The sequence below is a fragment of the Oreochromis niloticus genome, linkage group LG17, assembly GCF_001858045.2.
Source record: "Oreochromis niloticus isolate F11D_XX linkage group LG17, O_niloticus_UMD_NMBU, whole genome shotgun sequence".
In the NCBI taxonomy this organism is placed as follows: domain Eukaryota; kingdom Metazoa; phylum Chordata; class Actinopteri; order Cichliformes; family Cichlidae; genus Oreochromis; species Oreochromis niloticus.
This window is the reverse complement of record NC_031981.2, coordinates 37,043,750-37,165,645: the sequence shown is the minus strand read 5'-3', so window position 1 is coordinate 37,165,645 and position 121,896 is coordinate 37,043,750. Positions and strand designations below refer to the sequence as shown.

Below are 121,896 nucleotides of genomic sequence, written 5' to 3'. Positions count from 1 at the left end.
CCAAGTGTAGACAAACGCCCATATTATTGTATTATTGTAGGGTCTTTGCTTTTCAATATAAAGTGCGTTGAGGCAACTGTTGTTGTGGTTTCGTCATGTATAAGTAAAACTGCACCGAACTGCTTCCTCGGGTTTTCTGACCGGGAATGAGCCCAGTGGTGCCGCACGCAGCTGCTCTCGGTCCTCCCTCCCTCCTTCCTCTGCTCCTCCTCATTGTACCGCTCACCGGTGAAACACAGTGGGCCGGACTGAGAGGACGAGAGAGAGAGGCAGAGAGAGAGAGAGAGGCTCTCCCTACGACGCTGTGCCGGTGCACCACGGGGTACGCATTCAAACTGACCAGCGCGTCTCTGTGGCAGCGCAGACACTCTTCTCTCCACACCATCCAACACTGAGCAGCCTCACTGCGGCTGAAGCTGGTAGGTAGACTCCTCTTTATTTTACAGCTCTGTTTTCAATGCATGACACAGCGGAGCAGAGATTTGCCCCGAACCCGCATACCGCGGCATATTCTCGGATTAATCTCAGCCCTGATGCCAACCTTTCCTCTCGCTTGGCTTCGCGGTTGCAGGGAGCTTTTTTTTCCTCCTAAATTCATATATACAAAAGGCGTTCATTTACGTCCCCAGATGTCGCGTTTTCCAGCGGAGCTCACCGGAACGCTTTTATGGTCGTTCATACTTCACCACAGCACCGCATCCAAAGGGCAGTCAAGACTGAAAAGAAGGCTGATAGCGGTGCTTCCAGGCTCCACGTGTGAGAGGGAGACAGCTGGTGCAGCCTGTGGAAAAGTTTCATTAGAAGTCAGTTACTCGGTGTGAGTGCACGGGCACCTCTGCAAAACGCGCATGAGGGCGATAATCACAGACGCACTTTGAACTTTTCAGCTGATTTCTAATTAAAGTTTCTGCCTGCAAAACGCTTTGCTGAGACAAAGTGAGCAGGAGCGAATTAAAGGTGAAAAACGTCACATTAAAAGAAGTTAATTGGCACAGAAATCTTTGTGGATGTTATTCTCTTGTATTTTTCAGCCTTGGATAGGAAATTTCTTTCACCAAATTTCACAGAGCCGTGACTCCAAATCAGACCAACACTATCTCCAGGCTATGCGTAAAACAGATAACTGTAATTCAGCGACACACTCAGATGCACTTTAATTTTCTCTGTGTGTCCATACGTAGCAGGAAACGGCCGAATAAGCAGCACACGGTCTAATGTGACGGTCGCTGTTAAATATGACAATGTCCCCACGAGGAGAGCGCATCAATCAGACGTTTCTGCATTTATCAGCCGCTCCACTTACACTACTGAACACTGATGGATCTGTGTGAGCGCTGCAGGGCTTCTCTTCTCTTCTCTTCTCTTCTCTTCTCTTCTCTTCTCCAACTACCAAATAGTGCAGATAATAAAAGCGTTGTAATTCTGTTATAAATTCAAACAATGACAAACAAATCAAGCCAGAAAAAACAGTAAATAACGCTTGTATCTATTTTCACACTCAACTCATCAATTCGTTGCATCTTAATTATTCCTATAAACTGTGATCTTCACTGCACGACAGTATTAGTCTTGTCACCAGAAGTCTTGACCCTCATTTTTAATCAGACGAGGCTGTCATAACTCAAATGATCTAAAGGCACTTTTGCAGAGAACACAAAAATCATGAGCTAATGAATTTTGGCTGGAGGAAATGTTTTTTTCTGTCTGGACAGAGTCTGTGAGTGAAAACTTGTGAACGTGTAAAACAGATTGTGTGGGCTCGAGTGTGCAGAAGTCTTGATCCCCCATCTTACAGAGTACAGGAGTTCCTTTGTTAGACTATGTGACCAGTTTCGTCTCTGCAGTGTGTGCTGAAAAACAGCGTTACACTCACATGAAGTTCAGTACACTTTAAACCACAGACACATTTTGGGGTCATGCTGCTGAGGTAAAGTACGCATAAGCAAATCAATTTAGACTCAGAAATTTTTTTTATGAATTCATGAAATTCATTTACAGCTTTTCTTTTGGAATATTTTAAACAAGATTTAGAATTTGACATTACAGAAAGAGCCGGTGGATATGATCTCTGTGAAATTTACAGGAGCTAGTCTGTTAAAATTCAGCACAATGAAGCAAAAGAAAACACAAATGTACACAATTACAAATCATGGAAAAACGGCACCCATTATTTTTTAATGTGACAGTAATCCACTGATAGTTTTCTGTACACCTGTAAAAACAGGGACACAAATTCAGGCTAAAAACAGAACAATATTGCAACAGTGGAGTGAAGACTGCTTTTATTGCTTTCCTGCTTTCTTAAATATGCTTGTATGTTGATGTTAGCATGTTTCCATCAGATCAGACGTCCACATTTTTCACACATAAGTTAAATGTTGCTGGGAGCTGGTAAAATGCAGTAAAAGAGGATTTACCGTTGGCAGAAAGAAAACACTCACTTTAAAATAACAAAGGACGAGGCGCTACGAGAAACGTTTTCAGAGACAAACAGGCTGTCCACACAGAAGTTGTCTCCAACATGTTGTCAGTCTCGCGGATGTCTGATGGAACAGATGTACATTAATTTTAATCAATACGGCTGTCTGCACTGGCATGTAAATGTTTAAGCCTGCGCTCAGATTGAATTTAGCGCTGTGTGAACAAACTCAGCCATTTTATTCATTTAATGAAACCAAAAGTCCTGTTTAAAAAAACACTAAGCAAAAAACTTTGAGGTTTTCATGCAGCAGAGCATGTCATCTAGGAAGGCCCACCGAATGCAAATAGGGGTATGTAAGCTCACCTTCCTGGTAAATTACTTTGTAATTGGAAAAGTGTCTGGGTAAAAGACAACGTCTTCTTTCCCTATGATAGCTTTCCAGAGCTGTACAGTCCCGTCTCTGTCATAGCATCGCTCAATTACTTGTCACACTGATACCAGCAGGCGCCCACCATTTCAGCGCCTTACATACTCTTTTAATTTCAGTGTGAATGGCCTTAACTACTGCGATTGTGCATTCAACGGAGCACGTACGAACCCACTGTGGTCCAACATTTCCAGTGTAGGTACAGATGCTTCTTTCACTACATGGACAAGGTGGGAACACACTTTCATATTTAAATGAAAAACAAAATGAATTTGTTAAGCTACGTGTCAGATATAGTTTTCTTTCAGCTTTCAGAAACCACCCTAAATTTCAGAGATTACTGACCTGCTGATCGCACCAACATCACAGAGTTGTGTTCTTAAACTGGGTCCAAATAATAGCAGCTAAGGTTGATTGACCCTCCATTATTTTGTTTTTCTGAGATAATACTGAGATAATGGTGGCATTTATTACCATAATATGATTCAATGACACTGGTAATAATATGTTATAGTAATAAATGAATGGCTGGTTAAAAGCAGCCAATCCCAACACATCCTCATGTCTGAACAATGCAATGGGTCGACTGCGAATAACTTTCAAATAACATGTGCAAAAATAGAAAACATCAGGTAAATTAGGTCAGGAGAGTGAAGGTGAGTTTTCCTGACAGGTAGCACACTACAGACAGGTTTCAGTACTGGAAGTAGTCCCTGGGCTTAGATGAGGCGCAGCCTGTGTAGAAAATGCAGAGAACGCACACATCACACCTGCTGTAACCTGTTAATCTCCTCAAGATGGAGAGTTGTGTTGCTGTTCAGTTCAGGGCTCAACGCAACATTTGAGTGTGTGGAATCAATATGCTGTATATGACTGCAGATTAGCTGGTGTAGCGCCCCCATCAGAGGTGACGTGGTATAAGAGCATCATAGTTGACCTTTGGCAGAGAAATCTAACCCAGGCCTGTTGTCAGGGCTCTGTGTGCGGGCAGGCGGAGAGGAGGATCCAAACGCAGGACTCTGACACGGAATTGTAACTTAAAACCTCAGCTTTATTGCTGGCACGAAAACAAAACATAAACTGAGCAAAGGTACTGAATTACTGAAATACTGAATACCGAAACACTGAATACTGAAACACTGACACAGAAACACACAGGCATAGTCTGAATGGTACGACGCGACACCGAGCGGGGGCAAACACAGGGCTTATATACACAGGGAAGTAATCAGGGAATGGACAACAGAAGGGAGACACAGCTGGGAGAAATCAGGGCTGACGAGACAGGGGGAACAAAGCTGCACACACTAACATGAGGCACACTCCTTCAAAACAAAACAGGAAACCATAAACCACTAAACAAGGACGCAGACTGAGAGGCAGAATATAACACATAAAACTCAAACAATTCATGAAACCATAATTCCTAAAACATGAAACTCTAATAACAATCATCATCATAATCACAACAAGAGATGAGAAAAACAATCCAAAACACCAAGATAACTGAAACACAAAGTACCAGAGAAACAAAGAGTAATCCATCATTCAAAATATAAACCAAAGCATAATAAACGGGGTCAAAATACTGGGTCCAACGGACCCAGAACCGTGACAGTACCCCCCCTCTAAGGGCTGGCTCCCGACAGCCACAAACAAAAGAACAGAACGAAACAAGAGCACCAAACCAGGGCGGGCGGAGGGGTCCAGGATGGAGGGACAGAAACCAAACAAAAAACAAGGAGCACAAGAGTCCAAACAGTCCAAACAACACAAGAAAACAGTTCAAGAACACCAGAAAACACATCAAAAACGAAACCAAACCAGAGCTCAATAAGAGTCCATGAGAAGCTCAGGGGGTCGACCCGGACGTCGGCCATACAGAAGCCAAAACAGGTCAGGGGGCCGGCCATGCACACAGCAACGGCGGCGACGGGCAAACAGTTCTGGAGGCCGACCGTGCACACGGCAGCGGCGGCGACGGGCAAACAGTTCTGGGGGCCGACCGTGCACACGGCAGCGGCGGCGACGGGCAAACAGTTCTGGAGGCCGACCGTGCACACGGCAGCGGCGACGATGAAACGAATCAGGAGGCCGACCACTTGGAAGGTAGTGGCGGCCACTGAGCAGGTCCGGAGGTCGGCCGCGATGCCAGCGGCGGCGACGAACCATGTCCGGAGGTCGTCCTCGACGGCCATGATGCAACCTTAGAGGCCTGGAAAGCGGCCGGCAGAGGCGAGGCGGAACAGGACGAGCGGGGTCCCATGGCGGTGTGGCAACCGCAGGGCCAGACGATGGTGGAGCAGAACCCGGGCCAGGCGTGGACGAAGACACAGAACCCGGGCCGGGCGTGGACGAAGGCGGAGCAGAGGCCGGGCCGGGCGTGGACGAAGGCGGAGCAGAGGCCGGGCCGGGCGTGGACGAAGGCGGAGCAGAGGCCGGGCCGGGCGTGGACGAAGGCGGAGCAGAAGCCGGGCCGGGCGTGGACGAAGACGGAGCAGAAGCAGGCGTAGCAGAAGCAGAGGCTGAAGCTGGACCAGGCGTAGCAGAAGCAGAGGCTGAAGCTGGACCAGGCGTAGGCGGAGCGGCTGCGGAACCTGACGGCAGCGGGACGGCTGCGGAACCTGACGGCAGCGGGACGGCTGCGGAACCCGACGGCAGCGGGACGGCTGCGGAACCCGACGGCAGCGGGACGGCTGCGGAACCCGACGGCAGCGGGACGGCTGCGGAACCTGACGGCAGCGGGACGGCTGCGGAACCTGACGGCGATGATGATGATGATGCGGCTGCAGGCGGCGATGATGATGATGATGCGGCTGCAGGCGGCGATGATGATGATGATGCGGCTGCAGGCGGCGGCGATGATGATGATGCGGCTGCAGGCGGCGGCGATGATGATGCGGCTGCAGGCGGCGGCGATGATGATGATGATGACGCTGCAGGCGGCGGCGATGATGATGATGCGGCTGCAGGCGGCGGCGATGATGATGATGCGGCTGCAGGCGGCGATGATGATGATGCGGCTGCAGGCGGCGATGATGATGATGCGGCTGCAGGCGGCGATGATGATGATGATGAGGGTGGCGGCTGAACAGCCCTCCCTGGACTGCCAGCAGATGGGAGGATGTGCTGTCTGGGTCCTCCAGGACCCTCAGCTAAAGAGGTGTGGTACTGGGTGGGCTCCTCGGACCCACCAGCAGACGCGACATAAGGCTGGACGGGCGACTCGGGCCCTCCAGCTGACGACACTTGAAGCTGGACGGGCGACTCCGGCCCTCCAGCTGACGACACTTGAAGCTGGACGGGCGACTCCGGCCCTCCAGCTGACGACACTTGAAGCTGGACGGGCGACTCCGGCCCTCCAGCTGACGACACTTGAAGCTGGACGGGCGACTCCGGCCCTCCAGCTGACGACACTTGAGGCTGGACGGGCTCCTCGGGCCCTCCAGCTGACGACACTTGAGGCTGGACGGGCGACTCGGGCCCTCCAGCTGACGACACTTGAAGCTGGACGGGCGACTCCGGCCCTCCAGCTGACGACACTTGAAGCTGGACGGGCGACTCCGGCCCTCCAGCTGACGACACTTGAAGCTGGACGGGCGACTCCGGCCCTCCAGCTGACGACACTTGAGGCTGGACGGGCTCCTCGGGCCCTCCAGCAGGAGCAGATGCAGGACCAGAGGCAATTGGGACCCCTGGCTGAGGGTGTAGATGAGTGGCTGACCGAGCAGTTGACAAAGCTAATGATTCCTCCACTAACTGAGCTACTGACTGGGTTATGGACTGTAACAGAGTTTGTAGTAAGTCTGATTTTGGAAATGACTGAGCTATGGGTGGCGGAGCTGAATGTGGTGGAGGTGGAGACCGAGCTACGGGTGACTGAATCTGAGATGAAAACGGTGTCGGAGGTGGAGACCGAGCTACAGGTGGCTGCTGAGCAGGGAACACTGGATACTGAGCTACAGGTGGCTGCTGAGCAGGGAACACTGGACACTGAGCTAATGGTGGCTGCTGAGCAGGGAACACTGGACACTGAGCTACAGGTGGCTGCTGAGCAGGGAACACTGGACACTGAGCTACAGGTGGCTGCTGAGCAGCTAGCTGAGCTGAAGGTGTGGAAATGAAAGCTACACCAGTCCGTACTACAGGAGAGAATGTAAGTGTGGTTGGGTGATGATGGTGAGGGTTGCATTTCTTCTTTAAGGGCGGATCAAACGATTTGGCGATAAACCCTGGCAAAAAATGCTGCTGTTGGTGAGAGCACCAAGTGGCGAGGGCCTCCAGGAGAACAACTGAATCCTTTTTCCCTGGGCCGCCCATGCCAAACAGTTCGAAATTTAGCCTCGCTCTTAGAGCTGTTATTATGTGTTTGAGTCCATTTATGTGCGGAAAACTGATAGTCGAGGCAGTGGACGACAAAAAATTATCAAAAAACACTACCTCCAACAGCCTCTTCTCGGGGCTCGCTGCATGGGCTATCCTCCAACAGTAATCCCATAGGTGCGCGAGATTCTCTCCCTTGGAGGCAAAATGTGAGTCCGCTGGATCCATACTGGTCGCGTCGTTCTGTCAGGGCTCTGTGTGCGGGCAGGCGGAGAGGAGGATCCAAACGCAGGACTCTGACACGGAATTGTAACTTAAAACCTCAGCTTTATTGCTGGCACGAAAACAAAACATAAACTGAGCAAAGGTACTGAATTACTGAAATACTGAATACCGAAACACTGAATACTGAAACACTGACACAGAAACACACAGGCATAGTCTGAATGGTACGACGCGACACCGAGCGGGGGCAAACACAGGGCTTATATACACAGGGAAGTAATCAGGGAATGGACAACAGAAGGGAGACACAGCTGGGAGAAATCAGGGCTGACGAGACAGGGGGAACAAAGCTGCACACACTAACATGAGGCACACTCCTTCAAAACAAAACAGGAAACCATAAACCACTAAACAAGGACGCAGACTGAGAGGCAGAATATAACACATAAAACTCAAACAATTCATGAAACCATAATTCCTAAAACATGAAACTCTAATAACAATCATCATCATAATCACAACAAGAGATGAGAAAAACAATCCAAAACACCAAGATAACTGAAACACAAAGTACCAGAGAAACAAAGAGCAATCCATCATTCAAAATATAAACCAAAGCATAATAAACTCAAAATACTGGGTCCAACGGACCCAGAACCGTGACACCTGTGTCCTGTGACTTTCCCGTTATAGCGTTCAGCCTTTGTTTGGTTAGATTTAGACACCAAAATGATTTGATTTGGTTCACGAATAAATAAATTGTGTTAATTATGTTAATATTGACTCTTTCACACGTTCTCCACCATGTAGTGGTTAACAGTGAAATGAATCCTGATCCGTTTAATAAGTTGCTATGTTTGTGGAAAGATTTAAGAAATGCTTTTTTTTAGAGTTCACCTAGATTACCACGGGTTACTTAAATCCCTAATCAATCGATCATATTATTTATTTATTATTTATTAGCAATGGATTAAACCCTTTTCTTTAGACAGAGTCAAAAACGAGTAAAATCAGGGCGGAGGGCGAGCACAGGCTGATGTTAACTGTATATTCAGTCGTCGACTACATGATTTCGACAGCTGCATGTGAGCCCAGTGTGTTACACTCTCAGCATCTGCTAATACATTCCTGTCTGACACTAGCAGTGTGAGGGATTGTCACTGTCACGTTTATAACAACAGAAGCACATTAAAATATGCATGCACAGGCCTTCATACACATCAACCTGTGAATGCGCGCATGTACTGCACACACTCCTGAAACACATCCACCGACCACCATGCTGGGATTTGCCCGTGACAAACAACCGGGGTGTGAAGTGTGTATCTGTCACGTCAGCGAATGAGGAATCGAGATGGCACGCCGACATCGTGCGGCAGTCCAGACGGACTCTGCCAAAGCAGCCTGTCCCCAAATTATCACCTCCGTCTTCCAGCATCTCCGTCATCTCAGCACCTCTCAGCGGCTCTGCGCTCTCCCAGCAGTCGTCAGAGCCTCTGAAAAATGAGCTGCAGAGTTAAATCTGAGCTTTAATGGGTGACACACACAGGGAGGTCTCACACGTCAGGGATGGGCAGTGAAAGGAAAGGATCAGTTCACTTCATTGTTGAAAAGAAAAACTCGAATGAAAAGAACAATGTAGCACAAGAAAAACCTAAAAGCTTTTTTAATTTAGAATCTAATTTGAACTACACATTTGTGCCTAAACACACGTTTGTCATTTAGCTTCTCATTCACACTGACATTAAAAGAACTGGGTAATTCAGTTCCTTCTTTATAACCTAAGCTAACAGATATACTTGTGTTACATTTACCACACTGCTCCAACAGACAGAAACACGGCAGTCATGTATTCCTGACAAACCTTTACGTGTAGACGTGGTTATAGTGTAACTGTGATTTAGTCTACTTTAAGATAACTGCAATCTTACTTTAATAGTTATTATTTTTACCCTATTAAAAATAAAATAAATCATATTCATAAGACACAGTGTAGGTCTGGGTTGTATTTAGTGACAGTGTTACATGCCTGAGGTGCAGTTGGTATCCAGTATTGTGTATAACACAGCAGTTGCTCTGAGCCATTTAAGTTCAGTGTAGCCGTGCAGCCCAGCCAGCTGAGCTCACTCTTCGCTGTGCCCACTAAATGGTCCGCTGTGATTTAAACCGAGTCTACATCAGTAGGTCCAACTCCTGTTCCACCACCTGCTTTAGTCATGGAGAGTTTTTTGGGACCCCACAGACACAAAGAGGGAGTGTTAATTACGCCGTTATTCCAAAGTATCCTTGAACAGCAAACACTTGCTTGTTGCTGTGCTAACGGTCCACAGCACATTTTGTTGAAATATTTAATAACTGCAATGATTCTTTTTTCAGTTATTCAAATAAGGGTTTAGAGTGTAAAATGATTTTCATGACATTGCTGGACTCCTACAAATACGCCATACACCAAATTGCAGCTCTGCTCTTTTGCATTCTTTGCAGGTGCAGAAGAAGAACGTGATGTTGTCTCCTCAGGTCACTGGGACTGTGTGTGCACCAAGGGTTTGAACTTGTCAGGACATTTCCCAGCAGCCTCTCATAAGGCGGGGACAAGCCACCCACTGTCCTAAAGCAAAAACAACCAGCAGCTACAACTTTGCACTCCTCCATCTGCTTTGGTCCCCAGCACCATGGCCTTCACCCTGTCAGAGATCATGGCAGCAAGGCGGCAGCAGTCGCAGGCTCAGTCACATTCACAGCGAGGCAACAGGACTGCTGTGGAGGTGGATGAGTACAGCACCAACCCCACTCAGGCTTTCACCTTCTACAATATCAACCAGGGGCGCTTCCAGCCGCCTCACGTTCACATGTGAGTAGATGGAAATGTAGCTGCTGGCTAATCATGGAGCATCCTGCTGTCATTTAGAGTTGGAGCTCAAAAACGTTTGTTGATATCTGAAATTGCAGAAATGCCGAAATAATGATTTATAGTTCTGTGTGTTGCAGCTATTTCTTGATCAACAGTAGTTGCCACATTCGCCACATAAAGTATATGTCTGGACAGAGCTCTGTTTGTTAGGTTTTCAGGGGCTAATAATAGTATTAATAACAATGTAATTATAATTATGATAATAATAATAATAATGTAATGTATAATTAATAATGTATAATTAATATTTTAACCTTTAATACTTTTAATACCTTTAATACTTTTACAATGATTAATGTCAAATAAATACAAACTATTAGCTGTTGCTCAGATACCTGACACTTATTTTTAATCTACATCTTTAAACTGTTTTGAGCGTTTGCATCTCGTGTGCTGCTGGAATGATGCGTGTAAATTAACAACATTCCTTTCTTTGCATTTATGACGCTTCTTTATCTGTTGCCATGGCTACAGCTATTTGTTGTAATGCCAACTTGAGACTTCTACATAAGCAGAGTGATTTATTTTGCTTTTTCTCCTCGAAAAACTGAAAATAAATTGCATAATACATTTTTAAGGAATAAATTGCAAAAAAATTATTTTTGAATTTTCTTGCAATTGTTTTATAGTTCAGGCTCTAAAGTAACATGCAAGAAATATTTACTGGAATTTTACATAATGTAATAAATTTATTTATTGAAAATGTAAAATAAAATTCAGTATTTAAAGTTTAAATAAATTATTTACATTATGCAATATTTAGCAAAAAATAAAAGCCTTCAGAGTGTTCACGTTATATGTTATGTGAATCATAATGTCAATCAACTGCAACATTATTATTGTTATTATCTGACACATGATATCACCCACTGTGCCGCTACAGCCCATCCAAGGAGATTTAGTTAGTGAAATCTGAGGATTTTAGCAGTCTGTAGCTTAGCATTGATCAGCATGCTTTTGTGACTGTGCATAGTAAGTGTAGCTTGATAACCAAGCTTGCAAGGCTGAGATTGTTGCACTCAACCACGTAGTCAGTATATTGTCACTTCTGGCTCCAAAAAATCAACATGGCAGCAGCCACGGAGCCAGAAGAGTCATTTCATCTGAGAGACGAAATCCCATTTGACCTGTACTGGGAGGCTTTTATTAAAAACATAGTTCCAGGTTGGCTCTTTGTCTGTTGTAGGCTAGTTTTCTATTTTGAACCATCCAAAAAGGATGATATGCATTTATAACTTGATGAAAAACAAACCATGCATATGTGAACTTATGCCACAATAAGCTCACTTTTTATCCTTGCAATGCAATTTGGAGTGAACTTCAACTAAAAAAATTCATAATATAAACACATAAACAATTCAATTAATATGCTCAATTTGTTAGTCTCATATTTTGTCTTCAGACACAGGTGATCCAGTGAAACATAAAAATATGAATGTTTTAATATGCCTGAATTGAATTTCCGATACACTTCAATATTTGGCCAGCGGTGCCATTTAATTTCAGTATTAAATTACAAGATTAAAGCTGTTGAATAAATGAGTCGACTCTGTAACATGTTCTACCTTGTGAATCACGGTCAGGTTAGAAGTAATCTCCTAAAGCTAAGAAACCGTGCACTGAACACTTCTTTCATAACAAGAGCATCAAACTGCAGGATGTTGCAGACAGCTGGGCAACTGCAATGTCAACCAAGTAAATAAGAAGCTTCAGATCTCACCTTTGTAAGGAATTGTCAATGATCAGTTTTTGAACATATGTAGGATGTTTCTGAGGGGCTCTTGTGAAATCTGAAGCTCTGAATCCCTTTTTCTTCCCTTGTTTATATTTAACGGTAGTTTTCATTCAGGTGTGATTGCTGTTTCCACTGTTTCAAGATGCAACACTAAGAAGCCGATGGGGAAGAATTTTTGTATTTTAAATATTCCCGACTAGAATTAAAATAACTTAGCAGAAACATATAGACCAGAGGCGGGGAAATACCCCTCATCCTCACCAATAAATGGCACTCTTGAGTATGTAGCTTATAAATGTCAAGATATGGTTTCTTGTTTTTTAACATTGGGGCTTCAAAAGACAACTCGACCCAGCTTGCTTGGAGGAAGAGAAATGAGCATGATCCAAACACCTTCTCTGCAGTCAGACATGGGGGTAGAGATATGTATGAGGGTACAGGACGACTTCACTGCATTTAGGGGCCGAGAACCTTCCCTCAGCTAGAACACTGAAGATGGGTCATGGACCCAAAACATACCGCCAAGGCAACAAAGGAGTGGCTGAAGAAGACGCACGTTAAGGTCTACTGGTCTAGCCGGTCTCCAGACTTCAGTCTGATAGAAAATCTGTGGAAGGAGCTGCATCTTTGAGTTGCAAAGTGGCATCTAAAGGGCTTGGAAAGTTTGGAGTCCCGCCTTAAATGTATGCAATTCTAGTGACTAACTACTAGAAATATTGTTTGCCAGCAAGGCTTTCTCCATCAAGTACCAAGTCATATTTTCCTTGGGGATCAAATACTTATTTCACGCAGTGACATGCTAATTCAAGTTTTATGTAATGTGTGTGTTTTGTCTCTCTCTCTTCCTCCCATAAACCTGTAGTTTTAATGACGGGTATGTCAGTATGTCAATAAAGCTGCGGCCTGACGGCCTGGGTGTTTCTGAGTAGCTGCATAGGCAAAAATCACCCTCACTAACTTCTGATGCATATCCAGACATTTTTCTATAAACAGGCCTAAAATACGACAGAAACTGCTCAGTTCAAGGGTTCCTCCTCCCAGCATGTTGTCAAAGCAGCACATGAACACTCTAATAACCCCCTTTAGCTACCTTAGACCAGGCTATTTACAGCACGACTATAACTGACCTCAGTTTTGCTTGTCCAGTTTCTAACTAAGCTATAGCAGCTTGTGCAATTAAGTCATTCAGTCTATTTTTGAGCTTTAGTTAAACTTTGGTCTATTATACAAAATCACAGAATCTTTCTAACTTAACTCTTCTTATGTGAAGAAGAGATCCTGTGGAGCTCAGTCACTTTACATCCTCTTACATTTGAGTCCCATCAGTTGTGCTATAGTGCTATATTTTTTATGAACCCTCTTTTGTATTTTATTACTTTGTGACTCATTTCTTGCTGGTTGTCTCATGTGCATGTGTATCCCTCTTCCCCTCATCTTTTTCTGTCTCTAGTGGTATGGGTGGAGGAGGAGGAGGAGGAAGTAGGGCTGGGTGTTAAGGTATCTGGAGGAAAGCTCACTTAAGTGGGCCACGGTTATTCACCAGCTCTCCTTCTCCCCCAGAGACCCCATGGATCTGCACACTCACTGGAAATCCCACAGGACTCTGTTCTTTTCTATATTTGTGCTTTATTCTTTTTCTATCTCTGCACATTGCTTTTTCTGTTTCTGTGGGTACCGTGCTTTTATTGTGGCCTCTCCCTCCTCCTTTGTGCTGTCTCTTGTTTTCCCATCTGCCTCAGTCTGTGGGGATGATTTTCTGTTGGATACTAATTCAAACTTTTTTCATTGTCAGTCTCCCACCACAGAGACTTTACATATAGCATTGTTGTCCCTTCTCCTGTATTGTTTAAGTACACCCAAAGCTGCAGTGACCCCGTTTCACATCCTCACTCCCTGCTTTCTTGTCCTTTGTTCCTTTTCTTGTCTCAGGGTTGACCCAATGCCTCACGACACTCCAAAGCCACCGGGCTACACACGCTTTGTGTGCATCTCGGACACACACTCCCGCACTGATGCCATCCAGATGCCGTACGGGGATGTGTTCATCCATGCTGGAGACTTCACCGAACTGGGACTGCCCTCCGAGGTCAAGAAGTTCAACGACTGGCTAGGTTAGCAGTTCTATGTATTCAGCTGTCTTCTGTGACCGGGCCCCCTTGTGATAATATCCTAATCAAGAAGAACTAAAAAGTACTCAGAGAGTAGATTAATGCTGATGCATAAAACTCTCTTTTTAAAAACAACTTCCACTTGTTTTTGAAGCATTAACTCAAAACAGAAACTTCCCTAATATTGCTGACCATTTTACCCACATACATTTTAAATCAGTTTGCATCCTTTCTGCATAGATTTGAGTTTCTTGTTGTTGAATTAAAAGATTAGTGATTTGAGTCAGCTTATAAAAAACCTCTGAAACAACAAGATGTATTCAGCGTTCCGGTTTGTGGCTGTTGAATCTCAGAGTTTCTCGGACATGTCACAAAAAAACAGGAAGCCAAAAACTTTATACTTTTACCAAAGTTTTTGTCAAGTGAGCGTTCAACGTGCTGAACATGAAGTGTCTTTGAGCCAATTTTAGACTGTACTGGAAAAACCCCCATTAAACTAAAAACTTATGCTGTGCTTTGGGAAACTGATCGCTGTAATATAAAAGAATCCCACATGTGATTTGTGGCAAACATGCAAAACCCACAATATAGTGCGATGTGGCACAAAGTGGGTCTGGTTTGTGTTACACTCCTCTCATTTCTTACAGAGGCTGCACAGGCAGTTTGAACATTGAACGCACCCTTCGATCACGACAAGCCCGCTGAGCCAAACCAGACTGGTTCTTTCACAGTTTCTCAAACAGCACAGAAAAGAGGAACCTGAATCAATTTTTAATGTTTCACATTTTACTCAAAATCTTATTAGACAGCAACAACAGCAACAACCTGATAAACTTGATAACTGATACTGTTTAACTCTCAATGGGTCACCCCAAATAACTGCATCCCCTCGTACTGCACGCCAGCTTTTCACACATAGATTCAGCACAGATTTTCTTCGTGCTACCATCCCTTTCCTTTCACTCTTCTTGCTATCCTTCTGTCACAAATCACTCTGGACACTCATCTCCACCCACTCCACTGCACCCTGCCTTTTAAACTCATCTACCTTCACAACCTCTACTCTATGCAGCATCGCTGTTACACCTGTCCTCCTCAGTCTCACTTTCCTTTCTCTTCTCTCAGAGCATACCTCCACCTCTCCAACTCTCCTCCACTTTCTCCCTACTCTCACAATGTCGACTCAAAACATCCACGGTAACTCCAGCCTGGCCTCATCTGTCAGCAAATAAGAAGGGACTCAGATTCCTGATGTAATGCCTGCAGAACTCACCGCTGTCTCTCTGTCCTCATACATGTCCTGACACTCTGTGTCACTATGCGTTCTGTAGATCCACATGGACAAACTCAAACTCCTTTTCTATGCTTCTCAAGGCAAACATTGCATCTGTGGTGCTCATACTCAGCATGAAACCGTTTTGCTGCTCCCTGATTGTCACCTCTGTCCTTAACCTACATTCTACAACTCTTTACCATGACTTCTATGGCTCATCAGTCTTATCGCTCTATATTTACTACAGCTCTGCACTTTATTTAAAAATTAGTACCAATACTCTTGTTCACCATTCCTAAGGCTTCCCTACACTCTGCCTATACTGCTTTTTTTCTGCTGATCTCTCTTCTTCTCAGTGTTTGTAGCTCAGGACGTAGAGCAAGTCCTCCACTAACTGGAAGGTTAGTGGTTCAGTCCCTGGATGCTCCACTTGACTGCATGCTAAAGTATCCTTGGGATATACTGAACTCCAAGCTGCTCTCTGGTGTGTTCAGGGCCTGAATGTTGGAGACAATGCACTTAGGTATAGAAAAGAAGTGCTTGTATGATTGGGTGTGAATGAAGCATGTTGCATGAAGTGCTTTGAGTGCTCCAAGAGTATAAAAACAAGTCTACGGTTTGTCCTTTGTCGTCTTTCCAGAGGATACACCAAACACCTTCTGGCAGTTTCCCTCACCACTTCAACTGTTCTTTTCCAGTCATCTGGTAACTCTTCCCTTCACCCAAAGCCTTTCTCGACTCCTCCCTGTACTCTCTGAGACATTCTTCCCCCCACAACTTCCAACATGTAATCTTTGCCTCTCCCTTTATTTACTTACTCTCCTTGACTTCCAGAGTCAACCCAACGATCCTCCTTTTTTCTTCTCAGCACCATACCTGCCCAGCACTTCCTCATCACTTCTGTTGTCCAATGAAGTCTGCTCCACCCACCACTCTCTCTCTCCTGGGGACACTTTAAAGAATTCCTCTAACTAACATCCAGCCTGTGGGGGATATACACCAACAACATTCACCTCTTCAACTTCCAGCTTCAAATTCATGATCCTGTCTGATCCTCTCTTTGCCTTCACAACACAAACTTATATGTGCTTTCATTCTCTCCATTATATCAGCCAGCTCTCTCCCTTTACCAGTCATAGTCCCTTACTTGCACCTCCACACTCCAGCCTTTCCTTCTCTCTTGCTGCGTCAGAACACACGTTCCTCTTCCTTTGTCTTTGGCCAACAGTAGCACAGTTTCCACTGGCATCCTGTTGAACAACGGCACCAGAGGCGGTCGTTGTTAACCAAGCGGTGTGACACAGAAATCTCATTCTTGATAATCTGCATGTTTGATTTGGTAAAGATTTTCTGCCACATTCCCGACACAACTCTCCCCAAAATGTGTTTTAACTCTCATGCTCTTTAGTGCAGCCTGTAAATGACGTACCACAATCCATTAATATTATATAAACAACATTTATTAATAATTACACTTGTTTACATTTCTCTCCTTCCTGTCTGTTAATGGAGTTGTTGGAGTAGGTGTTTTGTTCCCTGACAGTTTTTTTTGACTCTAAACCAACTTTTCAAACTTCTTCTTGTCTGTTGCTGCTGTAGGTGCAGCGAATACAAACTGAGACACTTAGCCACATAGAGAGTTTCATATTGTTTTGTAGTGGTTTCAAACGACTTAGTGATCATTTACAGGTCACGATTGAAGCATTAATATTATGAAAGTCTATAAAAGTTGTTGTGAAAAAATCCCAGGGACAGGAGGTTTAGTGCCGATGGCAGAGTGAGTGATCCCCTAATTGCAGGTGCTCTAATTCCCCTCCATGGACCAACGTGTCCGAACAATAAGCTAAATCTCAGGTTGGTGCTGATGTCAGGCCAGCTCCTTCATCTCTGCCATCACTGGTGTTAATCAAAGGTATTAATCTGTTATGTTCCCAAAACGTGTTGTTTTTAATGGCTTAGAACTTATTTATCAATTATTTGTAAATTATTTATCAACTTTTTATGCTTTGTTAGTGCCATGTAAATAGAGTACTCTTAAAAGTTAAGTTTAGTTGGCAAAGACATTTCTGCCATGCATCCTTATACTCTTACACCCTTTGTTAAAAAGAAAGTAAAGGAGCCTTTAGAGAATTCAGACTTGTTTTCTTTGACTTTTGCTCTGCTGGAAGCTTCTTATCTCTGTACTGACTAAGGAGCGTGTGTAAGTCTTATCATCGCAACGTGAAATCTGTTGAAACAGGAAGAAGTAACCTCGTACGAAGCTGAGCAACAGTGAAAAAAAAAAGTTCAGTGTTCGAATGTATAGAAAAGGCAGAACAGTTCCTGCTATCGCTGCCTTCATCGTCGTCATCGACACCTTTTCCCGGTGAAAACCACGCCAGGAAAAGGTGCGTGCCTGATGGCAGGTGCGTGGGGCCTGTGTGTGTAGATCTCTCTGAAGGAGGGAAGCAGACAGCAGAGGGAGATAAGGGGAGAACTTGTCCTTCGCCTCCTTCCTCACGCACACACACGGGAGCTGCGGGGAGTGCGAGATGTAAATCCGCTAGCCTGCACTCCAGCGGTGAGAGAGGCGACGTAAGAGACGGGAAAGAAAAGATAAACTGAGCCAAATGCGCCTGCTGCTGCCTCTGAAGTCAGTCTTTCCTCTCTCCATCCCTTCCTGCTCCGCTCTCCCATTATTTCCTTCTCCCCTGCATCCCCGCCACCTTCCTCTCCACTGCTCATATAAATATTTATAATGTGGCTATTCCTATTCTTTCTGTCCTTTTCATTCCCTCCTGTTCCCTGTCTCTGTCACACGGATGTTCTGTAGATGAATGTAACTCCTGCTGTTTAGTGTGTGCTGAACAGATTTGCTGGGAGATCAGGTTTAGCGTATTGATTTGGAAAGAGTGTCTGTACAAACTTAGCCTCGGTCAGGTGTTACCATCTGCTCCCAAACTTTCTGCTCTTTCTTCTTTTCCTTTCCTATCAATCTTTGCTTTTTTCACCCCCGTTATTTATCTTGTTCCTTTCCCTCTTCCTCTTCCCCCTTCTCTATTCTCCTTACCTCCCTCTCTGGTTCCACTCCTTTCTCTCCAGCTCTTATTTTTCTCAGCTCTTATTTTTAGCAGGAAGTCAGTTGGCTCTTGGGGCCGCTGGCAGCCGTTCAAGGCTTTGTCAGGGATGGCAAATGTTGCAGGAGAGGAGAGGAGAGGAGAGGAGAGGAGAGGAGAGGAAATTCATGCAGGGAAATTGGTGGGAAGGTAAGGGGATGACAGGGAAGGAGAACGCGGAGGTTTAAAAATAATAGGGAGCAGAGAAAAGTGTCCATGTGTCTCCCCAGAGGAATCCTGCCTTACTTTGGTAAACTCACAGCTCATGGACCTGTACACTGATGCCACACTCTTATTGTGGTGGTGATCCATCCTGTCAATCAGTATCTAAAGGATCTAATGCTTCATTCTATTTACCTTTATTTATTTATGTATTGATTTATTTCTCAGGGCTTACTAGTGTGGCAGAGTCCACCAAACACTCTTTGGTAATGTGCCCACATCCATCACAGGATGTGCAAAGCTTGATAAAAAGTCATTGTTTCTTTTGCAGTAAATATTCTGGCCTGCCTCAGTCAGGTCTTCACATTTCTCTGCACATTTAGTCTCATAAATTCAAATTGTAATCCTTGAACACAGCAATCTGCTCTCCACAAACGAAGCCCACAGCTTTACCTCTGACTTCACTACATAAACACTTTGAGTCCATGTATTGTACAAGCTCTACATTCTGCATCAGTGTTGCTTTTTGTAAGACTCACATCATCTCTTATAAATGTCTGTTTTAACATCATTAGCACACATGTAGGTACACACATACATTTTAAAAACAAAAGTCTTCAAAATCTACTAAATAAATACAGCAAAGTTGTGATTTCTCCAGGATTGAAACAAACTGGAAGCCAATGAGATGAGTGTCTGCTCACAGACAGCCAAAGGCCCAGATGTGGCCCATAGGCAGGTCTGATTAAAACTCTTTACTGGATCGTAACTATTGATTTAGTAACGTGTGGATCAGTGTTTCAGCTGATGATGATTTTAATAATTTACCATTCTGTAACATCTATGTCTATAATATATTGTCTTCATCTATAATATTCAGGAATTTATATTTATAAATAGTACATATATAATAACATATACAATGTCAAATATTTGCATAAAGGATGAGGCACCAACACTGATAAAATAATAAGTCCAAGTTCAACAGACTTACTTTACTTTACATGTACTCAAGTACAGTTCAGTAAAGTTACCCCGTGGCCCCATCTGCTCATGCACCCGGTGCTGAATGACTAATGATGCTGTTTCTTTCTGACAGTTTCCACTGGAATCAGTTCAAAACTCATATACAGAAGTACATATACAGATACTTCTAGTGTTAAATCCTGTGCAAACCATCACACTGAGAGCTAAATAAGAATCAGTCCATTTACCATGAACTAAAATTTTGCTGACAAAATGAATGCACAACTATTGGTCACTCTGTTTTTAATGCAAGCACAATGTGCATGCTGGAGAGCACGGGTTAATAAAAAAGGACAAGTTTAAGTGGAGCTGAAAAGCCACATTGGGCAGCTTTTCAACTGGACTGCGGTGGGCGGAGATGTTTGCAAGGAACAGGTGAGAGGAGCGAGTGAATAAATTGTAAAAAAAAAGGTTAGAGAGGGTGAGAGGCAGACCTCGAGCTTGTGAGGAGCGCACTTCAGTCCAATTGTCTCCAATAATGGTCTCTTTGATCAGGCTTTCAGCGCTTAGCCGTGCCTGCGAACACGCACGCCGTAGCAACGATCCACATGGATTTTGTAAGCTGAGGCAACCCTAAGTGTTTGCGTGTTTGTTTGTGTGCGCTGCCCTCGCTGTAGGCTTGAGTGGCATTTTTATTCATGCCATGTGATAACGGGATCTGGCAGAGCAGAGCGGGAATGTACTGCAGAGTCGAGTGTTTAAATATGGATCTCCTCTTGCTTTGGTGTCGACTCTGGGTCAAGAGAGGAGCAGCTTTAATTCTTAAAGGCTTTGTTCTCACTCTTTCTTTCCTTCTGTCTGCTTTTTCCTGATTGACATCAGTGACTCTCTCTTACACTTCCTTTAGATTCACCGTAGCAAAACACAGTTCAGTTGACTCACTGCTTGTAGTGCTTTAATAGTTCTACACATATGCAGGTTGTATAAAAAAATCGTGAAATGTCCTCTTTGTAAAATTCTTCTGAGGTGAAAAAACAAAACATTAATCAATTTGTACTTATTTCCCCGTTTATGCATACCTCGGGTCTTTTGTAACCTGGGACTACATTACAGCCTGTTAAATTTATTCATTTCATTAAGTTGAGCACACGGCTTCTAGTATTCCTCAAATTACTATGCTACTAATGCGCTGATATCATTAATGTTTTTAATGTAATTGTTTTTCTAAAAAATTATTTTTTAAAAATTGTTTCACTTCACTATTTAGCCACCAGTGCTTTTTTCATCCCATTATATCGCTGCTTTGTCTGTGTTCATATGTATGAATATATAAGCTTGTTTTATTAGCTTGTTGATACCACAGCTGTTCACCACAGTAACCCTTGAAATGCACGGGTCAGAGGTTGCAGTGCCGCTTCAAAAAACAGCCGCAGCATTTCAGAAGGTTTAAATATAAAGTGCGGTATAGTAGTGTCCTAATCACAGACTTGCATCAGGCTGAAGGAGCAGGAACAGGCAGTCAGAAAGCTTTTCTACAACTCACCTGTTTCATGATGAAGCAGCATAGAGCAGATGAGACAGGTACCTGTTGAGACTAAGGTGAAGCAAACTTTGTTTATGCTTTATAAATGAGGTCTGACACGCCCTCGTGCAGATACAAGACAGTGAAGCTCAGATGATGATATGCAAAGAGGAGGTGTGACCATTTGCTTCAATATTACCATTTAAAATTTCACCGGTCACTACTTTGTGTTCATCTGTGGTTGGACTGAAAAGGAGGGAGTCAGTGGGAACAAAAACAAACAAACTGGGATGAAAGCCCTTTATGACTGGAAGGACCTGCAGAGATGGGCAATAACACAGGAAATGACACACCTCCCCTGTGAGATGTTATCGGCTCTTTTTTATTTATTAGATACATTTTTATGTAGTGCTTCTTCAAAAATGTATCTTTACTCTTATTAGACAGCACAAAGAGAAATAAGCCAAGTCTTCATCCTGCTGCTGTCTGAGGAGCGCTGGATTTGTCTTTCTCCTAATAAAAAGCAACACGGCCCCCCCTCTCTGACTCCAGATTGCGAGGTCCACAGCCTTTAGCATCTTTGTTACAGCTCTTAATTTAGCGCCTGCTCTTTCTGTTCCCCTTTACTGCTGAATAATAGATAAGTGACGACCATGATGCGATTGCCGTGTCGGCACTTTAAATGCAAGTGTGTGTGTTTTATTTGCCTGGCAGAGCGAGAGGGTGTCTGCTGCTCTGCACCTGCCTCTACTTGCATGGGTGTGTGTTTTATTTTTATGCCCCTTCATCTCCAACCTTTGTCAGGTGTTGAACTCCTCAACCCTTTCACCTCCCCACTGGATCTCTTCTTTACCTCCTTCGCTTCCCTCGTTCGTCTCTTAGCTTTCTCTCTTTAGCTCTCTAACAGCGAGGTTATTAAACTTTCATAGCTGCTGCCTTTTTCTGGTCTGCTCTTCTCTCTTCCTTCACTGTTCCTTCAATCCTTATTTTGCCACATTTCTCACCTTCCCTTCGTCTTTTTTTCACCTCCTTCTTTACGTGTGTTTACTCAGCAGTGAGTGCTGCTGGAGGAGATAATAATGAGGAGGTTTGACACTCTTATTGAGAAACTCAACAGAATTTCACGTGACTGTAAATTTAGGCAAACCTTTTCCCATCTGTCCCTCGCTGCTTTTATATCTTTTATTTGCACGCCTAAAAGACTGGATTACTTGTGTGCATGCATGCATGAGGGAGGGAGGGAAGAAGATGCAGTAGAATGCGCATCTTCACTTTTTCTTTCAAATAAGTATCTTTTTTCCCCCTACCAGTTCAGATAGTAAACCCTCGTGGATATTGCTCATGAAATGATGGAAATCTTTCCCATAATTTCCTAATTCTCTTTTTTACTTTCACTGTTTTTTTCTGGGTCAGCATCAGTGTTTGTAATTCGTCGTATGCAAACTGTTGCTAAATCTGTCATTAGTCCTCTCTGTCAAGCAGACAGCAAACCAACTGAGGCAAAACTGTTAGAGGGTTAAATGAAGAGCAGGAGGAGAGTCAGATGTAAATCAGTTTTTGTGGAGCTCTACAGACATTTATCTCCTACCAGTGCAACCGATCTGGATTTTCACCGACTGTAGATGGTAATGTTTAGCTCGAAGCAAAGCCTTGGCTAGATACAGCCTCTAGACGTGTTTATGGTCTCATATGCTCTAAACCAGTGTTTCCCAGCCTTTTGGAGCCACGGCACATATTTCACATTAGAACAATCACACGGCACACCGCCAAACAGAAATGCCACAAAAAGCATATTGATCATTTTCCCTGCATACCCTGTGTAGCAGAATTGGCTCGGTTTGTCCTCAGTATACCTCTTTTTGATTTCTTCTGACCACAACTCATGCTAGGGCCTTCATCTGAGTTTTCTCCAGCACCAGGTCATACTGACTACTTTCAAATATTGATCCATTGCTGTTATGCACTGCATGCCAATTATGTCATTTCTTCTTCGTCTTCTTCTGTTTTATTGGCAGTTGGCAACCAATTTAATTAGAGCAGTTAGTTGTACTGGCCTGTAGTGGAAGCGAATGTAATTGTTCTGCCCGATACTGACGCCGGTCACTGAGTACTAATCAGGTGGAACCAGATGATCTTCCACAGCACACCTGATCATTTCTCACGGCACACCTATGTGCCGCAGCTCAGTGGTTGGGAAACACTGCTCTAAATGGATGTTGATGGTTCGGGCACGGCACCAGGATGCCTCCTAAGTGAGGTGTCCTGTCACACCTGAAGGGCTGGGTGTGTCTGGTTGGACTGCTTCGGGACCTCAATAACCAGAAAATGTGCACTTTTTTGTGAAGCATTTTGTAAAACAGGGAGTTGTGCTTCACAGTTGACAGTGACAGTGAAAAAACCTCCAGCAGAGCCAGGCTCAGGAAGTGTCAGCCATCAGTCGCTACCAGTTGGGGTTGAGGACGCCATTGTAAGAGTACTCAAATAGGCCTGGTGTTAACAAGCTGTTCATCAGAGAAGGACAGTTCATGTTCTCATCCAAGGTTTAAATATGACGTTACATAAACCTCGGTACTACAGCACAATGGCCTGGAACTACCTTCAGAGCATTCCCTGCTAGTCGATGTGGTCTGATGATGTAGCGGCTATGACGAGAACAATAAAGGTACGTTCTGTGGAACAGCACAGTGTACAAGTGATGTTGTTTAGCATCAGCTAAATTTGGCATCAGCAGAAATAAAACGAAACAGATATGGGACATATGGCGAGTAGCCAGTGGTTTTATTCATCAGCATTCGTCGGAAAAACCCACGTTGCTTATTCTGAAAGTTTGCAGCTTAATCTTCAGCCACATTATCCTGGAGGCAATTTTGTAACACTGAACATGGAAGCGGAGCAGACAGGATGAAAGAGACAGAGATGGAGTGTTGGAGAGTGAAAGAGAAGAGACAGACCACCTACGAGGCCGCTTGATGATGCGCTGGATCTGTCTTTGTCGCTGCTTTTATGTGTCTTTGCTCGTGTGTGTGTGTGTGTAATGCATTATGTTCAGCGAGGACATTGTGAAGTGTTAGGAGGTGCTGCTGTACTCAGATAAAATGTGTGTTTTGGATGCGTGGCGCAGTAGGTGGTGTTTGTGTATGCCGTCTCATAATTGCTGGCTGTCTTTGTTTTGCGTCTGCTTGTACGACTGTGTGTACATGTTTGTGAGTGTGTGTTTGTGTGTATGGGGATATGCAGCAGAGTGTGGGCGGTGATTTAAATGAAATGAGTATTAAGTTTAAGCTGAGGTGGGAAGGCAGAAGTCTTCCTGCCATCATCCAATTCTACCTTGTTGCATGTTCGTCCCTTACTCACCTCTCTTTATCTTCCCTCTTTCTTTCTTTTATGTCACTGACTACTTTCTTTCCTCTGACTCGTATCGCTCACACACACACACACACACACACACACACACACACACACACACACACACACGCGCGCACAGACACTGTAAAGGAATTACAACTGATCCGGGCTGAGTCTTCAGCTTGTCTGTCTTTGAACATCATTGCTGTTGCCTCTGAAGCTTCCCTTTGAATTACTGGAATTCTGTTTATGCACATACACAGAAAGGCTGGCCGAAACTGCACTGTCTGGCTGTCTCTCTATATTTTATACATAAAGAAGACATATATATAAACACATGCAAGCTTCTGCACAGGCTATTGACTGAGATTGGTATGAAGGTGTAATCCTGGTTGATTACACCTTGGAATTTTAAGAGAATTCCATTGCCACAACCATGGCAGATATACCAAGAAATAAGAGCAGTAAGACAATCAGAGATGGTGTGAAAAGGACAATAAAAATCTATACAGAAACCACAAACACGCCCAAAATGCTGGTACTAAGCCATGAAAAACAGAACAATAAAACTGCAGTAGGTCAAAATTCCCAAATTTACCAAGTAGATTTGTAGTATTACGATTACAATCATAATACGTATCTGATACCCACATACAAAAGATATTTTACGTTTATGGTACAATAAGAATCCAACACAATCTGCCAATTTGTGCTTATCAGATTACTGCTTTCAATAAAACATTGACAGAAACCTTCCAGCATTATAAAGCCTTTTTTTTTATACCTCAGTTAATTCTGCCAGAGAAGTTAATTATATCAAAACCATTATTAAAAGTAGCAATACAAGAATGATATAACACTCCATCACATGAGCTATTGTTGTTGGCCTGCTCATGGAGCTGTGGCCGAGTGGTCTAAGGTGCTGGGTTTAGGCTCCAGTCATTTCGATGGTATGGGTTTGAATACCACCTGGTTCCAAGAATATATTACTTTTTACACCTTTGGAGTGGGGGTCGCAAGTTCAATTCCCACCCACTATCCAGTAAGGGTTCTGGCTAGACCCCCCCCCCCGCTAGAAAGACCCCAAACCTGTCTGCAGCCTGTCCTCTGTATGATTGTGTATGTGACAAATAAAAGTTGTTTGTTGAGATCGGGGGGGAATATTATTATGAAAACAGGAATGATGGTTACATGTTTAGCCCAGCAGTTATCAGATCAGGTATTTGTAGAACATAGACTGTATATTAATAACAGACACCGTATCCTGATCTAAAAACCTGGATTCGTCTGGTTCTAAAAACACCTCAGGTTGCATAAAATTTATAGGAAAATGGCCTTCAACTGCTTTGTGGTATGAGCTTTGTTCATTAGTGCTCAGTAAACCATAATGAATATAAAATATTGTGTCTGTTTTATAAATTATGGTTCCCATTAATGTCAGAAATTAGGATAAACTAGGATATGCTTATTGGTTAAAACCTTGTCAATCACAAATCAATAACCAGTGAGCTAACCACTTGTGACTGACATACTGTTCTTCTTTTCTTAGCATCTTGTTAGGCATCCAGTATATTGGACCACACCGTGACATTTTCAGTCCTGATACTCTATATGCTTTGTGGCGTGATACTGATAAGATGATATTATCTCCATCTCTTGTGCTTATAATACTATAGTGTTAAACCGTATTTACCAGATGCTTTTAGGTGGTCTCCTCTTGGATCACTAGAGTACTTATAAAAGCTTTAGGTAGGCTAATCTCAGCATTAAAGGTTTGAATGTAGCTACTCTGATGGCACCCATTAGTTATGAATTTTGCAACGTTCAAATTTTGGCTCCCTAACAGTGTACTGTGATATTTGGGTGGTTGGGACACAGATGAATTTGTCAGCTAAGGCTAGAAAGCTTGGTTAGCTAGCAGTAGACAGCTGTACCACAAAAAGGTCATATTATCATTCAGCCCAGTAGCTACAGCACCCTGTTGTTTGTACACCTATCAATCAAAGTACCGTATATTTCATTGTTGCAGTATCAGGGCTCTAGACTAACTTTTTGACATGGGCGCACCGGTACGCCTAACTTTAAAAATTTAGGCGTACCGGCACAAAAGTTAGGCGCACTCAAATTTTCCAACCGCATCTCTTAACACCGCAGTTTTACATGTGCACTTTCTTTGGGGGGGAAGTCCATACAGACAATATTCATTTCTAAATTATTAACTAACAAACTTGTGCTTAAATTGCTTTGTCAATATTGTAGAAAATGTTAAAGTTAATCATCATCTTGGCTCCTCTGATGACCTGTTTGCTGCTGCCTGCTGCTGAAAGGCAGTGGGGAGAGGGGACACTTGGGCAGTGCATTTATTGCAGCATATAATGTGTTTCCTGGATACACTGCTGTTTTTTCAGCATTCAAAGATTGATGGCACCATGTCAGAGCTGGCTATGAATTTCAGACGGATCAGGCCTTAACTTAACACAAAAGTTATCAATAGTTCTTTTTATCTTTTCTTATTACCCACAGCTACATCCACTTCTATCGGGCCTAGGCTGCTCACTAGGGCTGGGTATCATCACTGATTTCTATAATCCATTCGATTCCGGTTCTCAAAGTCCTGATTCGATTCAATTTAGCCTCAGACAGTCAGAAATATTATAATTCTGATCATTTATCAGTACTGATACATGTGAGACTTCATCAGAATTGTGAACATCACAGCAGATGCCTTTGTGTCAAAGTAACTGAGAATAAAACACAGAAAAACATGAAGAAGATTTTCCTGGTCTGGCGTTTTATAGCAGATAACCTTAAAAATATTCTGCAATATTCTGCAATTTTGCATAATTTTAGGAAGTTTAAATTTCTTCAGTATTGAACAGCAGAAATTAGGCTTTCTTGTCCGAGGTCATTTAAGTGAAAAAGAAAAGGAAAAGAAAAAGACAGCGGCCGACAGCGCTGTAAACAACGGTAGACTGGTGGGTAATAAGCGAATGAATAATGCAGAAAACAGAGATTTGAGACAGCAGCTCAGAATCTAGCGCAAAAAAGACGGAAACACAGCGCGGACCCGACGCATCAGAATCGCTGAGCTCCGACAGCGTGTCCGTGTTCGGGCCGTGGGGTGAGAAAGCTGAGAAAGACAAAGCTGATTCTGATGTGTCGGGTCCGCTCTGTGTTTATGTCTTTGTGTGGAATCCGTTAATGAATTGATATCGCTTTATTCAAGCTACTCACCTCTCTCTTCCACCTGCACTTTCAACTGGACCACGGCCAATCAGAGAGGTCCCGCCCCTGACTATCTCTGATTGGTTTAGTCCACGATAGGGGCATAATGTGTGTCTGTTGTTGACCACATGGAGAGTTGCAGAGATTTTTTTTTTGTTTTTTTGCTACCTGAAAATATTTGGTCGCACCGGTGCGACCAAATATTTTTTTTTAGTCGCACCACTGAAAAATTTGGTCGCATTTGCGACCAAATTGGTCGAACTCTTAATGTCTAACCTCGTATTGTGGATGGATTATCTCAGTTGTTCTCCTGACTGAAGTTTGGTCCGTTTACAGCATCCTGCCATGCGATTGCATTTGTCCCTAACCATCGGGAACCCTCACGTTAACTTTTATCGAGTGGAAAAAAGTTAGCGTTCATCCTCCAGCTTCACTGTGTTTATGCTATGCTACCATAGCTGTGTCGCTAGCGATCACGTAGCACATCATTATATACCAGCTAGCCCAACTTCAGTAACCCTACAAATGTCACTGCTGTTTAGTTTTCTGTCTTCATTTATGTTGGAAGTGATAGCAGAGCTGTACGTTTGAATGTTTCAGAAATCTCTCAGTCAGAACATGCTATATCATGTTTAGGTGGAAATTAGTGAGCTAACTTCCTGCTAACTTCTAACTCCATTAAATGTAATAAATTCTATTTTCATGGATGCCTGGATGTTAAACTTAATTGTTACACCTGGTAAAGCAGCAACGCTGATCATTTTATTACAGATAAAAGAATTTAGCCAGTTTTTAACTCTCAGTGATGCTGCAGTGTTCGTTTGACTTTGGGACCTGAAGGAGACGGAGTTTAGGACCCAGATTACTCCGCGAGGCTCCTGACTACGGTAGCTGTAATGCTCCGACAATCCATCAAGCGGTGCGGCTTCGTAGCTTACCAAAGACGTACTAAAACATTTTTGACAGATTTTTGAGTGCCATGTACCACATAAAATCTGTTTGAGGTCAGTAAGCACAACCAGAATTCATACATAAGGCACAGTGGATTATAAGGCGCACTGTCGATTTTTAAGAAAACTAAAGGATTTTAAGTGCGCCTTATAGTGTGGAAAATACGGTAGCTAGGTGTCAGACTTGCTCTGGATTCTTTAATAGTTAATGAACTTAGACGTGTACGAGCTTTGGAAACTGGAATGGCTGTTTCTTGTTAGCTAACTGTCATGTGGTTCTGTTACCATGCTTAGTATTTCATTGATGAGCCAATGAAATGTTTTGGGGCAGATCACGCCATTAGTGTTAACGTTGTGGCAGACAGACGCATTTTTAGCTCCCACGAAGAAAGGGATGAGGTAAAATATCCTCCCTTAAAGATGCATGTTTTAAAGCCTATAAATGCAAAAAGAGACAATTAAAAAATACGACACGATAACACAGAAAAAAACGTTCTCACTACGGTAACCTCACATCCATTCAATGACATTCAACAAAAAATATGAGACTTATATAAGGCATTTTAGCTACACAAGGCTCATGTGCAAAATTAAGAATGAAACTGTAGTAGTCTGTTGCTTTTCCTTTAATTTAATTTTAGAAGAAAGTTTTGGTTACTGCTTTTCTCACACATGCATTCACTCATACTGACACACACACACTGGTATTGATTTAATCATTTTGGCTTGGCAGGAAACATTTGGCCTCTATTTTCTGCAGTTGCACACACACAGAATTTCTAGACACACATACTTTGGTATTAAGTTATTTGGCTGAACATTTTGGCTACTATTTTTTTTATATCTGGAGTATACACACACACACACACACAAACACGCACACATACAGAGATAGGATTTAACTTTGTCTTGGCAGGCAGGAAATTTCTCCTTTTTATTTTGTTTGTGCATGCACACAAGGACACATATAAGAGTGCACACACACACACAGACCAATACACACACAATGGGCAGTAATCCCCCTGTACATGCAAGAGCTTTGGGCAGAGCAAGGATTTTCCTCTTCAAAGAGCAGACCACCCATTGCAGCATCAGAACAATGGTGGCCGAACTCCGGAAGATTTCCTGTGGTGGCAGTCGGAGTTACACACACACACACACACACACACACACACACACACACACACACACACACACTAACAATCTATTCACTCACATATCAAGATCCACAGACATTATGCTTATGCACCCAACTCCTGGGATCAAGCACATCTATGCAGGCTGCACATGCAACCTTACATGCATTTACCCTCACACTGGCCACCATTTGGAGCTAATGGAAAGATGGAGGTTTTTGTGGTGACACACAGACTGCCAGACATTGAGCAGATCTGGGATGTGCATGACTGGAGGGGCCAGGCACTCAACAAAAGAGTGAAGACAATGAGTGAGAGAGGATTGAAAAAGAACCAGAGAGGAATAAAGGGATGAAGGGACGGAGGGAGAGACTGAAGTCCAGCTGTTTCCACTCCTGAAAGCCGCCTTGCGTTCCGCTGTTGCGTTTTCTCTGGTCTTTTTGTCTTTAACGCTACTCGACTGTCCCCTCTGCACCAGGCAAATTAAAAGTATTTGTTGTTTAAAAGCAGCCATTTGAGTTCAAAGACAAAGATATTAGGGTGACAAAGAACATTCCCCGTGTTGTGGAGGTCTGTTGCCACATATGTTAGATTTCCCCCTCACAGTGACTCGCATACTTCCACCCACACCTTTTCCTCTTTTCTTCTCTTTTGTCAGAGAAGTAACAAATTCATTCTCTGTTTCTGAGCAATTTGTTCCTTGTGGACATTCACGATAATCGACTGTATTGTTGAAAGTCTTTCTTTTTATTATTTTCACACTGAAGGCGGTTGGCTGGGTTGGAAAACAGATGCAAACACTGGCTGCAGAATCCACTATGTAACATTAAGCTATTTGGTATTCACACCTTGTCATTTTGCAGCTTCTTCTGGGGGAAACTTTAAAAAAATCATCCATGAAATTGAAGTTTAATTCTGGAAAGTAAAAGTGTGTGTGTGTGTGTGTGTGTGTGTGTGTGTGTGTGTGTGAGGATGGGGAGGAGGGTATTTGTGTCCAGCTGGTGGAGTTTTATATTTCTGTCCGTGATTTATTCCTCTCAGTTTACAGTTGGCTGTCAAACTTCATGGGTGAAAACTGCTCACATTGCAGAATTTCTGAGGCAACACAGATAATGTTTATTTGTTAGAGAATTTATGAGTGCCCTGTTCCTGTGCTGTTGTTCCATTGTTGTCTTGCCGTCTGTCTTTCTTGGGCTCACATGCATCCACGTGCCACTTTCCTTTATATATATATATATTTTTTTTTGCATTTAGATGCAGTGATTTAGTCTTGATAGGTGGGTACATATCCTCCCTCGACATCGCCTTACCCAGCTATTTTATGTAATGCTTATTTACAGCAGAAAAAAATGCTGCCTCCACATTAATTCATCAGTAGTAAAAACTGTTACTCAGTAACAGAATACAGCACTCACACTTCTCTCAATAAATACCTTTTTAAGTGCATTTTGCTGACATGTTAACTGTGCAACTTTTAATTGTAATGGAGAATTTCTTGTATGTTGACAGTGGACATATTTCTCTCACCAATTAGCGATCTCCACACCCCTACTCCATGTCTGCTGGAGTACTGTTGTTATGTGTTTTTTGTCCTAAAATCCTGACCTATTTATATCATACCTCTGGGACTACTTTCTGTCTTTTTTTGTCAGTTGATGTTTGTAATGTTCTCATGTTGGTTAGCGCTGGCTCTGTCACTTGCTAGCGTGATAATTTGTCCTGCTTCTCGATGATTTACCTTACTTTTAGCTTTTAAGCTAAGGCTAGGTAAGCTACAAAACACAAAACTTGGCTTGCGTAGGTTAGCTAGCCAGACTGCTGTCACACCACATATAAGCATTTCTATTTCAGTTAATAGATTTTGAAAGCAACAATCATAGTAGTAGAAAAATGTTTCTCTAACGCTGCGTCCACAAGTGAGTTGCTTGTTGCACATCACTTTAAATCAGACAGCTTGTCACTTGCATTCCAAGATTGGTTGAGTCTAATACAGTATATTTACTACAAGTTGGTCAACAATATCCACCTCATGTTTATTCTGCTTGTAGTTGCTCGAAGTCATCAAATGTCAGTGGCTGCAAGCGTGGACAGCTTAGGAAGCTAAAATTAATTTAATTTCATAATATTAAAGCTTAACTAGCAGACTACAGAACTATTAAATACATTTGAAATATTTTACATTGGTGTTAACTTTTTTAAAATAGGTATATTAAAGTTAGTATAAACTATTTTTCTGAGTAATATATTGTAATTGTTGTCTAAGGCTACGTTCACACTGCAGGCGAAAGCACATCAAATCCGATTTTTTTGACCCTATGCGACCCATATCCGATCATGGTATGACAGTGTGAACGGCACCAATCCGATATTTTCAAATCCGATCTGGGTCACTTTGGTATGTGGTACTGAATCCGATACATATCCGATGTTTTAGAAAGCGACTGCTGTGTGAACGGTCATGTCACATTAAATCCGTCTTTTACGTCACTGACAGACGCCAATTATCAGCGCCGGAGAAGAAGACATCGCGAAGGCTTCCTGGGCATCCAGTGTAGATGTCAGTGAAACTGTTGGGAAGACAACGTGAACATTTTATTTGTACTGTATAATCTGCAGATTCTGACAGAAATCTGCAGCTATCCTTTGAAGCACCGCTCCTCTAAAACAGCAATAAGGATCATTATTAGGTTATTTACATTATTATGTAAATAACAAAATAACTTAAAGCAAAAACTGGGAAACGTAAAGTCCGAAGTCTTTATATTAAGGGCCATCAGTCAAACAATACTGTTTGCTCTGGGTCTAAACAGAGCGCGTTGTGTGTGACATCTTCTTTTGCGCATGCGGGCCGCTTTGAGCGTTCACACTAGAGCGCGTTTGCTGTCGCATTTTCTTTGTAGTGTGAACAAGCAGACAAAAAAATCGGATTTGATCAAATAATCGGAATTGAGCATTAAGACCTGCAGTGTGAACGTAGCCTTAGTGTTGTCATACAAACTAATTTTTACATTTATTTATTTGCATTTTATTTTGAGTTTAGTTTAGAGGTTTTTTTTACAGAGTTTTACAGAGTTGTTTGTTTTACAAAAGGTTTCTGTTATTTAAACATATTTAGTAACTAATATTAAGTAACTTTTTTCAATTTCTTTAGTTTTGTTATCATAAGGTTTTGGATAAGGTCAAGTTTAAGAAATTCAAAGCCATAGGTAAGTTCAATTCAGTTGTATTTATATAGCGCCAAATCACAACAACAGTCGCCTCAAGGTGCTTTATACTGTAAGGTAGACGCTACAATACTACATACAGAGAAAATTACCCAACAATCATATGACCCCCTATGAGCAAGCACTTTGGCGACAGTGGGAAGGAAAAACTCCCTTTTAACAGGAAGAAACCTCCGACAGAACCAGGCTCAGGGAGGGGCGGGGCCATCTGCTGTGACCGGTTGGGGTGAGAGAAGGAAGACAGGATAAAAGACAGTGGCGTGTCTTCATTTAACAACTTAGCAAAGAAATAATTTTAAATTATATCTTAAAATTTGTCACGAAACATCATTTGTTCCCGTTTCTTTGGCAATCTAGAAAAATGCCAAAGATTTCACAGCAAAAATAATATTATTACCAAATACAATGTGAAAGTATACCTGGATGAAAAAATATACAATGGAGTGCTGTTACTCGTGGATTGACCTCCTCAGAGCCTGGACCTCAACATTACTGAAGCTTTGTGGGATCATCTTGACAAAGAGTGGAACAAAAGGCAGCCAACATCCAAATATCTTTGAAATGTCCTTCAAGAAGTTCGGAGAACTATTCAAAGCACTTCACTCAACTTCTACAACTGAGTAGAAACAAAAGAAAGCAAAAGCACCCCTGTGGTGTATGCCTTAAGCATGTGCACCAACAGTAAACAGACAAAGGCTAGGCAGATGATGACTGAGTGACTCGGGCTCTCCCCAGCCATTGCTTATATTGAGAGGCAAGCCTCTTGCTCCTTCTCCTATTGTTGTATAATCATTTTATTCTTCATATTTTTATTGTACATGACCTCAAATTTTGCATTGAGTCCATCCATCCCTCCATTCATCCGTCCAAAATATATAAAAATGAATAAATAAAGCTATATATGTAAATGTGCATATACAGCTTTACATGGACAGTTACTGGGGCATATAGAATGTTCATATAGCAATAATCAATAACCACTGAGCAAATATGTTTATGTGACAAACGTGATGCATACATGCAGAGTTTATGCCAGCTAAATTCATGATATAGATTTCTTTATATTTCTAAATATTTTCCTATAAAGAAGATGGTGCAAGGCTTTTGCACACCTTTTAAAAAGTTATAAAATGACATTAATAACTTGCCTAAATTGTACTGCTCACCTGGGTGATCATTCTTGCAGTCACATCTAATGTATGGTATAACTGGCTGCCTTAAAAGGAGCTCCAGCAACAACATCATTAGCTTTCTAAGATTTTACTTTGATTTATTCAGTCTAGCACAGATGAGCTGCATAAACATGATGAGGATTTCTGATGTTTCAGGAGGAATCACTGTCATGACGTCTAAAGTCTGGGACCAAGGGTCTGTGTGCACAGTAAAAAGGTTAATTAAATACTGTACTGTAACTGACTACAGCATGACTTTGTAAGATTGGCACTGACACATATCAGTGGTGGTTTTAGGTGGCTGTGCAGCAAATCCTGCTCCACAGAGGGAGGGATAGGTTGCATTATCCACATCACTAAACCTTTGTTAGGTGATGGACTCATCAAGGGTGTCTATGCTGCTCTACGTTTGTCTGGTTTTTTGGACGTGAAATAGACAAGTTGTGTAAGTCCTACAGTGTTATCCAGTTCAAACAACAAATCATATTTCATCATAGTTTTTGCTCTGCTCGTCTGGTCAGTTCAGTTTTTTTTTATACTGTACTATGAAAAGGTAAGAAAAGCATGTGACAGGATGAAAATTGTTTGGTCCTCAGCAGGTCTTAAAATTAGGTAAATAAAACCATAAATGATCTACAAAACATGACATAACTGACTGTGTGATTATTTTTAATAACAAGTTGAAATGCAGAAACAGTGCATGAAAAAGTAAGCATACATTACTGCTCCCATAAGTATTAAAATGAAAAGTAAAAGCCGAGTACTGCTAATCAAATATACTTAATGAATTGATTATCAATATAAAAGCATTAGCTTTGGCAGTCTGTCTGGAGCATTCAGGTGTTTGTTGCAATGCCACAGAGGAAAGACATCAGCAGTGAAGCAGCTGTTACTGACATCAGTCTGGGAGGGGTTATAAGGCCATTACTAAACAATTTGAAATCATTATCATACAGTGGGAAACATTATTCACAGGAGTGGAAATCCCAGGAAATTCATCCCAGAATTTGACTGTGCACTGTTCAGAGAAAAAAACAAGAGCTCCTGTACAACTCAGGCTCTACAGGCCTCACCTAACATGTCAAAGCCTCTTCTCAGCAAACAAACATGGCAGGTTTGCAAAATTGCATCTGAACAAACCGCATGACCTCTCGAACGATGTCCTTTAGACAGATTAGACCAAAGTAGTAATGTTTGGCTAAAATGCACTGTACCATGTTTGTTTAAAATCAAACAGCAGAAATATCAGCAGAAATAACTCATACTAACTGTCAAACACGGTTTGGGCTTGTTGCCACAGTACTCGCAGTCAATCAGTTGACTATCAACTCTTCATTAAAATACCAACGAATCTAAGTTTGCACAGTCAAAGTCCAGATCTGAGTGGACCATAAGAGAGCTGTGTATAATCGAGGGCTCACAAATCTTACTGAACTGAACATGTATAGACGAGCGAGCCAAAACGATGTGAGAGATTTATAAACAGTAAACTATTACTTTACATTATTGCTATTAAATGTGATTCTTCTAGCTTTTCAAACACCACTTCTGCATTTTTAGCTTGTTTCAGCTGAATAAACTGTGACAAATCATGTGTTTATCTAAGCCTAATTTTTAAACATTATAAGGACTAGATCATTTTTATGTTATCCTGATATGTAAAAAACTAAAATTGTTCTAAAACTGAAACAGTGTTGCTCGTTTTTTAAATTGATTATATGTAAGAAAGCTGCTGAACATCATTCAGTTTTACTTTTGTTTTCTTGGGCCACAGTTTTATACTGGTTTTCTGCCCAATTTCCAGTATTAGAAGGAAATAATTTTGTAGCCTTACAAAGCCACTGTTAGCTAACTGCCCAGCATAGGATGGCAGTTGGAGAGTTTATTACAGCCACAGGGCCAAGAGAAAAGAGAATACTGAGTTCTGTTCCCCAGGTGGACACAAATACTGTTTCAACAGAATAGTCAGGTTTCTCTGTGTCTTCACAAGCATTTTTCTTTTTTCAAATATTCTTTCATTACGAGTTTATTCTTCTGTATTCTGCCTTTGTTTCTTCTCTCTTACAGCAGTGATCATTAGTATGAACATGAGCTTATCTTCTTGCAGCCGTATTGTAGTGCATTTGTTGTTAGATTTATTAAATTCCCAGCCCCCTGGTGTATTTTTTAAAGAGGCTAGCAAAAACAAATCTATGAATGCTCTGCTCTGGTCAGCAGTGAGTATCACCAAGACGGCAGCTACCGGCTGTAAACACAGTCTCACAGAAGTCTTTCTATTAACATAACGAAATCAGGGTGATATGTGTCCTCTTGAAGACTATTCTTGCCGGCCAGAAGATGCACCTTCCATCCAATATTCATTCCGGTTATTGATAAATAGGAACTATGCTCTTGTAGTCTGGGGTTTTCCTTCTAGACCACTCTCCATCAGAGAAGTACCTTATCATGGGTAGTCTGTGCAAGTTAATGGTGTCCACTGAATGGCTGATAACAAACATGAACTGAGTCTTACTATGGCCATAATCTGTGTGTAATGAATGAATTCACTGTGACTTTTTTCTTTTACCCCCATTAACTTACTTGAAATTTGTGAGAATAACGTGTGGTACAGAGAGGTAAATATTAGACTTCAGTAGCCGCGGTGCAGGCTTTGGCATCGCACTTTAAAACACAGGCCAGTTGGCATGCGAAACACATGCCAATTATTGCATCAGTCATGTGCAGGGATTTTATGCATTTTGGAGCACAAATGGAAATTCTGAAAGTAAAGCACAGAATTCCCAGCGGTCCCGAGAGCTTTAATCAGTATACGATTGGTATATGATGATATTTTAGAACGTATTGTTCCTCCAACATTGATTTATTTGGGGATGACTAAGCCTCAAATGCCAAACCCTGAGGAAAAGGAACAAAAAGGAACATCTTTTGATTCTCTGTGTCCGTGTGCCTTTGTTGAGGTGCAGCCCCTCATTTATGGGCCTTTTTTGGTGTCTGCTTGACAACTAAACACAAGCCCTTCTGCCAAACAAATTGGAGCTGTGTTAGGGAGAGGGGGCGGCCCAGACCCAAACTGCAGAGATGGGCACTCTTTGACAGCTGCTTTCATCTTGTTATTATTCCTCCTTCACACTCAAGGATTTTTGGGCTTCCTAAAGTATTTCTGTCGCTCTCTCCTTCCTCTTCCACTCGTTTTCTTTTTCTGTCACTGGGCTGTGATTGGCTGTTATGACAGAGCCGTCACTGGGCTGTCAGCCTCTTCTAAAGCTCGGTTTAATTACTCCTTTTCACTAACATGACACGTTCATGCACAGATGCGTGCAAACTCGCACACGCATGGGAAAGTCGCTCGCAAGCGCACACATGCTGACACACAAACCGGCGTGCTCAGCTGCGTGCCGCGTCGTCCTGCCAGCAACAAAAAAAGAAAAAAGCTGCGGTGATTGAACTCTCCGTCAGCCGTTTTACCTGACAAAGCAGACCCCCAGATGTTTGTCAGTGTTAGCTCTCTGTTTCCTGAGCCGAGCTTTGAAAACATTGTGTAGGAGTGTGAAGGCCCGGCTACTGCTGGGTTTGATGAGCTAAGATCGATCACACGTCCTGCTGTGCCAAGCTTTGAATAGCCAATTATGGCTGCTGAAATAGAAGAGAGAATGCACGTTGACTTGAAGGAGGGAGACTTTGATTAGAAGGGGATGATGGAAAAGAAGGGGCTAAAGATGCAGCAGTTATTGCCTTAGTCTATAAATGTTTAATATTCTGCTTTGTAAAGCCAACAATGATCCTCCTCATCCATCCTTCAGATAAAGATTCCCTGACGGATGCATTCAGCTATGCTTCCATTAACAGAAGACAGCAGTACACTGGGTTGAGACCTTGACTGATGGAGGGAATCTAAGACAGATGTACAGATTTACTCGAAATATAGAGGAAAACAACTAGAAAGCCTTGTTGCATGTGAATGCCAAGCCATCTGAGCTGGGTTTAAAGTTGTCCCTCTCTTCTCCTTTCCGAGTATCTGCTCCCGCCGTGCTTTCCCTCTTTGTACTGATATCTTCTTCCCCTTTCTGTTTCCCTTCTCTCTCTTTCCTGCTCTTCCATCTTTTTCCTCATGTACACATCTCCTCTCTCTCTCTGCTCTTGTCATTTCTTTCTCTTTCTTTCGTCACCCTTGAAAATGATCCTCCACCACCCCATCTTTGTCCTTATGGAATTTGGCCTCCTGATCACACTCCCCATTCATTCTTGTCTCTTTTCTTTCATTTTCCATCCTTCTTACCACTTTTGCATTCAAATTCCATTTTTTTCTCTTTTCTCCCCCTTCCCTGTCCACAACTTTCACTACTCCACTTACCCTCTCAGGTACCCTCCCCTACGACATCAAGATAGTAATTGCTGGAAATCATGAGCTGACCTTTGACCAGGAGTTTATGGCAGACCTCATCAAGCAGGACTTCTACTACTTCCCTTCAGCCTCCAAGCTCAAGCCGGAGAATTACGAGAACGTCCAGTCACTGCTGACCAACTGCATCTACCTGCAGGACTCCGAGGTCACCGTGCGGGGCTTCAGAATCTATGGTTCCCCCTGGTGAGTGACTCTTTCTTTCTTTTCTTTCTTCATATTAGAGCTGCACTTACAGTATGTGGAGTATTTTCAGAACAAAGGATTGACTCTTTGGTTTTCATATAGAAACATATAAATCTGCTGACACGAGTCATGCAGTAGTAACTTCAAACATAGTCAAATATAACAGATTCTTGAAGATTTATAATGTGATGCAATCTGACTGTGGAGGTTGACTCCATGGTGTAGCGGTTTCCACATTTCTCTCACTGGTTCTAGACTGCTTTGCACTGGCTATGCTCAATAACACATCACAGCATCCACTAGAATTAAGAGTCTACTTTCTTCAAGGTAGGAAAGTTCTTAATATCTCTTTTCACTCTCTACTTTACCAGCATATTCTTCTAGGAAGTGGAGAGTAAAACCAAGTCAGTACTGGAAATATCTTTTCCTTTACTGTGTGTAAAAAATGAATCCTGTGTATACTGTAAGGGTCTCACTGGGTCAACACTGAGTCTTGAGTTTGGATGTTCCTACTTTTCTTCAGGAATAATCTTGGCGCAAACCTCAGGCTAGGTAACATTCAATTAAATAATTACACTGCACATGTTACACAGTGAATGAGAGAAATGGGACTGTTCATCTTGAAGCAAAGGCATCTGTCCATGAGTTTGGGTCAAACCTGAAACCGAATTTTGTTTTTATTTTCCTTGAAAAAATCACAAAAGCACATAATTCTGGGTAGCTTTCTGATAAAGCTATCAAGAGTGTTTTTGCACCAGTTGGATTGCTGAGGGGACATATTACCCAAGAAAGTTTATATCTCCATTCTTTTAATTGCTTATCCAATTCACTGTTGCAGAGGGCAGAGCTTATCCCAGCTGCCATAAGGTGAGAAGTGTGGTACACTCTGGTTAGGCTGCCAGCCTATTACTAACACAGAGACAACCAATTTAGAATCACTAAGAAGCCTAACGTGTGTTTTAGACTGTGTGGCAGTACCCAGAGAAACCCATGCAAGCCAAATAGAAACCATCGCTAACACCGCTAACCACTGCACCACTGTGCTGACGAGCATCATAACAACAAGTTTAAATTCCTCTGCTGCAAACAAGCTCAGCAATTCATTGTCAGTTGCTCGTCTTGTTTTGATCCATGTCAGTGCTGATGGGCATTTACATGGCTAATATTTACCAGTCTTTACACCGACTATTTTGACATGGCGATCAACAATTTTTGTCCTTTTCGACCTACGCTAAAGTATGAGCTAAAAAACCCAAACATTTAAAAGAGAGTTTTATGAACTGCAGTTCTCATCCTCCAGTGTGATTCTATAACAGATTTTATAATTATGAAAGAGAAAGTTCCTGTGGTCTGAGGGGATCTTTGGAATCACTAAAGTCGATCAGTTATCTGCTTCTTTATTTATCCTTTGCTGGTTTTCCAGGATGTGAGCGCAAGCAAGTGGTTTGATGATGGGCTGACATATTTGATGATGATGATGATGAGTGTGTGTGTGTGTGTGTGTGTGTGTGTGTGTGTGTGTGTGTGTGTGTGTGTGTGTTTTACTGACAGGTTCCCAGGGGCACTGTTTTAGTGTGTGTGTGTGCCCCAAGTGCTGGGTAATTGGTTTGCTGTGATAGCAGGTTCCCCTGAGTTTATTGCTCAGGTCACTGCAGAGAGCTGCCTGAGGTGAGCAGAGATAGATGGAAAAGTCAAGGAAGAAAAAAGCAATAGGGAAAGGAGAAGTGAAAGAGCCTACGGAGGGCAGGAATCTGGGGAGAGATGTGGACAGAAACGGCAGGACAAAGGAAGCGAGGCGTGTAGATTTAGGAAGAGATTTATTCAGATTCATCAGCTGGCCCTCGCTGGTTTAATGGCCACATGATGTGATGAGTGTCTGTGTGAATGTGTGAATGTCTGGTCATGGGTTTATGCACCCTCATGTCCTCTCGCTTGTCTTGGACTACATACTTGTGCGTGTGTGTGTGTGTGTGTGTGTGTGTGTGTGTGTAAGCCTCAGGGTGTGTTCCTGCAGCACAGAGGGGCTCCAGCTGGAGGCTCTGCATGTTCTCCCCTTCTTCTGTTTGCTCCCCTCTCACCACCTTCCTTCTTAACGTTTTCCATCCATCCTGATTATCTTCGAGCATCCTTTCATTATTCTTTCTCTTTAATCCTCTGCTCTTTCTTTTTCTGTTTAACACCGATTCTCTTTTCCCTCTTCTCCTCTCTTTCTTCACCTTTGTCTTCTGTACGTCCGTTTCCACCCTTGCCTCTTGATTTGGGAAATTAAGATTACCGTTCAGATCTACTCATCCTTGTGTTTCTTTCTCACTTTTCTAATCTCACAATCTCCTCTTTGAAAGGAATTCATAGATGTGGCTCTTGCCAGTTTTGAATGCTGCGGCACATTATTTCACTGTTCCCCACATTTTGTCCAGATACAGGGGCAGTAACTACTTTGTATAAAGAGCTGATTATGTTTTCTCAAACAGGATTCTTAGTTGATTGCAATATGCATTCTTAAACTATACAATTTTCTAAAACACCAGTGTAACCTACTCAACTTTTAAAAAAATCATTATTGTTAACTTTTTAGGATTTTACAGTGTAGCAGGATGGTGCTATCACTATGACCTGTGTTACCATAGTGATACCAGTGCCATTTCTCCCCCACCACCACTACCACCACAAGCACTGACGTTACTACCTCCAAACTCAGGTGCTTCTCTAAATGTACATGGAGCTCACAAAAGGACCGGCTCACACAGAGAACAGAAATAAGTCAAAATTTCACTAACAAGCTTCACAGATTTGTTATAAAAGGTCCACACAGCGATGGTGTGGTTAGACCTGTCACTTCAAAGCAACAAGGTTCTGGGTTCCTGTCTCTGACCCAGCCTGGGCTTTTTCTGTAAGGCGTGTTCTCCCCGTGCCTGACAAGTTTTCTGTGGGTACTCCCAGAGTCTAAAGACATTCAAGGACCATTCAAACACCGGCTTGGATAATTTAGTGTTTTAATGATAGTGGTGGAGAGCACGCTTTCAGTCCCAATTTTTAGCCTGGCTGAGATCAAGTGAATCTGATGGGCATGACATTTGATTCATTTGATTTTCTTCATATTAACATGTTCAGTGAGCTTTCATACCTTATGGATGGCACAATTATGATCCTAGAAGAGACCACTGCCATTAGGAAACAAATCATTTATCATACGATAACAGGGACACCTTAGAACAACTTTGTATTCATTTGCAGTAACCCTCTCCTTTAAGGGAAACCATGCTAGAGTAACTTGTTTTTTATTTGTTTTATTTTAATTTAATTACATTTTAATTGGATCTGTCTTAATCTCAGACCAAACAGAGAAGAGGGGAAAATGAAAGAGCAGAAACAGTGACTCTGTTCTTTCCTTCATCATTTCCTGAGCAGTGACTGGCTTGGCTTCTTCATTTCTTGCTGTCACCTATAACGTTCGTTATGCCTCCCATTGTCTGCCACCATCTTCATCACTTTGTGTCTCTTCTTCCTCCTCCATTCCTCCATCCATCTGGCTTCACGGGCCGTTAGCTACTTCCTTCCTGCAGCCCCTCACTCCTACTTCATCCTCTCCTCCTAAGAGGTATTGTGATGCTGTGTGCTTCTTAGCAGGCCCCTCCCACACTCTGTCTTATACACAAACAGATGCACATGCAACCTTTTACTATCCCAGCTGATATTAAATCCTTCTTACTTCCAAAATCTTCTTAATTTATCACTTCATGTATTGAAAAATCAGACAGCTGCAGCGGCATTGCTCCGGTTCCCCACTTCTGATGCTGATGTGACTTTACAAGCCATTTGTCACAAACATATTGCAGAAAGATGCTCTGTCTGAAAGCTGATGGGACAGAGCAGGAGAACTCATGTGCATGTCTCAGTCTTAGAGTAGCAGAGCCCAAATGTGAAAAACTCTATGCTGAATAGTATGGTGGAAGAACTGAACCGCTCCTGCCCCCTTTTTCACACACTGACAAGCACCAAAGCAAGTTTTTTTTTAAAGCGAATAAAGATCGATCTGCAGTATCCAAATTTGTGTGCATGAAGGATATGGCTGCTGTCAGAGTAAATATGACTCACTGATGTCAGTGGGAGTTGATGTTCTGTGTCTCTTCCTCATCACCTCTCCATGAAAAGCCACTCAACCTGATTTCGTCCTCACTCACATTCAGATTTCCTGTTCCAGTCTGAATGTGAAGTAACTCTCTGCTCTGAGTCTCTTTACCTGTTTCACATTCTGAGGGGTTAATATGAGCCCTGGTGCAGACACCCGCTGTGCAGCACTCTTTCATAGCACCACTACAATACTAAAGGATTATATCATACATGATGCAGCCTAATCACACATTAATATTATTTGTTATGAAAAGATGAATAGTGGAAATAGTAGTAGGAAAGTTTGGGTGATGAGGTACAGAGATTGTGGTCAGCAAAAGCTATGCAGTGGCTTTGTACCCAGAGCTGTTTGTAAACAACATGTAGTTACATTATTAAAATTAGGAATATTATGTGCAGGAACAGAGTAGCAGTGCTGTGGCATACGGAGCCTATGGAATGACAATGAAAACCTGTTGCAGTCAGAATAACTGTCAGCAACACAAAGTGGATGCCCACCCAGTGTAGGGACAGCACAGTGTAAGCAACACTTTAAGGATGACTTTGCTAAATGTCAGAACAAAGTTGTTGTTCAGTGCTCTCAGGTCTCTCAGACATCTCTTCCACCTCAACACCTCTGCAAACTCAAAAATAGCTAAAGGATTAAACCTCTGAACGTCTCGTGAAGCAACACCGATTACTGCTTCAGCACATTGATGCATTTTTATTTTCATAGGGAGCACACCAAAAACAAAAGAAAAAAAATGATAGGCCTGATAAGAAACCTCCGGCAGAACCAGGCTCAGGGAGGGGCGGGGCCATCTGCTGTGATTGGTTGGGGTGAGAGAAGGAAAACAGGATAAAGACATGCTGTGGAAGAGAGACAGATTAACATAGTCATTTGTAAAGCCACATACTTCTTATGACCTAATAATGAACCACACAGAGTTCAAACCTTAGTCTCCAAGCCGGACGTTCTTTGTCTTTACTACTTTACTGCTACGTGCTTATTAATTCATGTCTGAAAGCATTTGTTATTAAACCCAGTCTGCTGTCACAGGCTAGGCTTTCTGTGACCTTTAAACAGAGCTGAGGTCAGGTACTACAGTATTACCCTGTTAGACCACTCGGAGAACAATAAGATATTTTTTGGGTATTTTAATATCAAGCTGATTATCCCAGCTTTGACTCTTACAGGCTTTAAGTATGCATGTGGCTCAGATCAGCCTCATTTTTGGGTGTACTGTTCATGAACATGCAGTGGATTTAAAAATGTCATCTGTTGCTCACGGCTATTCAGAAAAGAAAGAAAAAGTAACACATGTTTAAAAATCAAGTATTTATATATTTGTTGTGATTGTTTTGGTGTCCTGTATACTCTATAGATTGTTTATTCACTGCATTCATTTATTTTCTGTGTACTAGCAAATAAGTAGGAAAAAAATGTGTAGAGAATTGTCTAAATGCAATTACGGTAACAATTGCTCAAATGCAGACAGAACCAGGTCATAATTCATGCTCAGCTATTATTATAAGCGGGCTCATACTAATGTTAAAGGCTGTAATTTTCTCTACCTCATAAGTATATTATTATTATTTAAGCAGGAACCCCATTACTCTACTGCCAGTGCCAGAGTGGCTAATTGGGACTTTCAGGAGTATTCGTAGTTAGCCCCTTAATTGTCGAGAAACTTCAATCAGATTCGACCATCATTAGTCAATCTGATCAATGAGCTTGTTTAGCTGGTGGACAGCAATAGATTTATACAGTCCTCCAAAAACTAAGTACACACTTACTGCTGCTACAGGAATGAACAGAGTTCTGAGGGTTAGCAGCAGACAGATGCTGCTAATCAAACACGCTCTTCCAAAGAGGAAGTCAGAAAAGGCACAGATTCCCAAAGTGTTTCCACTGGAAAGATGGTTAGGAAATCACGGGATGGTGCCAGAAAATGAACAATTGCAAAAGTGTTCTACTTTAAATGATTATCATTACTATTATTATTATTATTGTTACGGTAATAATCATCATCATCTGGACCATGATGATACTCACTGGTTTTTGTAGTATAGCACCGAGGTGTGAATTAGGTTGTTATCTCATGTGGATAAAAAGCAAGAACAAAACAAATCCTTTGTAATTAATTTGCTAATCAGTCGTCATTTAAACTTGGGAGGCCATGCCCAAGTAAAAATCTGTCATCCTTAAGGAAATTCTAATTCACAGCTTGTATGTGCTTGGACCCCACTCAGGACATTTCACTCTGTTTGCCCTTTATTTTAAGTCACACAGACACATATTTGGCTGGGTGTCAGGCGTTCGTTTGTATTTTCATGTCCATGTTGTGTTGATACGAATGATGTTGTCACATGTGTTAAACTTCTATTACAGTCATAATCCTCTATGTTTTCCTTTTACTAGCGATGTTTGTTGAAGAAATGCTACTTTATTGAAAAAGGATTGTGTTTTTGCAGCATTTGTGTCACTGAGAGTAAATGGAAGATGCTGCCCTTTTAGCTACACTGTATATAATTAATTGAATACTAAAATTACGTTATTTCATGCTTGTGATGGTGCGCAGCTGTGATTTATTGGCTAAACAGTTACATTCTAGCTTTTCTAATTTTTTTTTAAACTCAGAAAGAAACAGGAGCAAAGTGTTTCATGGGAAAGAAGAAATAACGATGCTGCTGGGTGAGACTTTTATAGTTGTTCCAGTATATTATTGTTTCAGTAGTTTTTCTTCTGTTGCCGAATTGTGTGTTTCATCAGTATAAGCTTCCCTTAGAGATAATCGTAAACGCCAGTATTTGAGATAGAGGTGTTCTTTCATATACAAAAATCCTAGATGAGTGCATTTTGTATTTAGGAATAATTTTCCGAGAAAAGAATTCTGAGGACTTTTTTTTTCCATTTATTAATTAAAACTGAACTGAATCCTGCTTTTAAAAACACCAAAAATCAGATATTCACACGAAAAGTACATAATAGTTTCACCAGCTGGTATCACAGATCTTGGATGCTTGGTATGTCAGAACTACTCTCTACTCATAATTTAGCAACTAAGATTCTAGGCAGCAGAAACCAATCTGGCAACCTCGGCAGATGACATCTGAGTCATTATTAATAATGAGCTGCATGGCCGGGACACGCAGCTTTGCACATTTATGGAGCACAAATGCAGCCATGAGTATGCACTTCTCGCTCTGTGCAACTTTTTTATATCATTAGCCAATTAAGTCGAAACTCACGTCTGACAGAAGCAGGAGTGAAAACATCTCTAACAAAAGCATCTATCACAATAATTCACTCCTTTCTGAAGATTCTCTGTATTACATTTCCCTAAACACTGGCCAATCATGTGTGCCATTTTTTTCCAGCTGAAGTAATCTGCACACGTGACACATTTGTTCGGTTTAAGTTTCTCACAGGTTATGTTTCATTCAGATTGATCTGCTTGTGATTGCAGCTTAGCTTTTCTCATGACACCAGGAAGTATCAACAGCTGATGGAGCTGGATGTACTTATATCAGTGCTTAAAGAAATCAGTGATTAATCTGACTATATAAGAGTTTATGGTTAACTGCAAAAGTAATTGTAAACAATAATGTTTGTTTTTATTCATTTTTTTTTAATGAACTCAAAGAAAAACAAAGTTAGTGTGTTTCCAGCTGCTGTTCAGAATAAACAACATTTGGATGAAACAATGTCAGCCTGCGATTTGCTATTTATGATGGAGATTTCACTGTTTCCTGACTTTTCTAAACTAAAATTCAATCAGTTTATAATCATAAAATAAGTCACGTTTAAATAACAATAATCCTAGTCCTGCATAACTTATTAAAAAAATCATGTTTCTCTGTGTTTTGCTCATCTTTGACAAAACAGAAAAACTTTTCAACGAAAAATAATAAAAGCAGCAAAATTTGAATTTGAAACAAATTCCATCAACCTCCTCGAGATTGGCTGTTCAGATGGACACACACACACACACACACACACACACACACACACACACACACACACACACACACACGTGTGTTTAGCCAGGTGCAACATTTAGTAGGTACAAGCCAAAGTGTCCTGAGTTTTCTGGTTTGTCATTAAAGTGTAGAGGTTCAGGCTCCTCACCAGCTTAGGGTCAAGATTATCTCCTGATGTCATCTTTTGTATATAACATGTATTTGTCCTCTTGTGGTCAAACAAATGGAGGCAAATGTGAAATTCTGCATTTTACCCCAAACCACATTTTCCCTAACCTACCACAGTATTTCACTACCTAAACGTTATAAAACAAACACAGATACGTGTAAAACCAAAGTCTCAATAAAACATTGAGTGATTTCTCTCTGATAAATAAAGAGGCTGTGATTTTTTATTACACGAGACTCAGAAGAAACACTTCTAACTGCTAAAAATCACCAACTGTTCCCTTTTACCTGACCGTGGCTCTCGAGACTGAGCTCATTTGTTCCTACTGAAGTCACTCGTATTTCAACATGCTCGTCATTGTAAATGCATAAATGCAACACTGTAGCTCAATGACATGTTTTTTATTGGTTTTGGACAACAATGCGGTGGCAAAGAATATACTGTAAGGCTGTGATACTCACATAATCCCTGTTAGCTGGATACAATCATTGTTGGGTTGAGTCTTTTCATCAGAACCAAAATCTAATATCCTATCCTATTTTCCAATTTTCTATGCGAGAGAAGACACGTAAAACCTTGACGGGTGTCTGTTTAGCTTCAGGCTCTTTGACAGATGCTTAGAATAATTGAATTTTAGAGGGCAGCAATTATAACATGGGAGCTAATGGGGTTAGAGACTTGATTTCAGATTCTAAGGAACATTTTATAGAGTCAAGATATACAGTAGCCTACCTTAAATGTTATCGTCTTTGTCCGTTTGTCCTTACGTCTTTGAGTTTTTTCTAAAATATTGGGGTAATGAAAGCAGCATGTGAGCAGGAGGCAGGGGAGGAGAGGTTCCTACTAATAATAATAAATAATAATACATTTTATTCATAGGCGCCTTTCAGACCCTCAAGGTCACCTTACCAAAAACACATGAGCAATAGCAGCAAAAAATATATTAAACATGATAAAATAAATTTTAGACATAGACAGTCATAAAAGTATAAAAGCAAACAGGTAAAGCAAGGTAAAAATGGACTAAGATCAGGTGTATGTAATTCTAAATAGATGAGTTTTGAGACGTGATTTAAAAGTGGTGAGACTAGTGTTGATCCAAAAAACTTCAATTTCTTTAAATGTATATAATGATGGTCTCTGAGGAGCGGATAACAGGCAGAGGAGACGGCTCATTCACAGACACACAGAAATCACAAAGGCATGAGACGGACAAAGTAGTGTGTTTGTTGATGGGGGATTTGCATGGAGTGACAGGGGAGAGAAAGTGAGAGACCCTGTTTTCTTCTTTAAATGAAAACGGCAGAAATTTATCGCTCCCCACTGCTCCGTGTGGAATAATTAAGGACGGAGATGCAAAAGACTCCTTAATTAGATTTTTTAATTATTGAGGATTCACTTCTCCTTCTATAGTGGCCCAATTAAGAAAGCTCATCAAAAACTAAAGAGATGAAGAGAGGCCGTTTTCCTCTTTCTTCATCTCCTCCTCCTCCCTGTCCCCCTCCATCTCATCTTCCTCCTCCCTCTCCTCCTCCATCTTCCCTTTCTAAGCTCCCTCATTTGACAGAAATGGACTACCTGCATTCTGTTTGATGGCTTGTCCTCACTGATGAGCGGGAAACGGAAGGGACTCTCGCTGACTTTAATTAACTTGCTTGTTTTCACGGCCCTGGTGAAAGTAAGAGAGAAGGGGGGAGGGGTGGAAAACGAAGAGGTAAAATACAGTAATAGTGTGCAGAGCTTTTCCTTTGGTGATAATGAGTCTAATGATGGTGGAGATGGCATCAAGGTCCCGTGACCTTGTTTCTCTTCTTTAAGCTTTTAGAGTTTGCTTTGTTCTTGTTCTGATGAGGAGAGACTTCAGAGAAAGTTTTGACAGATGGAGGGAAACAGGAAATAAGAGACAACTTTTGCAAACACACCATCAGTGGGGATGTATGTTTTAGCCCATTGAGTACAAATTGTGTTTTGCGTAGATGACCATTTTGCAGATCAGTCAGTTTTAAACTGATTCCCTGCCTCCCGGGCAGCCATTGGTTTCGCTTCATTTCAGGATGCTTTGAAAACAACGTGCAGGACCTGATTACAGGTAGATAGCTAATCCATAACTGCATTCATTTTACAGTGTTGTGTTGTAGCATGGCTCCACTTAGTGAGCGCTTCACACATGTTTATGTGCACTCTGGCTTCAGAGGTGTAAACACCGCTGCTGAATTCAATTCAGAGAGTACATACTGACATGAAGGCACTGAGGTTTAGAGCTCACGCTCACTTCTCCAGTGTTGGAGTTTCATAATGTTTTCACCTCCGAAACACACAAGCCCCTTTCAGACATGCGAGCCTTTCTGTTAATCTGGCACTATTTCAGTGTGTCGGCTTCCTGTATGAATCAGCATCACAGTCAGGTTTCCATAAAAAGGCACTGAGCTGACAACATCAGACTTTGTATATTTACACACTTTTTTCAAACACAATAATGCTTAGGCTTCCAGCAGCGATCATTAGTATAACCTGAATACAGTCTGGGTTTGACAGGAGCTGTTGTTAGTTTGTTGCTTCCAGCCATCAGTACGAGACTTTCTTTGAGTTTACTGAGGTTACCGATTTTACGCCTCACCGGTCCACCAGGATCCATCCATGAGCGTTTCCAAAGAAAGAGAGTTGCAAAGAGAAAGGTTTAAATACATCTAATCCTTTATTCCAGACATTGATCAATCGAGTCCTCAGTTTATTCTAACAGCAAATGACACTGTGCACTTTACTTCCAAAAGATCAGCCACTACACAGTCACAGGAAATCAAGTGTTGGAAGCTCAAAGCTACAACTATTTGAGCTTGTAGGGCAGCAGAGTGGTTAGCACCATCACCACACGGTAAGAAGGGTGTAGGTTTGAATCCTCTCTATGTAGAGATGAATGTTCTCCCTGTGTTTCTGGTTTTCTCCCAGTTGGTTATTTTTGGTTATACGTTTGAATATGAGCATCAATGGTTGACTGGCTGTGTTAGCCCTGTGACAGACTGGCAACCTGTCCCGGGTGGGGCCTTCTTATTTCCCTGTGACAGCTGGATTGGGTCCCAGGCAATCCTGAGTTACATACAGAAAGTGGAAAAGATGGATGGGTTTGGGATTCCAGACAGTTCACAAGTTCTCTGATTATTTACAACATTTTGATAAAGCGTCAGACTATAGCACCCACAGTAAGAAAACTTTGATCTCATGCATTATATTTCACGTGAGGTCAACTGCCACATGTAGTATAATAATTTCACTTTAGTACTGCAGCTTGCTCAACTAATGAACCTCTGAATGAAGACATAAACTGTATTAATGTGATGAAGTCTAACTCCCGTATGAACAAACTTATAGAACAAAACATATTTGCTTTCTTATCAAGTGACCTCTTGTGATTTATTCAATAATGACACCCACTTCAGTAAAGCTGACCAACTGGCTACGTTTTAGTTAAAAAAGGAGAAATCACGGTTCTCGGCTTGGGATTCTGCAAAAAGCAAAAAGCAGATCTTCTCTGGAAAATTAAGAATTAATGAAGCCTCGAAATTTAATATGAATACAGGCTTTATTCCAACACGTGTTGTCTTCGTAGCTTTCAGTTTTTATAGTGCATTTTTCTTAAACGTCAACTCATGAAATAAAGTTTACACGCGCTTGATTGGCTGTGACAGATAAATGCTTTCAGCAGGTAACAACTGGTTACTGGTTACATAGAATAGAATAGAATAGAATAGAATAGAATAGAATAGAATAATCCTTTAATTGTCCCACAAGGGGAAATTTGGGTGTAACAGCAGCAAGAAAGACACATATACAAACAAACAGTACACAAGACACAGAACAGAAACATACACAATTTTTACATATTTACATCAAAGACAATGGTTACCAAAACAGAGTACTGTAAAATAAAATTACATCCTGTGTGAATGTTAATTCCCTCTTTCACTGAGCAAACCAGTAGCTTTTTGTGTTTGTGTGCAGTTTTTGCTAAAAAGGTTGGAGAAGTTTGGAAAACAAAGTTAGTTTCAGAGAAAGACATTTCTTTACCTGTGTGCCGGTCACAAATATTGAAAATGTTCTCTGGATGTAAAGTCTTCAGATTAGATATCGCACACTTTATGGGAAACAATAACTGAACTCAAAGGAACAAACATCAGTGGCTAGGACAAAATTAAACGAAATGTTACGTATGCACTGGGATACTATGTAATGCATGCACAGTCTGTAGTCAACGCGCTATAACATGCAGCAGCGTGCTCCTGTAAAGATAAAAAGATGGCGAGACATACAGTTGGGAGTTCATGCTTTTCTAGGCCTCCTCACCAGAGCCCCAACTAAATTAACATCGGAGCCACTCTGAGATTCTCGAGCTCCCCCGAGACTTGTTCTCTCCTCCATCCGTCTCCCCTCCTCCATCCCTCTATCCCTTCTCCCACACCACCATCCCCATAGCACTTACATTCCCAAAGGACCCAAATAAAGTAGCCTAAGAACACTGAACATTAATAAACAGATACTTAAGGGGGTTGGTAAAGGATAGAAGGGAAAAAATTGGCCTACTTTAACACTTGTCACTCCCCACCACCACCTTCTCCACCCATTCCCTTTTCTGTCTTCCTGTTCCTCTTCAATTTCATCTTTATCTCCTTCCTAAGTGCTGTGTGCTGCCCCGTAGCAGAATAAACAGTTATGGAGGGAGGAAGAGCAGAAGGGAGGACATTTACTGTGTCGTTTCCCTTAAGGGATTTCTCTTTAAATTACCTGTTAAATGGCCTCCAGGGGTAGGACTTATGTGCATGGGTGTGTGTCAGCATTTGTATGTGTATTTGTGTTATGGCATGCTCTGGGGCATTTTCCTCCATTTCACACATGCCTTCCCTGCTCAAGGCTCGCAGAACTGTTGAGAAAAAAAATAAATTAAAGAGATTCTGTCCTTATGTTCCTCCTCGCCTCATTCTCTTTCTTTCCGCACACACACACACACACACACGTACACACACACACACACACACACACGCACACACACACACACACACACACGCACACACACAACACTCCCTGCCTCTCTGTCTTTCTGTCTCAGCAGTTCATCAGTGAGCGGCGATGTTCAGGGTTTGATCACAGAGACACAGGCGACGGGACGCAGTGGACGCTGAAAGAAATGTCCACACTGGGAAGTCTCATTTCCCCTTCTTCTAAATGCCGTTTCATTTGTTGCAGCAGTTTTGCAAAAACAAACGTCTTCACTGTGAAACAAGGCAGATTAACTCAGAGTGAACCGCTTGCATTAAAATGAGCGTCGCAAGCAAGACAAACATGTTGATGCGCTGAAAATGAGGCACGTTTTCTCACCAATTTTCTTTTTAGGGAATGCTGAGATTCCCGTCTGTGCATACTCTCATGCTGCTAGCACTATTTAATTGTAATTTGCATTGTTATTTTCTTGTCAAAGGTTGCAGTAGTGTATGTATCACAATTTTCTATAACTCTAGAGTTTAAAACTGTGTTTACCAGAATTTAAAACAGCATAAACTAACTGCTTTGAACTGTTGTTTTTTTATGTAAGTAGGGGGCTCATGGTTACCAAATTGTCATGTTTAGGTAGGAATCAGGAATAATATCCACAGGCTATCAAGATATCAGGCTGTCAAACGAGCAGGCTGATGAGCACTGGCACAACATGGAATTTGGCAACCCCCCCGGAAGATGATAATTATGACACAGAACACTGAGAGAGATTAAAAAAATTCTGGATTTGATGTGCTGGAAGAGTCACGTAGACTGAAAAGACTATCCACCATTATTAAGGCAGCAGAGGCAAGAGGACAAGCTGGACATGTACTGAAAATCAAATTTTTAAAACTGTTTCTTCCTACCTACTAGTTTTACTGCCTTGATTAATTCTGTCCTGTCACACTGAAACTTATCATAAGTCAAGCTAATAAAGCTGCACAAAGGAAAACCTCGGCTTTGCAGACTGTGGTAAGAAAATGAAGCATTAATAATATTATAGTCATTTTCCTTCCGTTTCCTTTAATGATCGTTGATGTCTGATTTGTCTGGTTCCTGGAATGAAACTTTTTAATTGTTAGTAAATTGTCAGATAACCCACAGCAGTTTATTTTATTTCACTGCTACAGCACAGAACACTGTGGGATCACGTTTAAAGACACAATGTTACAGTTCAACCTAAAAAGGCAGTTTAGTAACCGACACAGGAGTTGTGCTTTGTCTTGAGACATTTCTCGGCTGCGAGTTTACACACTGAGACTGCTGTCTGTGGTGTGGATGGTCTTGCTGTTCGGTGACAAATTTCTGCCTGTTCAGTTGTGGCACGGCAGCGCAAAATAGCGGTTCCAGTATCTCCCTCAGAGCTGGGCTGGAAATTTCTCAGGGCGACGTGATGTTCTTTGCATTTTGCCAGTTAATCGCTAGTCCCAGCCAGTTTCTTTTTATTGAAGTGATTAAAGTGTTTTGGGTGAATTTCTTTCTTTAAATCTAATCAAATACTCAGTTGAAATGGGTATTCTTCCAAGAACTAATTTGCATCTGAAACAAGAGCAATTAATTCACCCAAATGGCAGGAATTTGCAAAATTATTATTGATTCTTGAATTCTGACTTAAATAACTTGTTAAGGTGCATGTTTATTAGCAACAAAACCAAGGAACACATATTGGTAGGATTTAAAGGCTCAGCATGCCAACTTAAATGAGGTTTCCTGCGAACAGGATATTTTTTGCAGTGTGCAGGGACTTCCTCCAGGGCAGCTCGGTGATCCGCGCTGCAGTGTGTCCCTTCTGCCGCGCTGGCAGGTCTTACCGTTTGCCCAAACACCATCCTGGATGAGGGAGAGGAAGGCACCCTACCACCCCTCTTTCCAGGCCGCTGCCCATCCACATGACCTCCTCCACTTCCCCTGAACAAGCCACTAGCTCTGGATGAGCTGGCTAATCTCCATGATTCACGTGCTGAAGCGCGGGAGTCCGGAGGAGAGAAGATGAGCTAAGAGAAGGGGAGGGGGTGGAGGTGTCTGGTGGTGGGGTCCTTTTTTTCCTCGTTTCTTTCTGTTCCTTTCTTCTCCTCTCCCCCGCCCCTCGTTTCCCTCTCTTCACCGGAGAACTTTGAAATAATTTGCGTCTCGTGGGTTTTTTACATATTCTAATTTCCAACTAAATGGGACATCTGTTTGAGAAAAGGAAGATTTGCCACGGTTGCCAAGGCAACTATCACTCTGAAAGAAGGGGAGGGGGGTAGGTTGCGGGAGGAAAGGGAAAAAAAAAGTCCGACAGCTTTTATGGACAGAATTAGACTTTGGTGGAATATTATCCCTGCAAGACAAACAGCAGTGAGGCCTGTTGTCTTCTTCTCCCCCTCTTAGTGTTTCCATCATCTGTTATCCCAGTTCCCCCTCTCCCCTTCTGTCTGTTTGTCTCTCTTTATCAGTTCTTTTCATTTTCACACCCTCATGTTCACCTCCTTTTTCTCCATTTCCCTTCCTAGCCCCTCTTTTTCTATCTTTCTGTGTCCCTCATGCTGCAGCATCATCAGAAATATCAGCGTGAAATCTGCCTCCAATTAGAGGCATAAAGCCCCCACCCCCACCTGCGTCCAGCCCCCAGCCTCCCACCCATGACAGCTTTTCCGCTGTCTGAGGCGTCTCATCCACGGAGCCGAAGCCCACCTCACACTCTCTGGTAATTGGTTATTGTTTGGAACAGGAAGGGACAAATGTGCTTCCCCCAGCGCTTCTAAATGCAAGTTAAACTGCCCTTCATTTTGAATGCACAGTAAAGAATGGCTTTGTTAATGGGGGAGGGGGGGCGGGGGTGTAAAATGTCACACGCGGCAATCGAGGCACGACGAGAGAAGCTGGAAACGAATTTTTTCTCCTTCCTTCCCCTGACATTTCATGGAGCTTTCTTTGAAGGCGAAACTGGAAAACAGGTGAAGTGGTGCTGGGTACGTGTGTATTCCAGTTAAATCCCAGCCTGCAGAGGAAGGAATTAGACTTGGAGAAAAATGAAACGGCCACTTTCTGTTAACAGTGGTCGAGAACAAATCGTCTTTACCGCTGTCGATATTGTTAAAAGTATCGATCGGTGGCTGCAGTGGTGCTTGGGATAACAATCTACTGGTATCTCACAAACACATTGTGACAGGTTTTCGCAGTGAGATGGAGCCTCGCTCCCGGCTCCTACGCAAACCTCCAACCAATGCTTGATTGGATGGTGCCAGAACTTAAGACTAGCAGCCTACATAGCAGCACTAATATTAAAACAAAACCTTTTCATCTTGTTCAGAACACACACTGTGCCTTAATGTGAGCCATCAGGCACTTGTTGATAGAAATAAATAGAAAAGAGCAGGAATGTCATACTGACATTTAGAGCACACGTCACCAAAAATCATTTCCTCGGGGCAAAAACACTATGATTGTTCTCATCTTTTATTACAGCTAAACATTTTAACATCAGCTGAATCTGTCCTCCAGGTGGGTGAATGCCAGTTTCTCGCCTAAGCTGTCCGGTTTGCCTCATTATCTCTGGAGCGTTTGGTTCGGTTAGTCCACTGTGAAAGCTGTCAATCACAGAGACTTAACATTGCTGAGTAGAGGCCCACTCACTCCACTCCAAGTCCCCAAAAACAGACTTGAATGTGATGTCCCTCGTCTCCTCGAGCTGCACAGGTGGGCGAGCGACACAGCGACTCACCCACCTGCTCTCGAACACAAACGCACACAGAGACGCACACACTGCAGCGTTCACCCGCGCACCGAGGGAGGCTTACGCAGCACTCAAACCATGTGCTCTGATCCAGCTCGTCCTCATCCGCTGCACATCCAGAACACTCTCCCAGCCTCCGCAGAGACTCCCGTGCTCATCCCCTCATCCTGGTTATGTTTGTCCGCCCATCTGTGTGTCTTCAAACCACTCATCTCCTCCTCCCTTCATCCTCCCATTCTTACATTTTCACATCCTTCTCGCTAAGGAGAGAACTTTTTTCTCTTCCTCTTTTTTAAAATCCTCTACGTACTCCGCTTCGGCCGATTAGCGCATCGTTAAAGTTTTTCCACGTCTTAGTTCCCTCCCTGCGAGAGCCGTCTCCGGCGGGAGCTCATTATCGCCGGGCATGAAGTTGACTGTCAGGGTCTCCGCTGATTTGTCACATCCCAGTTCCCACCCGCTGCCGAGCCCAGCAGATTGAGGGTGTTGCTGAGTACTGCATGTGTATCTGTGGGTGGGTAGTGGGGTAGAGTCTGGGATGGAGGGATTGTCTAGAACTGCCGGCTCTAGGGAGCGTCCCGGAGCATTTTTCTGTGGCCCGCACTTGTTATTGTTGTGTTTCTTGACACTAACTGGCGTCGGCGGCGGAGTCGTGTGGCACATGTTGAGAGCCACATTTATCATGTCCCTGAGATTGTTTACTGTGATTCACGCGGTTTTGTTTATGGCTTTGTATTGTACTGTGAAAATGGAAATGGCATCATGGCGGTGCTTCATCAACTTATAAGATGTATGTAATGGGCTGGTGACTGTGGAAGGCGGAAATCAGCAATGAAGGGACAGATTTATCATTGAAACAGACATTTTTCAGCATGCTGGCTTCATCAGAGTACGGCACCAAGATCAATTCACCCAGAAGCAAGCTGATAAAAGTTTCACTCAAATATTCTGTCAGCTGTGTAAGCGTTATAATTCAAGCTTTCCCTTTGTTGTACACCATGCATGAGTTTATCATTCTCCTGAATATAACCACATGTCATATATAACATAGTTTATCAGTGTCTCATGCATTGCGCGACATCTTAAAAGCTTTCAACATCCTTGAAAGTTTCTGGATTAGACAACATAAATGAAGGCGAATGAGTGGATGAATGAAGGACAACCTTCGGCGTACTCGATTAAAAGGCATTCGGGGGTAATTCATCATTACACCTCACACCCCAAACATCAAGGCCTCACTTTTTTCCACACCCTCAGGTGGTGATTTGCTGTAATCCAGCTGGAGTTTTAAAATGAATAAATCACCAGGTGACCCATCACGGGCGATTTGTGGAACCTCAAAGGTGTTTTCGTTTGAGTGATGAGATGTCCTCATGTTTCCACACTGAGAAGCCTGAGTGGTTTTTGTTGTTAAGTCTCAGCCATGACAAAACCTATTCAGTAAATTGTGACCCTTAACAACCCTGGACCCTAGGATCCAGCCAAATATGGCCTAAATTCATTTCACTTATTTTAAGTTTGCCCCAGCTGACACAGCGACCTCTGAAAAAGCACTGACAACCAGCGGTCCCAGTTCAGTCCAAAAGGGAGTAATGCAGAAAAGCATACAGCGGTGCTGCATGCGTTACTGCAATCACACTTGAACTGGAGACAGATTAAATTCTGCTGCTTTGAGTCAGCTCTGACTGTAGCAAAGCAAATTTAAAATGTCCAAAATGAGCAAATTTTACAAATGTTAGCAGAGACTACACAACAAGCAGATGAGTGCTAAGTGATAGCAGCCCCATTCCCAAAGTTCCTGAATGAACCGATCGAGCCACTAAAGCAGGAATGGTTTAAAATAATTAAAACAGAGAGTCAGACCCCAGACCAGTTCTTTAGGAAAGTTCCTTCAGTGGAAATGTGGCTTTAGGACTTGTGGTTTAGTTTTTATGTTTTCACACAGCACTATGTGGGTTTGAATAACTCTGTTACCCTAATAAAAGAAATCATCGTTTACAGAACTGCATTTTGTCTTTCCTCAGCTTACCTAATATTAAAATTTGTATGATGATCTGATTGAAGTGAACTAATATGCAAAAAAACAAGAAGGGGCAAATACTTTTTCACAGCACTCTATGTGCCCTGAGTCGCTTTACACAGTGACCCGATATGAGTCACTAAGCAGTTTGTTCTGTCACACAGTTCAGCAAACTAACCATAACAGTTTACACTCATATACTGACAGACTGTAATGGCCCAGGGCTCGCTGGCATGCTAAACCAACCTTTTGTTAAATGTGAGCTTGGGTTGGGCAGTGAAGCTTTCATCAAACCTGCAGAACTTAAAGTTAAATTCTAGTCTAGAAGAAAAGCTTCCTAATAAAAAGACTATATATATAAAAAATGTCAGATTGAATACGGGAGAAATGTGTTTAAAATGATGCATGGAGCAGCTGGATCTTATCCTGCAGTCATGAAAACATGCAGATCTGGAATATTTTACTGAGTCTAAGTGTGATGTGAGTTTAGTGAAAGATGGCTTTGCCCCCTGACTGTATCAGAGCCCAGTACTAAAAGGATCTGACTCCCTGTTAGTCTGAGGATGTATGACATGAATCTGTCTTTCTGAGGTGAGATGGAATCAGTTCTGGTGCTCCGCAGTGATTGGACAATAAGGGCTGGCGCGTCAGAAGAGCCAAGCAGAGTAGAAACAGGGGACTTGAACGTCATCTGTCACTAATCCTGTGTTTGATGCCTTCCCTCTGCTTGTCCAGTGATGTCCTCCCCCAGTGTCTGTCTTGGCTCCTCGCGTATCTGGCAGCATCCTTTCACTTTTTCCTCCATCACTACTTTCACTGCTTGCTCTGCGTCTTTCTGTTTGTCTGACTATCCATTGTTCCTCATCCCAAAAGCCTTCCTCTGCTGCAAAGTCTGCACACTTTAAGACACACACACAGGCACACACACACACACACACACACACACACACGCCTTCTACCTCTCCCTGTGATGGCAGACGCTTTTATTAAAAACGGTAAAACATCAGGGAGACGGAGACCTGCCAGGTGTGTGTGTTTTGTGTGTGTGTAATTGACGCAGGCCTTGAGGTGTGAATTTTCGGCATCTCAGCAAACAAGCAGATTTTACAGCCTTGGGGATAAATGGATGGATAGACGTACAGTTTAGATGCATGGACAAACGTTGTTTGTGAGAGAAAGTTGGTATGATGGCTATGCACATTTTGGAGGAAGGCAGTAATAGCGCTCACTTGGGGGAATGGATGACAGAGTGAAATCTGGGCTGTTGTTTTATGTGACCCTCCCCTCTCTGGTGGACAACTTCCCTGCTGCTGTTTTTTTTGTCTGGTTGTTTAAGGCTCCTCCAGAGCGTCCACATATGATTCAAAGTTACATCCAAGATAGGATTACAAATTCCTTTTTTGTCAGAGTGATGCTCTGCTGCACTAAAATAATTGTTTCAAGCATCAGAATAACAGTTTGGATCTTCTTTAATCCATCCACACTCATTTTATTGAGTTATTGATAACCCAGCTATATATAATTTTACTTATATGAATTCAGATGGAGAAATGTGTGCAATAAAACTTGCCTTCCATCTGTCCCACTATGGAGATGACAAACAGATGTCTGTGGAACGTCCTACTAAGCGTGATGCACAACGATATCACAACGATAACGAGTTAAGATAAGATAAGATGGCCTTTATTAGTCCCACAGGTGGGAAATTTGTTTTGTTACAGCAAAAGTGCAAAGTTATGTAGCAGAAATTAGAAAACACTGGAATGCAATAAAATACAATAAAATAAAATAAAATACTATATACAATAGAATAAAATAGAATAGAATAATATATACAATAGAATAAAATAGAAATACAAATACTATATACAACTGAGTAGGAAAATACAAAAACACAACTTCGTCAGAAGAAGAATTGCACGTATAGCAGTCTTATTGCACAAGTGTGGGTTTGTGTGTTTGATCAGCTGCAAAAGTCTTTATTGTAGAGTCTGACAGCAGTGGGGAGGAAAGACCTGCGAAATCTCTCCGTCCCACACCGTGGGTGCCGCAGTCTCCCACTGAAGGAGCTGCTCAGTGCTGTCACAGTCTCCTGCATGGGGTGGGAGATGTTGTCCAACAGGGATGACAGCTTAGCCACCATTCTCCTGTCACTCACCACCTCCACTGGGTCCAGAGGGCATCCTAGAACAGAGCTGGCCCTTCGGATCAGCCTGTTCAGTCTCTTCCTGTCCCCAGCAGAGATGCTGCTGCCCCAGCAGACCACACCATAAAAGATGGCTGAGGCCACCACAGAGTCATAGAAGGTCTTCAGGAGTGGGCCCTCCACTCCAAACGACCTGAGTCTCCGAAGCAGGTACAGCCTGCTCTGCCCTTTCCTGTAGAGGGCGTCTGAGTTATGAGTCCAGTCCAGTTTGTTGTTCAGATGAACACCAAGGTACCTGTAGCTGTCCACAGCCTCGATGTCCATACCTTGGATGTTCAGTGGTTGCAGTGGAGGATGCTTGTGCCTGCGGAAGTCTACCACCAGCTCCTTGGTTTTACTGGCGTTGATCTGGAGGTAGTTCAGCTGGCACCAGTCCACAAAGTCTTGAGTCAGTCCTCTGTACTCCTTGTCGTCCCCATCAGTGATGAGGCCGACTATTGCAGAGTCATCAGAGAACTTCTGCAGGAAGCACTGGGTGGAGTTGTGGGAGAAGTCTGCAGTGTAGATGGTGAAGAGGAACGGAGCCAGAACCGTTCCCTGTGGGGCCCCCGTACTGCAGACGACCCTGTCCGACACACAGCCCTGAGTCCTCACATACTGTGGTCGGTCGGTGAGGTAGTCCAAAATCCAGGTAGTGAGGTGATGGTCCACTCCAGAGTTCTCCAGCTTGTCCTTCAGAACCGAGGGAAGAATGGTGTTGAAGGCACTGGAGAAATCAAAGAACATGATTCTCACAGTGCTCCCAGCGGTCTCCAGGTGAGCAAGGGAACGATGTAGGAGGTGAATGATGGCATCATCCGCTCCAATGCCAGGCTGGTAGGCAAACTGAAGTGGGTCCAGTGATGAGCTCACAAGGCGCCGAAGCTGAGCCAGGACCAGCCGCTCCAGGGTCTTCATCAGGTGGGACGTCAGAGCCACCGGCCTGTAGCTGTTGAGGTCCTTGGGGCGTGAAGTCTTTGGCACTGGAACAACACAGGAAGTTTTCCAGAGCTGTGGGACTCTTCCCAGCCTCAGGCTCAGGTTGAAGAGGTGCTCCATCACACCACACAGTTGGTCCGCGCAGGACCTGACGACCCTCGAGCTGATGCCATCTGGACCCGCTGCCTTCTTGGCTTTAATCCTCCTCAGTTCCCTCCGAACCTGGGTGGTTGAGAGAGACAGGCTGGAGCCTTGTGTTGAGTGTGTATTGGATGCTGTTGTTGGGGGTGGGGAGGAGTGAGCAGGGTGAATAGAGGAGGTGTGAAGTGTCTGAGGTGTCAGAGGTGGAACAGCAGCAGTGGGGGTGGGTGAGTCTGCAGCCGATGTTGGAGACTGCCTCATGGCTGAATCAAATCTGTTGAAGAAATGATTCAGTTCATTTGCCCATTATACACGTCGTTGGTGAGTTTATATCATTCAGAATCAGACTTTGTTGTGGAAAGTCTTCTGTCAATATATAAAAACAGAAAAAATGAAAAATAGTGTGCAACGTCAACAGGCCAGTTTCCATAGTCCAGATGTGATAAACTATCTAAAAAGAAGTATTAATGGGGGCTGCTCGGCAGATTCATCTTTACCAGGGTAATATCATGTTGTTGGCTTTCTTTTGAGTATTTGCAATGTTTTGGCTCCTGTCTAATTAATATCCTTTCTTGCAGGACTGAACAATTAAACAAATTTTAATCTCAAACATCATTTTAGCATTCCACAATTAAATGAGCATGATCGGCAATATTAGATAGAATGCAAAGCAAAAGCAAATAAAGCACTCCCTAAATCAGTGCCTGAGCACACGTGCCAGTCACAGCTGTCCCTGCACTTTGCAGCTTTAAATTTTCTGGATTTGTCTTTGTATGAAGTAATAAACTTAACCAGGAAATTTAAAAGACAGATATACAATCAAATGCAAACGTCTGGCATAAGAGAAGGTGAAGAGCTACTGAAGCTACGTTTAAACATTAGAAAGACAGCTATCCTACACTGATGCGGATTTCTGATGACACAGAGAGTGCCTTTGAAAAAATGTATTTAGAAACACTTGAATGAAAGTGATGTTAAAACAATACAGCCCAAAAACAGCACAAATAGCTGTACAGCACTTCTCAAAACCAGCATTACAAAAGTGCTTCCCAAACACACAATAAACAAACAATGGACCTTAAAAAAAAGTGCAGGAATATATTATAAAACAATTTGCATATCAATTAAAATAGATGGAAAAATCAACAGCTTGCACTCTGCAGAACTCCAATTTTACCTGTTTATTGCATATTGGTGGTGTGGAGCGTTTCAAGCATAGCTGCTCTTCATCATGCTGTCATCAGACAGAATTGTTGATTTTTTCATGTGTTGATATGGTTTTTGGCACAGCTCCTGCCCCACTTTTGCTGTAGATGTGCATGCATTTCCACATCGCATCAATTTAAAAATAGGCCGTACATGATGTAAGTGCAACCTCAAAAATTAAAAGTAAAAATAAGATATGTAATGTGGCTCTGTAGTGTAAAATGCATTGAAATTACCATAAAAAAATGAAGCTTTAAAGAATAAAACTGAGATAAGCTCAGAATGTCAAAGACATAAAGGCCATGATAAAATGTATAAGATAAAAATTTCCAAGAAAGATCAGTCATTTAAATGAGGACAACAGTTCCAGTTTGTGTTCTGGAGACAGGCCATGAAGGCCTTTAAAAGTAACAGGCAAAGTTCTGTTTTTCTAATAGGCAGCCAATGCAGTCATTAAGACTGGTCTGTGTATGTTCACTTTTCTTGGTTTTTATACAAAGTTTTGATGCTATATTTTAACCACTTTAAAGTCTATGTATTGATTTTAGGTCTGTCCAAATCCATCATCATGATTAATCTGATTAAAATTTTTAACACAATTAATCCATCTGCAGCGCAGAATGACTCAAAATCCCTGAAATGTCTCTGTCAACGCATTTCAGGCAGTTTGTCCAAGAAGAGTTAGCTTCACAAATGCGCAAACTTTTGTGCGCAACTCACAAAATATGAAGCATAGGTTATTCGGGGATGCTGCTAGCATCGCAACAAACCACTGTCACGCAGCATCGGGGACTCCGTAAGTCTACCTCGGACAAACTGACTGACACAATTACCAAGTGGATTGCAACAAACTGCAGACCTATTAATATCATTGAACACGCGTTTTACATAGCTTTGGTGCCTCGTTTCAAGGACTCGAAGTGCCTCCCCAAGAGTGACACAGAGAGAGTGTAGACCACACTTGGAAGACTGCTGCATGATCAGTCTCCACCTCAACAGATTTGTGAAGATGGGCCCAGGGCTCTAGACTAACTTTTTGCCATGGGCGCACCGGTGCGCCTAACTTTAAAAATTTAGGCGTACCGGCACAAAAGTTAGGCGCACTCAAATTTTTCAACCGCATCGCTTAACACCGCAGTTTTACATGTGCACTTTCTTTGGGGGGAAGTCCATACAGACAATATTCATTTCTAAATTATTAACTAACAAACTCGTGCTTAAATTGCTTTGTCAATATTGTAGAAAATGTTAAACTTAATCATCATCTCGGCTCCTCTGACGACCTGTTTGCTGCTGCCTGCTGCTGAAAGGCAGTGGGGAGAGGGGACACTTGGGCAGTGCATTTATTGCAGCATATAATGTGTTTTCTGGATACACTGCTGTTTTTTCAGCATTCAAAGATTGATGGCACCGTGTCACTTTCAACTGGACCACGGCCAATCAGAGAGGTCCCGCCCCTGACTATCTCTGATTGGTTTAGTCCACGATAGGGGCATAATGTGTGTCTGTTGTTGACCACACGGAGAGTTGCAGAGATTTTTTATTTTTTTTTTGTTACCCGAAATATTTTTTTTTTAGTCGCACCACTGAAAAATTTGGTCGCATTTGCGACCAAATTGGTCGCACTCTAGAGCCCTATGGGCCGCCCAAGAAAATGAGTCTTTTACTCAGAATCAGATGTTGTTTCTGCCTGACAGAATCATGCACTTGTACAGAGCAGAGCCGATCATTAGTGTGCAGGACTGTCCCTTGGAGTGGTGGTCAGCTCATTCAGGAGGTCATGATAAGCCGGCACTGCTGGCTTGCAAATATCTGGCCACTCCTGCATCCACTGTTCTGTGCGAGAGACTGTTCTCAGTTGCAGGCAACATAAGAAGCGGTCAGCTCTCCTCTCGGACAATGACAACAAGTTAGTTTGTCTTAGTAACAGGGCCACATGAATGTGGATAAATGTTTACAGAGTTTTGTTAACATGAATGTTCAATATGTTCAATAAATGTGCGTATATATTCCCTTCTTTCTTGAGTCTGTTTGCTCATGCAAAATGAAATGCAATTAATATAGAATTAAAATGAATGATATTTAATTGTGATTAATCAAAATTAATCCACAGCAACTCTGTGATTAATCGTTTGACAGCACTAAATGATTTCTTACTGATACTTGATAAGACACCATTACAATAATCTAACCAACCAGAAATAAAAGCATCAAAAGTGTTGGTCATATCTTTGCAATATTCCTCAGATATTAGCAGCAGGACTGGGTGACTACTAATATCAAATATCACACGTAGGTTTGCCACAACTGATTTCACGGGGATGGATTAAGGACTAAGGGAGGACTTGGCTGCATCTTGGCCCAGTGATTTCTCTTGATATTGGTTTTAACATTAGAGAGGTTTGTTGAGTCGATTGATTTTACTGTGAGACAGAGATGTGTCTCATCAGCACAGCAGTGGAAAGAAATTCCATTTCTCTGTGGCCCAGATGTAAGTCCTAGTGTAGACACCCGATGGATCCATAAGTTAGAGTAAGGAAGGCTGTGCTCATGAATAGAAACCAAAACTTTCCGACTGGTCAAAAATGACATAAACCAGCTTTCCCTGATGTATTTGAACCCAGCGCTATAGACTCAGAGTTGTATGGTCTCCTGTATCAAACACTGCACTACAAGAATGATGCATCTATCAGCAGTCCTTACAATATCAATAACAGTCCCCATACTGGAATGCTGTCTGAAAAGTATTTCACAGATGTTGCTCTGAAGTCATTTAGTTATACAGGCTAACTTTGAAATCTAAAGTCAGTTTTCCTCTTACCTGTTCTTGCTTCTTATAGCCTGCTTTTTGGATTCCTGCTTTGTTTGATCCATCCTTCCTGATGTTGTTTTTTCTTTTTTTGTTACTTACCTTTTGTCATCATGCTACTTCATAGTAAAATAATGTAGAGTCTATCGATTATATTGACTGTTACAAAAATTGTAACCCTACTCTCCACTTTCATCCTTGTCTTCCATTACTGATTTCCACCTGAACAGCTTTTTTAGACTTTTTTTAAACACGTGGCCTGCTTCTCCCCAAATAGCCGCTGGTTTGCTATACTCACTTTACATATATGGTGCTCAAGTTAATCAAAGGATCAATGGATAAATGAATAGTCTTTGGTTGAGCCCTCAATATATGTGTGTGCATGTTTGTGTAATTGAAAAATACTTTCTATGCACTACAGATAACAACTGTATTCCACTCACACACACATATGTGCAGTTGCAGTTCATCCCATAAACCGTGAGATAGTAGTTGGCATGTCACACTCACTGGGAATGTGTGCATCATCATAGTATTTCTGTGTAATGGTGCTGATGGGTGTGAAAGCTGTGAGTGAACACAGCTGTGAGCAACACACAAGTGCAGAGCACACACACAGAGCACGTGCACAAACACACACACACCATTTGTGTGTGTCAAATGGACAGATGTCCCCACTCTCTGTCCCACAGATGGGCTCTGTGATGCCACAGTGTCCTTGTCCAGGATTCACAGGATGCTTGGACACACACAAGCAAACCAAACCCAACTGGGCCCACTGCTGAGAGTGTGTGTGTTGCTAGTGTATCACTGGAAAGATGACTGTGTCTGGTATAACACTGTGTGCAGATCAGCACGCTGGCAGTCTTCTTATCCTTCTGCTGCTTTCTGCAGAGACCCCTGCTGCACTCACTGCTCACCTGCAATTACACCATCACACAGATCGGTCTTAAACACCGAGATAGGTGATAATAAAATTATCCCCCCTCCCTTCCCCACACACAAAGAGCTAAGAGTGATAATATATATGTGTGTGTGTGTGTGTGTGTGTGTGTGTGTGTGTGTGTGTGTGTGTTCTGTGACCTGCTGTGAGTTACATAAGTCATGTTGAGGGCCAACATGTCTCCAATCTGTCTCTCTGCAGAGAGGTTTACGGTGAAGACACACTCACCGCCACACAGGTGAAAGTGAGGCCACAAAAAGGGCAGATTAAAGGAACAGTGCAGCTAAAAAATCCAATCTTCTTTAAACCGGCTGTACCTGAACCTCCAGGGTAATCAAACTCATTTTAAAAGACAAAATCAAAGTGAGTGAGAGCCAACTTGTCAAGATTATGGATCAAATATCAAAATGTAAATATAAGGCTTTTTGAACTGACAAGCTGAGAAAGTTTGTACCGAGATTTTTTTTCCCATCCACGTCAAATAACTTGAAGAAAAGGTTGGATCTGAAAAGTCGCTACAAATAATTTGAGATCTCCCACAAATTTTAACTGCAGTCACAATTTGCTATGAGAATGAAATCCATTCGTTTACATGCATGAAGCTTGTTTATGGTCATCGCATTTATACCAGCCCCCTCACTCCATAAGACATGTCGTCATTAACGTTTGCTCCAATTCTCACACCTCGGCCTTTTTCTTTGTGTTTCCTTTCTTTTAAAACGGCTTATTTAGAGCCACTTTTTGCATTCAAACTATTTCCGACCGTTCTTCAGCAAACACATGATGGTTCGACTGAGGGGATTTGTTTCTCAGGTCGAATATTAGGCCTGAGCTGGATTATTTCCTGCGTCTTAAGGAGATGACTTTCGGTTACGGTTCAATATTTGGGCCTGCCACTTCTTTTTTGGTTCTCTATTCAACTAATTTCCTCAAATTTTTAAAGAACAAACTGTGCACCATGTCAATATGTGCCAAGTTCTCAGCTAATAGCACTTTAAGAATCACCTTGTTGGTGCAAAAATACAGTTTTGTGCCTGGCACACTGTGTTATCTTTGGCATTTTTCAGAGATTCAGCTGAAGAAATGGGAACAAATGAAGTGCTTTTGGAACAGGCTGATAGTAAAGATACAAGTTAAAATGGGTTCTATTCTAGGTTTTCTGCTATGTGTAGACACAACACTGAGTCGAGTTTCAAATGTCTCAACGAACAAACGGAAACAAAAGTATTCCTTGGAAAATGGACTAGACATGAGTGGAAAAGCAGCCAGTGTCCAAAGAAAAACTTTAAAAGACCTTTGGAAAGAATAGAGGAGTATGGCTCAAGACCATTTATTGCAGCAGGTAAGATAATTATAATAGGATATGTAATATCATATCATTCACCACATGTTGGTAACAACCTATCCAGTCCTTGGCTGTGTGTTTAGGATTAGTGTTTCATCGTAATCATCCTGGTAGATAGCAGCAGATTTTTATTAAGAATGTCTCGGTACATTTTTCCGTTCATCGTTCCTTCGATTACATGAAGCGTGCCAGTGCTGTATGCTGAAAAACAGACCCACACCATGATGATTGTGGCCCCACCAGAGCTCACTGGAACCTCCAGTATTTATTAAATTCTTTTGTAACCAATGGCGTCAGTATGTTTTGTAACAATGAGGTTGTGAGAGAGCTCGCTGGTTGTACCCATGGTGACGTGTTTCTTGTGTGACACCTTGGTAATGACACAACATTTATGGGCCATGAGATGAACCAGCTGATATTAATTTGCACTAAGTAGCAGGAGTGCTTTCTAATCACTGATAGATTTTAGCTGCTGTCATGACTTTCTTTTCTTCACGTGTTACCTGCTTATGAGCATCTCTGGTTTGATTTCTTTGTCTGGATTGGATGGTTGTTACCAACATCTGATGACGATGATTTCATGTCAATAGCTCATTTACAAATATATTTACTTGGAAAATTGGTGACGTGTTTAATACTTGGCATCCACATATGTGGACATCACATTTTGGGTTATTTAGACCAAAATATTCAATTTTGCTCTATATGGGCCTGATATCCACCTACAAGGACATTATACTGCTACTGTTCTATGGAAGTTTTAAACGAATATCCTCATATGTGGCTCTCGTTTTCTTAGAAACAGAAATCAGGTAAAAAAAAACCAAATCTGGTAATTCTTTGTTTTTACATTCATCGGGTCCCAATCAGCCCAAATATCAAAGAGAAATTAAAAATGCATGTCGTGGAAGAGTTCGGATCTTTGGAGGTCAAAGGGAATTCTTCCACTGGACCAAAGTTGCTCATACTGGTTCTCCCTGTTTTCTCAGTGCAGGCTCTTTGCATAACAATGTAAAGCACCTTGACGTGACTGTGTGGCACTTTATAATAATACAATCAAAAACTGAATTAAATGGAATTAAATTTTATTCTGTTGAACTTTAAGGTATTGTTTTTCATTTAAGGCCATTTCCAGGATTGAATATATTGATCTGAAAGTTATCAGCCATATTACATGACGTTTGCCAGAGTCGTTTGGCTGAGGTAATGATAGAGGAGAGATAAATAAAATTATTTTCTTTATGACAAAGTTGTACGTGTACAAATCATTTAGATAATTTAGTTGTACATGTACAATGACAATAAAGGGCTATTTTGTTCTATTCTAAGTTAACATTCTCCATAAGGAACTAATAATGTAAAAAATGCTTTTTTATTAGTTTAAGAACAATGAAAACATATGTGTACTTATTGGGACAATGAATATTGTCAGATTATAATAACAGCTATTAAATGAACCATTATATGGTCCACTGTATGTGTGTGTGTGTGTGTGTGTGTGTGTGTGTGTGTTGGATGGAGTAAGGTGGTGTTAGTACACCACCACACACACTCTGACAGTGAGAAGGGTGCTGCAGGCGAGTCTCTGTCACATCTCTAATCCTCCTTATTGTCAGAGTCAGATATGCTCTGCCTTCTAGCGCTGTATTCCTCCCTCTCTGCTTCTCTTCCTCTGTTCCTTCCCCACGTTCCCTATCTCTTTCATCATGCCCTCATCTATTAACTAATGATTCCTGTTTTTTTCTCCTGATTTGTGTATTTTACCATCGTCTTTTTTGTCTCTCCCCCATCCTCTCATTCAGTGGCTCTTGTTCTCCTGCCCTGTTTCTGCCTCTCTGTGTTCCTGCTGCGAGGATCAAGCCACTATGGTGGTTGGACTTGCGTGTGTGCTTGCTCGTGATTAAACATCAAAGTCTGTCCACGAATGGGGGAATCGAATAGCGTGCGTCCACAGTGGTTTTGAGTCAAGATAAATAATTAACGTGAAGAACTGTCTCTTTGCGCCATATAAAACAACTTGTTCCCCCTCTGTGTCGTTCTCACTCGGCGTCCCGCTGGGCTGAGTGGGCCGAGCAAGTCAAACTCTTGCATGCTTGGCGTGTACCACCACAGGCTATGTGAACACTGAAGCACATGTGCAGATTTTGCCTCTGCGCCACATGCCTGTTTATGTCCACGAGTGTCGCCATGTCTGTTGAGTTAAAACTGACTGAGTCAAATTAGCTTAAACAAGCACTGCTAATCCCATTGTGTGGGAGGAGAGAGGGGATGGCGAGTGGAAAGCAGGCCTGGTGGAGCCTCTGCTTTTCGAAACACGCAATACTGAATCTGTAGTCAAGAAAACTGAGATGTTTTTCTAATTTTTCTCTTATGTTTTGCTGCCTTCTTTGATTTCTTGACTTTGCTTTGAATTATCTTGAGTATTGTCTCTATCATATTCTAGTAATTTAAGACTCATTAAATTTCAGTTCGATGTCTAATACAGTGTAAAGACAGATGTATCATTATTTTTTCAGGGCCTCTTATTTCCAGTGAGAAGAAATCTTACTTCAGCTTCATAAAGGCATTGTTTGATGGTTGGAATAGAAATACTTAACTGGCCTGCACAAAGTCCCGACTGATGTCTCATCAAACACCAAGATCAGTATCTAACCTAACAATTGCTCTCTGGGATAATTGGTTAAAGATTTTACAGGTGTAGAAAACTTTTCCAGAAGAGTGGATGCTGTTACAGCTGCAAAGGGAACATCAGTTTAGAATGGGATGTCATAAAGGTTGCTGTGAATGTGAAGGTGGCCCCGTCCTTTTGTCTATATCGTTAAAAGCTTCAGTTACAAATGTATGCAGCAATTCCTGGATTGGTTTGTAAAGCGTTTCGAGACATTTTGGAATGACCTGTAATTCCTTATGCTAGCGGTCACACTTTATAATAATTTTGCGTGTGGATCAATACCGCAGCGTTGTAGATGTAATAACTCACTCGGAGCTTTTGAGTTGGCTGTTCGATGTGGCAAACTCGTCAAAAAATAATGAAATCCATAACAGACGTTTCTAATAGGTTTAACTTTTTCATGGCAGTACTCGCGCTGGCACGCAGCCGTCTCTCTCTTACAAATTGCATTCCCACACAGCTTAACTAAAGCACCAATTTTGAAGGGAACATTAAAGCCACCGGATTATGTTTTCTATCAACCTAATAAATACAGTTAGTTAATATATTTGGCACACTGCAGTTTTGCATATTATTGACCATATCTGTAACATGTTCACTGACATTTTTTTTCTAATCTGGCTTAATGTTGCCGATCCTGCAGTGCAGTATCTAGTTGTCACGACACCGTCCATTGTACTAAAGTGCCTGGAGTGCACCCTTAATTAGTGCCACTGGAGGGGATAAACATAGTTAGGCAAATGTATGGCACGATCTGGTATTAGGTTCCTTTGCAAGCTTCTGGCCCTTTTACATAGTGTGTCTTTGTCGTGGCAGATGGCTGCCCCTACCTGAACCATTGTTGCCAAGTGTTTGCTCGTAGGCGGTCGTCTAATTGTTGGGGTTTCCCTGTATTATTGTAGGGTCTTTGCCTTACGGTGTAAAGTGCCTCTAAGTCACTGTTGTTGCGATCTGGAGCTATAAAGATAAAATTCAACTGAACTTAATTGACCTTTGTGCTAAACATTCTTTAAAATCACCATTATGGTTTTGTTCTTATGATGTATTTGTATTTGTCATTATCACACCTTCTTCCCGGTGGGTTTTAAATCTTTCCCTTTCAGGAACCCTCATCATCAAGGTACTGAACTTTAGTGAAAAGTTGTGCGCACTGAGGGACTGCTCAAACGGTAAGAGAAGGGATTCATTCTTGAACACAGAAGCAGGGTCATTCCTGTTTCTTCACTATCTAATAAGCCGATTGGTAGATAAAACTCTCTGCAGCACATGTAGCCTCACCATGGCAGAGCCAAATGGAGTGTTCAAAATAAGTTGCCCAACAGGTTTGTGGATTTAAACATGGCATGGCAGAAGACCACATGGTCTGCAAACATGACCTAAACTGTTGAAAACTGGAGTGTTTAATTTTGGGGCAAATATATATGTCTTATTTGAAAGTATTAGTAACCGCATCTTGTTCTCGATCCACTTTTACAATAATAATGGTCAGCTTTTTTCATGACTATCTTACTTTTATGCAAACTTAGTTTTTAGAACTATTCTAGGTATTATTAGCTAAGCTAACGTTAGCTACTAACCTACTGTCAGCTACTCTGTTAGTGGTGTAAGGTGACAGTATGTCACATAAGTTAGTAACTACAAAAGACATGGTCCTAAATATAACTGAAGGAATAAATAAAGGTTTTACTTACCTTGCAGTCCTACAGCAGTAGCTATAATATGGGTTTGTATTGTTGTGTATTGTTATAATCCACTGGTTTATGCAAGCATGGATCTACGACGCAATACAAAAAGGAGGCAAACAGTGGCTAAAGTTGGCAGTTGGCACCCAGCTCCTTCTTTGACTTTATCCAGGGACAAAATAGAAAGTAGGCAGCAGTCTGCTTACTATTATTATTATTTATGCTTATTAGACGGAACCTACCACAGGTGTTTCCAGGTAATAATCATACACTTTTTAAGATTGCTTTAATAGGTTTTTAATATGTTATTACGTAACTGAGTGGTAATAACTTGGAAATTACCACATTATTACGTTCTTGTTTTTTCCTTGTTACCCTACTATTACCACTTTATTACCAAGCTCTAGTTCCACATTGTTACCCCCAGTTTTGGTGCCCTTATTATCCAGTTACGTACATTTCAGCGTAATATTATTCAACTGTAACCACTGTTGCTTCCATGATATTAGTTGGTAATTGCACAAATTGCATAAATGGTAACTTTACCACCTTATTACCCTCTTGCTTCCCCCTTGTTACCCTACTATTACCCCTTTAATAATAGAATAGAAAGTGCTAGTGAAACTGGATTCACACAGGGTCACCAAACTTGGACAACAGGGCCTTGGGAAAATATTGCCTGTTCTTCTGAGTCTTGATTTCTGCTGCAACATTCAGATGATAAGGTCAGAACCACCCTGGATAGTACCAGCAGTCCAGGCTGCTGCTGCTGGTGTAACGCTGTGGGGGACATTATCTTGGCACACTCTGAGCCCCTCAGTACCAACTGAGCATTGTTTAAATGCCACAGTCTATCTAGTCAAATGTAAGAGATGTTGTAGTGTCAACAAAGATTTGACAGCGAAAAGAAAGACACTGATTGGGCATCTTATTGTATACACATATTAAAGTATACATGGTATACTGAGCTTTAATAGTTGAATAGCTGAACTGACAATGAGCATGAATATTATCAAAGTAGTGCAGCCTGTAACACATCGACGTAACACATGTCCAGTATGCTGTTTTTCACTTAGCTAGTTTAGTGTCTTCTAACTAATCAAACTGTATATTCCGTTTTAAAAATTTTGTATTAATACATTTTTGTTGCATCCAGCAGTGTAAAAACTGAGTTACATCAATGCCATATGGAAGAAGTACTTTGTGTCGTGCAGCCAGTGTTAATTTACCTGCAGGTGGTCTCACCTGCCAGATGATTTAGTAGAGACTTTGCAATCAACCTCTGCGAGAGCTGTTAAGTCTCACGGGATCATGTGCGCCCCTCTGCTCACTTCTTCCCCAGCAAGGTTTCCTTATGAATATTGCAAGCACGTGCAAACAGATAGATGTCAGGCAGAGGAAGTTTGAAATAAAATCATAATTTTACAGGCATGAATGCATTTACAAATATGGAGAAACCTGGCTGTGTGTGTGTGTGTGTGCACACCGCTGCGGCTCAACCCAACCAGCCTGCAAGGCTGTTATTAGGGTTGTTAAGTCATGAGTAGTTAATTAAATCTAGCAGAGGTGATCACAGTTGGGTGTTTTCACTGTGTCAGTGCATGTAGTGATTAGCACAGGGCCTGTGTTAAACATTAGGATGGACCTCATTATATTAATCTTCTGTAATTCTTACTTCCTCTTTGTATCCTTTAAAACCACAGCACTTACTTCAACATCCCCTTTTTCATCTTTTGCTTTTCAACACTTCTATTGTGACTAGTGAACAGTGTTTTTAGCAGTTTTTTTCTACCCTCACACCTGGATTTGTTTTTCACCTGAGTGTTACTACGTAGTAGTATTTTGATACACTAATTGAGAAATATTAATTTGATATTTATAGAGGGTTAGGACACAGCTGTGCAGTTCCATTCAGCCAATGTTATAACATTTGTTCCTTTCCATATTCCACAGTCATAATGTCAGAAGGATAGGTCTGTTACTAACTGCTTGGCTAACATTGGTGTACGATAGTTGAAAGGAACAAGTACAATGAGGGCTTTAATGAAGCAAGTGAGCTTTCCGATCATTACATCTGTAAAGATTTTTGCGTCAGAGCTGCCACAGTACTTAAAAAAATGTACAATGAATGAAAAATGTACGGATGTATAGGAGTATCAGGGGGCAGTTTTAGACCCGCAAGCCTCCAAGCGTGTGATACAAAACCAAAGTTAATGTTGCTCTGTAACTGTTAAAAATCTAAATATGCAAACGTCTTTGGCCAGATCATAATAATCATAACCAACCTGGCAAGGGCCATCGTTTGATACTTAAAAATGCGCTGACCTATGGCCAGATTTCTGTTTTAAATTAAAGTTGGATGCACAGTCCTACTTCCTGCTGACCCATCTCCAAACCCTGTTTCTCTCTCTTCCCTGCTGGACCTCAGAATAACTCCACTGTTGATTTGCTTTTCAAAAATTCCTTCTCAACATGGCCTCACAGAGAGCAGGCTGCTCTCCTGGCAGCAGGTCGTTTCCCTCGCTAACGAGGTGAGTGAGGAGGAGAAATGAGGAGAGAGAGACACACATTCACAGAGAGATGGAGTAATATGTCAAGAGGAGAAAGAGGAGAGGAGGAGAAACGGGCACAGACACATGATGAGATGAAGAAGAGAGAGAATGAGGTAGAAGAGGCATTCAATGATTCATGGACTCACTCGGGTGATATCTGTGGCCCCTCTGTTATACAGACATGTACAAATATATACACTGACAGTGTTAAACACATGCATGAAAACTGAAGTGAAAATAGGTCTGCAAAAATGCATTCAAGTTTGACTTTTCCTCTTGTCCTTAAGAGAGGTGAAGCCAGTAGCTCTGAACGTTTGTGTGAGTGTGAGGAATGAAAGTAATGGTTTCATGGCTGTTGTGTTTTTTCCCCTGCGCAGCCTGAAGATGTGCCTGGGGACTGAGTTCTGTAGCACAAACATCTGTTTTCTCCTCTTTTTTCTCTTTGTAAAAGCCATAACAAACAGCAGCCCAGCACGTTAACAGAATCTTTAATACGCTCCCCCTTCGCCCGCACGCTGATTCTACTCCTGTAACTTAACACAAATCACCTGTATCACTGTAATCTCTTACCTGATAAAAAACATCATTGTAGAGCAGGGATATTATCAGTGGAATTACATTTAGTTATTCCCGGGTTTGCTCAGCAAACACAGGAGTGGTTCTCTCCTAGAAAGAAGATACGGTCAATTCCTCGCGGGAGATAATCTCTTTTTAGTAACTGTGACGCCTACAATCGGCACGGACACGTTTTCCTGGCACCGTGGACACTATGAGGAGGTTTACTGGTAAAATGAGATATAACTGTTTTAAAGAGACTGACACCTTCCCATACAGAATGATTGATGGTAGCAAATTAAAACAAGCCTCAGTGCTTTAGCAAAGATACTATAATCCTTCGTTGACAAAATGATAGACTAGACCATCAGTGTTTTAGGGACTTTATGATGAATTTGAGATAATGATTTTTTTTTTCCTTTGGAAATTTTGCAGCCTTTTGAAAATCTTGTTATAAGTTTTTATTCCACCAAACTATGTTTCCAGAAGTTCTGACAGGTGCTCAGTGATCAATCATCAGTTCCTTTTGCTTTCTTTAAAACGTCAAATGAGCCCAAAGATACAGAAAACTAGAAATGATATATTTTTCGAACCATATTGCAAAGCATAGACTCAGTTTCAGCATTAATTCTTTTTCCTTACAGTTAAAAACAAATAAGTATACAACTGACTAAATTCCACATCAAGTTACAACAGTTGATGGCATAATCACATGGCTGTCACCCAGAGGAGACTTTTCCTTCATCTTCATCAGGGCAGTCACAGAAGTCTAAAGACCTGCTGGGTTTCAGGCAGGCCCACCGAGGGAAAAGTGAATATTCTCCAATAAGCTGCGAGTGGTTGCTGCAGGTCACAGGCAGTTGCCTTGACATCGATTGCTAAAATGCTAGCAACACCATTTAACCTCCATGTATTTCACTGTTGCATAGTGCACTTTAGTGTGCTGCAACAAACGTCTCCTTGCTAACAGAATTCTAGAGTTGCCCTTATTTATTTGGATGAAGCATTTTTTCTGCAAACACTGACCAACTACCACCAGTGCACCAAGCACCAGTGAAACTGTGACAAGTGTCCTGCAAAAATGGAGAATGTAGACTTTTAAAGTAAAAGTTACACCTTTTGGAAGATGCTGCATTCAGCAGTAAGGCACAGTGTTGGTGCCCTAGTGCAACAACACTAGTAGGGTACACTTGGCTATGGTCTCACATGATGCCCTGCACTAAAATCTGTGCCCAGTGCATTAAAATGTGATGCTCAAACAGCATTTATCCTTAACTATAGTGGCAAAATGGAAGAAAAACTAATGATGCATCTAAACTTAAGCTTTCACTCCATTACAGAGACAGAAACAGCAGATCTAGGTGTAACAATGAAATAAAACATAACCTTCCGAGCAATAATGCCGTCTTATTCTTTGTCTTTGAATCAAGTGAGCAGGTGGATGGTTGACATCAGGTCCTGAAACTCGTTCACTGTTCCATCTGTTTCCTTCTCATCCACACACATTTACTCTGTCTGGCTTCCACTGACTTTCAGCCGTCTTCTCTCCAGTGCATACCTCCACCTCTCGTGGCTCTCTTCAGCTTCCTACTCTCACTACAGACTGCAAACATCATAAAATGTACTTTATTTTAATAAAACAAGCAAAATGGTTGGTTTGAGCATTTATATGTCGAGCCAAGCATCTCACCACTTGTTATCAGTGTCCTCATGAATTTTTCTCTTTGCTTATCTATCGCTGTTAAGCTGAATCACCACATGCTGGTCATTAACACAAGGGGTGTCTTTCGTCTTCTCCTTTACTCTCTCTTCATCCCTCACAGAGAGAATCGGCAGCATCAATCGTATAGCTGAGCTCATCTGTTTTAATTGAGACATCTATGTTAAGATCAACATGAATATTAGATTCCACAGGCCTTATTAATATGCTAAGGCCAGTCCAAGTGTTTTAATATTCACCATGTAAATTATTGAGCTTGTGTTCATGGGCAGTGTTGGATCATTCGTCAGAAATGTTTAGTCTCTGATGTTCAAGAAGTAATGGAATTTTAATCGCAGGCACTCAAGCTGAAACAGGAGGTGATTTGATGATGCACTGTCGCATCTGCTTGACCAGCCGTCCCCGCATTGTTGACCTCCAAGTTGCCATTTTTAGCTTTATTAATTAGAGGGAAAGGTGGAAAACGTTCATTGTGACAGATATTTCTTCCTATCTTCAGTCCTGTCTTTCTGTCTTTGAAGTTCCTAACCATGTAAGACACCCGCCCACACACATCGGCACACACCGGAAATTATTCCGAGAAATCCTCATCTGATGTTTCACTGAGCACAGACGTGTCGGCAGTGGCCGCAGCGATAAAGTTGGTGTTTTGAGTGACTGCACTCAGCAATTTATAAAAAGTTGGTTGCATGGCAGCAGCCGAGGACGTTGTCGCCTGCGGTTGCACACATGTACACAGGCGTGCAGCGTGTTGTGGAGGAAGATGGATCGGAGTACAGATTGTAAGTGACATGTTAATTTCTTCTGCATCACTCACGGCCAAGGCGTCCGCTATCAAAGTAAAGGGACACGAGCCCCAGCCATCAAGGCTTTCCTCTTCTTTTTTCCCTTGTCTTCTCGTCCTGGTGCGTTCCAGGCTTGATTGTGCGCAAGGAGATGTTTAATATAGCTTTCTACTCACCCATCTCCCTCAAAACCATTTGATTTATCCCCTTGCTCTACATCCTATTACTGTTTCATGTCCCAAAGGTCAAACCACATGTTTAGTGACTGAAAGCAAGCATGGTCGGGCATCACTATTACAAGGTTACACATGTCAGAGCATCATTAAACATTGTTAGGGAATAATGGGTCAGCATCGTGTGTCACCTTTGATGATCTCCATACATTTCTGTGAGATGTTCTTAAAGTTACAGACAGCTTACAGAGGTCAGGCCACAAATGTACAACCAGTGCCAAAAAGTTACATAGATCAGAAAAACTTCATCATCATGAAGAAGCTTCAACACAACCTTTACCAACAAAAAATGCACATTACGAATTTCACAAGTTTACTGTATATGTTGTTTTGCAATATAACTCACTCTTATTTCTAGCACTTAGTTGTTCAACATGCTCTTTATCCACGATGCAGAAACAGTTTGTGTTTCTATGTGTTTTCTTTTGCACTCGTTTTTTAAATCTTGCTTTGACGTGTTTTCTTCTTTATTAACTTTCAGTGTTCATCTCTGACTATAAAGCAGATATTAAATGATAGAAATGAGCTCTGCTCATATAACTCAGGGTGTTTCACCATGATTAGTACTTCATTTGTGATTTGCGTACACTGAGAAGTGACAGATACAAAACACGCATAAATAAAATACAGTGGTCATACAGACAGGTGAAACAAAGGAAATGCAGTGCTGTGAGGTGCTTATGTACTGGGACGGGGACAGCAGCTCCGCGTTATTTCCTGGGTCCTTTAAATTAAACTGTGAGAATGAATTCTACAACAAACGATCAGCCAGCAGGATTATTGAGGTCAGGGTAATGGTGAATGGACTTGTTCTTATATAGCACTTTTCTACTCCATTTGAGCACTCAAAGCACTTCACACAACCTCATTCAAGTAACCACTTTTTGCTACGCTTTTTCTATCTACCATTCACACACACTCACACTCCGATGGATATCTTCCCCAAGGATATTTGGCATGTAGACTGGAGCAGCCAGGAATCGAACTCATCCATTTTATTATGTAGAATTTAGACTGACTGAGTTCTGATTTACACCCAATAATAAAAAGAAAGGTCCTGTGTTTAGTGCAATGCTCAACTCCAGTGTTCAGTGTTGTTATTGTAAAACTGTAGAACTAGAAGCTTTGCGACACCTGATGGATGCTGTAAGACATAGCATGATGTCTCTGTTTTCTCTCGTGTGTGTATGCAGGCAACCCTGGTACTACGGCTGGGGCTTCAACCTGCCGCGAGGTCAAGCTCTGCTGGATAAGTGGAACCAGATCCCAGACAACACAGACATTCTGGTCACACACTGCCCTCCACTGGGTGAGACACATATTACAACTGACACACACACACACACACACACACACACACACACACACACAGATAAATATTCGATTCGAAACATTGTTACTGACATACATCTTTAGTTGCAATTATTTGGTAGTGGAATCATTTAGATATACAGTATTTCTTGATTTCTTTTTTTTCTCTCTTTTTGCATATTTTCCACATTTACATGTCTCAGATCATCAAATACATTTTTCTATTAGACAAGGATAACACAGGTAAATACAATATGAAGTTATTAAATGGTGACTGTGAGAAAAGCTGCTACATAGCCCAAGTGCCCTTGAGCATCGGTTTGAGAACTGATGGCCTGGCATTCTCCTGCAGAATGTCCCTGGTAGAATTTACACGGAGTGTAAATTCAGAGTTCCACCAATTACAGAAAGCCGTCCATGCAGCCCCAGACCACCATCATCGCCACCTTGTTTTGGGTTAGTTGTACTTTTTGTCTTGTCAGTCAACAGAATATTTTCTTAAAACCTGTTAGAGTACTTGTTCATGTTGCAGCAGTGCAGCATGGGCAGGAAGAGTGAGCTACGTGAACGTTTATAGGAAGTTTATACTGAAGACATAAAGACAAAGTGTGAGTGTTTATGTCTGTTTTATGTCTACCATACAGATTAAATTCATCTTCAGTGACTACAAGTCAAAACTTCAAATCCACACTTGTTTGCATTCAGTTATCTTGTAGCTTCACTGTCACTTTTTTCTTTTGTTGCTTGTGTTTCACGTGTAAATTAAAGGTTCCGTTTAATACAGTACATCCTTAATTCCCCATTGCAGTTGATCTGGCTTGTGTAATGTAATTTATGCCTGATTCATAGACATGGACACTAGAGTAAATCCAGCAGAAAACACATTTTAATTACCCTAAGTTAACCTGTCTACGTCATTTGAGCAGCCCTCCCTTAAATACATATGCAGCGAGGAGAGAGGTGCACTCAGAACACTGAGACAAAGCACACACAGATGGTTCGATAAATACACCACATGTGTTTGGAACAGAATGCGTCACATCTGTGCATGGAGAGACTGGTGCAAAAACTCACCTAATCTTTTATTTATTTTTCCATTTATTGTTAACTTTCAGTTCAATAGAGAGGAGGAACCAAACACGGCATAATCTCGGCTTGTTGGAAGGAGAAAAACTGAGCTTTGCTGTGTGAAATTTCATAAAGTAGGGAGGCCAACAAAACACGAGGAGCAGGCTGAGAGAGATAGCATGGAACCAGAAAAACATACAAAAATTAGAAATGAGAAATTTAGGTGGAAAACACAACTGACGATTGAAATCATGGAGAACAAAACTATGTCATCGTGTCAGTTCATAGGCCACGCCCTCAGACTGAAAGAAGGCTAGAAGGCAAGCTACATACTTTTAGCCTCCACAGATCTGGGTTTTGATGGCTGAGCCTGGTGCTGTTAGAGGTTTCTTCCTGTTAAAGGGGAGTTCTTCCTTCCACTATTGCCAAGTGCCGCTTATCGGGATCATCTGATCTGTTTTTTCTCTCTAATTCACATTTCTATATAAAATGCCTTAAGGCAAGTGCTCTTGTGAAGTGTTGCTATCCAATAAAATTTAAAACATGAATGGGATATTTTGGGTAGTAGTGAGACAGGAGGCGCACCAACACTTAGAATAAATTAATAAACAATACCATAAAGACAAAAAGCAGCAGCCTCACATCTGTACACAAGTAAAAAGGGATTTGTGTTTGTGCTGCATTGGTTATACATTTGTAGATGTGGAGCGGCAGATAGCAGCAGCTTTCTGCCCACTCAGATTATTCTGGTCAGCTCAGATCACTCACACTTACAAACCTTCTGTTATTATTGATAAAAAAGTATTTACTATATTAGCTATTACCCAATAATATTAAAGTCACAATAAATCTATACACAGAATAATGACACAGTAACTAAATTTGAATTTAAGCAAAAAAAAGAAAAGAGAAATAAACTAATAATAGAAAAGTTCAGGGCTTCTGAACTACACTTTATTTTTGGTAGAAAACGAATTATGAGCCGTTGGAGCCGTACTCTGTGTCCTGAAGCTGATATTTCAGAAAAACAATTTAAAAGCCACCAGAATTACATGGTTTTGGTGGATTTGATGTATTAAAAAGCAGCAAACAAAACTTTAGCTTCTGATGACATTTTGACAAATAGGGCTTAATTTACTGATGAGTCTATTTATAAACCTCTCATTCAGCTCCATCAGAATAAAACAGGGCAGTGGTTACCCATTATTGTTTTGGGGGTTTTTTGCATTGAGAAACTGAAATGGGCTCAGTCTCATTGCTCTTGTGTCAGACCTCAGCTGCCTGTAAGTGGTCACAGAGCAGTTATTTTGGGCGTGCTGCAGTCTGCAGCCACTGTTTTCCATAATGTGACTATGACATTATAGAAGGGACTGTGTGCCTCTGACAAATCAAACTCATGCAGTGAATTTGAAGCTGAAATGTGGAACAAGTCGGGTATTAAGATTAAAAAAGCTAACGGTGCTTTTTTTCCATAAATGAGTGGCTTTGAGGTTTTCTGTGAACAGTGTGAACACATGACAATCAAATTAAAAGCGTGTGTCACATGCCCGACACATGAAATTTGACCTCGGTGGTCCTTGTAGAGACACTACAGAAAACCATACAATCTGTATATGCAGACATCTATCCACAGCTTTTGTAGATATGCACACACACACAGCTTGAGCGTGCTCTGTAAATGGTTCATTTACCTTTCAAATGAAAGAGAGCAGTGGAAAAGGCCCTGATGAATCATTGTTGGATTGAGTGGATGCATAAAAGGTGAAAGTAATCACAGCGATGACTCACACAGATCAGTCAGCTCATCTTGCGCTGCCTGAGAGCACACTTTACCTGTACAGGAGATCATTAGCCTTCTTAGTAATCACTTTTCAGCTCATACACACTTGTTTTCATCCTCTTACACACCAGTGTTGCAGCAGTCTGAATAAACACAGATGCTAGCTCACAAGCTGACTGACATCCTGTGCAAGCATCGCAAATATGGCTAAACACACACTCCTTTTCTCTCTGTCTCTCACTCCTGCACACACACTTTCACACCTCATCTCCTGCTGCAGCTGTGGTGTTCAGATGAGTGTGTGTGATTGATTTCCTTGTCTGCGTCTCGGCTGCGAACACGGCCATTTATTTTCCATTCAGCTTAGCCAAGTGTCTCCAGCTATCTGCTCGTAAGCCACAGGCATATGGAGCAGCTACAGCAGGCTACTAATGCATGACACACACACACACACACACACACACACACACACACACACACACACACACACACACACACACTCAGAGCAAGACTTGGAGGGAATGACATGAAAAAAAAAGTAATACGGAAAAAGGGAAAGGAGCACAAACGCGGACGCTACAGTATTTTAAAATTGTTTTTAATAAGACGAAGTAAAACACAACAGACGAGAAGGTGAAGCAAAAAGGAGCAGGAGCAAGACATAATTTCGCACTGCGGCAAAAGCGAACGTCTTTTATGAGGCGCGATAAAGCTGCAGATCGGCGGCTAGAGAGGAAAAATATGGCCCCTTTATCTGGCTGTGAGGAAGAAGTTAACAGCAGAGAGAACAAGGGAGAAAGTGAGACAAAAAGAGGAAAACAGGCTCAATGCCCAAAGCAGCAGCTGCTTCGAAACAAGGAGCACATTAGAGTGAAATACCCCGAGACACAAAGAGCCCTCGTAACTTCTCACTTTACTTCCACTATCTCCCAAGGCTTGTAAAAATACACTTACACTTTTAAGGCATTTTATGCCTAAACCGATCCTAAACGTGTGTGTGTGTGTGTGTGTGTGTGTGTGTGTGCGTGTGTGTGTGTGTGTGTGTGTGTGTGTGTGTGCGTGTGTGTGTGTGTGTGTGTGTGTGTGTGTGTGTGTGTGTGTGTTTTACAGGTAGATAGATTTAGAGGGTAAAGAAGTTGGTCTGTATCACTTTACAACCATGACTGATTCACTGCCAGCTTAGAACACGGATGTCGTTATTCCTCTGCTGAGCACAAGCGGGTCCATTAATTCTGCTGTGAGCAGGTTGCTAGGGAATATAAAAATGTATAAAGGCTGTCTTTCTTTCTCTTTGTTTTAAAAGCAAACAGATCAGGAGCACCTCTGATGTAGTACCTGGGCTTTCATTGTGGGAAAAAGCCCTCGTATTATACAATTAAACTTACAGCACTGAGTGGCCTGAAGCCCCAAAACATCATTTAAAGCTGGACCTTAATCAATAAAAAAAAAACAGGACATTTACATTTGTTTGCCTGAAGCTTTTACCCAAAAACAGTATTACCCTCAACAACTTCAGACCCTTAGATTCTTAAAACTATCAATTCAATTTTATTTATACAGCACCAAATCACAGCAACAGTGGCCTCAAGGTGCTTTATATTGTAAGGTCGACCCTACAGTAATACATACAGCCTCTCTTAAAGATTTGGCTTGCTGTCGTATGTTTGGAACATAAGTGGACTGATTCTTTTACGCGCTTTTCTACTCGCCCAGTGCGCTCAAAGCTCTTTGTACAACATGCCACATTCACACACATTCACACTCTGATGGATGCATCGGAGAGCAGCTTAGGGTTAATATCCTGCCCAAGGACACCGCTGACCTTCCCATCAGTAGATGACCTGCTCTACCTCCTGAGCTAGCACCCCGACTACACCCTGAAAGCTTTGTGTGCTGTTTCAACTTGATAATTCAAGTCTCACTGGAGGCACAGATAAAATCCCCCCAAAAGTTATGTGTTCGTGGAATTTTTGTTTTTTGTTGGTTTGTTTCGTTTTTGTTTTGTACTGTTTTTTCCCATGAAAATAGTCCCTGCGTGGCTTTAAATGACTTCGATTAAACTGTGTACCTTTGTTTCATTTAATATATTACTATACAAATGTCTCCCTGATTCATCCTCAGCCTCGTGATTAGCTGCTCTCTTACCATTTGCATCTCGCACGCCTCACACACAGATTCCCCTGCTGCATGCAGGGAGACGCACTGCAACAGTGAGCGTGTTGGTAAGCAGGAGAGAAAAATCTTCATATGTAAAATCAAGAAGTGCTGAACAGAGAGAGACTGCAGTCTCTGCAGATACGGGGAACTGCTGGGTACAACCTGTTCATGCTAGTCTATTTAAACTGCTCACTGTTTCCTCAGACACTTGTTGGGAAACTTTATTTATACTTACAGATTTCTATGACGTTGTTGTCACTGCACGAATGCTCCATGTGTGTCTATAGATTTCTGCTACACACAGTGGGAAGTGACGGAGCTGTGAACACACACACACACACACACACACACACACACACACACACACAGCAGACAAACTGTACTATGTATACTATACAACATTAGCTTGTAGATATTTTCAAAGAACTAATGAGAAGTTGCTCGTGTTGAACCTTCTTCCCTGATGAGTTCGTAGACTCCCCTTTCATGTCATACTGAATAAAACATATTTACATTAAGCCAGAAAAGAAATTGAATTTTGGTAGCATTTTATATCATTTTACACTTAAAATATGAATTTGCTGATCACAATAAGCATTAGTTATATTTAATAGATCTTTTATTTTCCTACACTGAGGATACTGTAGCCTTTAGCCTTCATTGTTGTTGCCTTTTTTGTTTTGTTCGTCCTCTTTTCTGTTTCCTTTGTGTTTGTAATTCTTGTCTGAGCAGAGCGACAGACAGCAGGGAAGATGGAGGCGCGCAGTCCTCAGTCATTTTATTCCTCTCACTTGATGCTTTTATTGACTCAGCATCAGCAGCATCCGTCCTCGCGGAGCAGACACTAAATCATATACACTCCATGCTTTATCCTTGTCACACATACTGTGAAGTATGCATCTGTGTGTGGCTTTGATTGATCTTTATTTTCTGTGGCTGCTTTTTAAGAGTCTTTTTTTCAGTGCTGTGTAATGTAGTTTGCCATTAGACAAGCAGCTTGAAAAGAAGAGCTTCTTTCTCAAGTGTGAATGCATCAAATTTATACTTTGGCATTCATGTTACTTCCGGCGCCCCCCGTGTGCGGCAGCCTGTTACAGCAGCTCTGCTCATTAAGGTATGGACATTGAGGCTGTGGACAGCTACAGGTACCTTGGTGTTCATCTGAACAACAAACTGGACTGGACTCATAACTCAGACGCCCTCTACAGGAAAGGGCAGAGCAGACTGTGCCTGCTGCAGAGACTCAGGTCGTTTGGAGTGGAGGGCCCACTCCTGAAGACCTTCTATGACTCTGTGGTGGCCTCAGCCATCTTCTATGGTGTGGTCTGCTGGGGCGGCAGCATCTCTGCTGGGGACAGGAAGAGACTGAACAGGCTGATCCGAAGGGCCAGCTCTGTTCTAGGATGCCCTCTGGACCCAGTGGAGGTGGTGAGTGACAGGAGAATGGTGGCTAAGCTGTCATCCCTGTTGGACAACATCTCCCACCCCATGCAGGAGACTCTGACAGCACTGAGCAGCTCCTTCAGTGGCTGCGGCACCCACGGTGTGGGACGGAGAGACTTCGCAGGTCTTTCCTCCCCACTGCTGTCAGACTCTACAACAAAGACTTCAACTGATCAAACACACAAACCCACACATGTGCACTCAGCATCACCAAGGTCACATTAAAAGAATTGGTGAAATGGTCCAGCAAGGATCATTGCTGTGGAAAGGTAAGGATACAAGTATTGAATGAGTTTCCGATGATAGGGAGTACTGAACTACGTAATTAAACCAGAAAATACCATTTCCAGTATCTTTCTGATAGTTTAACTGCACACATATGTGTATAGTGATTTCCTTCCATTTCTTTTCTTTTTTATTGCAATTAGTTAATTACACAAATTAACAAATTGCAGTAAAAGAAAGATTTTTATTGCCTGTCTACAACTGCAGTGAATGAAAAAGCCAGTTTGCTGTCAGAATCACGCTGTGAAGGCGTTCCCATGTCGTTCAGTGCTCACACACGGCCGTCATCATGTTGGATTAACCTCCAGAACAAAAACAAATTGGTGTGTTTTTTAAATGTTCAGAGACGTTGTTGGTAAAAAAGTAAAAGTTAGCTGACTCCTGGCTCAACTGGTTAACCAGAAAGATTAATCTTTCACTGGCATTTTTTAACTTGTATCATCTCACTGTCCCCTCTTCTGTTGGAGGGGTTTAAATACACCCCACTGCAGAACAGCGAACACCAGCTCTTGCATAAAGGTAGTGGATGGAAATGCGCATTATTTTCTTTTTAAATAACTGAAACTAAGCCAAATTTTAAAAAAAATAAAATTTTTAAGGTAAGTTAAAAAAATTAAAGGCTGCATTACTTTTACAGATTTGATTTTGATCATAAGCTTTGTGAGCATGGCAGTGATTCGCATGTCTCTGTGTGCAGGTTTTCTGGACTGGGTTCCCAAGAAGATGCAGCGTGTTGGGTGCATGGAGCTGCTCAACACAGTCCAGAGGAGAGTTCAGCCTAAATTACATGTTTTCGGCCACATTCACGAAGGTACGACTAATTACACTGCTGTCGAATACTTTATGTTTAATGCAGTTATGAATGCTACAATTAAATGGACGTTGATATTTAAATTATAATGTGTATTTAAAGGAAACATAAAATATAAAATGAATCACTTTGAGCCAAAAATCAGATCTGAGAGGACTCTGAATGTTATATTCTTTAGATCAACACAGGCTGTTCACAAATTACAGACCAAACAGCTTACAAGCACTTAGTTCTGCCCCTCAGTAGGCTTCCAGTAGCTAACTAATCAAAAGAAGGCTTATTAGTAAGCAGCCTTTAAGAAACTACTTTAAACAACAGCTTCAAACAACTTTCTTTGTGACGCCACGTAACCTGTGCGGCAGTAACATTACTCTACTATGAGTGTAGAATAGAGAGAAAACCAAACATCCACAATTTAGAATTTCATTTTATGCACAAATATGTTTAAATATACTTCCACTGATAATTTTAAATTTAATTATTAGACTTGAAAACAGAATTTTAAAGGTAAATTTATGAATTACATTCACAAGTTGGACAAAGGTTGATTCAGCCTGAACCACAGCAGAAAGAAAACTACTGTTTAGGTCTTTAGCTACGATATAAAGTGCTTCGAGGTGACTGTTGTTGTTATTTGGTGATAAATTGAAAACATAAATTGCTTTCCTGAAGAAAATGAATAAATAAAGTAGACAGAATAGCTGAGCAGCCACATCCCTATCATCATTTCGTACAGGCCAGCAGGGCCAAAAACTCCCAGCGTTGAGGGTTGCTTTTTTTTTTAGGGTTATCAGGTCAACACTGAACCCCTGGAGCACTAGTCCCCCATCAGAGAGAACCAGATTAGAAACTAGATCAGATTTTATAAGAGGAGAAATGGGTTGAAAGCAGTGCTCTTCATTAATGTGAGGCCTCACAGAGAGGCAGAAATTATCCTCAGCGTGTTTTGTATTCATGTATTCCAAATGTGAAAGGAGCAGCACAGAAATGCAAAGCAATGTTCCAAGAGATGGTGAAAATGACACGTACACTTAAAAAAATCACTCACGGTGCAACGTTAAATTGTAGTGCTTTTTAAGAGATGGCAGTTAACTTATGCTTGAAAAACTGTAGCACTTTAATACATGCACTTTTGAAGCAGACATGTAGTGGTGTTAGTGTCACACTCTCTGCATATATTTTCACAAACTACAATCTCAGGATTTCAGAACACGTGAGCCTTTCTAGCTTCCAGTTTTGCAGCTGTTTCTTCAGTTTAGATCTGCAGTATTTCTTATTTGTCCCTTGAACCACTGCAGTTACGATTCCTCCTGTGGTACACTGTCAGACTTTTGTTTCTCTGGAGTATATTTACAACACTTCCAAGTCTCTTCCATTTGGGCTAAAGAGTCAAACTGCTCCACCCAAATGTCTGGATCTTTGTTTTTTATAAAATAGTTAACATAGTCCCTTTTTTCTGTTTTGCAGAATGTGAAAGGAACATATAGTTATACCAGTAACTGTTGAGTCACTGATTTAAAATTTTCATTTTGTCCTTTTTTTCCACACAGTTTTGTTTTCCTGTTATAGAGAATGATTATGCCTAATATATTACAGTGTGGCACCACCAGAACCAAGGCTGCCAAAGTCAGTAAATGAATAATGGTTATGTCTGTTGTCTTATGTTAAATAATTAGCCATTCATTTGTAGATTTTATCAACCATTTAAACCATAAAAATGAATGAAAAATCTAGTTTAATCAGTGTCATAAACTCTAAGTGTGGAGGTCTGATTAATAACCAAATAAATAACTAAAACCAAAGTTACATATGAATAATCAGTATGGCTGAAGGATTTGAAAGTTCTGAGTTGTCATGAAGTTGTGTGGCACACACAGAGGTCCATTTGGGTCCTGCTTTGGGGTCAATTTTCATTCCCTGTTAATATAATATTCACTGTTATGCTGATGACATCCAAACCTACATCCGTATGAAACTGTCTCTGTCCCCCTGCTGCCTCGGTTTAACTCTCTACATGAAAGACTGGTTAACACAATTTCCTAACCTTAAATGAAAGCAAGACAGAAACTATTGGATTTGGAAGCTGTAACTACTCTTTATCTTAACTGATACCCTTGGTCCCCTTGCTTATCATTATTTGCTTACTGTTAGAAATCTTGGTTTTTAGTGTCTACAGTTGTGAACACCTGTTTTTCTTCAGTTGCGTGAAATCACCAAAGCAAAATCTTATTTTCCTCCAACAAACCTTGAAAAACTTTTTCATTAGTAGATTGGACTATTGCTGTTCTCTCTAGCTGGGTCTTTAACACTCTCCATTGCTTGCTTGGTAACAGGTATTAGAAGACATAATCACATCACCCCAGTTTTAGCAAATTTAAACCGACTTCCATATTGATTTTAAGATTATTTTACTTACTTTTAAAGTTTTAAATGGTATGACGCCCAGTAATCAAGGTGCTTTATATCTTAAGATAAAATAATATATACAGAGAAAAAACCCCATGAGCAAGCACTTTGGTGACAGTGGGAAGGAAAAACTCCCTTTTAACAGGAAGAACCAGCAGAACCAGGCTCAGGGAGGGGCGGGGCCAACTGCTGCGACCGGTTGGGGTGAGAGCAGGAAGACAGGATAAAGACATGCTGTGGAAGAGAGAGAGAGAGATTACTAACAGATATGATTCAGTGCAGAGAGGTCTATTAACACATAGTGAGTGAACAACAAACACCCAGTGCATCATGGGAATCCCCGGCAGCCTACACCTATTGCAGCATAACTAAGGGAGGATTCAGGGTCACCTGGTCCAGCCCTAACTATATGCTTTAGCAAAAAGGAAAGTTTGAAGCCTAATCTTGAAAGTAGAGATAGTGTCTGTCTCCTGAATCCAAACTGGAAGCTGGTTCCACAGAAGAGGGGCCTGAAAACTGAAGGCTCTGCCTCCCATTCTACTTTTAAATACTCTAGGAACAACAAGTAAGCCTGCAGAGCGAGAGCGAAGTGCTCTAATAGGGTGATATGGTACTACAAGGTCATTAAGATAAGATGGGGCCTGATTATTTAAGACCTTGTATGTGAGGAGCAGGATTTTGAGTTCTGGATTTAACAGGAAGCCAATGAAGGGAAGCCAAAACAGGAGAAATCTGCTCTCTCTTTCTAGTCCCTGTCAGGACTCTTGCTGCAGCATTTTGGATCAGCTGAAGGCTTTTCAGCGAGTTATATAACCCAAAAATAGTACTGAGATCATATAGCCAGATCTTCTTACTACAGCTAAGGTCTCAGTGTAAGCATAGAGGGGATCGGGCCCCTAGACACTGGAATAACCTGTAACCCTCTATTTGTTTTGTATGTCTTATTTTTATTGTATTTGTTTTAATGATCTATGATTTTCTTTTGCTTGTTAACTAACTTGTAAAGCATTTTGGTCAACCTTTCCAATGCCCTATAGAAATGAAATTGACACTGACATTTTTAAAACTCCTCAGGTTATGGCATGATGACAGATGGCACAACGACTTTCATCAATGCCTCAGCCTGCACCGTGAACTTCCTTCCCATGAACCCGCCCATTGTCTTTGACCTGCCCAATCCCAGGACTACGTGACTACAGGAATCTCATCTGCAAACCCCTACCATCAGTCAGGAGAAAGAAATGAAGAGAGGTAGGTGAGGCGGCAGGCAGAAAGGACCAAATCCTGTAAATATTGCACAGATGTGTGTTTATCATGTGCAGCACACGTCCAGAGAATCTGATCGTGAAGCTGACCGAGTGAGGGAAGGAGGACGCTCCCTCACGCTGTTGTGTTCTGTCATATGCCATCATTTCTTCATCTCAGCATGGACTTTAAAAAAGAAGAGACAAGGATTAATGGAAGGACAGTAAAATGTAAACAAACTGACGATTCTTCAAATCCTCTCTTACTGCACTGACAATCTGATGCTGCTCTCAGAAATGCAAAAGACCCTGTCACTTTGCTGAAGCGAAACAGCTCAATGCCTCGTCTAAGGTCTAAGGGACAGTTTTAGCTGAACCATGGCTCCACAGCACTAACGGGACATTTGTTTGGGGGATTTTCACCGAGCTTTTCATACTTTTAAACATCAGTTTCCATCTTTTTACAAATTTCCTCCCACTAAGAACTTTTACTACTGCCCTTATCTTCCTCCTTTGATCCCATCCTCAGGCCTGGAGCATGCTGGAGTGTGCTTTTTTTCTTCTTCTTTTTTTTCACCAGCATGTCTGTGCTTGAGAAATCAAAGTGAGTGTATGAGGGCATCAAGAGGTCTACATGTCTGACATGATTCCCTTTTGCCTCATTTGCAACCCTCAGTAAGCCTCTTAACCGCTAAAAGGAAGAGTCCCATTCCTGCTTCCACGTAGTTCTGATGTTGCTCCTACTCCTCCTTTTTCCTCCTCTCCATGCTTCTTGCTAAGAATGACTCGGTCAGCTTTTCAGCCCTTGGCTGGAACGTCTGGCTCACGGACTTGCAAAGGAGACCAGGTAACATGCAACGTAAAGGTGCTATAAGCTAATCTCAACAGTCATGTCACCAGACCTGGGAGGAGTAGTGGTTGTATCAAGGATGCTCCCTCATGTTATGTTATTTATGGAAGATATGGGTCTTCACCTTTTCAATAGAAGCAAAGCTGTAACTAACTGATGTAAATGTTCTTTGTCAATGTAAAGAAAAAAACTTGAATTTTTTCTCTTGAAGATTACCAAGTGTTGCTATGCTTTTCAAAAAAAAAACCAATTGTGTCAAGAAATTTGTGGTTGTTACATTTTATTTGGTTTGTTTAGTAATGTAATGTAACGCTTGTTATAGTATTTTCTTCTTTGTGAAGCTGCTCAGCCCCATTCGGTGAGTATTAACTCTTTTATGTCTCTAAGCAGTTTGTGTTACAAAAAAAGCATCACAAGAACACGTCACACTTTGATCTCCGACATTATGTATGAATGTTCCCCGGGCTGCAGTTTACTCACGCTATACTCTCGCTTCTTTCGACACATCAGCGTTCGTTGCACCAGCTGACGTCTTAATGCTTCCGAATTGGCAAGACAGGAAAAGGGGTCAGAACCGCTCACCAAGGAACGCATTAATGTGGAAAACAGTAGGAGGGCCGTTTACATGTTAGAACACAAACATGGCACAGTTTTAGCACCTTCTCTAAAATCCAAGTTTTAATTGTAGTTTTAGTTTTCATTTCCATTCTTCTCAGCAGCGCAATAAGGAACTTTAAATAAAAGACAAACCTACGGCCTGCCTAGGCCATTTGATGCTGTATATCACACTGATTGGTAGACTTTCACACTTTTTATACCACTTTCATAGTTTCTTAATCTTTAGTTAATACTGCTCTTCCATTGTCTAAATATGTCATATATTGGTTGACATATTTTTTGCTTTGTTTTGTTATTTTAAAGTTGAGTGTTTTGACATTGTAAAAACTTGTTTTATCTGGACCTAGCTGGACCTGTTATTAGTTAACTGGGGCCCAGGTTTTTGGTTCGGACCGTGGGTACTTTTCAATAAGAAAGTTCATTTAAAACCAGCAGAACCAGTAAAATCCAGTATAGTTGACAATAAACTGCTTTTTTGTTTTGTTTTTCTTGTTAAAAATAATTTACCTAAGGCAGATGCCAACTTGGATTTACATTTCATTTAATAGAGAAGTGGCAGTCCATCATCCCAGTATAGAGAACAGCTGGTATTTGTGGCCAACATAAATGTATTTTTTCCAGTAAATGCTAGAAAAAGATGCAAACAGTGGTAATTTCATGGTGTGCTGCTTTGAGCTCACCTTCTGAACAAAAACTGTACTTACACTGCTTTGAATCACTTTAACCCATACAGCTGAACAAGAAAGAATATTAGAGTCTCTCTCTACCTGTCCCTAAATAATTAACTGCTCCCACTTCACTAATTGGCTGTGCTGGATCAGAAGAACATGAAACTGTTGTTTGTCAAAATGTCCAGACGGTACAGGACTGTGAACATCTCAAGAGAAGGATTTTCAGCCTGAAACCAGGGATACTGTAAATCGCAGCGAGTAATTACAGTTTGAATGTAGACAGAGGAAGTTCTGTACAAATGCAGTTTAGGTCATTTTGCCTGTGTGGAAATCTTTAAGCCTTTATAAGAAGCAGCCTCATCATTTAAAACACAAACTTAATTAGCATCTATGAAAGGAAACGTTTCGAGAAAGGAACAAAGACAAACTATTAAAAACTAAGAGATGGGAGGAGCTTTCATCTGGAAGCTTCATGCAAAGCTGTCTGTTTGGTCTGACTCTCCAGTCCCAGTCCCCATTTAGATGTCTCTCCCTTTGATGCTCTTCTGCTTCAGTAGCTGTGTTATGTTTCCTGTTTTATCCAAGAAGAAAAAAGTGCTGTACTATTTCTTGATTTATTTTCTGAGGCATGCTTTAACAAGTTAATGACTTCTGCTTCTCAGACAATCTGCATATGAAGAGTTTTGTTCCAAAATGAGATATTTACCTTGGGCATGGGCAGAATGACTGACAGCTGAGACTTGAAAGCAGGATAACTTGTTGACATTTCTACTTGCTGGATTTTTCTTATTCAAACAGTTCTGGATGCTTAGGTGTTTGGATGAATGGATGTATAGCATTTTGGAATTAAAGTGTTCATATAGTGTTGTATTTTTGCCATTATTGCTGGGGACTTTTTTTAAACTGTACAATAAGAGAAAAAGAACCAACACCTTCTGGAGACATGTAAAGTACCTTTCTTTCTAAGGATCCTGGTTCTGAAGCATTCTTCACAGATTGAATAAAGTCTTATCTGTGACCAGTGGATCACGTTTCCTTATTTACATCCTGTACTCTTCCCTTTTGTCTTTGCTGTACGTTTCTTGCTGTAGACAAAGAAAAGAGCAGCGAGGAAACTTTTCTCGTCCTGGTTCTTTCCTTTGGTTCCAATCAAAGGTATCTGTGTCTCCTATCAATTATGGAGCTCTGAGCAGCGAGTTAATTTCCAGTCGCTAAACCCTTGCTGCTCCATCTCTGTCTTCCGTTTTGTTCCGCAGGTCTTCCACACCTCTGCACATTCTAACGAGAACCTTCTTTCAAATAATTACATTAGTAATCCCGCGGGAGAGCGGGTAATTTATTCTCGGACCGCTTTTTACTTTGCCATTAATACAACAAGCTTTCATATGCTCTATTCTTTCTCAGGCTCTCTCTCTCACCCTCCCTCTCTTTTCTCACTCTGCCTCTCCAGCCACAATGCTGAGCTCTTTTTCTCAGTTCTGATCATCCCTTTCCTATTTCCATCTGCTCATTCTCTCCTCGCTTCCTCAGATAATGATTCTCGGCACTCTGTATTTCTCTGTCCTCTGTGAGTGCCCCTGTGTGTTGCTGCACTGGGATTTCCTTTGAATGAATGACAGACGTCCTCCCCATCTCCTTGTCATCCATCTCACCTCACACTTCCCATCTGATGAAAAGGCGCGCCCGCTACCTCTCGTCATCTGCGTTGTTAAAAAGGTACTTTATTTGATTGGCTTTGGATCACAAATCAGTGTCAAACAGACGGTCGTTGCAAGGAACACCTCTCAAATAATCAGTCCACTATAATTAATCTTTAGAGATTTTTTTATGTTTCTAAGTTCGACTCCCTCAATGGGTCTATTTGTCGTGTCAGAGGCAGATCAAATTTGGAAGTGTAAATCTGTGCTGTCTGGGCTAGATTAACTCATGCCAGGATACAGGGGCAAAAACAGCTCCTGTTTTGATATCATTTTCTCAATTAGCTGCACAGCATGACAATGATAGGAAATGATGTATTTGGTACAGTTTTATTTATATACAGTTAGCTTAACACAACAGTTGATGTAAGCACCTTATATTGAAATATAAAGACACTACAATATTAGCCTTTACATTGGAGAGAAAATCCCCGACATTCAATTCAATTTTATTTATGCAGCGACAAATCACAACTACAGTCGCCTAAAGATGCTTTAGGTTGTAAGGTAGAGTCTACAACACTACATACAGAAAACCCCCTATGAGCAAGCACGTTGGCGACAGTGGGAAGGAAAAACTCCCTTTTAACAGGAAGAAACCTCCGGCAGAACCAGGCTCAGGGAGGGGCGGGGCCATCTGCTGCGACCGGTTGGGGAGAGACGAGGAAGACAGGATAAAGACATGCTGTGGAAGAAATGAACAAATACTAGGTGACTGTGGTAAGAAAGAACTACCTTTTAACAAGGAGAGGCAGCCATCTGCCACAGTGGGGCAGGGGCAGGAAAACTGGGAGATAAAGAAGAATTAATTTAATAATATGCAGTTCAATAAGGTTAGATCATCTGAAAGAACTAAATAGTTTTTTGAAGTACACAGTAGATATAACAGAGTGGAATCCAGCAATGGCAGAGAAGGTCCAGATGGAGACTTGGATGAGGATGTTCAAGTAACCAGGATAAGTTGGAGCTGAGGAGGAGTTACATCACATAAATGAAAGTATGAAAGGTAGAATGACTGTAGCCTCCGATATAGCCGATACCCTAACCCTAACCAAATGCTTTACCAAAAAGAAACAAAACAAAAGTTTTTAGACTGATCTGAAGTAGAGAGTGTGTCTGTCTCCTGAATCCAAACTCAGAGCTGTTTCCACAGGAGACGAGCCTCGTGGCGTAACGCTTGTACTTTTCTGCAGCCTGTAGCGAGAGAGTGTTGCACCTTACCAGCAAGATAATATCATATTGTGTGCTCTTTAAGATACAATCGGACTTGCTTATTTAATGCATGTGAGGACAAGGATTTAAAATTTGACTCTGGATTTTACCAGAAGCCAGTGAAGAGCTAGTATGGAGAATTATGGTCTGTCTTTCCAGTCCCTGCTAGTACTGTCACTGCAGCATTCTGGATCAACTGGCTTTAAGATATGATACGGCCTGATTTTTCAAGACTTTGTATGTTGTTGGATTAACAAGGTTTTAGTGAACACAAGGTTTTATGGGAGATTATAAATATTATTCAGTCAAAACGGTGAGGGTAAAATGAAAACAATGAAAAGAATAAAATGAGCACGTCTGGAATTTTGGTCCACACTTTTTTCATAATGTTATAATTGGTATAATGTATACTTTGGTATACAGAGTTCATAGCAACTCAATAACAGCGAGGTGTGCAGGTCCCATGGCACGATTGTTCAAAAATAATAAATTGCATGAATATAGGAAATCTTCCTCTCAGTGACTGAGTCGTCTCATTGTCTCCTCATTTTTTATAGATCAAGGCAGAGTAACCCAAGCTTAAGTGTTCATTAAGGTGTTTGTCACATAGATACCAAATAAGCTCAGAGATTAAGCGAGTGTTATAGACAGGGTGATTAGTTTATGTAAAAATGTAGTTTGTTGTTCTCCAAAAGTTGAATCTGTTCATCTGGACGTAGTGACGAAACGTTTCTCCCACAAAACGCTACGTCCAGATGAACAGATTCAACTTTTGGAGATTTACTTTCCTGGATGATTGAGAATGCATCAAGATGTAGTTTGTTGTTGTTCTGGTTTATGTGGTGAAATGGGGGTTTTTTGTGTGTGTGTATGTTCAATGTGTTAGACTTGTACATAGTTAAACATATATGATCAAATAATGTTGCGTCCTGGATATGGATTTGAAAGCAATGAAATTTGAAATAATGGGGTAGGAACAGGAAATGTGTGAACTTCATCCTACTCCTTTTCGAGCACACACATTCTGTAAACATAGATATATACATGAAAACTTGATGATTTTTAAGTTTTGTTTTTTGTTTTTTTCTCTTGTTATTTCAATTATATTAGCATGTTCGAAATAAAATTATATCTGTCTGTCTGTCTGTCTATCTATCTATAACCAATAAATTGGATTTTCAATTTTATTTAGATTGCGACAAATCACAACAACAGTCACCTGAAGGCGCTTGATATTGTAAGACAAAGACCCTACAGTAATATAGAGGAAGCCCCATCAATCAGACAATGAGCAAGCGCTTGGCAACAGTGGGAAGGAAAAGCTTCCTTTGCACCGGAAGAAACCCCCAGAAGAACCAGACTCGGGGAGAGATGGCCATTTGTGGGTGAGAGGGAGGAAGACAGGACAAAAGGCACACTGTAGAACAGAGTCAGCGATTAATAATAATTAAATGCAGAGTGGTGTAAAAACACATGGTGAGTGAAAAGAGGTGAGAGAAGCAGAAATGCTAAGCCTATTGCAGCCTAACTGAGGGAGGATTCAGGGTCACCTGATCCAGCCCTAATGATAACCTTTAGCAAAAAAGAACGTTTTAAGAGGGTGTCTGTCTCCCAAATCCAAACTGGGAGCTCGTTCCACAGAAGAGGGGCCAGAGTGAAAGGCTCTGTCTCCCATTCTACTCTTAATCATTCTGGGAACCACAAGTAAACCAGCGGTCTGAGAGCAAAGCGCTCAGTTGGGGTGAAGTGGTTCTATTTGGTCTATGAAATAAGATGATAATTCTGATTATTCAAGACTTTGTGTATAAGGAGAATGATTTAAAATTAAATTTTGGATTAAACAGAGAACCACTTAAAAGAATCCAATATGGGTGAAATGTACACAAACTTCAGCCATGCTGCCATGTTCTTCTACTGAGAAGAGGCTTTCTCCTGGTAACCCTTCCAAAAAAGCCATACTCTTTTTTCTAATTGTACTGTAGCTTTAACATTTACAGTAACATGCTAACTGAGGATGTGGAGTCTAACTTTGCTCTTTTTACACTTTCTCTGAGTCTTGCTGACAAGAATTTCCGGAACATCAGCTCCTGGGAAGATGAGCAACTGTTTTGAAAGTTTTCCACTTGTGAATCATTTTCTTACTGTAGAATGGACTTCAAAATGGCCTCACAGCCTTTCCCAGATTGGAAAGGGTTGTAGGGTTGGTGCCTATCAATCTCAGACTGATGACACCAACAACTGCTTCCTTAATATAATTGCTAATATCTTTCCTCCTTGTTCATTAAGATTAACACACACGCCTAAATGCTCCAGACGAGCAAACTGCCAAAATGTGGGCTTTTATTAGAGGTGGCCAGACTTGATTGATGTTCAGTTTATCTAATCCATTTTATTATGAGCACCTGGCTATTACTTTCCCTCGTAATTCCCATAGAAGTAATATGGGGATATTTAGATTTTGCAGTTTCTGCATTAAATTTTGTTCAGTAATTAATAGCACAGTGTAATATTTCATGATTGTGGTGTGACTTTATCTCCACATGGACACACTGAGAGAAAAAACATACAAATCTATTATTATAATATTTTCAGGCCCATATAAGAGATCGGCTTGGCAGAACTTAATTGAAGAACCAACTGAAAGAGCTGAGCAATCTAGATGTAGAGTAAAAGTATGTAGAGGTTGATTAGGCGTTTAAGACACACAAGGGGGATAAATTTGCTCAAGAGGTCGAAACAGTGACCTGGCCTTGCTCTCTCTATGCTACCCCACCAGGACACAGAGTCAACCTGAGGCAAGTAGCAGCTCCTGGACAGCTGTGACTGAAGGTCAGGTCAGGATCCCGGTGGTCAAGGACCCCCCCCCCCGCGCGCAGAAATGACACTACATCTGAATGGGACAAGCTTCAAACGCTGGAGCTGGAGACGTTTGTATTCTCTGGAGAATTTTACAGACACAGCTTTCACCATGGTGCTAAGTGTTCATATGATTGTTGGGTACTCCTCAGTATGTATTATTGTAGGATCTACCTTGCAATATAAACTGTTGCTGTGATTTGGCACTATGTAAATAAAATTGAATTGAACTGAAAGTTTCTATCTATTGATTTAAGGAACACTGTCATCAGTAAACTGTACAGCAGGTAGAAGGGAAGGACAATAAGTGTTAGCTGCTGTTCTCCTGGGCCAAAATTTCAGTCTGGTCTTGTTTCAACCTTCAGCTTAATTGAACAATTAAAATTACTAATAAGCTGTCAAGTGAAACAGTGTGTGTGTGTGTGTGTGTGTAAGCTTTCACATTTAAGTTTCACTTGCATACAGACAGGTTGATAGAAGAGACCAGAAAGGAGCTCAAACAGATGCATCAGTAATTCATAGAATGGCTGTGCCAAAGCAGCAGAGACAGTGAAGCTCTGTCGTGTAGTGTCAGGAAGCAATGCCTCACGGAGATCGAGTACAAACAGACAGATCCATTTCATTACCTCTACTCTGATTGGACAGAGAAGCCAGTGTTTATCTGAACCACCCTTTAACCTCTGAAGCTACAAAATGAAGCCAAAGTGCCAAAAACTGCAGTTCCTCTGATGACCACTGGAGTCTGGCGCCAAGAGCAACTTATGGACTCTTATGTCATGTTGTCTCCAAAAATCACCGTCAGATTGTTGAGGGTTTACAAATAATTTTCATTTAATGTATAAATGCAAACAGATTAATACCAACACACTGTACTCAGTCTCAGACAGTCTGCTCATTCCAATGTGTGTCTTTGCAATCAGAGTCACAACAGTCAGCTCCCACCAACTGGTTATATTTGTATAAAACAGCAAGGCTCATAATGCATATGTCATTTTGCAGTTAAATTGTTGTCTTGCAACAATTTGGAGGAAGTTCTGAATTTTTCTTTCAGATTGATGAAGTTCTGGCTGGACTCTGAATGTATGTATTTAAGGAGAATTTCTGCTTAATGTCAATATCTGTGTATGTAGACTATTAAATCCCAGTTCTTTTGTATTCTTTACGGCCAAAAAGACATGGCTCAGAAGTGGTCTTATTACTTTAAAAATGATCTTTATTTTACATATCTGAGATATGGAGACCTGGACACAACACACACCACCCCCAGTCTGAAGCACAAACGGAAGCCTAGTTATTTATATACTCGCTCTCTACGTCACATCACACTTTAAGTTTCGATCAAACAGCCTAGTTGGTTTCACTTTCTAGCTGCAAAAGCCTGCAGTTACCATGCTTTTGCAAAAGCATGTTGTTTCCTATCAACACTTTTGGCACCGAGTGTACTCAGAGTTGGACCTTTCTTATAAAGCAATATAATCTGCATATAAACATTTAAGATTATAAATTTAAACCTCAACAGTTCCCCCTCTTGACCTTTCCCCAGAAAGGTCACCATATTTCTATTAGTTAACCTAATTAACTGACTCCCTCAATAACTACTGTCTAACAACAGATATAATTAGCTTTTCCTGGTCAAAGGGCCTACTTACATTTATCACTCTTTGGAAACAGCCTCTGTAGAGTTAAGCTTTCCCACCCCCTCTACGGATAACATAAATCCGGTCTTAGCACTATTTCTTGGGCAATTTACCTAACATAGAAATCCTGGAAACTATTACTAAAGTTGCTCCCATTATTCTTCATTACTTTTATGCTCACATTTAGCCTTAACAAGCTTTTAATCTCCTAAACAACAAATTTTAATCAACTGTGGTGCTCTGTGCTTCTTTTGGGTGCCCCTCTCTGGTGGTTCCGTTCGATCCGATGCTCCCTGGGATCTCGCCACCCCTGTGGTTGCTGTGGTCCCAAAATCTCCTGCAAAGGAAACAAAACACCTTTCCCCACTACGCCTCCCTAACTTATTATGTTCATCAATTGTTCTCTTAATTATTCAAACTTGGTTCAACCTATCATGTTTAGGACTCTCTAATCAAAAGCATTGACCTAATTATGTGTATAAGCGTATTAGCATCTACCCATCGGCCCTCAAGGTCATCCCTACAATATATCAATTCAGTCAGCCACGCTGAACCAGGTTTTTGACTTTTACTTATATATATTCTTCAATATTACTCATCTGAGTAAACAACATTTTGACACCTTTAACACACTCAAAGAGCCGCTTTCACGTCCCTGCAGGTGCTTTCTGTTGCTCACTCTCTTGTCTCTTATCTGATTATCAACATCCTGTACACAAAACTGTTGCTGTGTACTCAGAGTTGGGCCTTTCTTATAAAGCAATATAATCAGCATATAAGCATTTAAGATTATAAATTTAAACCTCAACAAGACAGATTGGGAAAATGTATTTTCCCAAAAAAATGCATATCGCATTTGACCACCAGCTTGAGCTTATCCATTGCCATTTTATCAAAGTCTTGATTTAGCTTTGAAGATGGGAAATGCCTGTGAGTGGTCACAGGCCTAGTACCCGTCTTTAAGGCAACAAGACTGCAAATTCATTGCACATGGTTGAAATAATTTTCGCAATGCCTACATCTCCAGGAAGGTTTCTGAAGAGTATCTGAACTTGTCCAGGTGTTGCAGCAGTCTTGCTCTGAGCCATGTCCTGCACTGATTTATCATAGAAATCATATAGTGAAAAGTCAGGAGGCGCATGACAAGCTGACACCAACGCACACCACTCGGCAGGAGGCGTGACGTCATTTCAGTGCATGCAAGGAAAACAACAACTGATTATGTAGTTTTAACTGTATGTAACTCACCCTCTCTTCTAATATGGCCATTTTTGACTTCCACAGCAGCAGCCAAAACACCAATTGAGTCCAAACCAATGAGTGACATCATAAATCCACCACCATAGTTTATGGTGTGGACTTGGTCCTCCATGTCATAAACTGGTCCAGGTCCAGAGTACCAGGTCTAGAGGACCAGGTCCACAGATAAACCCACAGACAATGACAAAGATAAACAACAACTTGAGGTGAGAGCCCCCATTATCAGTAACATTTAATTACTCCACAAACACACTCTGAACAAAGTGTTTCTTGTTCTGCGATCAGATAAAGAGGTTTTGTCTGTAAACTCGCGTACAGACACCATTAAATCAGATACCATGCAGGGGGTCTCTGCAATTTTTCACAGATGGTAGGTTCGGTTGAGACAATGCAGGTCTTTGTGATTCCAACATTGGTTTGGAAGGTTGCAGCTCGTAGGTTGCCAGATTAAGCCCTCACCCACACGCTCTGTTGAAGCTTGGGGCTTGGCTTAGTTGCTCAGCAGGGAATCTTTTAGAACATGCCCACCCGTGTGTCATTGTTCAAAGCTTCATACACACCTCCCCATGCCAAAAGAAGGGAAAAAAAACTGCAACGCACCAAACTTGTTCAATTTGCCCATCATGGGAGGTGATAGTCGAGAGGATGGGAGGTCCCCATTGAGTTTATACATTCTGGCAATCCACCATTGCCCATCACCTCCTCCTCATTTCACTGTAACCCACTTTAAACTTGCAGCCAATAAAACTACAATATATCAAACCTTAAACGGAGGATAGGAAGAAGAAGAGGATGTCTTGAGATTAATTTGAAATGAGCTTAAGTACTGCTCAGCATGTGCATGTGTAGCTCGAAAGTAGACATATCCTGAGCCCCAATTTCACACCGAATGCAAGTGGCGAGAAAACTGTGACAGTTCCAAACTTAGCTGATTCAACGGCACATTTTTAATGACACACATTTTATATAAAGACTTAAATATCTTTAGTGATTTGATGGCAGAGGAGGGTATTTTTTTCTATGAAAACAAAATGACTGGTAAAAATACTGATCAGCACAGGAAAGTTGCAGAACAACTGTCAGTGTCAACTATCAGTGTTTCTTCTTGTAACCGACAGAAATCCTACAATGGTTTTTCATGTTTGATTAGTCGAGTAATTTTCACAGACTCTCTTTTGCAACAATTTTTGTTCTCTTTAAACAGTTTTCTCAGACTACATAAACTGTAACTGACTTTGCATCTGACACCATATTAGAGCGACAGATAAACCCACTTAGCCTCTAATAGTATCAGTCACACACTTTATACACCTTATCAACAATTATCACAACACCTTGTTTAACATCTCACTGCAGCATAACAGGTCACACAGCACTCAGCAGAGGACTTCATGTAATGGTGAATGTTTGTTGGACTTCGCTCGGCTTCAAAGTAAATATTCCTACATGACTTCTTACTCTACAGTAATATTAAACTTTAAGGTGCTGACAGTTGCTTTCTGAGGTTATTTAACAGAAAAAAGGATATTGTACTCATAAATATACATTCATCAGAGAGACTGAAACAGAGCCGTACATGCTTTGCTACACATAGTACTTTAACGTTGGAGAATTGTGGACAGCACGAGATTTAGGTTTGACAACTAAAGAGTCTGCCCTAAAACTGGTGTACTAAACTGTGACTGAAAACTATAAACATTAATTCTGAATTATTATCACAATAGATGATCCAACCAATTAGAATGTTTGAATTAGAAAGTTTGCATAGGTGAAAAGGATTGGATATGTTTGCAAGCAGCGAGTTCCATTAATATTAACTGCAAGCCACTCTATGCATGACATTATTACTGGGGGCTGAACCCCCCTAAAGGTTTGATTCTAGACTCATCCCTGGTGCATGCAGTCAGCACAAAAATGTTTTATCCCATGATCTATTACAAAATACTCATTCTGTACGTTTGGTAAATTTCCCTGCACAATTGTGTGTAGGTTTTCTACCCTACTGGATGATCTCTGTGAGACAACCCTCATCTGATGCCTTGTTGACGGTTTTCCTTACAGTAATTTTCTGCTTATTGGTGTTGTGCTGGATATTGTAGTACTGGATTCTACAACATTCTGGGGGAGTGGTAGGAATAAATTTAAGGACATTGGATGTTGCACTTGAATTTTTCCAAAGCTCAGCTACTTCTTCAGATGTATATATATATACATATATATATATACATATGTATATATATATATAGTTATATATATAGCAGTACCCTCCATGGAGAAGGAGGCTAGAGGGCAAGATCAAAGTAGCACGAAGGGAGGTTAGCCAACTAACGGAGTTGGAGAAAGGCGCAACAAAGAAGGTGCATAAGAAATACAACAAGCTGTCCATACCTGAGGCCTTGGAAACTGCCAAGCAAAGACTCACAGCCTTGGCCAGCCGCTTGAGGAGGTACACCAGAGAGATAGAAGGCAGGAGAATAAACCAGCTGTTCTCCACAGAACCAGCAAAGGTGTACTCTCAGTGGCAAGGGAACAATAATAACAGAACAGCACCACCAAGGCTGGAGACGGAGCAATACTGGAAGAGCATATGGGAGAAAGACACAACCCATAACGGCAATGCTCAGTGGCTAGTGGATCTGAGGGCAGACCATAGCGACCTCCCTGAACAGGGTCCAGTAACCATCACAGTGGCAGACATCCAAGAAAGGGTCTCCAGTATGAAGAATTGGACAGCACCAGGCCCCGACATGGTTCACGCCTACTGGCTGAAGAAGCTGACTGCACTCCACGAGCGTCTGGCAGCACAAATGAACCAGCTGCTAGTTAACGAGAGACACCCGGAATGGCTAACCGAAGGTCGGACGGTCCTGATCCCCAAGGACCCCAAGAAGGGACCGGTCCCATCCAACTACCGACCAATAACCTGCCTCAGTACTACATGGAAGCTCCTGTCAGGCATCATAGCGGCTAAGATGAACAGGCACATGGGTCAATACATGAGCGGGGCACAGAAAGGGATTGGCAAGAATACCAGAGGCGCAAAACACCAGCTACTGGTAGACAGAACAGTCAGCCGAGACTGCAAGACCAGACTGACCAACCTGTGCACAGCCTGGATTGATTACAAGAAGGCCTATGACTCAATGCCCCACAGCTGGATACTGGAATGCCTAGAATTGTATAAGATCAACAGGACCCTAAGAGCCTTCATCAGGAACTCAATGGGGATGTGGCGTACAACACTAGAGGCCAACTCCAAGCCCATAGCACAAGTCACCATCAAGTGCGGGATCTACCAAGGAGATGCTCTGTCCCCACTGCTGTTCTGCATAGGCCTGAACCCCCTCAGTGAGATCATTAACAAGACTGGCTACGGATACCGACTACGGAACGGAGCGGTTGTCAGCCACCTCCTGTACATGGATGACATCAAGCTGTGTGCCAAGAGTGAACGAGACATCGATTCACTGATACACACTACCAGGCTATACAGCAATGACATTGGAATGTCATTCGGACTGGAGAAGTGTAGTCGGATGGTAACAAAGAGAGGGAAGGTAGTCAGAACTGAGGGGATTGAACTACCAGAAGGCAACATTGCAGACATAGAGGACAGTTACAAGTACCTGGGGATCCCGCAAGCGAATGGGAACCATGAAGAGACCGCTAGGAAAGCTGCAACCACCAAGTACCTGCAGAGGGTCAGGCAAGTCCTGAGGAGTCAGCTGAACGGTAAGAACAAGATCCGGGCCATCAACACCTACGCCCTGCCCGTGATCAGGTACCCTGCTGGGGTAATAGGCTGGCCAAAGGAGGAGATAGAAGCCACTGACATAAAGACAAGAAAGCTCCTTACCATGCATGGAGGGTTTCACCCCAAGTCCAGCACCCTGAGGCTGTACGCTAAGCGGAAGGAAGGGGGCCGGGGACTGGTGAGTGTCAGCACCACAGTCCAGGATGAGACAAGAAACATCCACGAATACATCACGAAGATGGCCCCAACTGACAGCGTGCTCAGTGAATACCTCAGGCAGCAGAAACCCAAGAAAGAGGAGGAAGGCGAGGAACCATCATGGAAGGACAGGCCCCTGCACGGTATGTACCACCGGCAGATAGAGGAGGTGGCTGATATCCAGAAATCCTACCAGTGGCTGGACAAAGCTGGACTGAAAGACAGCACAGAGGCACTAATCATGGCAGCACAAGAACAAGCTCTGAGCACAAGATCCATAGAGGCTGGGGTCTATCACACCAGGCAAGACCCCAGGTGCAGGCTGTGTAAAGATGCCCCAGAGACAATCCAGCACATAACAGCAGGGTGCAAGATGCTAGCAGGCAAGGCATACATGGAACGCCATAACCAAGTGGCCGGCATAGTGTACAGGAACATCTGTGCCGAGTATAACCTGGAAGTCCCGAGGTCAAAATGGGAGATGCCCCCAAGGGTGATGGAGAATGACCGAGCTAAGATCCTGTGGGACTTCCAGATGCAGATGGACAAAATGGTGGTGGCTAACCAACCGGACATAGTGGTGGTGGACAAACAGAAGAAGACGGCTGTAGTGATCGATGTAGCGGTTCCGAATGACAGCAATATCAGGAAGAAGGAACACGAGAAGCTGGAGAAATACCAAGGGCTCAGAGAAGAGCTCGAGAGGATGTGGAGGGTGAAGGTAACGGTGGTCCCCGTGGTAATCGGAGCACTAGGTGCGGTGACTCCCAAGCTAGGCAAGTGGCTCCAGCAGATCCCGGGAACAACATCGGAGATCTCTGTCCAGAAGAGCGCAGTCCTGGGAACAGCTAAGATACTGCGCAGGACCCTCAAGCTCCCAGGCCTCTGGTAGAGGACCCGAGCTTGAAGGATAAACCGCCCGCAGGGGCGAGCTGGGTGTTAGTTTCATGGTTAGACAAGGTTGGGTGTCATCTGCATAGCAGTGAAAATGTATACTATGTCTTCTGATGAAGACTGCTGTGATGAGCTCTGAAACCTGACTGAAACTCTTCAAATAAGCCATTCCTCTGCAGATGATCTGTTAGCTGTTTGACAACTACTCTTTCAAGGATGTTTGATATGAAAGGAAGGTTGGAGATTGGCCTATAATTAGCTAAGACAGCTGGGTCTAGAGATGCTTTTTAAGTAAAGGTTTAACTACAGCCAGCTTGAAGGCCTGTGGTACATAGCCGATTATTAGAGATAGGTTGATCATATTTAAGATTGAAGCATTAATTAATGGCAGGACTTCTTTGAGCAGTTTTGTAGGAATGGGGTCTAAAAGACACGTTGATGGTTTGGAGGAAGTAATTATTGAAGTTAACTCAGATAGATCAATTGGAGGAAAAGAGTCTAACTTAACATCGATGGTACTAAAAGTAGCTGTAGATAATGTTACATCTGTGGGATGATTATGAGTCATTTTTTCTCTAATGGTTAAAATTTTATTTTTGAAAAAGTTCATTAAGTCATTACTAGTTAACGTTAAAGGGATGGTTGGCTCAGTAGAGCTCTGACTGTTTGTCAGCCTGGCTACAGTGCTGAAGAGAAACCTGGGGTTGTTCTTATTTTCTTCAATCAGTGATGAGTAGTTAGATGTTCTGGCTTTGCGGCGGGCTTTCTTGTAAACTATTTCTCCTGTAGCAACGGGCCAGATACCCCATACTCCCAAAGCACTTCAGAGGGAAACTGTCAAATGCTCTTAGTATCCTCAAGAGGGTAAAGGGCTCCTCCAGTGTTCTGCAACTGGGACTAAAATGGCATTGTTCTTCCTGTTTGCCTAAAACATGGACTCTCCTTTCCAGCACCCTGGCATAGACTTTCCCTGGTAGTCTGAGGAGTGTGATCCCCCTATAGTTGGAGGTGTGGGAGTTAAAGATTTCGTGGACTGGGGCCTTTACCAGGCTCCACCCCTGGCCACCGCCCGGTACACACTACACCTGACCTCTACGGTATCTCCTGCGGGGGGTGGGCTTACAGGAGGGTGGGCCCATGTCCCTTTTTTGAGCTGTGACCAGCCAAGCCCAATGGACTAAGGCCCGGCCACTAGGCGCTCGCCATTGGGCACCCTCCCCAGACCTAGCTCCAGGGCGGTGCCCCAGTAATCCTATCCCAGGCAGGGTGAACTCTTCCTTAGGTTTTTCAGTCATAGGTGTTATTTTGTTTTGTTTTTATGTTTCAAATTTATTTCCACCCATCCATCCATCCATCCATCCATCTTCATCTGCTTTATCCGAGGCCGGGTCGCGGGGGAAGCAGCCTAAGCAGGGAAGCCCAGACCTCCCTCTCCCCAGCCACCTCCTCCAGCTTATCTGGGGGAACACCAAGGTGTTCCCAGGCCAGCCGAGAGATATAATCTCTCCAGCGTGTCCTGGGTCTGCCCCGCAGCCTCCTCCCGGTGGGACATGCCCGGAGCACCTCACCCAGGAGGCGCCCAGGAGGCATCCTTGTCAGATGCCCGAACCACCTCAACTGGCTCCTTTCGATGTGGAGGAGCAGCGGCTCTACTCTGAGCCCCTCCCGGATGGCCGAACTTCTCACCCTATCTCTAAGGGAGAGACCAGCCACCCTTCGGAGGAAGCTCATTTCTGCCGCTTGTATCCGCGATCTCGTTCTTTCGGTCACTACCCACAGCTCGTGGCCATAGGTGAGGGTAGGGGCGTAAATTGAGAGCTTCACTTTTACACTCAGCTCTCTCTTCACCACGACGGACCGGTGCAGCGTCCGCATCACTGTGGCCGCAGCACCAATCCGTCTGTCGATCTCCGGCTCCCTTCTCCCATCACTCGCGAACAAGACCCCGAGATACTTGAACTCCTCCACTTGGGGCAGGAACTCATCCCCAACCCGGAGTGGGCACTCCACCCTTTTCTGGCTGAGAACCATGGCCTCAGATTTGGAGGTGCTGATTCTCATTCCCACTGCTTCACACTCAGCTGCGAACCGTTCCAGTGCGAGCTGGAGGCCTTCACCCGATGAAGCCAACAGAACCACATCATCCGCGAAAAGCAGAGATGAGATTCTGAGGCCACCAAAGTAAAAGCCCTCCGCCACTTGGCTGCGCCTAGAAATCCTGTCCATAAAAATTATGAACAGAATCGGTGACAAAGGGCAGCCCTGGTGGAGCCCATCACCCACCGGGAACGAGTCCGACTTATTGCCGGCAATGAGAACCAAACTCTTGCAACGGTTGTATAGGGATCGAATGGCCCGTAGCAATGGGCCAGACACCCCATACTCCCGCAGCACCTCCCACAGGACACGGTCGAATGCCTTCTCCAAGTCCACAAAACACATGTAGACTGGTTGGGCAAACTCCCATGCACCCTCAAGTATCCTTGAGAGGATAAAGAGCTGGTCCAGTGTTCCGCGACCAGGACGAAAACCGCATTGTTCCTCCTGTATCCGAGGTTCGACTAGCGGACGAACTCTCCTTTCCAGCACCCTGGCATAGACTTTCCCAGGGAGGCTGAGGAGTGTAATCCCCCAAATCAAATTTATTTATAGTTTTAAACGTTCTACTAAGCTAGCAGATTTAGCTGATTCAGTAAGTGTAGAAATGTTTGTCTTCAGAGGTCTTAAATCCCCAAGATTAACCTATAATTTTAAAATTATAATAAACTGGCAACAGAGTTATTTGTTTTTGTAAACATAAAACTAATTAAATTTATTTTTATATAATTTGAACCTAAATTAGTAGATTTAAAATATTTTCCAAATTCAGAAAGCCACAATTCAATATGATTTGTGTTTTGGCCTATTTCAGAGAATTTAGGACATACAAATTTTCAATTTAATTCAATTTTTATTTATATAGCTCCAAATCACAACAGCAGTCACCTCAAGTTGTTTTATATTATAAGGTAAAGACCCTACAATAATACAGAGAAAACCCCAGCAATGAAACGACCCTCTTTTAACAAGCACTTGGTGACAGTGGGAAGGAAAAAATCCCTTTTAACAGGAAGAAAGAACCAGCCTCAGGGAGGAGCACCCTAACCAACCAGGTGATGGGAGGACAAGACTTTAGACACATGTCAAAATGCAAAAAAGGATTACCAATATATTGCTAGGAGGAAGATGTTTGTTTGTTTGTTTTATTGCTTAATCTTGTAGCTCTGCTCTCATTCAAGCAGAAGTTGCAAATTAAGTTGTAATATGAAACACAATGTCACTGTTGACAGTGCCAAACCTCCCAGTTATTTCAACTGCTCATGAGTGATGCCAGTATTGAGAGACAGGAGGATAATGACATTACAGTCAGTGTCAGTACCGTAGCACACAACATGTAAAAGGAATACGTCAGTGTCTCATGGGGTGTACCACTGCATACTTCCTCTTCATCTCCTTCCAGATCTGCTGCCTGCAGTCTCCTCTCAATGCCCTGCAGACCTGTTGTTCCCAGCCATCCCACTGAGGCAGGACACCTAGAGCAGTACTGGAGGGCAGACTGGGAGAGAAATGAAAGGAGGTTAGCAGAGAGGCTATGAAACCAAGTGAAGAAGTGTCATTAGAAGGTTAATCTAAGTCATGTGCTATTTCAATAACAATTCCAACTGATACAGCTGATGACAAAATAAAGCACCTTAAATTAAATCTGCTTAATAATGAAATTAAATCAGTGAAAATAGACAGAGCTTTTCAGCAAATGCCCTTTCCACAACACAAACCCTGTGAAACTATAGGTATATATAAAATCATTCAAGAGCATATTTGAAATGAATTGTGAAATTACCTGCAAAAACAAAAACTGCTTTTAGGGTTTAATTTAAAGTCATGTTCCCAGACATGAAATTAGTCCTGTCCTTAATTCATGTCTGGAAAACAAACTTTCAAATGAGATCTTGTAGTCTGAAAAAGCTTCTGTGTAGAGATGTGGTACAAATGAATGTAAAAACCTAAACTCTTTATTCCTGCAATGAGGCGATCTAGTGACTCACATTTGGCTTACAAGCCCTTAGCGGAAAGCGTCACACCAAGTGTCATATCAGTACAAAGTTGTTCTGAGTGATCACCGTTATGCTTATGAAATATTGCTGGCCTGATGGATGTTGTTCTTTGCACAAAGGTGTTCCAACCCTCCAGCAAAGATTTAGAGTCCTGCCACAAAGCACTAATACCAAACCAAGCACATGTTCGGGAAATCTCAGATCTCTCATTTCAAACAAAAATATCTAAGAAATTTGAATTGAGACCATGATCATACAAGAAATAAATATCATCTTAGTTTTGTTAGTACATAGCAAATTTTCTCAGTCTAATATGTTCATCCCCATCTATAGATGACTGTAGAGGCATTAGGCATGGCTGGGTTTGTCAGTACAACTATTCATCCTCTGACTCATTGTGCAACTTAGCAGAAACTCACATTCGTTCTGAGCTTATCATTATGGCTTTTGTTTTTTTCCTTTAATCTGCAGCTTCAGGATTTGGAGTGTTCTGAATAAAGCCTTGGGGTTGGTGCGGTATCTTGTTTTAGGCTGAAAATTAAAAACTCTCACAGATGTATCTTTGCCTGTGGGAAATTTCCACCCACTCAAAAGTTTATATTAACTTTACAGAGCCATACTGTCCTTGCAAAAGAATGTAATTCCTGAATGACCCACACATGGACACTGGAGTGCTTCACACTGTACAAGGCTAGTACTGGAGGCCAACTCCAAAATAATTGTATGTCAGAAGTGTGAAATAAGCAAAAGTGATGCACTGTCCCTCACTGTTGTTTTACATAGCCCTCAAATCCCTATGCCTGCTTATCCCACAGAGTAGATACATATATGGATTGAGGAGTGGAGGGACGATCAGCCACCGCTTTATACATGGATGACATCACGTTGTATGCTGTATGTAGTTAAACTGCAGGAATGTCTTAAAGACATAAAGACCTGGATGCCCTCTAATTTTCTGCTTCTAAATTCAGATCAAACTGACGTCACTGTACTCGACCCTACAAAACTAACCAGATTCTTACTCTGCATGGCACTCTCTTGACTTTGCCTCCAATAAGTTACAACACTGTCACACAGTCATTTTTAACCAGGATATGTCCTTCAGTGTGAATATTAAACACGTATGTACAAGCTGACTCAGAGTGACGCTGAAAAACTAGTTCATGCATTTATTACTCCCAGGCTGGACTACTGCAATTCATTATTATCAGGATGTCCAAAAAACTCCCTGAAAAGCCTTCAGCTGATCCAAAATGCTGCAGCAAGAGTCCTGACAGGGACTAGAAAGAGAGAGCAGATTTCTCCTTTTTTGGCTTCCCTTCATTGGCTTCCTCTTAAATCCAGAATTCAAAATCCTGCTCCTCACATACAAGGTCTTAAATAATCAGGCCCCATCTTATCTTAATGACCTTGTAGTACCATATCACCCTATTAGAGCACTTCGCTCTCGCACTGCAGGCCTACTTGTTGTTCCTAGAGTATTTAAAAGTAGAATGGGAGGCAGAGCCTTCAGTTTTCAGGCCCCTCTTCTGTGGAACCAGCTTCCAGTTTGGATTCAGGAGCAGACACTATCACTACTTTTAAGATTAGGCAATTTTTTAAGCAACAACCATGATAAAGATCCATTAATGTTAGCCCTGGCCAAACTCCTTCAGGAGGTAAAAGAGGTGTTCATAAGCCAGCTCAGCAGTAGCCCACATAGCAAAATTGGTATGGCCCGGATCTGGCCCACACAGTGTGCTTACACATGGCCCACATACTGCAAAGAATGACGGCCCTTTGGTGGCCCAGACCTGGTTTGCCAGAGGTGGCCCACACATGGGCCAGCACAAGGCCAGTTGCAGACACGCTGATGGCCCTGTGCTGGCCCAGAACAGTTTCAGCTGTGGCCCCAGATGTCAGCCTAATGTGTACCTTAATCAAGCCATGTAATAACAACATGTGCTGGAACATAATAGTGCAAAAGTAAAATGACAAAATTCTGTTTACACAGTGAATGGACTGATTCTTATACAGTGCTTTTCTACTGTCCAGGATTACTTGAAGAACTCTATACAACAACATGGCACATTCACATACTTTCCTCTAAACTGAGTGCTTCTTAACTACATTCATACACATTCACACTCTTGACATGCAGACTGGAGGAGCCAGGAATCGAACCACTAACCTTGTGATCAGTTGGTGACCTGCTCTACCGCCTGAGCTACAGCCACCCGGTGGAAAACATGAGCAAACCCTCACTAGGTTTTGGAAAAAGTGTACACTCACAAACCTGTCAAACCTGCAAACGCTGGCTACCATAGCAGTATAGTATTGCAACATGGCATTTGGGTCTTCTAACTAAAATAGGAAAATAGGAACATAAATAGTGCCATCATTGCCAGACCTGGCCCACCTCTGGTTGACATACACCCTGCCATGACACCAGTCAGTATGAAGTGCCAGCTTGATGCCGGATCCAGGGAAGACCTGTTTTCTATGAGCCTGGGCCACATAAACCAAACCATAATCAGGCCAGATGTGGCATGACATCACATAAACAACGCCATCATTGCCAGGCCTGGCCCATATCTGGATACCACTTGCCATGCCAGAAGTCAGCCAGCAGTGTTGGCTTGACACCAGATCTGGGCCAGACCTGTCTGCTATGTGGACGGAATAAGACCTTAGTCATGAATACAAATGCCCTATTAGACAGGCAGGTGGAATAATAAGCTGGGCACAGGAGGACATAGATGCCACTGATATCAAGAAAAAACACCCGAAAAACTCCACACAATGCACAAAGGCCTCCACCTAGAGACCACCACCCTTGCTTTACAAGCAATAGAAAGCTGGAGGATGAGGATTAGTGAGTGTGAGAGCCACAATTTTGGATCAAGCGCAGAGATCCCAGGAATATATCAGGAAGATGGCCCCCTGCGATGATTTGCTCCAAGAGCGTCTCATGCAACAGTCAGATCCATCATTCATCACCATCTTGAAAACATCTCAGTTTCACACACACAGACACACACACATAATGGAACATTATCAGCCATGAACTGGCCTCCCCAGAGCCTGGACCCCAGCATTAATGTAGAGTAGTGTGGAATTATCTTGGAAGTATGGAAGAAAAAACAGCTAACATCCACAGTAGATGTCTGTAATGTCCTTTAAGAATCCTGGAGAACTATTCTTGATGACTAAGAAATTACAAGAAAGCTTGCCTAAGCGAGCTGTGACTGTGTTGAAGACTAAGGGTGGTCATACTAAATATTGATTTTCAAGCTAGTTAAAACTGTACAAGTTCTGTTTTGCCTTATTTATTGCATTTCCATGTAAGTGTGCATATGGTAAATGGACTGATTCTTATATAGCACTTTTCTACGCTCTTGGAGCACTGAAAGCACTTCATACAACATGCCTCATTCACCCATTCATACAATCACTTTGTCTGTGCAGAAGTGCTTCCATCTACCACTCACACTCATTCAAACTGATAGATGCACTGGAGAGGAACTTGGGGTTAGCATCTTGTGCAACAATATTTGGCATGTAGACTGCAGGAGCCAGGGATCAAAGCACCACTAACCTTCCAATTAGTAGATGACCTGCTCCACCTCCTGAGCTACAGCCACTTTATCTTCAATAAACTGGTGCACCAATTTGACATTTTACTAACAGAATATAAAGAAATGAGCTCAAAACCTTTGTACACAGTACATATGTCACCACTGACACAATCAATGGTTTTCTGTTGGTGACTGAATTCTGCATCATCTGCTGGTGTGTGAAAAAAATATTAATGAAGTACTTTGTCTGATAACACATGTTTTAATGTACTGCATGTTACTGTCCCACCTTCAGTGTTAGTACTGACATTGTTGCTACCAGCTCTGTGGACGGCTCGGTGTCGGTGTAATGGATCCTGCCCAGTGTTCCCCGCTCTGACCCGATTCTTTACTTTTATCTGCTCATTGTCAGCCATTTGAGTCCACACATACTCAAACACACACGCAAATATAATCATGCACATTGTGGGGACTAATCCCCCAAGAGAGAGTTACACACAGCATGTAAATTGGCTTTATGGATGACTAAGTTTCTTGTGCAGTCTATAATTATCAGCAAAGATAAATTAGAATGTGATTAGAATAATTAAAGAAAACATAGTCTAAAAAGAACAGAACTGGCAAATGTACCAAAACTGAGATTTAGCCTCACATTTGGAAGCTTATTTGATGGCAGGCTGTGATGTTTGAAAGTGCAGGAAGGGTTGTTGGAAAGCTTCTCTTTTTTGAATTTGCTGAATTATACTGCACTGGATAATATAAGCTATAGTTAACAGTTTTTTATCTTTTATCTCTGAGATGACATCTCTCACATCTCTTTGAATATCTCTACGTCTTTAGTGATTTAAACAAGTGACCAGATGTGGCCTCCTGGATCTGTTGCAGAAGCTCTGTGACCACAGAGGGCTCAGTCTAGTTTCTTTAGTCCTTTCTTATTGTGTCCACTCAGAGCCCTCTCTAATACTTATAGCATTAAAAAAAGAAGAAGAAGAAAAAACAAAAATATACAAAGACTAGGTGGAATTCAGCGTTCAGCATTCTCACTTCTTTGATTAAGGAAGTGAGGTGGTATTGAAGACTAATGTTCTCTCTCAAGCACAAATCTTAAGCTAGGACATGGTTACTGGAAGCATAAAAACAAGAGAAGAAACTACAGCGGTATTCACAGAGCTTTACGTTATGTTCCATGTTTTGTCACATTACAGTCTTATTCCAAAATGGATTAAATTCATTTTCACCTCAAAATACATCACAGAGTGGTCCTGAAGCCCCTTCTTCATTATTTTGCCTGTGTGCTTAGGTTTGTCGTCCTGTTAGAAGATGAACCTTCGCCCCAGTTTGAAGTATAAAGTGCTCTGGAGCAGGTTATCATCAAAGATGTCTCTGTACACTTGGAGCATTTTATCTTTCCCTCAACCCTAAATATTCTCCCAGTACCTTCTGCCAAATAACATCCCCACTGCATGACCACTACCGCTACCATGCTTCAGTGTAGGGATGATGAACAATGCATGGTTCCCTTCAGACATGATGCTTGGCATTCAGGCCAAAGATTTCAATTCTTGTTTCATCAGACCAGATAATTTTGTTTCTCAGGGTCTGAGAGTCCTTCAGGTGTCTTTTGGAAAACTCCAGAGCTGAGCCTTCATACAAACCTTATATAGACAGGTGTGTGGCTTTCCACATCACGTCCAGTCAACTGAATTTACCACAAGTGGTCTCCAGTCAAGTTGCTGAAACATCTGAGAGATGATCAGCAGAAACTGGATGTAACTGATTTCAGTTTTGAGTGTCAAAGGCTGTGAATATTTTGTCAGTTATTTTGAATAAATATCAAGAATTTAAAACAAACTTTTTATTTTGTCACTATGGAGTACTGTGTGTAAAACTCTGACATCGAAGAAGAATTTAATTTTGATACATTTTGGATTACAGCTGAAACATAAAATGTGGAACAAGTGAACTGCTGTGAATACTTTCCACATCTACTTTAAGGCTGTGTCCAAGATCACCTGCTTTACTCTCTCCATAATGTCTGTGAAGGTTCTCAGTCATCCAGGTCATCGTAGTCAAAGGAGTTTGCAAAGAAAAGCGTCTGGACTTCTTTGAGTTGTTCTCTCCATAATCAACAGTAGTGATTAGTTGAACCTCCATCTCCCACCTTGAGGATAAAGGTTGATATAGGAAACGAAACCACTCGTCTTAGGGCTATTTTAAAAAAAAACTGGGAGTACTTCATGAATATCTTGAGTTAAATATTTTGAACTTTGTACTGAACACAGTATAAAATGTCAGTGAGACAACACCTCCACCTGTGCTGGTCTATCACAGAATGCTTACTATACTTTATAAAATAAAATATACGAATGTGAAGTCATAATGCCTTATCGCATCTCACGTTGGTGCTCCTATGCCGTACCAGTGCCATTACTTTAATGCCTGAACATTACTGACCAAATGGAAAAGCTATAGCATCATTGTTCTACTACCTGTCACTGTCGGGTAGACTTTTGTTAAAACTCATATCACCAGTCTAATATTTCTGGGTTCATTTTAGTACGGTAGGAGGAAGTTTATACACACTATAGCTGGTAAAAAGAAGAGTAGTTGAAGTTCTACTCCTGTACTTCTGTCATAAAAGACTGGTCAAAAAACATTTTACATTGCACCACACTCACAGTAAGGTGTTTTGCTAGTGCTAGTGAGGTCTAGTGAGGTACAGGGGAAGTCTAGAGGAAGCTGTGTGATGTTTTGTTCTTCTGAATGTGTTAATATAGTTACATAGAGACATTTTGTGTTATCAAGACAACAAAAATGTTGTAGTGCTAAATTAAATCAATAGCACAAGTCCAAGAGTAGGGTTCAGATTTAGCTACATACATTTTGAATAACTTGGGGTGTGAAAATATTCGCAGCACTGTATCTGACCAAATTGGGGAGGATGACATTTCAGTCCATAAGCTTTAAGACACTGAGATGCAAAAGGTTAAAAGTAATTACCTTTACAAGGACAAACTGTTAAGGATAGCGTTACAGCAAAGTTGCTGATCCTCTATTTGTTGAAAGGGCACCGTTGGGGTAGTTTTGGTTTCTGACTAAGGATGCCTTCTGGACATCTCCATGTGGTGGCATTAAAGGAGTGTGAAAGTGTGGGGAGAGACAGAGGGGCAGGCCCAGAGCATGCTGGAGGGATAACATAGCCCATCTGGTACTGTTGGATGTGCCTAAGAAGAAGGACATCTCAGCTACTTGAAGCATCAAGAAATTAAAATTACTCTAGTACCACTCTTCACTTCTATTATCCAGTGAAGCAGCATCACAGGACATTTCTCTGTAAGTATCCTGTTGGCCAAAAGTTTGGTCCAACTTTTGATTCCAAGACCTCAACAGGATATGACCTCAGTCTTTCCAAGAAGCAACAAATCACTTGAAAACTGTCAAAATGAACTTCACGAGTGTCACTAAGTCATAGTACTTCATCTAACAGTGCAGTGACCACGAAGCATCACCTTGTGACTTTTATGTCAAACAAAGCTGTTCAAATTTGATGCACCTCAAAGGAAAAGGGTACGTGAAAACTTAGTGGACCTTCTTCAGTGTTCAGAACAAGTTCCTATTCCTTTGAGAAGGGACGAAAGATTATCACAACCACATGACCGATGGATGATGTACCCAGTGGGGAGCCACGCTGCGCTGTTTTGACCAAAGCCTGTAAGTATCTCAGACTCTATGGAAAAGGATACAAGACTATATTTAAACTCTGGCCAACTGTTGTTACAGAGGTGTTAAAGACAGACAAGCCATCTGTCAAAAGGGAATATAACAGAAAAAGAATTGAAGAATACGTAGTCCATACAAAAAGTGCACCACTCGAAGAATGAACCTCACAGTCTGAATCAAGGAAAGATCAAAAGACAGATGTAACAGGAAAAAAAGCAGGGATTTAAACCTCAAGGTACAAGCATACTTCCGTAGAACTACGAAGTTCCATGGCACAAGCAACAAAAAGAAGACCTGTTTCTCAATAGCTCCGTAAAAGTAACAAATGGAGCTGTGGAACTGCAATGTGCTCTGGGTAGTTGCCACAGTGTCACGTTTCGTGGGCTTATTTCCCTAAAACAAAAGCATTAAGACCTTGCATTTGCATTGGCCATGTTGCAGCAGGCCTGGAGCATTGAACAATTCAATTCATTTAAATACATTTTTATAGCAGCAAATCACAATAACAGTTGCATTTTATATTGTAAGGTAAAGACCCCACAGTATTACAGCATAAACAAAGAAAAACCCAACAATTAGAAGACCTACAACACTGTAACACTTAGATGTGCACCTACAGTATAATGTAGACTGGGGTTTGGGGCTCTTTTATACAAACAAAACACACAAAAATTTTATTTTATTCTACAGTCGCTATGCTGCCATATGTAAGATGTGTAACATAGCAACGTGTAAACAGCTAAAAGTGTTATAATGAAAACCTAACAGTATGACAAATAATATGTTTGTGTGATCACATAACATATAATTTGACCGCTCAAGTAAAGAAACAGATAAAAATCTTTAGAAATTAATTGGTCAAGGAACAGAGTGAAGATGGCATAGGAGAAATATTATTTCTCACATTACTCATTTTTTCAGCAAAGAAAGAAAGTTTTCACAATTAGTCTGAACAAACTGAGACACAGTTGGAGTAGGTGTAACAGCATCATAAATACCACTGAATAACACAACGCGCACATCACTACCCTCACGTCTCTTACTGGATTGTAAAAGACACTTAAAGATGAACATGTAAATGAGTTGATCTCCACTAATACTCAACTTTTTGACAATAAGGCGGTAAATTGCAAATACTGTCATTTATCCAAGGAAAAGAGTTGTTGTAAAAAGAGTTGTTGATAAACATTGTTATAAGTCGATAAAAATAAATTAAACCATCAAAAAATGTATCAGCACTTAAGGAATTTAAGGCACATGGAAAACAGCCACATGTTGGGTAAAAGGAAAAGAGTTCTGATAAAACTTTTAGCCACTAAGTCAAAGTTGTCATCAGTGTGTATGTTGAAATCCTGAGCTGTAACGTGGACAGCTTCATTGTGAAAAATTAAAAAAAAACTCCTTGATGTCCTTTAAAAGCTATTAATTAAGTTATTTAATAGAATAATAGAATACTGTACTTAAATATTCTCTGATTAGTCTGTAATTCCATGTTCCAACAAATTTATGCATTCTCACAAACTTTGAATTGTGGGCACTGGTTTGTGGAAGCCACTGGTTGCCCCACCATCTTAAAAACAGATGGTGAGATGTACAATTGCTGTTCTGCCTAATCGCATTAGAGACCGGCCACATGCATAGTACACCTTGTAAGTTTAAAAATCACGAATCTTTCAAATCACATATGATTATTTACCATTAGTACATGTCTATTTTCTTCATCTTTTTAAAACGTCTTTTTCCTCTTCTTCATTTGTCTCCTTCACCACTGCTTTCTGCTCCATCATTTCTGTCAGGGTTCCTGGGTGGGTCAGTGTTTTCAGTTTATTTTGTCACTCGTTCTCATTTCCTGTTTTGCTGTTCCAGTTACTTCCACGTGTCTTTACTCAGATTAAGTTCAGCTGTTCACTCACCAGTTTCTAATCACTCATCACCCAGCCTGTATTTAAACCCTCAGTTTTTCTCGGTCCAGCGTCTTGTCATTGATGTTGTCACTGCCGTCGTTCCCATGTGTGTTTTCAGTTCAGTCAGCCATTCAGTTAGCCAGTCAGTCAATATTTGTTCATGTTCTGTTCATCCAGCCTACAATAAACACCGTGGTAATCCTTCACTAATCAACGAGTCATGTGTTTGGGTCATCTCTTCATCGCATCCACACATGACACTCCTGACAATTTCCACCTGATCCTCTCTCCGCTCACCTCAAGCCTCGTGTCCTGAACTGAAGTCAGGGCTCTAACACATGAAAATGTGCATAATCACTCTTACATAAACATCCAGATTACACATGTGACCCTCCCATCTGGACAGCTGACCATGAATTGGCTAAACAACAGCAGCTAGTTATAAGCTAACAATGTGTCTGAGTTAGAACAATATTATATCTGCTTCAAAGACAATGTCATTAATGCCAGCTAACACTGGCTAACATCGGCAAAAAGAAAAGTTCTGAATATCTTCAATAATTCACCTTGGGATCACTGTCATCAGAGCAAAGGTGAGTTTTACTGGTTTAGAACTGGTATCAGACTCCTTTCACAAAGTTCTACAGCCTCCTCCAGACATGATAAATGGACATGAACACACAATGACCACTGACGTAAACAGTGGACTGACAGTCTACTTTCACTACAGAAGAACAACAGCCTGGGAAAATAAGAAGATGACTTTGTGTTTAACCAGAAGAAACAAAGCTAAAAAAAATTACAGCCCTGCCCCTTGTTCCAAAAAAGGAATACAAGCAAACCAGAACAACATAACTGCCACCCCAGCTCCTCACAAACAGATAAAAACACTATACTGCATGCCAGCAGTTTTCATCTAAAGTGGCTTCAAATGTAGAAATAGCACACATCAAAAATACTAAACATGTTTTTTAGTCCAATAAAGTGCATTTTTATTCTCCAAAACACAGTTGGAGTATCTGATTTTTCAATATTCATATCACAGTGGCTGCACACAGCTACATCGCTGTTGCATATCATTATTTTATCATGTTGCTTCTAGATGCTCTTTCTTCTTTTCTTTCAATCTTCTGGTCATAATAACATAGAAATTACCACATTATTACAGTTTTCACCTCCTCCAGTTTACTGGCTCTTATTATGCTATTACATACATTTCAGAGAGTAACTACTTTACCGTAACCACTGTTGCTACCATGATATTACTTGGATATTAAGTGTTTATTACTTTGGTAATTGTGTGGTAATAACTTACGCTCTTGTTATCCTACTATTACCCCTTTATTACCGAGCTGTAATAGAAAGTGGTAACAAATAATTGTATTGTTTTTATTACCTATTTATTTATACTTATAGAGCTATTACTTGTATTATCAGCCACACAAAGCACAGTTTTGTATTTGTTTTTTTCACTATCTCACATGCACTAATTATTTTTTTCAGGACACTTAAACATGTAAAGGAGTCAGCCACTGATAAGCACAGATTAGTGCTGATAACTAGATATTTTCCACAGCTGGGAGGTGAAGCAGACATGAAGCAGAAGAAATGTTTATTGGATCTTTAATTAGTCCTTCAACTTTTGTGTTTTGATTACAATTTAAGAACAGACTTGAAGAAGTAACATAAATTTTTGTGAGTAAACCGAAACAAAGAATGTAACTGTCACTGCCTCTTCCTTACAGGAAACCAAATCTGTTAGATTTGGGAGCTAGGAGTTTAGCTGGGGGCTAGGAGCCATTCAATCCCTGTACAACCATAGCAAGTAAATCCGACCCACTGCCAAGGAGAACCATGGTCTGCCACGGTTCACAAGTAAAGGGAGAGAGGAGCAGGAGACTGACAGATGCACTGGTGTGGCATCTGCAGTGATGTGGATGCTGTGCTGGTGTGTTTTGGTAACGAGAGAGTTAGGCTTAAAAGCAAAAGTGTTGATTTACCAGTTGAACTGCATTCCTACTCTCACCCAGGGGTGGATCTACCCCAACTGCCTCCCTTTTTATGGGACCATTCAGGAACATTTATGTCCTTAAAATATTTTCAAAACCGAATTGCTTGTTTGTCCAAAAGCCTCTTATAGCATTCAAATTAAACATTAATTCACAATACATAGTTTTAAAGTGTTTTTGTGGACATTTTGTTGACTCCATTTACATTTAGGGGATTTTCACATACTTTACTGAAGAGGTATATGCCACCCTGCCTAGACTGCTTGCCTTCCTTTGTGCCCTCCCATCCTCATGTAGAATTTTTTAGATCCACCACGCTCTCACCTCAGATCAGTTTCCTTCAGTACCAGAAGTTTGTGCAAGCCTATATGTATAAACCGGACTCTCTGCTCGATAAGCCCAATTTGCAAACTGCCTGTGAGAAGCTGGGCGCATTTCTGCTTGAAATCCACCGTGCAGCTGCTCGCTTTTGTTTTAGCATCAAGAGCCCACGCCATCTTGGAGCTGTCCACTGATCACTCTGCATTCCTTCACATGTTAGTGTTTGAATCTAGTCCCATTTCAGAAGTTGGTGCACCGTCCAATCATTTTCCAGTTACTTAATTTGATTGTCTCAGCTGCAGATAATAACTGCAGACCAGAGGTGGCAAAACTACAGACATTCTTTACTTAAGTAGGAGTACAGTTACTAGTGTTGAAAAATACTCCAGTACAAGCTAAGTACTGATTCAACTTCTTTACTCAAGTAAAAACTCAAAGTAAGAAAGTAGCTCTTTGGAGGATGTTTCTACCTTTAAGCAAAGCTAATTAAACCTTGTGCTATATTAATTTAATAATAAAATTATATTAGAAGGAATAAAAACCT

General features: G+C 41.7%; 1 protein-coding gene across 1 annotated transcript; it reads left to right on the top strand.

Moving 5' to 3' along the window:
- Positions 1 to 203: 203 nt before the first annotated feature.
- Positions 204 to 93,263, top strand: mpped1 (metallophosphoesterase domain containing 1). Its single transcript, XM_003449787.5, has 7 exons — positions 204 to 419; positions 9,882 to 10,248; positions 13,973 to 14,154; positions 38,581 to 38,806; positions 78,789 to 78,904; positions 86,337 to 86,450; positions 89,931 to 93,263. The coding sequence occupies exons 2-7, from the start codon at positions 10,070 to 10,072 to the stop codon at positions 90,047 to 90,049; spliced, it is 936 nt and encodes a 311-aa protein (XP_003449835.1). The 5' UTR covers positions 204 to 419; positions 9,882 to 10,069; the 3' UTR covers positions 90,050 to 93,263.
- The last annotated feature ends 28,633 nt before the right edge of the window (positions 93,264 to 121,896 follow it).

Excerpts from the sequence above, each read along its gene's own strand:
- mpped1 (XM_003449787.5), top strand. The coding sequence starts at position 10,070 with ATGGCCTTCACCCTGTCAGAGATCATGGCAGCAAGGCGGCAGCAGTCG. Across the intron at positions 38,807-78,788 it reads AGAATCTATGGTTCCCCCTG|GCAACCCTGGTACTACGGCT; the intron begins GTGAGTGACTCT and ends GTGTGTATGCAG. Across the intron at positions 78,905-86,336 it reads CACACACTGCCCTCCACTGG|GTTTTCTGGACTGGGTTCCC; the intron begins GTGAGACACATA and ends CTCTGTGTGCAG.